The sequence below is a fragment of the Eucalyptus grandis genome, chromosome 3 (assembly GCF_016545825.1).
Source record: "Eucalyptus grandis isolate ANBG69807.140 chromosome 3, ASM1654582v1, whole genome shotgun sequence".
NCBI classification, from domain to species: Eukaryota; Viridiplantae; Streptophyta; class Magnoliopsida; order Myrtales; family Myrtaceae; genus Eucalyptus; species Eucalyptus grandis.
This window is the reverse complement of record NC_052614.1, coordinates 66817739-66961917: the sequence shown is the minus strand read 5'-3', so window position 1 is coordinate 66961917 and position 144179 is coordinate 66817739. Positions and strand designations below refer to the sequence as shown.

Below are 144179 nucleotides of genomic sequence, written 5' to 3'. Positions count from 1 at the left end.
TTGTAAAATTTTTGGTTCATTTTTATTGATATCTCATTTATATTAAACAATGTACATGATATGATGTAAATATATTTGATTTTCTTATTGCAATAATCAAATAGTGGATGTGATATATCAAAATATTTTGAATTTCATATTCTATCATACTCAATTTTATCTTAATTAAAAATCCGGATGACCAAACGTAGCATTAGTGCTAGATGGAACCCATCACTCTTAACAACCATTAATTAACCGATCGTTGGTCGGTTTCTCAGACCCGTTACGATGACTCACGCCGAATCCAAATGTCAATCGGCGGCGATAGGGAAGCGCGTCGTCGTCTATTCCACATCCGACTCGTCGGCGACGCCCTGCAAATCTGAATCCACCACAGGCAAGTGCAATCCCAAATCGGCGATGGCGAAATCCTCTGCCTAGACGGTTCCGATGGAGTTTTAGAGGCAGCAGAATATGGTGTGTGGTGTAAATAAACCGCTATATTGAATTTGATTCTCTCGGGGGGTCTAGCCTGGTCTGTCAAAATGTTTTTAGCCTTTTTTTTTTTTTTTTTTTTTTTTTTTTTTTTTTTTTTTTTTTCTGCGTCATGTTTTAGCTACGTGAGGCTCCCAATATATATAATGTTATACATTCATGTGTTATATATTTCGAGCCCTAGATTCCATTTGTGGATATCGCTAGTGCGCGATCGACGACATGAGGATCCACTTGTCAATCTTCTCAGCAGGGAATGCCACACGACCGCCGCACACGACCGTCCGCACGACTGTTGCACGGTCACGACGCACGACTGCCGCACGACCGTTATTACGACTGCGCACGACAGTCGCCACCGACCGTCGCTGCAGAATTGCTGCCCACCGACTGCGGGAGGGGTTAGTGACCGATGGGCTGTAGACGGCGGTCGGCAAAAAAATTATTTGTCAAAATAATGATACTTTAGGTAATTATTTGAAATTTTCCCTTAATATTATAACTCAACATAAATAATATATGAATTCTAATATGAGAAATTCAAAATGACAAAAAATAACAATTTAGTTATTTCAATTTAATCTTATTTTTATTTATATATATTAGAACTTAATTATATTTTTTATATTAATATAAATATTACATTTATATTTATTACATATTTTTTGTACCTAAATATTTTGGGTATATTAGTACAGTTTACTATTTAATAAAATTTTATTAGAGAATGATGGAGGGGACGAAAATAATAAAAAAAGAAATTAATTAACAAAGAGAGGAAAATAAAATAAAGTAGGTAATAGTGTCGCGAGAGATTTTTACAATCTCAATTTGTAAAATTTTTGCTTCATTTTTATTGATATGTCATTTATATTAAACAATGTACATGATATGATGTATATATATTTGATTTTCTTATTGCAATAATCAAATAGTGGATGTGATATATCAAAATCTTTTGAATTTCATATTCTATCATATTCAATTTTATCTTAATTAAAAATCTGGATGACCAAACGTAGCATTAGTTCTAGATGGAACCCATCACTCTCTAACAACCATTCATTAACCGATCGTTGGTCGGTTTCTCGGACCCGTTACGATGACTCACGCCGAATCCAAATCTCAATTGTCGGCGACAGGGAAGCGCGTCGTCGTCGATTCCACATCCGACTCGTCGGCGACGCCCTTCAAATCTGAATACCACCACAGGCAAGTGCCATCCCAAATCGGCGATGGCGAAACCTTCTGACTAAGCGGTTCCAATGGAGTTTTAGAGGCAGCATAATATGGTGTGTGGTGTAAATAAACCGCTACGTTGAATTTGATTCTTTGGCGGGGTCTAGCCTGGTCTGTCAAAATGTTTTTAGCCTTTTTTTTTTTTTTTTTTGGGTCATGTTTTAGTTACGTGTGGCTTGCAATATATATAATGTTATACATTCGTGTGTTATATATTTCGAGCCCTAGATTCCATTTGTGAATATCGCTCGCGCGCAATCGACGACTTGAGGATCCATTTGCCGATCTTCTCGATAGGGAATGCCACACGACTGCCGTAGCACGACCGTCCCACGACCGCCGCACAATTGCCGCACGATCGCCGCACGACGGCCGCACGACAATCGCCATTGACCGTCGCTGCAGAATTGCTTTCCACCGACTGCGGAAGGGGTTAGCGACCGATGGGCTGTAGATAGCGATCGGAAAAAAAATTATTTGTGAAAATAATGATACTTTAGGTCATTATTTGAAATTTTCCCTTAAAATTATAACTCAACATAAATGATATATAAATTCTAATATGAGAAATTCAAAATGACAAAAAATAACAATTTAGTTATTTCAATTTAATCTTATTTTTATTTATATATATTAGAACTTAATTATATTTTTTATATTAATATAAATATATAATTATAAATATTACATTTATATTTATTACATATTTTTTGTACCTAAATATTTTGGGTATATTAGTACAGTTTACTATTTAATAAAAATTTATTAGAGAATGATGGAGGGAACGAAAATAATAAAAAATAAATTAATTAACAAAGAGACGAAAATAAAATAAAGTAGGTAATAGTGTCGCGAGAGATTTTTACCATCTAATTTTTGTAAAATTTTTGGTTCATTTTTATTGATATCTCATTTATATTAAACAATGTACATGATATGATGTAAATATATTTGATTTTCTTATTGCAATAATCAAATAGTGGATGTGATATATCAAAATATTTTGAATTTCATATTCTATCATACTCAATTTTATCTTAATTAAAAATCCGGATGACCAAACGTAGCATTAGTGCTAGATGGAACCCATCACTCTTTAACAACCATTAATTAACCGATCGTTGGTCGGTTTCTCAGGACCCGTTACGATGACTCACGCCGAATCCAAATGTCAATCGGCGGCGATAGGGAAGCGCGTCGTCGTCTATTCCACATCCGACTCGTCGGCGACGCCCTGCAAATCTGAATCCACCACAGGCAAGTGCAATCCCAAATCGGCGATGGCGAAATCCTCTGCCTAGGCGGTTCCGATAGAGTTTTAGAGGCAGCAAAATATGGTGTGTGGTGTAAATAAACCGCTATATTGAATTTGATTCTCTGGCGGGGTCTAGCCTGGTCTGTCAAAATGTTTTTAGCCTTTTTTTTTTTTTTTTCTTTTTTTTTTTCTGTCATGTTTTAGCTACGTGAGGCTCCCAATATATATAATGTTATACATACGTGTGTTATATATTTCGAGCCCTAGATTCCATTTGTGGATATCGCTAGTGCGCGATCGACGACATGAGGATCCACTTGTCAATCTTCTCAGCAGGGAATGCCACACGACCGCCGCAACACGACCGTCGCACGACCGTTGCACGGTTGCACGGTCCCGACGCCGCACGACTGCCGCACGACCGCACGACCGTTATACGACTGCGCACGACAGCCCACGACCGTCGCTGCAGAATTGCTGCCCACCGACTGCGGGAGGGGTTAGTGACCGATGGGCTGTAGACGGCGGTCGGCAAAAAAATTATTTGTCAAAATAATGATACTTTAGGTAATTATTTGAAATTTTCCCTTAATATTATAACTCAACATAAATAATATATGAATTCTAATATGAGAAATTCAAAATGACAAAAAATAACAATTTAGTTATTTCAATTTAATCTTATTTTTATTTATATATATTAGAACTTAATTATATTTTTTATATATAAATATAAATATTACATTTATATTTATTACATATTTTTTGTACCTAAATATTTTGGGTATATTAGTACAGTTTACTATTTAATAAAATTTTATTAGAGAATGATGGAGGGGACGAAAATAATAAAAAAAGAAATTAATTAACAAAGAGAGGAAAATAAAATAAAGTAGGTAATAGTGTCGCGAGAGATTTTTACAATCTCAATTTGTAAAATTTTTGCTTCATTTTTATTGATATGTCATTTATATTAAACAATGTACATGATATGATGTATATATATTTGATTTTCTTATTGCAATAATCAAATAGTGGATGTGATATATCAAAATCTTTTGAATTTCATATTCTATCATATTCAATTTTATCTTAATTAAAAATCTAGATGACCAAACGTAGCATTAGTTCTAGATGGAACCCATCACTCTCTAACAACCATTCATTAACCGATCAGTGGTCGGTTTCTCAGGAACCGTTACGATGACTCACGCCGAATCCAAATCTCAATTGTCGACGACAGGGAAGCGCGTCGTCGTCGATTCCACATCCGACTCGTCAGTGACGCCCTTCAAATCTGATACCACCACAGGCAAGTGCCATCCCAAATCGGCGATGGCGAAATCTTCTGACTAAGCGGTTCCAATGGAGTTTTAGAGGCAGCATAATATGGTGTGTGGTGTAAATAAACCGCTACGTTGAATTTGATTCTTTGGCGGGGTCTAGCCTGGTCTGTCAAAATGTTTTTAGCCTTTTTTTTTTTTTTTTTCTGGGTCATGTTTTAGTTACGTGTGGCTTGCAATATATATAATGTTATACATTCGTGTGTTATATATTTCGAGCCCTAGATTCCATTTGTGAATATCGCTCGCGCGCATCGACGACTTGAGGATCCATTTGCCGATCTTCTCGATAGGGAATGCCACACGACCGCCGCAGCACGACCGTCCCACGACCGCCGCACAATTGCCGCCGCGATGGCGCACACGCCGCACGACCGCACGCCGCGACCGCACGACGCCGCACGACAATCGCCACGACCGTCGCTGCAGAATTGCTGCCCACCGACTGCGGAGGGGTTAGCGACCGATGGGCTGTAGATAGCGGTCGGAAAAAAAATTATTTGTGAAAATAATGATACTTTAGGTCATTATTTGAAATTTTCCCTTAAAATTATAACTCAACATAAATAATATATAAATTCTAATATGAGAAATTCAAATGACAAAAAATAACAATTTAGTTATTTCAATTTAATCTTATTTTAATTTATATATATTAGAACTTAATTATATTTTTTATATTAATATAAATATATAATTATAAATATTACATTTATATTTATTACATATTTTTTGTACCTAAATATTTTGGGTATATTAGTACAGTTTACTATTTAATAAAAATTTATTAGAGAATGATGGAGGGAACGAAAATAATAAAAAATAAATTAATTAACAAAGAGACGAAAATAAAATAAAGTAGGTAATAGTGTCGCGAGAGATTTTTACCATCTAATTTTTGTAAAATTTTTGGTTCATTTTTATTGATATCTCATTTATATTAAACAATGTACATGATATGATGTAAATATATTTGATTTTCTTATTGCAATAATCAAATAGTGGATGTGATATATCAAAATATTTTGAATTTCATATTCTATCATACTCAATTTTATCTTAATTAAAAATCCGGATGACCAAACGTAGCATTAGTGCTAGATGGAACCCATCACTCTTAACAACCATTAATTAACCGATCGTTGGTCGGTTTCTCAGACCCGTTACGATGACTCACGCCGAATCCAAATGTCAATCGGCGGCGATAGGGAAGCGCGTCGTCGTCTATTCCACATCCGACTCGTCGGCGACGCCCTGCAAATCTGAATCCACCACAGGCAAGTGCAATCCCAAATCGGCGATGGCGAAATCCTCTGCCTAGGCGGTTCCGATAGAGTTTTAGAGGCAGCAGAATATGGTGTGTGGTGTAAATAAACCGCTACGTTGAATTTGATTCTTTGGCGGGGTCTAGCCTGGTCTGTCAAAATGTTTTTAGCCTTTTTTTTTTTTTTTTTTTTTCTGGTCATGTTTTAGCTACGTGTGGCTCCCAATATATATAATGTTATACATACGTGTGTTATATATTTCGAGCCCTAGATTCCATTTGTGGATATCGCTAGTGCGCGATCGACGACATGAGGATCCACTTGTCAATCTTCTCAGCAGGGAATGCCACACGACCGCCGCAACACGACCGTCGCACGACCGTGTTGCACGACACGCACGCACCGACCGCCGCACGACCGTTATACGACTGCGGCACGCCGCACGCGCCTTTCCGTCCGTCGCTGCAGAATTGCTGCCCACCGACTGCGGGAGGGGTTAGTGACCGATGGGCTGTAGACGGCGGTCGGCAAAAAAATTATTTGTCAAAATAATGATACTTTAGGTAATTATTTGAAATTTTCCCTTAATATTATAACTCAACATAAATAATATATGAATTCTAATATGAGAAATTCAAAATGACAAAAAATAACAATTTAGTTATTTCAATTTAATCTTATTTTTATTTATATATATTAGAACTTAATTATATTTTTTATATTAATATAAATATTACATTTATATTTATTACATATTTTTTGTACCTAAATATTTTGGGTATATTAGTACAGTTTACTATTTAATAAAATTTTATTAGAGAATGATGGAGGGGACGAAAATAATAAAAAAAGAAATTAATTAACAAAGAGAGGAAAATAAAATAAAGTAGGTAATAGTGTCGCGAGAGATTTTTACAATCTCAATTTGTAAAATTTTTGGTTCATTTTTATTGATATGTCATTTATATTAAACAATGTACATGATATGATGTAAATATATTTGATTTTCTTATTGCAATAATCAAATAGTGGATGTGATATATCAAAATCTTTTGAATTTCATATTCTATCATATTCAATTTTATCTTAATTAAAAATCTGGATGACCAAACGTAGCATTAGTTCTAGATGGAACCCATCACTCTCTAACAACCATTCATTAACCGATCAGTGGTCGGTTTCTCAGGAACCCGTTACGATGACTCACGCCGAATCCAAATCTCAATCGTCGGCGACAGGGAAGCGCGTCGTCGTCGATTCCACATCCGACTCGTCGGCGACGCCCTTCAAATCTGAATCCACCACAGCAAGTGCCATCCCAAATCGGCGACGGCGAAATCTTCTGACTAAGCGGTTCCAATGGAGTTTTAGAGGCAGCATAATATGGTGTGTGGTGTAAATAAACCGCTACGTTGAATTTGATTCTTTGGCGGGGTCTAGCCTGGTCTGTCAAAATGTTTTTAGCCTTTTTTTTTTTTTTTTTTTTTTTTGGGTCATGTTTTAGCTACGTGTGGCTTGCAATATATATAATGTTATACATTCGTGTGTTATATATTTCGAGCCCTAGATTCCATTTGTGAATATCGCTCGCGCGCAATCGACGACTTGAGGATCCATTTGCCGATCTTCTCGATAGGGAATGCCACACGACTGCCGTAGCACGACCGTCCCACGACCGCCGCACACCGCCGCACGATGCGCCGCACGACGCCGCACGACAAATCGCCACGACCGTCGCTGCAGAATTGCTGCCCACCGACTGCGGGAGGGGTTAGCGACCGATGGGCTGTAGATAGCGATCGAAAAAAATTATTTGTGAAAATAATGATACTTTAGGTCATTATTTGAAATTTTCCCTTAAAATTATAACTCAACATAAATAATATATAAATTCTAATATGAGAAATTCAAAATGACAAAAAAAACAATTTAGTTATTTCAATTTAATCTTATTTTTATTTATATATATTAGAACTTAATTATATTTTTTATATTAATATAAATATATAATTATAAATATTACATTTATATTTATTACATATTTTTTGTACCTAAATATTTTGGGTATATTAGTACAGTTTACTATTTAATAAAAATTTATTAGAGAATGATGGAGGGAACGAAAATAATAAAAAATAAATTAATTAACAAAGAGACGAAAATAAAATAAAGTAGCTAATAGTGTCGCGAGAGATTTTTACCATCTCAATTTTTGTAAAATTTTTGGTTCATTTTTATTGATATCTCATTTATATTAAACAATGTACATGATATGATGTAAATATATTTGATTTTCTTATTGCAATAATCAAATAGTGGATGTGATATATCAAAATATTTTGAATTTCATATTCTATCATACTCAATTTTATCTTAATTAAAAATCCGGATGACCAAACGTAGCATTAGTGCTAGATGGAACCCATCACTCTTAACAACCATTAATTAACCGATCGTTGGTCGGTTTCTCAGACCCGTTACGATGACTCACGCCGAATCCAAATGTCAATCGGCGGCGATAGGGAAGCGCGTCGTCGTCTATTCCACATCCGACTCGTCGGCGACGCCCTGCAAATCTGAATCCACCACAGGCAAGTGCAATCCCAAATCGGCGATGGCGAAATCTTCTGACTAGGCGGTTCCGATGGAGTTTTAGAGGCAGCAGAATATGGTGTGTGGTGTAAATAAACCGCTATATTGAATTTGATTCTCTGGCGGGGTCTAGCCTGGTCTGTCAAAATGTTCTTAGCCTCTTTTTTTTTTTTTTCTGGTCATGTTTTAGCTACGTGTGGCTCCCAATATATATAATGTTATACATTCATGTGTTATATATTTCGAGCCCTAGATTCCATTTGTGGATATCGCTAGTGCGCGATCGACGACATGAGGATCCACTTGTCAATCTTCTCGGCAGGGAATGCCACACGACCGCCGCAGCACGACCATCGCACGACCGCCGCAGCACGACCGTCGCACGACTGTTGCACGATCGCCGCACGACTGCCGCACGACCGTTATACGACTGCGGCACGACAGTTTCACGCCGCCGTCGCCGTCAGCAAATTGCTGCCCACCGACTGCGGGAGGGGTTAGTGACCGATGGGCTGTAGACGGCGGTCGGCAAAAAAATTATTTGTCAAAATAATGATACTTTAGGTCATTATTTGAAATTTTCCCTTAATATTATAACTCAACATAAATAATATATGAATTCTAATATGAGAAATTCAAAATGACAAAAAATAACAATTTAGTTATTTCAATTTAATCTTATTTTTATTTATATATATTAGAACTTAATTATATTTTTTATATTAATATAAATATTACATTTATATTTATTACATATTTTTTGTACCTAAATATTTTGGGTATATTAGTACAGTTTACTATTTAATAAAATTTTATTAGAGAATGATGGAGGGGACGAAAATAATAAAAAAAAATTAATTAACAAAGAGAGGAAAATAAAATAAAGTAGGTAATAGTGTCGCGAGAGATTTTTACAATCTCAATTTGTAAAATTTTTGGTTCATTTTTATTGATATGTCATTTATATTAAACAATGTACATGATATGATGTAAATATATTTGATTTTCTTTTTGCAATAATCAAATAGTGGATGTGATATATCAAAATCTTTTGAATTTCATATTCTATCATATTCAATTTTATCTTAATTAAAAATCTGGATGACCAAACGTAGCATTAGTTCTAGATGGAACCCATCACTCTCTAACAACCATTCATTAACCGATCGTTGGTCGGTTTCTCAGACCCGTTACGATGACTCACGCCGAATCCAAATCTCAATCGTCGACGACAGGGAAGCGCGTCGTCGTCGATTCCACATCCGACTCGTCGGCGACGCCCTTCAAATCTGAATCCACCACAGGCAAGTGCCATCCCAAATCGGCGATGGCGAAATCTTCTGACTAAGCGGTTCCAATGGAGTTTTAGAGGCAGCAGAATATGGTGTGTGGTGTAAATAAACCGCTACGTTGAATTTGATTCTTTGGCGGGGTCTAGCCTGGTCTGTCAAAATGTTTTTAGCCTTTTTTTTTTTTTTTTTTTTTCTGGGTCATGTTTTAGCTACGTGTGGCTTGCAATATATATAATGTTATACATTCGTGTGTTATATATTTCGAGCCCTAGATTCCATTTGTGAATATCGCTCGCGCGCGATCGACGACTTGAGGATCCATTTGCCGATCTTCTCGATAGGGAATGCCACACGACCGCGCAGCACGACCGTCCCACGACCGCCGCACAATTGCCGCACGATCGCCGCACGACGCACGCCCGCACGACAATCGCCACCACCGTCGCTGCAGAATTGCTGCCCACCGACTGCGGGAAGGGGTTAGCGACCGATGGGCTGTAGATAGCGGTCGGAAAAAAAAATTATTTGTGAAAATAATGATACTTTAGGTCATTATTTGAAATTTTCCCTTAAATTATAACTCAACATAAATAATATATAAATTCTAATATGAGAAATTCAAAATGACAAAAAATAACAATTTAGTTATTTCAATTTAATCTTATTTTTATTTATATATATTAGAACTTAATTATATTTTTTATATTAATATAAATATATAATTATAAATATTACATTTATATTTATTACATATTTTTTGTACCTAAATATTTTGCGTATATTAGTACAGTTTACTATTTAATAAAAATTTATTAGAGAATGATGGAGGGAACGAAAATAATAAAAAAGAAATTATTTAACAAAGAGACGAAAATAAAGTAAAGTAGCTAATAGTGTCGCGAGAGATTTTTACCATCTCAATTTGTAAAATTTTTGGTTCATTTTTATTGATATGTCATTTATATTAAACAATGTACATCATATGATGTAAATATATTTGATTTTCTTATTGCAATAATCAAATAGTGGATGTGATATATCAAAATGTTTTGAATTTCATATTCTATCATATTCAATTTTATCTTAATTAAAAATCCGGATGACCAAACGTAGCATTAGTTCTAGATGGAACCCATCACTCTCTAACAACCATTCATTAACCGATCGTTGGTCGGTTTCTCAGGACCCGTTACGATGACTCACGCCGAATCCAAATCTCAATCGGCGGCGACAGGGAAGCGCGTCGTCGTCGATTCCACATCCGACTCGTCAGTGACGCCCTTCAAATCTGAATCCACCATAGGCAAGTGCCATCCCAAACCGGCGACGGCGAAATCTTCTGACTAGGCGGTTCCAATGGAGTTTTAGAGGCAGCATAATATGGTGTGTGGTGTAAATAAACCGTTACGTTGAATTTGATTCTTTGGCGGGGTCTAGCCTGGTCTGTCAAAATGTTTTTAGCCTTTTTTTTTTTTTTTTTTTTTTTTTCTGGGTCATGTTTTAGCTACGTGTGGCTTGCAATATATATAATGTTATACATTCGTGTGTTATATATTTCGAGCCCTAGATTCCATTTGTGAATATCGCTCGCGCGCGATCGACGACTTGAGGATCCATTTGCCGATCTTCTCGATAGGGAATGCCACGACGACGCCGACGTAGCACGACCGCCGACGACGACCGCCGCACGACCGCCGCACACGACTGCCGCACGACGGCCGCACGACTGCCGCACGACAGTCGCCACTGACCGTCGCTGCAGAATTGCTGCCCACCGACTGCGGGAGGGGTTAGCGACCGATGGGCTGTAGATAGGCGGTCGGAAAAAAATTATTTGTGAAAATAATGATACTTTAGGTCATTATTTGAAATTTTCCCTTAAAATTATAACTCAACATAAATAATATATGAATTCTAATATGAGAAATTCAAAATGACAAAAAATAACAATTTAGTTATTTCAATTTAATCTTATTTTTATTTATATATATTAGAACTTAATTATATTTTTATATTAATATAAATATATAATTATAAATATTACATTTATATTTATTACATATTTTTTGTACCTAAATATTTTGGGTATATTAGCACAGTTTACTATTTAATAAAATTTTATTAGAGAATGATGGAGGGAAGAAAATAATAAAAAATAAATTAATTAACAAAGAGAGGAAAATAAAATAAAGTAGGTAATAGTGTCGCGAGAGATTTTTATCATCTCAATTTGTAAAAATTTTGGTTCATTTTTATTGATATGTCATTTATATTAAACAATGTACATGATATGATGTAAATATATTTGATTTTCTTATTGCAATAATCAAATAGTGGATGTGATATATCAAAATGTTTTGAATTTCATATTCTATCATATTCAATTTTATCTTAATTAAAAATCCCGATAACCAAACGTAGCATTAGTGCTAGATGGAACCCATCACTCTCTAACAACCATTAATTAACCGATCATTGGTCGGTTTCTTAGGACCCGTTACGATGACTCACGCCGAATCCAAATCTCAATCGATGGCGATAGGGAAGCGCGTCGTCGTCTATTCCACATCCGACTCGTCGGCGACGCCCTGCAAATCTGAATCCACCACAGGCAAGTGCAATCCCAAATCGGCGACGGTCAAATCTTCTGACTAGGCGGTTCCGATGGAGTTTTAGAGGCAGCAGAATATGTTGTGTGGTGTAAATAAACCGCTACGTCGAATTTGATTCTCTGGCGGGGTGTAGCCTGGTCTATCAAAATGTTTTTAGTCTTTTTTTTTTTTTTTCTGGGTCATGTTTTAGCTACGTGTGGCTTGCAATATATATAATGTTATACATTCGTGTGTTATATATTTCGAGCTCTAGATTCCATTTGTCAATATCGCTCGTGCGCGATCGACGACTTGAGGATCCAATTGCCGATCTTCTCGGCAGGGAATGCCACACGACCGTCGCACGACCACCGCAACACGACCGTCGCACAACCGTTGCACGATCACGCACGACGCCGCACGACCGTTGCACCACTGCCTCACGACCGTTTCACGACTGCCGCACGACAGTCGCCACGACGACCGTCGCTGCAGATTGCTGCCCACCGACTGCGGGAGGGGTTAGCGACCAATGGGCTGTAGACGGCGGTCAGCAAAAAAATTATTTGTGAAAATAATCATACATTAGGTCATTATTTGAAATTTTCCCTTAATATTATAACTCAACATAAATAATATATGAATTATATTATGAGCAATTGAAAATGACAAAAAAAAACAATTTAGTTATTTCAATTTAATCTTATTTTTATTTATATATATTAGAACTTAATTATATTTTTTATATTAATATAAATATTACATTTATATTTATTACATATTTTTTGTACCTAAATATTTTGGGTATATTAGTACAGTTTACTATTTAATAAAATTTTATTAGAGAATGATGGAGGGGAAGAAAATAATAAAAAAAGAAATTAATTAACAAAGAGAGGAAAATAAAATAAAGTAGGTAATAGTGTCGCGAGAGATTTTTACCATCTCAATTTGTAAAATTTTTGGTTCATTTTTATTGATATGTCATTTATATTAAACAATGTACATGATATGATGTAAATATATTTGATTTTCTTATTGCAATAATCAAATAGTGGATGTGATATATCAAAATCTTTTGAATTTCATATTCTATCATATTCAATTTTATCTTAATTAAAAATCTGGATGACCAAACGTAGCATTAGTTCTAGATGGAACCCATCACTCTCTAACAACCATTATTAACCGATCGTTGGTCGGTTTCTCAGACCCGTTACGATGACTCACGCCGAATCCAAATCTCAATCGGCGGCGACAGGGAAGCGCGTCGTCGTCGATTCCACATCCGACTCGTCGGCGCGCCTTCAAATCTGAATCCACCACAGGCAAGTGCAATCCCAAATCGGAGACAGGCGAAATCTTCTGACTAGGCGGTTCCGATGGAGTTTTAGAGGCAGCAGAATATGGTGTGTGGTGTGAATAAACCACTATGTTGAATTTGATTCTCTGGCGGGGTCTATCCTGGTCTTTAAAAATGTTTTAGCCTGCTTTTTTTTTTTTTTTTCTGGGTCATGTTTTAGCTACGTGTGGCTTGCAATATATATAATGTTATACATTCGTGTGTTATATATTTCGAGCCCTAGATTCCATTTGTGAATATCACTCGCGTGCGATCGACGACTTGAGGATCCACTTGCCGATCTTCTCAGCAGGGAGTGCCACACGACCGTCGCACGACCGCCGCACGACCATCGCACGACCGTTGCACGATCGCCGCACGACGGCCGCACGACCGTTGCACGACTGCCGCACGACCGTTGCACGACTGCCGCACGACAGTCGCCACTGACCGTCGCTGCAGAATTGCTGCCCACCGACTGCGGGAGGGGTTAGCGACCGATGGGCTGTAGACAGCCGTCGGCAAAAAAATTATTTGTGAAAATAACGATACTTTAGGTCATTATTTGAAATTATCCCTTAATATTATAACTCAACATAAATAATATATGAATTCTATATGAGAAATTCAAAATGACAAAAAAAAAAATTTAGTTATTTCAATTTAATCTTATTTTTATTTATATATATTAGAACTTAATTATATTTTTTATATTAATATAAATATATAATTATAAATATTACATTTATATTTATTACATATTTTTTGTACCTAAATATTTTGGGTATATTAGTACAGTTTACTATTTAATAAAATTTTATTAGAGAATGATGGAGGGAAGAAAATAATAAAAAATAAATTAATTAACAAAGAGAGAAAATAAAATAAAGTAGGTAATAGTGTCGCGAGAGATTTTTACCATCTCAATTTGTAAAATTTTTGGTTCATTTTTATTGATATGTCATTTATATTAAACAATGTACATGATATGATGTAAATATATTTGATTTTCTTATTGCAATAATCAAATAGTGGATGTGATATATCAAAATCTTTTGAATTTCATATTCTATCATATTCAATTTTATCTTAATTAAAAATCCGGATGACCAAACGTAGCATTAGTGCTAGATGGAACCCATCACTCTCTAACAACCATTAATTAACCGATCGTTGGTCGGTTTCTCAGACCCGTTACGATGACTCACGCCGAATCCAAATCTCAATCGGCGGCGATAGGGAAGCGCGTCCTCGTCGATTCCACATCCGACTCGTCGGCGATGCCCTGCAAATCTGAATCCACCACAGGCAAGTGCCATCCCAAACCGGCGACGACGAAATCTTCTGACTAGGCGGTTCCGATGGAGTTTTAGAGGAAGCAGAATATCGTGTGTGGTGTAAATAAACCGCTATGTTGAATTTGATTCTCTGGCGGGGTGTAGCCTGGTCTATCAAAATGTTTTTAGTCTTTTTTTTTTTTTTTTTTTTTTTTCTGGGTCATGTTTTAGCTACGTGTGGCTTGCAATATATATAATGTTATACATTCGTGTGTTATATATTTCGAGCCCTAGATTCCATTTGTGAATATCGCTCGCGCGCGATCGACGACTTGAGGATCCACTTGCCGATCTTCTCGGCAGGGAATGCCACACGCGCCAGCACGACGGTCGCACGACCGTCGCACGACCGCCGCACGACCGTTGCACGATGGCCGCACCAGCCGCACGACTGTTGCCGCCGCACGACCGTTGCACGACTGCCGCACGACAGTCGCCACTGACCGTCGCTGCAGAATTGCTGCCCACCGACTGCGGGAGGGGTTAGCGACCAATGGGCTGTAGACGGCAGTCGGCAAAAAACTTATTTGTGAAAATAATGATACTTTAGGTCATTATTTGAAATTTTCCCTTAATATTATAACTCAACATAAATAATATATGAATTCTAATATGAGAAATTCAAAATGACAAAAAATAACAATTTAGTTATTTCAATTTAATCTTATTTTTATTTATATATATTAGAACTTAATTATATTTTTTATATTAATATAAATATTAATTATAAATATTACATTTATATTTATTACATATTTTTTGTACCTAAATATTTTGGGTATATTAGTACAGTTTACTACTTAATAAAATTTTATTAGAGAATGATGGAGGGGATGAAAATAATAAAAAAGAAATTAATTAACAAAGAGACGAAAATAAAATAAAGTAGGTAATAGTGTCGCGAGAGATTTTTACAATCTCAATTTGTAAAATTTTTGGTTCATTTTTATTGATATGTCATTTATATTAAACAATGTACATGATATGATGTAAATATATTTGATTTTCTTATTGCAATAATCAAATAGTGGATGTGATATATCAAAATCTTTTGAATTTCATATTCTATCATATTCAATTTTATCTTAATTAAAAATCTGATGACCAAACGTAGCATTAGTTCTAGATGGAACCCATCACTCTCTAACAACCATTAATTAACCGATCGTTGGTCGGTTTCTCAGACCCGTTACGATGACTCACGCCGAATCCAAATCTCAATCGGCGGCGACAGGGAAGCGCGTCGTCGTCGTCAATTCCACATCCGACTCGTCGGCGACGCCCTTCAAATCCGAATCCTCCACAGGCAAGCGAGATCCCGAATCGGCGACGGCGAAATCGGTGATGACTCTGACTAGGCGGTTCCGATGGAGTTTTAGAGGCAGCATAATATGGTGCGTGGTGTGAATAAACCGCTACGTCGAATTTGATTCTCTGGCGGGGTGTAGCCTGGTCTATCAAAATGTTTTTAGTCTTTTTTTTTTTTTTCTGGGTCATGTTTTAGCTACGTGTGGCTTGCAATATATATAATGTTATACATTCGTGTGTTATATATTTCGAGCCCTAGATTCCATTTGTGAGTATCGCTCGCGCGCGTTCGACGACTTGAGGATCCACTTGCCGATCTTCTCGATAAGGAATGCCACACGACCGACCGCACACGACCGTCACAACGACCGCCGCACAACCGTCGCACCGTTGCGATGGCCGCACGACAGCCCCACACGACCGTTTCACGACTGCCGCACGACAATCGCCACGGACCGTCGCTGCATAATTGCTGCCACCGACTGCGGGAGGGGTTAGCGACCGATGGGCTGTAGACGGCGGTCGGCAAAAAAATTATTTGTGAAAATAACGATACTTTAGGTCATTATTTGAAATTATCCCTTAATATTATAACTCAACATAAATAATATATGAATTCTATATGAGAAATTCAAAATGACAAAAAATAACAATTGAGTTATTTCAATTTAATCTTATTTTTATTAATATATATTAGAACTTAATTATATTTTTAATATTAATATGAATATATAATTATAAATATTACATTTATATTTATTACATATTTTTTGTACCTAAATATTTGGGGTATATTAGTACAGTTTACTATTTAATAAAATTTTATTAGAGAATGATGGAGGGAAGAAAATAATAAAAAATAAATTAATTAACAAAGAGAGGAAAATAAAATAAAGTAGGTAATAGTGTCGCGAGAGATTTTTACCATCTCAATTTGTAAAATTTTTGGTTCATTTTTATTGATATGTCATTTATATTAAACAATGTACATGATATGATGTAAATATATTTGATTTTCTTATTGCAATAATCAAATAGTGGATGTGATATATCAAAATCTTTTGAATTTCATATTCTATCATATTCAATTTTATCTTAATTAAAAATCCGGATGACCAAACGTAGCATTAGTGCTAGATGGAACCCATCACTCTCTAACAACCATTAATTAACCGATCGTTGGTCGGTTTCTCAGGACCCGTTACGATGACTCACGCCGAATCCAAATGTCAATCGGCGGCGATATGGAAGCGCGTCGTCGTCTATTCCACATCGGACTCGTCGGCGACGCCCTGCAAATCTGAATCCACCACAGGCAAGTGCAATCCCAAATCGACGACAACGAAATCTTCTGACTGGGTGGTTCCGATGGAGTTTTAGAGGCAGCATAATATGTTGTGCAGTGTAAATAAACCACTATGTTGAATTTGATTCTCTGGCGGGGTCTAGCCTAGTCTGTCAAAATGTTTTTAGCCTTTTTTTTTTTTTTTTTTTTTCTGGGTCATGTTTTAGCTACGTGTGGCTTGCAATATATATAATGTTATACATTCGTGTGTTATATATTTCGAGCCCTAGATTCCATTTGTGATATCGCTCGCGCGCGATCGACGACTTGAGGATCCACTTGCCGATCTTCTCGGCAGGGAATGCCACACGACCGCCAGCACGACCGTCGCACGACGCAGCAAGACGCACAACGCCGTTGCACGATGGCCGCACGACAGCCACACTACTGTTGCACCACTGCCGCACGACCGTTTCACGACTGCCGCACGACAGTCACCACGGACCGTCGCTGCATAATTGCTGCCCACCGACTGCGGGAGGGGTTAGCGACCGATGGGCTGTAGACGGCGGTCGGCAAAAAAAATTATTTGTGAAAATAATGATACTTTAGGTCATTATTTGAAATTTTCCCTTAATATTATAACTCAACATAAATAATATATGAATTCTAATATGAGAAATTCAAAATGACAAAAAATAAAAATTTAGTTATTTCAATTTAATCTTATTTTTATTTATCTATATTAGAACTTAATTATATTTTTTATATTAATATAAATATTACATTTATATTTATTACATATTTTATGTACCTAAATATTTCGGGTATATTAGTACAGTTTACTATTTAATAAAATTTTATTAGATAATGATGGAGGGGAAGAAAATAATAAAAAATAAATTAATTAACAAAAGAGAGGAAAATAAATTAAAGTAGGTAATAGTGTTGCGAGAGATTTTTACCATCTCAATTTGTAAAATTTTTGGTTCATTTTTATTGATATGTCATTTATATTAAACAATGTACATGATATGATGTAAATATATTTGATTTTCTTATTGCAATAATCAAATAGTGGATGTGATATATCAAAATCTTTTGAATTTCATATTCTATCATATTCAATTTTATCTTAATTAAAAATCTGGATGACCAAACGTAGCATTAGTTCTAGATGGAACCCATCACTCTCTAACAACCATTAATTAACCGATCGTTGGTCGGTTTCTCAGGACCCGTTACGATGACTCACGCCGAATCCAAATCTCAATCGGCGGTGACACGGAAGCGCGTCATCGTCTATTCCACATCCGACTCGTCGGCGACGCCCTGCAAATCTGAATCCACCACAGGCAAGTGCAATCCCAAATCGGCGACGGCGAAATCTTCTGACTGGGCGGTTCCGATGGAGTTTTAGAGGCAGCATAATATGTTGTGCGGTGTAAATAAACCACTATGTTGAATTTGATTCTCTGGCGGGGTCTAGCCTAGTCTGTCAAAATGTTTTTAGCCTTTTTTTTTTCTGGGTCTTGTTTTAGCTACGTGTGGCTTGCAATATATATAATGTTATACATTCGTGTGTTATATATTTCGAGCTCTAGATTCCATTTGTGAATATCGCTCGCGCGCGATCGACGACTTGAGGATCCACTTGCCAATCTTCTCGATAAGGAATGCCTTACAACCGCCGCAGAACGACCGTCGCACAACTGCCGCACAATTCCCGCATGATCTCCGCACGACGGCCGCACGACTGTTGCACCACTGCCGCACGACCGCACGACACGACAGTCGCCACGACCGTCGCTACATAATTGCTGTCCACCGACTGCGGGAGGGGTTAGCGACCACTAGGCTGTAGACGGCGGTCGGCAAAAAAATTATTTGTGAAAATAATGATACTTTAGGTCATTATTTGAAATTTTCCCTTAAGATTATAACTCAACATAAATAATATATGAATTCTAATATGAGAAATTCAAAATGACAAAAAATAACAATTTAGTTATTTCAATTTAATCTTATTTTTATTTATATATATTAGAACTTAATTATATTTTTTATATTAATATAAATATATAATTATAAATATTACATTTATATTTATTACATATTTTTGTACCTAAATATTTTGGGTATATTAGTACAGTTTACTATTTAATAAAATTTTATTAGAGAATGATGGAGGGGACGAAAATAATAAAAAATAAATTAATTAACAAAAGAGAGGAAAATAAATTAAAGTAGGTAATAGTGTCGCGAGAGATTTTTACCATCTCAATTTGTAAAATTTTTGGTTCATTTTTATTGATATGTCATTTATATTAAACAATGTACATGATATGATGTAAATATATTTGATTTTCTTATTGCAATAATCAAATAGTGGATGTGATATATCAAAATCTTTTGAATTTCATATTCTATCATATTCAATTTTATCTTAATTAAAAATCTGGATGACCAAACGTAGCATTAGTTCTAGATGGAACCCATCACTCTCTAACAACCATTAATTAACCGATCGTTGGTCGGTTTCTCAGACCCGTTACGATGACTCACGCCGAATCCAAATCTCAATCGGCGGCGATAGGAAGCGCGTCATCGTGATTCCACATCCGACTCGTCGGCAACACCCTTCAAATTCGAATCCGCCACGGGCAAGTGCAATCCCAAATCAGCAACGGCAAAATTGGCGACAACTCTGACTAGGCGGTTCCGATGGAGTTTTAGAGGCAGCAGAATATGGTGTGTGGTGTAAATAAACCGCTATGTTGAATTTGATTCTCTGACGGGGTCTAGCCTGGTCTGTCAAAATGTTTTTAGCCTTTTTTTTTTTTTTTTTTTCTGGTCATGTTTTAGCTACGTGTGGCTTGCAATATATATAATGTTATACATTCGTGTGTTATATATTTCGAGCCCTAGATTCCATTTGTGAATATCGCTCGCGCGCGATCGACGACTTGAGGATCCACTTGCCGATCTTCTCGGCAGGGAATGCCACACGACCGCCACAGCACGACCTTCGCAAGACCGCCGAACAATTGCCGCACGATCGCCGCACGACGGCCGAACGACCGTTGCACGACTGCCGCACGACAGTCGCCATTGACCATCGCTGCAGAATTGCTGCCCACCGACTGCGGGAGGGCTTAGCGACCGATAGGCTGTAGACGACGGTCGGCAAAAAAATTATTTGTGAAAATAATGATACTTTAGGTCATTATTTGAAATTTTCCCTTAAAATTATAACTCAACATAAATAATATATGAATTCTAATATGAGAAATTCAAAATGACAAAAAATAACAATTTAGTTATTTCAATTTAATCTTATTTTTATTTATATATTATAAATTAATTATATTTTTTATATTAATATTAATATATAATTATAAATATTACATTTATATTTATTACATATTTTTTGTAACTAAATATTTTGGGTATATTAGTACAGTTTACTATTTAATAAAATTTAATTAGATAATGATGGAGGGAAAGAAAATAATAAAAAAGAAATTAATTACCAAAAGAGAGGAAAATAAAATAAAGTAGGTAATACTGTCGCGAAATATTTTTATCATCTCAATTTGTAAAAATTTTGGTTCATTTTTATTGATATGTCATTTATATTAAACAATGTACATGATATGATGTAAACATATTTGATTTTCTTATTGCAATAATCAAATAGTGGATGTGATATATCAAAATCTTTTGAATTTCATATTCTATCATATTCAATTTTATCTTAATTAAAAATCTGGATGACCAAACGTAGCATTACTTCTAGATGGAACCCATCACTCTCTAACAACTATTAATTAACCGATCGTTGGTCGGTTTCTCAGGACCCGTTACGATGACTCACCCCGAATCCAAATCTCAATCGGCGGCGACAGGGAAGCGCGTCGTCGTCGATTCCACATCCGACTCATCGGCGACGCCCTTCAAATCTGAATCCACCACAGGCAAGTGCATCCCAAATCGGCGACAGGCGAAATCTTCTGACTAGGCGGTTCCGATGGAGTTTTAGAGGCAGCAGAATATGGTGTGTGCTGTAAATAAACCGCGATGTTGAATTTGATTCTCTGGCGGGATCTAGCCTGGTCTGTCAAAATGTTTTTAGCCTTTTTTTTTTTGGGTCATGTTTTAGCTACGTGTGGCTGGCAATATATATAATGTTATACATTCGTGTGTTATATATTTCGAGCCCTAGATTCCATTTGTGAATATCGCTCGGCACGATCGACGACTTGAGGATCCACTTGCCGATCTTCTCGGCAGGGAGTGCCACCCGACCACCGCACACCGGTCGCACCGCGCACGACCGCCGCACAATCCGCCGCACGACGGCCGCACCACACGACGTTGCACCACGCCGCACGACCGCACGACTGCCGCACGACAGTCGCCACCGACCGTCGCTGCAAATTGCTGCCCACCGACTGCGGGAGGGGTTAGCGACCGATGGGCTGTAGACGGCGGTCGGCAAAAAAATTATTTGTGAAAATAATGATACTTTAGGTCATTATTTGAAATTTTCCTTAATATTATAACTCAACATAAATAATATATGAATTCTAATATGAGAAATTCAAAATGACAAAAAATAACAATTTAGTTATTTCAATTTAATCTTATTTTTATTTATATATATTAGAACTTAATTATATTTTTTATATTAATATAAATATATAATTATAAATATTACATTTATATTTATTACGTATTTTTTGTACCTAAATATTTTGGGTATATTAGTACAGTTTACTATTTAATAAAATTTTATTAGAGAATGATGGAGGGGACGAAAATAATAAAAAATAAATTAATTAACAAAAGAGAGGAAAATAAATTAAAGTAGGTAATAGTGTCGCGAGAGATTTTTACCATCTCAATTTGTACAATTTTTGGTTCACTTTTATTGATATGTCATTTATATTAAACAATGTACATCATATGGTGTAGATATATTTGATTTTCTTATTGCAATAATCAAATAATGGATGTGATATATCAAAATCTTTTGAATTTCATATTCTATCATATTCAATTTTATCTTAATTAAAAATCCGGATGACCAAACGTAGCATTAGTGCTAGATGGAACCCATCACTCTCTAACAACCATTAATTAACCGATCGTTGGTCGGTTTCTCAAGACCCGTTACGATGACTCACGCCGAATCCAAATGTCAATCGGCGGCGATAGGGAAGCGCGTCATCGTCTATTCCACATCCGACTCGTCGGCGACGCCCTGCAAATCTGAATCCACCACAGGCAAGTGCAATCCCAAATCGGAGACGGCGAAATCTTCTGACTAGGCCGTTCCGATGGAGTTTTAGAGGCGGCAGAATATGGTGTGTGGTGTAAATAAACCGCTATGTTGAATTTGATTCTCTGGCGGGGTCTAGCCTGGTCTGTCAAAATGTTCTTAGCCTCTTTTTTTTTCTGCGTCATGTTTTAGCTACGTGTGGCTCCCAATATATATAATGTTATACATTCGTGTGTTATATATTTCGAGCCCTAGATTCCATTTGTGAATATCACTCGCGCGCGATCGACGACTTGAGGATCCACTTGCCGATCTTCTCGGCAGGGAATGTCACACGACCGACGCAGCACGACGGTCGCAGGACCGCCGCAGCAAGACCGTCGAACGACCGTTGCACGATGGCCGCACGACAGCCGCACTACTGTTGCACCACTGCCGCACGACCGTTTCACGACTGCCGCACGACAGTCACCACGGACCGTCGCTGCATAATTGCTGCCCACCGACTGCGGGAGGGGTTAGCGACCGATGGGCTATAGACGGCGGTCGGCAAAAAAATTATTTGTGAAAATAATGATACTTTAGGTCATTATTTGAAATTTTTTCTTAATATTATAACTCAACATAAATAATATATGAATTCTAATATGAGAAATTCAAAATGACAAAAATAAAAAATTTAGTTATTTCAATTTAATCTTATTTTTATTTATATATATTAGAACTTAATTATATTTTTTATATTAATATAAATATTACATTTATATTTATATTTATTACATATTTTTGTACCTAAATATTTTGGGTATATTAGTACAGTTTACTATTTAATAAAATTTTATTAGAGAATGATGGAGGGGAAGAAAATAATAAAAAGAAATTAATTAACAAAGAGACGAAAATAAAATAAAGTAGGTAATAGTGTCGCGAGAGATTTTTACCATCTCAATTTGTAAAATTTTTGGTTCATTTTTATTGATATGTCATTTATATTAAACAATGTACATGATATGATGTAAATATATTTGATTTTCTTTTTGCAATAATCAAATAGTGGATGTGATATATCAAAATCTTTTGAATTTCATATTCTATCATACTCAATTTTATGTTAATTAAAAATCTGGATGACCAAACGTTTCATTAGTCCTAGATGGAACCCATCACTCTCTAACAACCATTAATTAACCGATCGTTTGTCGGTTTCTCAGGACCCGTTACGATGACTCACGCCTAATCCAAATCTCATTCGGCGGTGACAGGGAAGCGCGTCGTCATTGATTCCACATCCGACTCTTCGGCGACGCCGTGCAAATCTGAATCCACCACAGGCAAGTGCAATCCCAAATCGGAGACGACGAAATCTTCTGACTGGGCGGTTCCGATGGAGTTTTAGAGGCAGCAGAATATCATGTGTGGTTTAAATAAACCGCTATGTTGAATTTGATTCTCTGGCGGGGTCTAGCCTGGTCTGTCAAAATGTTTTTAGCCTTTTTTTTTTTTTTTTTTTTCTGGTCATGTTTTAGCTACGTGTGGCTAGCAATATATATAATGTTATACATTCGTGTGTTATATATTTCGAGCCCTAGATTCCATTTATGAATATCGCTCGCGTGCGATCGACGACTTGAGGATCCACTTGCCGATCTTCTCGGCAGGGAATGTCACACGACCGACGCAGCACGACGGTCGCAGGACTGCCGCAGCACGACCGTCGAACGACCGTTGCACGATGGCCGCACGACAGCCGCACGACTGTTGCACCACTGCCTCACGACCGTTTCACGACTGCCGCACGACAGTTGCCACGGACCGTCGCTGCATAATTGCTACCCACCGACTGCAGGAGGGGTTAGCGACCGATGGGCTGTAGACGGTGGTCGGCAAAAAAATTATTTGTGAAAATAATGATACTTTAGGTCATTATTTGAAATTTTCCCTTAATATTATAACTCAACATAAATAATATATGAATTCTAATATGAGAAATTCAAAATGACAAAAAATAACAATTTAGTTATTTCAATTTAATCTTATTTTTATTTATATATATTAGAACTTAATTATATTTTTTATATTAATATAAATATTACATTTATATTTATTACATATTTTTTGTACCTAAATATTTTGGGTATATTAGTACAGTTTACTATTTAATAAAATTTTATTAGAGAATGATGGAGGGGACGAAAATAATAAAAAAGAAATTAATTAACAAAAGAGAGGAAAATAAATTAAAGTAGGTAATAGTGTCGCGAGAGATTTTTACCATCTCAATTTGTAAAATTTTTGGTTCATTTTTATTGATATGTCATTTATATTAAACAATGTACATGATATGATGTAAATATATTTGATTTTCTTATTGCAATAATCAAATAGTGGATGTGATATATCAAAATCTTTTGAATTTCATATTCTATCATATTCAATTTTATGTTAATTAAAAATCCGGATGACCAAACGTAGCATTAGTCCTAGATGGAACCCATCACTCTCTAACAACCATTTATTAACCGATCGTTGGTCAGTTTCTCAGGACCCGTTACGATGACTCACGCCTAATCCAAATCTCGATCGGCGGCGACAGGGAAGCGCGTCGTCATCGATTCCACATCCGACTCGTCAGCGACGCCCTGCAAATCTGAATCCACCACAGGCAAGTGCAATCCCAAATCGGAGACAGCGAAATCTTCTTACTAGGCCGTTCCGATGGAGTTTTAGAGGCAGCAGAATATCATGTGTGGTTTAAATAAACCGCTATGTTGAATTTGATTCTCTGGCGGGGTCTAGCCTGGTCTGTCAAAATGTTTTTAGCCTTTTTTTTTTTTTCTAGGTCATGTTTTAGCTACGTGTGGCTAGCAATATATATAATGTTATACATTCGTGTGTTATATATTTCGAGCCCTAGATTCCATTTATGAATATCGCTCGCGCGCGATCGACGACTTCAGGATCCACTTGCCGATCTTCTTAGCAGGGAGTGCCACACGACCGTCGCACGACCATCGCACGACCGTTGCACGATCGCCGCACGACCGTTGCACGACCGCCGCACGACAGTCGCCACTGACCGTCGCTGCAGAATTGCTGCCCACCGACTGCGGGAGGGGTTAGCGACCGATGGGCTGTAGACGGCCGGTCGGCAAAAAAAAAAATTATTTGTGAAAATAATGATACTTTAGGTCATTATTTGAAATTTTCCCTTAATATTATAACTCAACATAAATAATATATGAATTCTAATATGAGAAATTCAAAATGACAAAAAATAACAATTTAGTTATTTCAATTTAATCTTATTTTTATTTATATATATTAGAACTTAATTATATTTTTATATTAATATAAATATATAAATATAAATATTACATTTATATTTATTACATATTTTTTGTACCTAAATATTTCGGGTATATTAGTACAGTTTACTATTTAATAAAATTTTATTAGATAATGATGGAGGGGAAGAAAATAATAAAAAAGAAATTAATTAACAAAAGAGAGGAAAATAAATTAAAGTAGGTAATAGTGTCGCGAGAGATTTTTACCATCTCAATTTGTAAAATTTTTGGTTCATTTTTATTGATATGTCATTTATATTAAACAATGTACATGATATGATGTAAATATATTTGATTTTCTTATTGCAATAATCAAATAGTGGATGTGATATATCAAAATCTTTTGAATTTCATATTCTATCATATTCAATTTTATCTTAATTAAAAATCCGGATGACCAAACGTAGCATTAGTTCTAGATGGAACCCATCACTCTCTAACAACCATTAATTAACTGATCGTTGGTCGGTTTCTCGGGACCCATTACGATGACTCACGCCAAATCCAAATCTCAATCGGCGGCAACAGGGAAACGCGTCGTCGTCGATTCCACATCCGACTCATCGGCGACGTCCTGCAAATCTGAATCCACCACAGGCAAGTGCAATCCCAAATCGGAGACGGCGAAATCTTCTGACTCGGCGGTTCCGATGGAGTTTTAGAGGCGGCATAATATGTTGTGTGGTGTAAATAAACCGCTATGTTGAATTTGATTCTCTAGGCGGGGTCTAGCCTGGTCTGTCAAAATGTTTTTAGTCTTTTTTTTTTTTTTTCTGGGTCATGTTTTAGCTACGTGTGGCTTGCAATATATATAATGTTATACATTCGTGTGTTATATATTTCGAGCCCTAGATTCCATTTGTGAATATCAATCGCACGCGATCGACGACTTGAGGATCTACTTGCCGATCTTCTCGGCAGGGAATGTCACACGACCGACGCAGCACAACGGTCGCACGACAGCCGCACAGCCGTTGCACGACTGCCGCACGACCGTTTCACGACTACCGCACGACAGTCGCCACTGACCGTCGCTACATAATTGCTGTCCACCGACTGCGGGAGGGGTTAGCGACCACTAGGGTGTAGACGGCGGTCGGCAAAAAAATTATTTGTGAAAATAATGATACTTTAGGTCATTATTTGAAATTTTCCCTTAAGATTATAACTCAACATAAATAATATATGAATTCTAATATGAGAAATTCAAAATGACAAAAAATAACAATTTAGTTATTTCAATTTAATCTTATTTTTATTTATATATATTAGAACTTAATTATATTTTTTATATTAATATAAATATATAATTATAAATATTACATTTATATTTATTACATATTTTTGTACCTAAATATTTTGGGTATATTAGTACAGTTTACTATTTAATAAAATTTTATTAGAGAATGATGGAGGGGAAGAAAATAATAAAAAAGAAATTAATTAACAAAAGAGACGAAAATAAAATAAAGTAGGTAATAGTGTCGCGAGAGATTTTTACCATCTCAATTTGTAAAATTTTTGGTTCATTTTTATTGATATGTCATTTATATTAAACAATGTACATGATATGATGTAAATATGTTTGATTTTCTTATTGCAATAATCAAATAGTGGATGTGATATATCAAAATCTTTTGAATTTCATATTCTATCATATTCAATTTTATCTTAATCAAAAATCTAGATGACCAAACGTAGCATTAGTTCTAGATGGAACCCATCACTCTCTAACAACCATTAATTAACCGATCATTGGTCGGTTTCTCAGGACCCGTTACGATGACTCACGCCGAATCCAAATCTCAATCGGCGGCCACAGGGAAGCGCGTCGTCGTCAATTCCACATCCGACTCGTCGGCGACGCCCTGCAAATCTGAATCCACCACAGGCAAGTGCGATTCCGAATCGGCGACGACGAAATCTTCTGACTAGGCGGTTCCGATGGAGTTTTAAAGGCAACGGAATATGGTGTGTGCTGTAAATAAACCGCTACGTTGAATTTGATTCTCTGGCGAGGTCAACCCTAGTCTGTCAAAATGTTTTACCCTTTTTTTTTTTCTGGTTCATGTTTTAGCTACCTGTGGCTTGCAATATATATATAACGTTATAGATTCGTATGTTATATATTTCGAGCCCTAGATTCAATTTGTGAGTATCGCTCGCGCGCGTTTGACGACTTGAGGATCCACTTGCCGATCTTCTCGATAAGGAATGCCTTACAACCGCCGCAGAACGACCGTCGCACAACCGCCGCACAATTCCCGCATGATCTCCGCACGACGGCCGCACGACTGCCGCACGACAGTCGCCACTGACCGTCGTTTTAGACCGATAGGCTGTAGACTGCAGTCGGCAAAAAACTTATTTGTGAAAATAATGATACTTTAGGTCATTATTTGAAATTTTCCCTTAAGATTATAACTCAACACAAATAATATATGAATTCTAATATGAGAAATTCAAAATAACAAAAAATAACAGTTTAGTTATTTCAATTTAATCTTATTTTTATTAATATATATTAGAACTTAATTATATTTTTTATATTAATATAAATATATAATTATAAATATTACATTTATATTTATTACATATTTTTTGTACCTAAATATTTCGGGTATATTAGTACAGTTTACTATTTAATAAAATTTAATTAGATAATGATGGAGGGGAAGAAAATAATAAAAAAGAAATTAATTAACAAAAGAGAGGAAATAAAATAAAGTAGGTAATACTGTCACGAAAGATTTTTATCATCTCAATTTGTAAAAATTTTGGTTCATTTTTATTGATATGTCATTTATATTAAACAATGTACATGATATGATGTAAATATATTTGATTTTCTTATTGCAATTATCAAATAGTGGATGTGATATATCAAAATCTTTTGAATTTCATATTTTATCATATTCAATTTTATCTTAATTAAAAATTTGGATGACCAAACGTAGCATTAGTTCTAGATGGAACCCATCACTCTCTAACAACCATTAATTAATCGATCGTTGGTCGGTTTCTCAGGACCCGTTATGATGACTCACACCGAATCCAAATCTCAATCGGCGGCGATATGGAAGCGTGTCATCGTGGATGCCACATTCGACTCGTCGGCGACGCCCATCAAATTTGAATCCATCACAGGCAAGTGCGATCCCAAATCGACGACAGCAAAATCTTCTGACTAGGCAGTTCCGATGGACTTTTCGAGGTAGCAGAATATGGTGTGTGGTGTGAATAAACCGCTATGTTGAATTTGATTCTCTGGCGGGGTCTAACCTGGCCTGTTAAAATGTTTGTAGCCTTTTTTTTTCTGTCATGTTTTAGCTACGTGTGGCTTGCAATATATATAATATTATACATTCGTGTGTTATATATTTCGAGCCCTCGATTCCATTTCTGTATATCGCTCGCGCGCGATCGACGACTTGAGGATCCACTTGCCGATCTTCTCGGCAGGGAATGTCACACGACCACCGTAGCACAACCGTCGCACAATTTCCGCACAATCGCCGCACGACGGCCACACGACCGTTGCATGACTGCCGCACGACAGTCACCACTGACCGTCGCTGCAGATTTGCTGCCCACCGACTGCGGGAGGGCTTAGCGACCGATAGGCTGTAGACGACGGTCGGCAAAAAAATTATTTGTGAAATATTCCCTTAAAATTATAACTCAACATAAATAATATATGAATTCTAATATGAGAAATTCAAAATAACAAAAAATAACAATTTAGTTATTTCAATTTAATCTTATTTTATTTATATATATTCGAACTTAATTATATTTTTTATATTAATATAAATATATAATTATAAATATTACATTTATATTTATTACATATTTTTTGTACCTAAATATTTCGGGTATATTAGTACAGTTTACTATTTAATAAAATTTTATTAGAGAATGATGGAGGGGAAGAAAATAATAAAAAAAAATTAATTAACAAAAGAGAGGAAAATAAATTAAAGTAGGTAATAGTGTCGCGAGAGATTTTTACCATCTCCATTTGTAAAATTTTTGGTTCATTTTTATTGATATGTCATTTATATTCAACAATGTACATGATATGATGTAAATATATTTGATTTTCTTATTGCAATAATCAAATAGTGGATGTGATATATCAAAATAGTTTGAATTTCATTTTCTATCATATTCAATTTTATCTTAATTAAAAATCTGGATGACCAAACGTAGCATTAGTTCTAGATGGAACCCATCACTCTCTAACAACTATTAATTAACCGATCGTTGGTCGGTTTCTCAGGACCCGTTATGATGACTCACACCGAATCCAAATCTCAATCGGCGGCGACAGGGAAGCGTGTCGTCGTCGATTCCACATCCGACTCATCGGCGACGCCCTTCAAATCTGAATCCACCACAGGCAAGTGCGATCCCAAATCGGCGATGGCGAAATCTTCTGACTAGGCCGTTCCGATGGAGTTTTAGAGGCAGCAGAATATGGTGTGTGGTGTGAATAAACCGCTATGTTGAATTTGATTCTCTGGCGGGCTCAACCCTGGTCTGTAAAAACTTTTTAGCCTTTTTTTTCTGGGTCATGTTCTAGCTACCTGTGGCTTGCAATATATATAATGTTATACATTCGTGTGTTATATATTTCGAGCCCTAGATTCCATTTGTGAATATCGCTCGGCACGATCGACGACTTGAGGATCCACTTGCCGATCTTCTCGGCAGGGAGTGCCACCCGACCACCGCACAACCGTCGCACGATCGCCGCACAATCGCCGCACGACGACCACCACACGAGTGCCGCACGACTGCCGCACGACAATTGCCACTGACCGTCGTTGCAAAATTGCTGCCCACTGACTGCGGGAGGGGTTAGCGACCGATGGGCTGTAGACGGCGGTTGGCAAAAAAATTATTTGTGAAAATAATGATACTTTAGGTCATTATTTAAAATTTCCCCTTAAGATTATAACTCAACATAAATAACATATTAATTCTAATATGAGAAATTCACAATAACAAAAAATAACAATTTAGTTATTTCAATTTAATCTTATTTTTATTTATATATTAGAACTTAATTATATTTTTTATATTAATATAAATATATAATTATAAATATTACATTTATATTTATTACATATTTTTGGTACCTAAATATTTTGGGTATATTAGTACAATTTACTATTTAATAAAATTTTATTAGAGAATGATGGAGGGGAAGAAAATAATAAAAAAGAAATTAATTAACAAATGAGAGGAAAATAACATAAAGTAGGTAATAGTGTCGTGAGAGAGTTTTACCATCTCAATTTGTAAAATTTTTTATTCATTTTTATTGATATGTCATTTATATTAAACAATGTACATAATATGATGTGAATATAGTTGATTTTCTTACTGCAATAATCAAATAGTGGATGTGATATATCAAAATCTTTTGAATTTCATATCTTATCATATTCAATTTAATCTTAATTAAAAATTTGGATGGCCAAACTTAGCATTAGTTCTAGATGACCAAACGCCCTTCAAATCCGAATCCGCCACAGGCAAGCGTGAACCCAAATCGGCGACGGCGAAATCTTCTTACTAGGCGGTTCCGATGGAGTTTTAGAGGCAGCATAATATGATGTGTGGTGTGAATAAACCGCTATGTTGAATTTCATTCTCTGGCGGGGTCTATCCTGGTCTGTAAAAATGTTTTAGCTTTTTTTTTTCTTTTTTTTCTTTTTTTTTCTATTCATTTTTTAGCTACGTGTGGCTTGCAATATATATAATGTTATACATTCGTGTGTTATATATTTCGAGCCCTAGATTCCATTTGTGAATATCGCTCGCACGCGATCGAAGACTCGAGGATCCACTTGCCGATCTTCTCGGCAGGCTACGCGTCCAACCCGTGGTGCCTCCAGGAGCTCGCGCGCATGCCATTTTCCTATCCATCCCGCAGATGCAACTCAAGGAAGAAAAAAAAAAAGAAAAAGAGAGAGAGAGAGAAATCGAATTTGCATTTCCATTTTCCGCAAAGTCCTCTCTTAAACTTACGGGTTCCTCAAACATTGGGCGAATCGACGGATGAACATACTCCTGCTATCGTATCGTCTTTCATTATACCAACTTCAAAGTGCAACAACATCTAGCACCAGCGACAGTCATGTCATCTTAAAAATAATATTAAAATATTCTTAAAAATATTCGCATCAACGACGGTCATTTCATCTCGGATGATCAACACATATATTATTTTCTTTTTTCTTTCTTTTTTTTTAATAGATTGGAATTTATAGGTGTTCTACTAGATAAGAAGTTCGTCGAAGCATGCCGTGGAATCAGCATGGTCAGGGTAGGTTTTAGGGTGGGTGCTAGATGTTACAAGATAGAGATGGCAGCTGGGTTTCGAATGTCAAGTTTCCTGCCCTTGACTATTTGGATGACTAATGCCATTTATATCCTTCAAAATGTAAGGGTCTTTAATGAGAAATTTTATCTTATCTTTATAGTCAAGTTTTCTATACTTTTTATTGAGCCAAACCGGCTTTATCTAGCTTATTCGAATCGAGATTGGTTCCGTTCCCATACAAACAATTTAGCCATTTATAAAAACAAAAGCCAATTTAGGTCCTACTATAGAACACATATTAATTTCTTTTTCCAAATTAAAAATAATAGAAAAGGAGAGGTTTGACATATGCAGCACAATGAGTATGCTTGCTTCTTTCCCAAAATAAAATAAAAATAAAAATAAAAAAAGAGAATATTATTCAGAGTTTCCAAAGGTTCATACTTTCCTTGACTGAGTTTCTAACCTATGAATTATAAACATGGACGTCATCCATATGTATGTTTCCTAATATTTTGATATGATAACCCACCAATCATATCTTAATTGGGAATCGAGGAAAATATAACTTATTATAAATTTTCAAAGAAAAAGAAAAGATTTAATCGCATAAGTTCCTAGTTGAGTCGGCATGTGCGGCTCACTAGCGATACAATAGTTAGGGGTGTGCAAAATACCCGAGAATCGCCCGGACCACCCAGAACCGGACCGGAACCGGCGGTTCTTGAGGGAACCGGTCCGGTTCCCGGTCCGGTTCCCGGTTCCATGGGCGGATCCGCCCACCCGGAACGGACCGGAACCTTTTTAATATTAAAAAAAAATTACTAAAAGAAACCCTAGATTAGATTTCATCTCCGCACTCCCTTCGCCTTTGGTTCTCTCTCTCTTTGTCTCTTCCTCGGTTCCTCCTAATCCTATCGCCATTTCGATTCCTCCTTGAGTGTCGACGCCACCGTCATTGCTCCTCCACCGCCGTTGCTATTCGCCCCCTCACATCGGCCGCCACCCGCCATAGCCGCGGAAAATTGTTTTGCAACCGTTCTATGTTGAAAACCCGACCATAGACCTCCCCCCCTCCTTCCCAACTCATAAACCCGATCGTTCTATGTTGAAAACCAAAATTGTTTCGCGTCAAGATCGATTCCATGGATTCACCCGGGAAGATCGATTCCATGGATTCACCCAGGAACCGGACCGGACCGGCCGTCCGGTTCCCGGGTGGATCCATGCAACAAACGCGTGGATCTCGGTTCCAATTTTTCGGAACCGGTCCTTAACGGGCGGTTCCCGGTTCTAGGTTGGGAACCGCCCGCCTGGACCATGCACACCCCTAACAATAGTTTCGTTGTGCCCAATTGAGAGGAGGTTGACTACGACGTCTTGCAGGTACGAAAAGACGAAAAGGCTGATTTTACATGGTAAAAGTCCCCAAAAATGGACATGAATCTCCGGCTACACTACTTACGCATCATTTCCTCATTCCCCACGAACCACGAATCAGCCAGCCAACCAGCTGGGCTTTTCTGATTGTCCATCCAAGTGCACGTGGCAGCTTTTGAACCTTTGTGATTAGTATCGATGGTTGAGATTTACTCTTTTTTGTTATCCGATGGTCAAGAGATTGAGATCCATTCTCAAAGAATAAGATGTTACTAGTCGAGATTCTCTTTTTCTCTCTGACAGTTATCGAGGGATTAGCGATCCATTCCCCAAGAATTGTTATGTTAAGATATGTCTTTTTAGAGTCATGTATAATTAGTGCATTGGAAGTTAAAATATTTTCTTACCTAGTGTACTTAAAGAGTACTCGAAACACCTGTTTAATGAGACCTTTATATGTATAAGTCATGTTTTAATGCGCTTAACAAAACTTTGCTGCATCATATCGCAAATGAATCGTACAAATAAATTTGAGGGTATGTTTGAAATTATCATAATCATGTCTTGAAAAAATATTAACACATGTATATGAATAATAATAATAAATAAGTAAAAAAGCAATGTTTTCCATACTCCTAGGCTGGAAGAAACATTTTCCAACCATGGCACTTATTGATATGTTGTCATTGGTGATTAAATTCACAAAAAGGGAAGTGCTTATATTTGTAATCATTAACGGTGGAGAAAAAAACACAACCCTAATTGTAATTATATAATTGCAACACGCGGAATACTTCAAACATCTTATAAAAACTACAACATTAATTTGTTTTTTCTCTATAGAACATTGAAAAGCTGCATCGAAGATCTTTCTATAGTTTAACAGCACAACTTGTTACGTCGGTTTCAACTTTGAAAAGACACAGTACTTACATAGTGTTCCGCTTGGCAAGCATCACAACTTCTAGCCTCTTTTCGGAAGCTGCCCCACCCATTTTTCAATGATGCGACTTCTAAACAGTCAAATACACAACTGCGCATCACTATACAATTTCAATTTTTTTACTACATGCCACTCTAGCACTTTTAGCACTCTACGATAGAGTCACATCAAAATGGATTCTTAGCATCTCTAAAGTAATTATTCTTTTTGGCGGTGACTTTGATTTTAAATCCATATCTGATGACCCGATGAGGAGGATTAGAGTGGAGCTGGACCAACCCTGTCTTATTTTATATCTTCGGATTGCCGGAATGACGGGTCTTGGCCGGCAGGAGGGATGCACCGATGGGTAGTACACTGTGCAAAACAGTGTAGAGAGAGAAAGAGATTCTTGATATTCTTGATGTGAGAGAATGCAATGTCAACCAGCTCAACTGTTGAGCACAAGAAAAAGAAGACGGGAATTCTTCTTTGTCTGAAAATTGTTGTGTTATGCCGTGAAGAAGAAGAAGAAGAAGCAGAACATGGAGGGTTTGATGCAAAACAGGGGAGGGGTGCTGTGCGGAGTGTCGCTCTCGGTGTGCGGTCAGGAGGAGACGCAGGCCTTCTCCAGAGACGGGAGCAGCCAATACAGCCTCGCCACCGGCATCTTGCCGTCCCTCGGCGCGAGGAGCAACCGCGCCGTCCAGCTCCGCAGCTTCATCGTGTCCTCCCTCGATCGTCGTTACAGGTGAATTCGATGTCGACCCGTGTCGTCTTTCTCGTTCGTTGTGTCCGTTCCATTGTTTTCATCGGCTAAAGAGGTGATCTTGTCCCAACTTCCTCTGTGCTCTGTCTTGATTGTGAGCTGTGATATTCGTCTGCTCACACGGTTTGAGATATTGAAGTAAATATATCACCAATGTACTGGTTAAAGTTTTTTATGGTAATAACCCATATTAAAAAGATATATTCTTAAAAGATAATCAAGGGTGGATGTGTAATTTTGCATTTTCAAAACCCTAATTTCCCATTCTCGCTGCTCATCCTCTCGACTCTCGCTCAACCGTGCTCACAAGTCACAACTCCTTCGGCCTCACACGGGCCATGCGTCGCCCGCCGGTGGCGGTCCATATTGCAAACATTCTCTTCGGCCCGTTACGGCCCGACGGGCCCTGGCAACCCAGTCGACCGCCGCGGATCAAATGGACGTAAATAAATTACCCAAACTCCTCTCCCGTCAGCCCAGCTGGTCTCTGCTTCTCTGAGGCATAAACACAAACATGTTGAGATCACTCTGCGCAACACTCTCTGTCAAGCCGACCGGCCATGGCCGCCTCCTCTTCATGCTCCATCCGCGAGTACGCGAATTCCGCCATTATCCTCTCCCGCGTCCTGCTCTTGGGTTCTTCAATGGGCTCATTTCTTTTTTTGTTTTCGTCTTTTGGTACTTTGGCAGAGGGACATGCACAGCAGGAACAAGACGGCCATGGAGCTGATCGCGAAGGGCTGGAGCGCTCTCAAGGAGGTCGACCGGGTGATCGACTACTGCGAGCTCAACGACCGCCGCCTCCTTCCTCTCCTCCGGGTGAGCCCCGACTTCTCGGGATCATTCGGCTTGTTTGTTTCGGTTTTTGTGAGATGAGCGTGATTGTTTTAGCGAAGAAATCTTACAACTTTTACGGGCTACTCATGGTTTGCTAATATAGCATTGGTTCTGCTCTGTCTGCTGAGTGGTGTCGTTATGGTTCTAAAGAACAATGTGTCCTTTCCTGACGAAGTAGCTTCTTGACATGTGCGTGATGCTCGTCTGAGTGGAAAGATTTGATTTTGCATCTGTTCTTCTATCCAGTTTGATTGGAATTTCTAGTTCTGTTCTGGAAGCAGTGGGAATTTCATGGTGATGAACTGACGTTTCGCTTCTTTCATTCTTATCTTATATAGAGACTCTGAAGTTTTATGTTAATCTAGTGACTAGACTTCCCTTTTAGTTCTTACCTTTTCTCTTTTTGCTAACGATGACTTGCACTGATATTTCTTTTTCTTTGCATTCCCGTATTCTCTGCTATTCAATTCTGATTAGACTGCAAAGGAGAACTTTGAGTTGGCTCTCGAGGCCGACAATTCAAACACCCATGCCAGGTATTGGCTGGCTAAACTGCATTTGAAGTACCATGTTCCGGGGAAATGCTTAGCTGTGTAAGTGGTTCTTTCTTATGTCAGGAAATGTGTATCTTTCTTTCTTGGTAATCATTCATGTAGCACCGTGATGTGTGGAAACTACTGGCCTGCATATGGGAAGGTAAAATCAAGGGTGATCTAACTCAGGATAACTTTGTCTTTTTGTTTTGTTGAAGCCTTTGAATTTGGAGAGGTCATATTTTGGCAGTATTGTAGAAAAAGTATTATCATGATAATGAAAGAGCATCGTGCTTAAACATGTTGCTCTTGTTTTACCTTTTAATGTGCTGGTGCAAGCTGGCATCTTCTTGTTTTCATTTCTGGTGAGCACTTTTCCATACAGATTCCATCTAACTTAGTAACCTTGCTTATATCCTCTCATCATTGGTTTGATGGAAGCATCATCATGCTTTGGCTGCTACTACTTATACATACGGTGTTTCCTTATAAGACCGTGTTGCCATAACAGTGGTGCTGCCTTGCTGGTGGAAGCTGCTAACATGGGTGATCCAGATGCACAATACGAATTAGGCTGTCGTCTAAGAGTCGAAGTAAGAAATTTGTACTTGGTGGCTGCCTAAGTTATCTCCTATTGATTGCATCTTTAGTTCATAACTGGATATCTCTGGGCTTCATGAGAACCCATTATTGTTTTAAACTATGATCTGAATAATTTCTACTTGTGGCATGTATACCTAAATTTTCTACATGCAAGTATAATGGAAAGTATGATGTGCACTGTTAAGTTATGGAACTTGTTTGTGTTATCTTTTTCTTTGCACTTCAAATACAACTGCTACACTTGGCCGAGTAGTGTGTGTCTTGGATAAACTTGTTGCAACTTGGGTTGAGTTCTCTTTAGTTTTAGCTTTGGGAAAAAGCAATCAAACTGTTAATCGTCGCTCTTTTTAAAGCTGGCTTTGCCATTGCCCTATCATGGAACCTCACCAGATATTGCCGAACATATAATAACAGAATCCTTATATTGTCTTTTTCTTTACGTCCTCAAGGCTCCTGGGCCTAGCTGAGAATTGGAAAAGTTGGCACAAAAGATGCAGGGCAATTAGGAAATGTGGTCTTGCTAACAAATCTTTTTCATATGCTTTAACTAGTTCTGAAGATGCTAGGGTAACTTTAACTAGAGAGTTATTTGATTTGTTTGCATAACACCTCTGCATGATAAGTGCCCAATAATTTCGTGGAACTCTATCGATATTTGTTCGGTGGAACATTAAAAGTCAAATCTTTAGTTGAAGATCGACGCCACAAATACGAAACACGATAAAAAAGTTAGGGAACTGAACATGGGGTTTTTCTTTTTCCTTTTCCTATATATAACATAAGATGAACGAGGATGATCTTTTCGGGATGTATTAGAAGGAGAGTGATGGAATTATAGAATTGATGTGGGTGGATTTTTTTTTTTTTTTTTTTTTTTAATACCTCTCTCAATTTTTCATTTTTATTCTTTCAAGAAGTTCTTTTTAATAAATTGCTATTTGATGCATCTAATTTTAGCTTTTTCATTTTCATACTTCATCTTGATTTTTCTAATTTCCATTTTTGTTAAATAATTTTGAATCTTTAACACATAAGCAAGTCTTGACATATAAAAACATGATTCCATGTAAGTCCAATCTATTTTCTGTAATGTAGTTAGCAATTTTTCATGTTTATTCTGTTGCACCATTAGCTTATAGTAGCTTTCATTTACCTTTTCTGCTGTCTATGATCTGGTTGTTGTTTCCCTTACACACTTTAAAATGGCCTATTATATGATTTATGTGATGTGCTCGTAGCATGATTACTTCTCCTCTGATCAACAAGCTTTTTATTATTTGGAGAAGGCAGTTGACCAGGTCTGTTCTCTTTTGCCTTTTCTTTTTTGTTTCTCTCTTAGTTCATATGCACTTAATGTGCTTTTAATTACTTACATTCTTACCGAAGCTTGTCATTTTCTAGCTGCATCCAGGTGCTCTTTATCTTCTAGGAGCTGTTTATTTGACTGGGGACTGTGTGAAGCAAGATCTTGCTTCAGCAATGTGGTGTTTCCATAGGGCATCAGAGAAGGTGACCATCCAGTTTCTTTCGCTTCATGAAGTGATGTAATTGAAAACTTGTGGTTTAGAGGTTGATGCATTCATGATAAGTTTTGTGTCCACTAGCATAGAGTATTCAACAGATAGTTCCTTTGCGCTCTTTTTTACGCTATTAACTTTTTTGCAATTATTAGTACTGGATACTTTTGGGGGAATTAAGCAAAGTTTTGGACTTAAGCAAAGTTTTGGACTTCACTCGAAAAGATCCACCGGGAAAAGGGAATTTCCTTTACCATTTTACCAAGACACCTTTGTTAAAGGGATAAGTTCATACTTAGAAATTACCTAAGGAATTTATGGGATAGGAGTAGTTTTCAGTCAACTACGTGAGTGGTATAGTCATCTCCCCTAATGAACCCAGAGAAAGCATCCCTGAAGCTTCTCTGTTCTCTTCATAAACATGTAGGAACTGAGATAAAAAAGAGAAACAAGCTGGACGATATTATAAGAACTCTTCACCTATTTCAAAGAGCTGCCTTTGAAAGACAGCTCCTTTTCCTTTTACTGCTCGGCCCCCTAATTTTCATTCAACTGTATTTTGTCTGGCTAACTTCTACCTTAGCTGTCAGAAGGGCTTAGTTTTTCCATCTGGATTATAGAAATCGAGATAATGTTGTATCTTTAACAGAAATCCGTGGGAGGAGTTCTGATTGTTCCTTCACAAGTGCAGGCCCATGCATGGCAATTTATTTGCATGTATATTCGGGTTTGGTACAAAAGAAATTGGGAAGATGCTGTCCTCTTATAGTTTACTCTCCTGTGAACATATGCAGGGACATGCTGGTGCAGCCATAGCATATGGGTCTCTCCTTCTTAGAGGTTTGTTCTTTGAGCTTATGCTTTTGAACAAAAACAAAAAGTGCATATGTTTATACAGTCTTGATTACATTTGATTGCCTTGTTTCGTTCAACCAAAGGTCCACTTATATCATGGATTCTCCAATTTGCAAGCGGGATTGCCATCCAGCCTCTTTTAAGAGGAGAAACGAGGGTTTCAAGTTATCTGTCCAATTTTGAGGACATTTTTCAAACAGTGTTGGGGGAACAGTTCCAAATTAACAGTCACGTCTCTCCCTTTGATTCACACACGATGGTGATCGGAGAGCTTACTGATCTATCTGGTTCACAAAAGTTGTTTAAATCCTCATCTTCAATTGATGTAGGAAAGATAAATGAACCTGGATACATTTTTGGTATGCATATTAAAGATCATCTCTGCCAAAGCACAGAAAATTATTTTTAAAATAAAGCTGAGATTTTGGAAGCACAAAAGCCTCTTGTTCATTTGTTTTTTTCTTCAATAAAAGGACGGTCTTCAACAGCATGACTGCAGAATTGGGGGACCTACTTTTTTCTAGAATTATTGTTCAGCTTCTTCATGCATCACTTGTCTAGAGCGCTCTTTTACTCTCCCCACATCACCGCCTTTTGCGTTGCCTCTTCATCTGTCAAATCTCTCCCTTTATCAGTCATCTTCCGAATCAAAATTCTAGCACAGATGATCATTTTGCCATGAGACACAAGTGATGATCTCTCTTGCTGTGTCCATTCTCCATAAGATTCAAAATTCACACGTGTCTCTTCTCTCAGCTTGAGTGAAGCTTTGATCTAAATCTTGATGGCCTCAAAATGAGCAAGACACTAACAGGAGCTTTACAGAACATCTTTTGATGAGAATTTGCCCATTGGCTGATCCAAAAATGCTTCAGGTGTTCAAGTTCCAGAAGTTTTGACGAAGTTCTTTTCGGGTAGAGGCTCAGCTGCCAGAAAATCACAGAAGAGTGTGGACGACCCCGTAGTAGACCCAGTAGAGATGGCTAGAAAGCAGTTTGAGATAGCCGCAAAAGCAGGATGTGATCTTGGATTTAAATGGTTGAATAGACTAGAAGAGGAAGAAAAGAGGGTCCTTGCTTCATAACGAACTAACTGTTGTCCTGCTTCTAAGATCCTTTTGGTTCATTGCCGGAGCCTCACCACTAGATAGGTATGAAATCAAAGGTGAACATTGATAAGGAAAAGGGATGGGAGTTCATAAAAGAGTCCCAGTTCTTTTTGGGCGGTATTTACCTCTTATGTCAACATAAAGCATATGTACCTCGGTATTCAGTACTTCTGTGTATTCTTGTATAAAATAATGTAATTTGCTTTCAACCTGTCTCGAATTATACAGACCATGATAGCTATACTGGAAAAAGTTGGGAACATTTGAGAATGGCAGGGATATTATTCCAAAGGAAAACTGAGATTTGCTGCCATTGTCAGTCTTTATCTAAGCAAGCTTTTTCCTTATGGTACTCTAGTTTCCTGAGAATGTTCGTCTGTCTCACATATTGGTCTCACCTCTAGCCAGTAATTTGCGTCCATTTAAATGATTATCATGCATGGACATTCCCTTCTATCAAATGGAAGAGCGATCTTCAGTTAGCTGACTAAATTTTCAAACTAGCTTAGCTAACTCATTTTGTGTTCTGCTTCAGCTTCTCTATTCAGATGTGCTAGTAAAATTATCCAGGTTTCGACTACTTAGAACATCTATGGCATCTAACCCATTAATCAGATTATGTCCCTTTTATCTTGGCCAGTAAAGTTGTGTTTTGGCCAGTAAAGTTGTGTTTCCTTGATGGCTGTTTAATCGTCCCATGTAGAATGTTTTCCCCGGCCGGGGTGTGTTTGTTCTGCATCTGATTATGATAGATTGTTTATCATGTCGAGGTTCATTCTGACCATTATAGCAACGATTTCAGCCTTGGCTTGGAGAAGGCCTTCGGCGATCACATGAGCCGTTCCATAGGCCTCAGTCAGTCATCTTTTTCTTCTTGATGTCTTCAGCCGATAGCCTGGTCGAACTGCTCTATGATCGTACTAAATGCTGATGAGGTTGACGAGATTACATTGGAATGCATTTGCTTACATTAGGCTGAGCCATAAGCTTGGCTCCTCTTTGTAGAGATCGAAACATTCTTCTAACAAGGGCACGAGATCATTGAACTGATGGTGGATGTCGTGTTTTGAGAGCACTTGATTTCCCTTTTTTGGTTGGCCCGTAAAGTACTGGTTGGTTGAGGTCATTGGAATGCATTTGCTTACATTAGGCTGACCATCATTCACGTGCGGCATCTCCGACATTCGTCGAATCACATCATCTCCCACAACTTTGGAAGCCAAGGCATGCTTGCCACTCTATACCTATTACACTTTTACCATTTAGTTTTAAATTTTTTAATTGTGCTAATTGAGTCGTATTTTGCTAATTGTGTTTATCCGACTAATTTCAATTTGAAATCATTAACGTGGATGTTGAGCATATGATATTGTGTGGCTGATGCTAAACGTGGTCATTTTTAATAATATTTTAATATTTTGATTTTTTTTTTCTTTTCTTTACGTGTTTTCTTCCCTTCTTCCTCTAATCAATGATTGGGCCTTGACGATGGCGGAGATCTAGCCAAAGGTGAGGGCCAACGAGGTTGAGCCTCGCCCAAGCATAATGAGGTCTACCCAAGATCGGCGAGGTCTCAACGACTGGCTAGAGGAGGAAGAAAAGAAGAATTAAAAAAAATTAGAAAAAAAAATTAGTACATTTTACAATTAGTGCCAGTCGAGCCATGTATGCGGTCAATGTTGTCTTCGGACAAAATTGATCAAATTGACTTAATTTGCAAAATATGAAAAGATTTATAACCTAATTGATACAATTAAAAAGTTAAATACTTATAGATTTATAATTTTTTGAACAATTTTCTTGATAGATCATGGAGCCTCAGCTCATGTCATATATAGTGTCGCATTGGATATAAGAATCTCTTAGCAAATTCATCTCGCTTTTTTTGAGTTGTCTAATCTACCATGCTTGAAATAAGCAGCCTCTTCACACGCATAACACAAGGCTTTCCATATGCAATTTGAAAATTAATCCTTCTTTATGCGCATAAAACGAGTCTATCTATACGCAATGAGAATTAATCCATGCAAAGGCTCAGATACTCATATAGCATGGTGGTTTCCTCGGTTTTGATTTTTCTTTCCCTAATGACATAGCCCTAAAAAAGCAATTAAGGATGTGTCTAGATAGACTCTTTACTTTCTATTTTTTTCCCTGAGTTAAATTCTTGTGATGAATGTACTTTGGCTTTTTCTCGTACTGTAATATTTAAAATTTTAACAATATATAGATTTTAATTCGGTTATAATTTATTTATAACTTCTTAAAAGGTGAATATTATTTTAATACTTGTAGAGAAAAAGAGATGAAGAGAAGAAAAAATTGCTCTTTGCTTTCATTGAAGCGAAAGTAATTGGGTTAATATAATCAAAAAGCCTTAAATTAATACATTTACGATAAATTTATCCTGAACTAATTTTCCAAGATATTGCAATCAACCAAACTAAACAAAGAAGTTGCTCATCACATCCAACCGCACAAATTTGCATAAAAACAAACGCAAACGCAAGATACGAATGCAACAACAAATTTAGAGCAGATTGAAAGGGCAAAGAACAAACTTGAATAGAGCAAGAGAGGAGGCGAGAGTCGAAATGAGATGCAAGAGTGAAAGGACTATCTGAGAATGGTGTGAGTGTCGAGAAGGATGCGATTCCCAAACTCAATCAAGAGAGGGAAAGATCGAAAGAGTGAAGAGTAAAGAGCGAAGGGCGAGGCGTGAGGCACTAAGGCAAGAGGAAAAGACTAAAGAGCGAAGAGTATGCGAAGCTTGAGGCACTAAGGGGAGAGGGAAAAAGTCACGTGAGGCGACGGGAGAAGGAAATTAGGATTTTTGGTTGCTGTTTTAAGAAATTAAAAATATATATAATATATATAGTTCTCACCCTAAAAAAAAAAAAAAAGACCAAAAATCATTTGTTCCAATTTTATAAAATCAAGAACCGGACCAAAGTTCCTTAAAATTGCCCTAAACCAACAGATTCGATCAATCCATCTTACTCACCCCTAGTAAATATCAAGTCACGTTGTGAAAAGAAAATGAATTTCACATCTTTTGGTCTTTCGTTAAAAATAAACTGCAGTTGATACTTTGCTGTTTTGCCCAGTTTTTCAATTTACCCCTTCAAATCGGCAACTACCGAGTATGGAAGATAATGAAAGAATCAAATTCGAAATCTCATAATTCTCAACACATTGAATGTATTTTTGGTTACAAGATTCAGAAGATTATCTCAATTTTAAGTCCATCCCCTTGAAGACCACCCAATCGCACGGTTGACCCGGTTCAAACCCCTGGAGGAGGGAGTGGGCAAGATCGGACGGAGGGAATACGCAGGATCGGACAGCCCAACCCGTCCGAATTGTTGCATCAAGCACACTCCTAGCCCAATCCGTCCGGATTGTTGTGTCAAGCACACTCCTCTCTCTCTCTCTCTCTCTCTCTAAAAACCCTACTCCTCAGCCTCTCTTCCCCGCTCTCCCTATCTCTCTTGCTCCTGTCTCTTTGAAAGCGTCCATTTCACAGTGCAGCCGGGTTTTGGTCGGTCGTTCGTCGGTATGACAAAACCGGTCACGATGATTCACGTTGATTCCAAATCGAAATCGGCGACACGGAAGCGCGTCGATTCCAAATCCAAATCAGTGATCTTCGAAGATGTTTATTGGACTGCCAAAGGAGACGAAAGAATTTAGAGTCTATTTTAATTACTTCGCGTCTTGTTAAGTGTCATTAGTGAGTTTTAAGTGTGTTGTCGTTTTCAAAAAGTCAAAGTGCAAGTCATCATATGTTTTAATGCATTTTCTTGTTCCTACGTCATTATTATGCTTTTCTAGTTCCAATGTCTTTAACTAATTATGTACTTTCTTGTGTTCAATGTCTAGTCCATTTTCTATGAAATTATGCTCTATATAAAGAGGAAAATTCTCAAATATAAAACAGTGAATTTTGAGTATATAAACATTTGAGATTTTCCTTTGTGGGAGTGAATATTTTTGGAGAGTGGATTACTCCCGATTTATATATCCTTGGAAGATGGATTCTTCCTTGATGGTGAGCCAAAGAAACACTGTATCCTCGGCTAGTGGTTTTCCAATAGGCCTTGGTGATGAGCTTCTTCAATCCCGAAGTCCTGTATCCTAAGCTAGTGATTTCTATAGGCCTTGGTTGTGAGCTTAGTCTATCCCGATCTTGATCTTTGGTTGGTGATACGTCCTATACACCTTGGTTCCAATCATATTCTATCCCTCATTTTGTAACTATTTATCAACATCCATCCCTCATACACTCAACCCATCTTCGATTATCACTCAAAACAACTCTTGCCCATCCTGCCATTGCATCAAGTGTAGAGCAGTTAATATATTTTAGTTGACCCATAACTCATTAACATAAGCTTTTGAGTGAAGATCGGTCTTAGTGATGGGCTTGGATTTAGGCTCCCTCTTGGCAATCTCCTAGAAGAAGGTATCGAGCTTCTGTTTTCCTTTCTAACATACAACCCTTTCTTGGTTCTCGCGAGGGATTACTGGCCCTTGTCGAGGCGCCAGCAACATCACCGGCCATGGCCGACGCCCTACCGGTGATTGGGCGATAGCCACAGGCAAGGACTGGCCAGCCCTTCGGCCTGTATTCTTCTTTTTAGTTTTAGCCCTATTTTTTCTTTATTAAGTTTGTTTTATAAAATAAAAAAAAAAAGGAAAAAGGAAAATTTTTAAAAAAGAAAATGTAAAGAACAAAATGCCCTTGATCAGCCAATGAAATTGGATCATTATTTAAGACTTACATGGCACTTTCGATTCTTATTTGAAAAATTAAAAACATTTCAAACCCCTATTTAAAATAAGATTCACTTCATACTCTTATTTAAAAAATTGAGAGCACTTTGACCTTTATTTGAAATTTTCTCATCAATCAATGATATGCACATTTAAGAGAGATACATGCATGATCTTAAGAGTTATGAATAATCAAGTACTATATGGAAAATCTCCAAAATATAAATTCAACTATATTTTGAAGAACAAAATAAAAAGAAAATGCCCACGTAGATTGCGGAGATGGCTCAATGTGCTAAAGAGAGAACCTAACTCATGAGGCTACGCAACAACAAGCTGACGTGGTTATTGCGTAGAAAATGCCCATGTAGATTGCAGGGATGGCCAATGTGCTGAAGAGAGAACCTAACTCGTGAGGCTACGCAACAAGAAGTTGACGTGGTTATTGCGTAGACAACGTCGCAGCAATGTTGAAAATTGACTTGGACAGATGGATGTTAGTAGTAATTGAAAGGGAATGACACGAGATGAGGTATGTTTTGCATAATGCTTCGAGTGTACATCAAGTGCGATGTGAACCTAGTTCTGGCAAAATTTTCTTAAACTCGCATCCTTCTAATAATAAATAAGGATAAAATATTACAATATCATAATTAATCAAGACAAACACTATGTATACTTTTGAGAGATATGGAGAATCAAGAAAAATATGAAAAATCTCTCAAATATATCTTGTACCTTTCAAATTTGAATTTCCATTTGTGGAATTTTTCTACTTTTCACCTTTATGAATGATTCTTTCTAAACTGGCAAAAAAAAAAGAATAATTCTTTCTTTAAATTTTTTAAAAGAATAAAATATAATCTTAAAAAATCAGAAGCAGTGTTATACATTCGTATGTTCATATATTTCGAGCCAACCTAGCTTGGATAGATTCCATTTGTGAATATGGTGACGCCCTTGACTCAAGAAGTGATGCATGTGCGATAATGCCACTTTATCTCATCTTTTATGTGCGGAGTTTGAATCCGTCCTCGTGTACTCATATCACACTCACCCAAGTGCAACGGCGGAATTTATTACTCATTACAATTGGCACGAGCAAGAACAACGCCGGTCATACCACGCCACAAAAAAAGAAAAGAAAAAAGAAAAAAACGCTTACATATATATTTTGCAACATTGCAATATACCTATATACTGAATATTCAAAACATAAAAAAGTTAAATTTTTTTCTCATTTGTCGTCGCATACTTTATGACTCCCCGGCAGTGGTAGGTTAGGCAACAGGCCATTTTCCTATCTGTCCCGCAGCCGCAACTCAAGGAAAAAAGAAAAAGAAAAAGAGAGAGAGAGAGAAAGAAGTCGAATTTGCATTTCCATTTTCCGCAAAGTCCTCGCTTCCCATCCTCGGTCAACATGCCGGTGGTCTCTGTCAAATCCCAGAAACACACTGCACTACACTGTCGCCCTCCTTCTCTCAATTAGAAAACTTCGTTTTACAATTAGAGAAACTATTTCACCAATCGAGTCACAGGTATCTAACATATTCATATTTAATGATTTTTTACAAAGTGGTGACAAAAGGTCTAACTTGTACAAGTCTTTCCATTTTGCAATTCGATCCAATTCATTAGTTCGTAGAGCTATTTATTCGATCGCAGACATTTTTGGAACACCTCCAACAAATTAAGAAAGAACTTATTGTCAACCTCTTTTAAATATGAATCTATCTGATTAAGAAGGGAATCATGATAAATAAATAAAAAATTGAGAAAGTTTTATATATTTCAACGCCTGTTTTCGATCCCTTGTTTCCCGTGAACATGTTTAACGGAAGGAATACATCGCCTAGCAATGAGAGATGGTCTAATTGATGAATCAAAAAGTGAGATACACACACGCTCGATGCCAAGCAAGATGAGTTCAGAGCATGCGAGCGAGCAACGGTGATTTGTCGGCCTCGCCACGATCGGGGACGCAGTGGGTCCCACACGGCAAAACCGTAAGAACATAATACATTTCTCTCCAATGGAGCATCATTCGAGCATTTGCCGACCTCAGGACCTTAGGTGAGTTGCCTCTCCCCACCGCCACCAGCCGCCTCCCCACCACCACTAGCGCCACCGCCACCAACCGCTCCCTCACGATCTTCAGCTACATCACCTCCTCCCTTTTCTTTTCTTTTCATCTCAAAGCTCATTTGCAAAATATACACAAAAATTGAGTTTCCAAACACACTTGCATTCACAAAATATTCATTCACTCAAAGATACTTGGGAAAATGCAAAACTATTTCCCCAAAGTTAAACCAAACAGGTCCTATATAGCTATTTTAAGGAATTAAAAATATATATAATATATATAGTTGATCGAGTTTGATTCCTACCCTAAAATAAAAAAAATTAGACCAAAAATCATATGTTCCAATTTTATAAAATCGGGAACTAGACCAAAGTTCCTTAAAACCGCCCTAAACCAACGTATTCAATCGGTCCATCTTACTCACCCCTCGTAGATATCAAGTCACGTTGTGGAAAGAAAATGAATTCCACATCTTTTGGTCTTTCGTTAAAAATAAACTACAGTTGATACTTTTTGCTGTTTTGCCGAGTTTTTCAAATTTCCCCCCTTCAAATCGGCAGCTACCAAGTATGGAAGATTATGAAAGAATCAAATCCGAAATTTCGCAATATTCTCGGTAAATTGAATGTATCATCGGATGCAAGATTCAGAAGATTTTAAAACCCTCGTCCTCACTCCTCAGCCTAAAACCCTCGTCCTCGCTCCTCAGCCTCCGATCATGTCGCGTCGTAGTCCTCCGCCGATCGTCTGTTTCCAAGGAAACGTCATAATCGACGAGGATTTTGATCGGTCGATCGTCGGTGTGGAAGGACCGATCACGTTTAGCATGAGGAGGAGGATTTCTGTCGATTCCGCAGGACCGAGCACGGTGAGTGGGAATTCTCCTCTGTCGCTCGTCTGTTTCGGCCGATCATCGCCGGTGGATCGGTGTTCGTTAACTCTTGGGAGGCAGGGACGGTCGATGCCGTTTTGGGCTTGGAGCTCAGATGCTGTTTTTTTTTTTTTTTTTCTTTTACCTGATTCTTTCTTTGTTTGATTTTTTTTTGGTAGGCTTTGTTGAGTCAACAGTTCAAGCTCCTCATCGTCGGCGACGGAGGCACTGGTGAGTTCTTCCTCGTTTTCCTAGTCTCGATTTTCATGTTCCGTTCGTACTTTTCGTCCGATCCGTGTTTTCTTTTTCTTCTTTTAACTCGAGTTTCGATGGCCGTAATGGATAAAGATTGGTAGCGATTTCCTGTTTTTCAGTGTTGATAAATCAATCTTTATGAGTTAGGGCTCCCTCAAAATTTTGGACATTGATGTTCTCGATCTTCGGTCTGTGTTTTTTTCAAACTTTTAGTTTCTCGATCGTTGGCTCTGTGTTTTTTTCAAACTTTAGTTTGCTCTATGTTTATTCTGTTATCACGAGCTCTATTTCCATTTTGCAGGCCATGGCATGACTACTTTCGTGGAGTCTAAGAAGAAATATGGGCGTACGTCGTGTCGTGACTTTGCCTTACTGTTTTGACCCCACTCAATTGTGTCCTCTGGTTGTGTTGGAATTGATTGGATTTTGATTGGACTTGAACAGCGACCATTGGCGTTGAGGTTTATCCGTTGGATTTCGTCACGAACTTGGGCAAAATTACATTTAATTGTTGGGATACTGCCGGCCAGGAGAATTACGGTGGTGGTCTGAGAGATGACTACTAGTAAGTAAATGAGAAACTAGTGGTGCTCATATGGGTTTGGCTGTTTTCTTGTTTAGCAAGTCGTTTCAGATTTGTTCTGGATTTATAAGTTTCAAGAGGCATGTGTAATTGCTCATATGGGTTTGGCTATTTTCTTGTGCAGCAATGGTGGTCAATGCGCCATAATTATGTTTGACCATTTTCTTGTCTAGCAAGTCGTTTTTTGTTACGGATTTATAAGTTTCAAGAGGAATGTAATTGCCATATAGTCGTGCAGCAATGGTGGTCAATGCGCCATAATTATGTTTGACATTACTGCCATGTCGACCTACCAGAATGTCCGTACATGGCTTGGCCATCTCGCAGGTTTTACAACATTGCTTTTTTTAACCATTTTAACTTCTATTTGATAGTGGCTTAACTTTTTATGGCCTTTTAATATTAGGTTCTGTAAGGACATACCCATTGTTCTATGTGGAAAGAAGGTGGATGAGAAGAATAGGCAAGTTAAGGCAAAGGAGTTTATATCCCACTTGGAGGAGAATCTCCCATATTATGAGATATCTGCTGCCCAAAACGACTACAATTTGGATGAGCCTTTTCTCTATCTCGCCAGAACCCTCACTCGGTAATTCAAATTATTTTTGTACCCCTCAAATCATCTTTTGTCTTTGTCGTGGACGATATAACATGTTTGTTTTTTTGGAACTTTAGGGACCCTAACCTTCACTTTGTGGAGTGTCCTGCCCTTGCTCCTCGGGAAGTACACATTGACTTGGCTGCCCAGCAACAGTATGGAACTCATCTCTCTCTTCCCCAACCAACTTTATGTGATAATTTAGGAAATTATCATCTTAGCGGCTTGCCATGGCATCCCGATTCCTCAAGTGCTTATGAGATTGTAGACTTGGAGTTTAAAATTTTATTTGCTGACTGTTTTTGTTATATATGTTATTTATATATTCACATTGGCGCACATGTTGAAATTTTGAATGCAGCCAGAAATGTTTATTTGGTGGATTGCCTTTAAAACACAAGTTCTGATTAGACATCTTGTTTTATCCTTCCGTTTGGTGCATTGCTGCCCAACTTCCTGTCGGTTTAATTATTTGCGTCTAACAGCCAGCGACTGTGCTTGCAGGCATGAGGCGGAGCTTGCTTTTGCTGCTGGTCAGCCATTTTTTGATGACGATGATGCAGTTTTGATTTCTTTTCCGTAGGCACGTTTTTCTTGTTGGAGAGGATTTAATATTTTACACGTTTGAGCTCCAATGTGACTGTTCTGTAGTCATTTTGAATTGAAGTATGTGGTGATCCATCTCATTTGAATGGTCTATGTTCAATCACGAGTGTGTTAAAGTGATCTTATCGTGCCCCTTTGATCTTTGCCCATGCCATAGTATAGCTGCTAAGGGATTGTGAAATGTGGTCAAGATTTCTCCGCTAAACAATCACGTTCATCTCACAAAGAATGATCCCCAGAAGTCTGAGCTCACCCGGAGGAGAGGAATGAGGCGGCGGTCATTGAGCTCGCAGTAGTCGATCACCCGGTCGACCTCCTTGAGAGCGCTCCAACCCTTCGCGATCAGCTCCATTGCCGTCTTGTTCCTGCTGTGCATGTCCCTCTGTCAAAGCCACCAAAAGTAAAAAAATAAAAAACAAATAAAAAATAAATAAATAACATGAGCCCATTGAAGAACCCAAGAGCAGGACGCCGGAGAGGAATATGGCTGAATTCGCGTACTCCCGGATTGAGCATGAAGAGGAGGCGGCCATGGCGGGTCGGCCTGAGAGAGAGTCTTGCGCCGAGTGACCTCAACATGTTTGCGTTTATGCCTCAGAGAAACAGAGACCAGCTGGGCTGCGGGCTTGCTGTTCTTCAACCGTACCGTGGCTGACGGGAGAGGAGTTTGGGTAATTCAGTTACATTCATTTGATCCGTGGCTGTCAAGTCAACCGGGTTGCAGCGGTCCGTTGGGCCGTAACGGGCCGAACAGGAGACGGGCGAGAGGGAATGAGGGAGGCGATGCATGACCCGCGGGAGACCGAAGAAGTGAGTTGTGAGCGTGACTGAGCGAGAGCCGAGACGATGAGCCGCGAGTGTGGGAAATTAGGGTTTTGACAATTCAAAATTACAAATCCACCCTTGTTATCTTTTAAGAATATCTTTATAATATGGGTTATTACTACAAAAAAACTTCAAATTCATATACTTGTGATATATTTACTTTTTTTTTTTTTGGTCAGTGATATATTTACTTCAAACCCCCAAATTGATACACTTTGGATGAATTTACCATCTATTAATTTTCATTAAATATTACCGTCAAATTACTAAATCAGATGACACACGGCAGTTGACGGCTGTACTAGTTTTAGGATTTTACCTCGTATTTGTCATATATGTACCAGGTTGTGATTTTTATTTATGAAAATTAATGGAGAGTAAATTTAACATAAATTTACACAATTTGAGGTTTTTTCTAATAAAAAAATTAGTTTTGAATAAATTTATTACAAATGTACCGAATTAGGTTTCTTGTGATAAAAAATTTCATTTGTGGTAAACTTGTTACATACTTATTGGTTTTGATTTATGTGATATTAGCCTTTTAGTAATAAAAATTATATAAAAAAAAATTCAGTTTGGTTTGGTTTGGTTAGGTTAGTTCAGTCGCTCAAAATCGGTTGGTTTGGTCTGATTTCCACACTCACCCCTTATTGGAAAGTAACTATATTTATATCTTGATACCTTTTGTTTTTTTAAGTATGGATTTCTTCCCTTTTAAATTTCCACACATAATTATTTTAGAGTAAAAATTAGGAGCGATTGATTTTCAGTCAGGTCCGATCCTACCTAAGAATTGGGAGCTAGACTAGGAGGACTAATTTCTAGTTTATGAAATTGGGGATTAGTCCGATTCGGTCCAATGGAACCAATCATCTCACCTCAAACCCTAGATCAACCAAAACCCAAAATTGATCATCTACTTCAACCATCAATTCCAACTTCATATTCATTCCGCAAAATCATGAATTGACCCAAGTGACGCCTCTATTAACGGCCAATTTTCGATACCGCGTGTGCCTCAAGAACCACATGGTAAGCATCCAAGATGTCGCAATCAACCAAACTAAACTGGGAGTTTGCTCATCAAATCCAACTGCACAAATCTGCATAATAACAAACACAAACACATGACATGAACGCAATAACAAATTTAGAACAAATTGAAAAGGCAAAGAGTTCAAAACAGACTTGAATAGAGCAAGAGAGGAGACAAGAGTCGAAATGAGATGCAAGAGCGAAAAGACCATCTGAGAATGGTGTGAGTGTCAAGAAGGATGCAATTCCCAAACTCAATTTAGAGAGGGAAATTCCCAAACTCAATTAAGAGAGGGAAAGACCAAAAGGTTGAAGAGTAAAGAGTGAAGAGCGAGGCACTAAGGGGAGAGGGAAAGAGTCACGTGAGGTGAGGGGAGAAGAAGATTAGGGTTTTTGGTTGCTGTTTTAAGAAATTAAAAATATATATAGTCGATCTAGTCTAATTCTCATCTTAAAAAAAAAAAAATTAAACCAAAAATTATGTTCCAATATTATAAAACCAGGAACCGGACCGAAATTCCTTAAAACAGCCCTAAACCAACCGGTTTGATCTGAACCAGGTCCAGATGACTCGATTCAATCGGTTCATCTTACTCACCCCTAGTAAAATTCAAGTCACATCGTGAAAAGAAAATGAATTCCATTTCTTTTGGTCTTTTTTGTTAAAAATAAACTGCAGTTGATACTTTGAAAACATCATCTGCTGTTTTGCCCAGTTTTCAATTTCCCCCCTTCAGATCAGCAGCTACCGTGTATGGAAGATAATGAAAGAATCAAATTCAAAATCTCGCGATTCTCGACACATCGTATTCGCATTACTCCACATGACCAAGTCACACTGCAGATAAAGCAGTAACGTGCATAATGATCAGTGATGGGGAAATGACTTGAGTAAAGCAGATATCTGATTCAGCTGCTACTGCTGTTCATTCACCGTTCATCTGAATACTAATGACTTCAGCAAGCTGTTGATCTGGCCGCTGCTGCTCTCATGCGGGGACGACAAAAAGATCACTAAATAGTAAGCACAGACATTTCTTCGCACATCCCAGCCAGAGGAGGCCACATCAGATGGTGAAATGCAGTAACAGATCAATCAAAGAACTGCAAACATGAATATTTGCCGAAATGATCTCACTGGTGTGACAACTGCACCAAAAGAATTTCCTATAATGATGTGCTCGAATGGGTAAATACAAGAAAGTGGTGGTGCGCCAAGGGCGGTGTATCAGGCAGGACTAGCTGAGGAATGGCTCGAGCTGACTGAAGTGGGAACCAGCATTTGTCTCCAGGAACTCTTGCCCAAAATGTGGCATTCAAATGCACTGAACCAGGAGAATCGGTTCGAGCAATAGCAAACTGTGCTGCCAATTCAAATTTAAGTTGGAATCTTCATCTGTAGCCAATTTTTCATCCAATCAAGGTTGTCTAATCTATTCTGAATTCGCCATTTTGTGGTCTGCACATCCCAATCATAAGATTCGGCAAAACCACCATGCAAGCCATAAAAAGGGTAAACTGCAGCAAAATAACCAAGGATGAGATATTTTCTTTCGCAATTTATGTCTGTCACCAGCAAAAACAGTCCACGAAATTACTGTACCAGAAGAGGAAGGGTCAAGAAACTCCAAACAGGCCATAAAGCAAAAGACAGCCTGCAAGTCAAAAGGGAGAAGATCAGAGCAGTATATATATCCCAACTAGCCCACAAATATTACAACATTCCAAGACCATAACAAAATCATAGGTGTAAGAAGAGCGATTATCACTCTTACAAGCAAAATGCGACAAGCCCAAGTAGGGTGACATATGGCAACGCTGCTATGCCAGCTAGCTCCCACTTTTCATCAAATCTCTTGATTCTCCACGCCATCATGCTTGTATAAAGGAAAATTAGTAAATTCAAACCAACAGCGAACATCCCGAGGTACAATGGCACTCTGTAGGATCGAATAAAATTCAGTTAATAATAACAGAAGGCAAGTGTACAACCTCTGTGCATAAATATACAGGAAGTTGAAATAGTAATGCTTTCAAAAGATTTTGGTCATTAAATGACTATGTTTGTTAAAACTAAACTGATAAAGCCATGCAAAGGTGTCTAAGGCCGCAATTAAGTCACAGAGTCACGGAGAACAGCTCTTGGAGTAGTTCAGTCAGAAAAAAGCAAGATTTGTTAGAGATCAAGCAGGCTTGGGCTTGCTAAGGGTGTAGCATATTTAGTCTTTACACATCAAAAGGAAAACCCATTCTTCTCAAAGGTGGTGGCTCAGATTTATACTCCAACAGGGATCGTTCTGAAGTTGGCAAGCACTTAATACTCAAAGAAACTTTCTTACATGCAGTAATGAACTCTTTCAGACAGACACAAACACTGTTTAAAGATGCGAAAGGATAAACCTCTAAAGAATGAAAATACCACATGCTGAAGTTCATTTTGGGATTATAAACATATAGATATAGATAGAGGAAACTATCCAATATGAAGCTAGCAGAGCATAAACTCTCCTAATTTCCGAGGAAATCATATCCATAGGATATTAGGAATCGAATGAAATGAAAAACCATTCCAAAATCACAATCAGCTTTATTTCATTCTTGACATCATTTTAATCATGTGAAAGTCATGCATACAAAAGTGTCATAAACTTCAAGGTGAACATCTTCACACTACTCTTCCCATCTAAAATTTCACTTTAAAAACTAATTGGTCATCTTGTTTGTGACAACAAGATTTCGATTACCATGAGCCCAGGCAATTTAGCATTCAAGAGCCTAAGGCTTCCTGAAAAAAGAAATGAAGGAAAAAGATGACTTAATTCTGAAACAGACAGTGTAGCATGCAAAAACACTGCAAGACAACATAGAAGCAACTGCTGAAACATTTCCGGCAAAGTTTCACGCCACTGAATACCGTAACTAATTCTTCTTCCAACAATGACAAACCGAACAAACCGGCCATTATCCATGCTCTCTCTCGGCAACTGAAACAAGAAACGCATGTTGATCCTCCCACATTGAACAATCCATGTTCCTTTTCTCCTACTATTGAACAGCAACATCTACCACACTCTAGCTACGCATGCGAATACCAAAACCCACGGCCTCGAACTCAATGAACTCTAAAAAAGAACGAAAAAGAAAAAAACAGCATATATACCTTCTGATTCTGCCGTCGTGCCACAAGAGGTAAATGAGATTGGAATGCCAATCCCCAAAGTACACAATGAATATCGCCGAGGCAATCCAAAGGACGTTCTCCACCACCTCGACCCACGTCCGGCCCCGTGGAACCGGCGCCGATCCTGGCGTCGTTGGCCTCGAGCAGGCGTCGTCCTCGAGGTCGTCGCCGCCGGAGGAGTAGCCCTGGCTATGCCTCTGCCTCACGAATCCACCACCAACTGGCGTCCCACCAGACATCTCATAGACAGCCCAAAAAACCCAAAAAAAAAAAAAAAAAAAAAAAAGCCAATCTCTCCCCAAAATCAACAACCACCCACACCCACCAAAAATCGTCCAAAAACCTACAGAAAAATCCTTCGCATGTCGCCTCACAATCACAAACCAGCTTCAAAACTCCGCGCACGCCTCCGAAAGACTCAATTCAACAAACGAAGCCGATCAATTTCGATCGCCCGCGGCGCGTCCCCACATTCCAGGAACAACAAGGTGCCCAGAAAAGCCAGCGACCCAAGAACAAGAACCCAAAAGGGTACAAGACCAACCAAAGAACCAACCGAACCGGCTCCAAATCCTCGATCTTTACACCAAGAATTCACCCATCGATGCCCCGAACGGGGCCCAATTCGAGCTGGGCTTGCATCTTCTGGTTCAAGTGATCGAATGACGAGATGGAGAGAGGGAGAGAGGGTTCTTGAGAGAGAAGGAAAGGATCCGAATAGAGTGGTGATGGCGACGACGACGAGGCGGAGTTCCTTTGAGTGTGGCGATGTCATTCGTTTTCTCGTTTGCTTCCTTCCGAGTTTGAAAATCACGAGCAGAAACTTCCCTCAATATTTTCTCGAATAATTATGACGTCATCGTGTCAATCTGTCGTTTTTTATTTAAAAATTATCAGTTGGTGGTCATATGAAACTTTTATATCCTCGTAAAATAAATTTTTTATATTCACTGTTGAATATGGATCCGATCGTATCCGACAAGAGATCTGCCATAGTTGTCAAAATAATAGATAACTCAAGAAACGTCGGCACCTTTCATTCCACTAATATGGTATATTTGTATAACAGAGTGGAATATATATATATATATATATATATATATATATGTATTATATGATGGAAACGACGCAAATATGGTATATACAGATTAACCTGTATATTATGGAAACAAATATCGTAATCTGTTAACAAAAATGGAGAAATATTCACAAAAATGGAAGTGGCTATTGATCATAAAGTTTGATGGTGATTGCAGAATATTTTCCATTAAAACCGACAATGACAACGCGATAGACAATATTGGTTTACATGAACCACAATACCGTTGGATAACTAATATGAATCAACACGGCCACAATCTTCCACCACGAAAAAAAGCCGACATATGAGCTTTTTTTAAAGCAATGCCCCGATCGATTCGCTCTCTTGGACATGCTTTCTTTCAGCCGTGACACAAGAATGTCGAGGAGACCAATGAATTGATGGTTTCTTTCCACAATTGGCGCCTAATAAACATTCATAGATTGCTCTTCATACAGTTTAAGAGAAAAATCATAAAAATTCCATACTATGTCCATCGTGACATACTTATCATAAATTTTTATGTAACATAAAAATTCTCAAACTCGTACTTATGTAATATATTTACCCTTGATAAAAATTCCATCAATAAGCACCATTAAAATTTTGTATGCTAGAAGGTAAACACTATTGACGCAACTTAAGTGAAATAAAAATGACATTATTTTTTGGTCAAAAAAATCATCTGACAAAATCTTGACGAAATATAATATAACACACATATACAAGTTTGGCATTCCTTAGATTACAAGAAAAAAATTATGGTAAATGTTTCACGATGAATATATTTGTGATTTTTGACATCACAAGAGAAAGTTCAGGCGTAGTTGAGGATTTTTCTGTGGCTTTTTCCATATATCATAATTACTCAATAAAAAGATTTGTATTTCTCATGGTACATGATTTATAAGATAATTTTCTTTTAGGGGGGGTGGAGGGCCAAACTCTATAAAATACTTGTTATCATCACAATGTGGGGACCTGAATATTTGCACGCTCTTCAAATTCCGGCCGACCGTTTTCTGATAAAAAGATTTTCTAACGTTTGGTGGGAGGGCGGTGAGGCGTGGCGGCTGCTTGGTGGGCGAATGCACGTGTGCCTTAGTGGATCACAGCCTACGCAAGGGCACGATTGCTCCTGCTCCACGCCTTGTAGCCCATCCCCAAGGTCACATTCATGCCCCCAAGAAGTTAGGCGACACTAGTGGCCTGATCAATTAATGAATTTGGGTTCTCATTTGACTAAAGTTAGGCATGCCCTCCCCTCAACTTTTTTGCTTTTCTAGCAAGTTGCATCCCATTGGGAGATACTAATTTCTAAAGTCAAGAGTCAAGTTTGAAAATGCCTGAGGAAGCTGGAGCCACGCTTGGAATTCCGCGTTGGAAGGTTAACGTAAGGGGGAATTGTCTGAAAGACTTGGAACTCTAATTCGATTCTAAGCCTTTTATTTACGTCGATTTAGTTCTAATTTTTATCAATAATTTACCAATTTAATCGTGCACCTCTCAATTGTACTTATTTAGTTTTAAACCTTTTAACAACCTATTAATTTAATCATTTTAGTTAATTTTGACCGAAAATTGTTGATATGAATCAAATGATGGCTCAACTCTCATAGCTTGGGCGAGAATTGCCCTCGTCTAATCCACGTCAACACTAGTCATGCCACGTAAAATAGCTAACAACTGGATAGAATCTACATCGGCGATTTCCAACTAAAATTGGCCGGAACAACTAAATTGGTAATTCGTCAAAAAATTTAAGACCAAACTAGTGAAATTATCAAAATATTTAAGATGGAATTAGCACAATTAAAATGTTTAACACTAAATTGATAAATTGTTAAAATGTTTAGAACTAAATTAATCGCTAATATAATAAGTTTAGAACTTTTTGGCCAATTTATCCCTATAAATATCTATTGTCAACAATGCTTTCTATACGTTAAAGGTATGGTACGAACATCTAGCAAGAGCATTTTCATTCACCAAAATCGGTTTTTGTTGGGGGCTAATGATTGTCGGTTGAGAGCATGGCGAAGTCAAAGCAGAATCAGTACACTTCAACATTCGACTTGTGAGACGACTGTCGACAGCCAATCCTCGACTCCGGTGTTGTTTACTATATCTCGAGCTCAACTCAACTTCGATCTATCGCAAATTTGAACCCGATTTTTACGAGTACAACATAGTTTCAAAGAGAACACAACACCAAGGTCTTTCATGGCAAACGCTCATAGGAATTCGATTGCTCGGTTAGGCTCACCAGTTACATGAGTAAAGCAATTTCAATCTGAAAGCTCAACTCGGTTCAATACTCAGAGCCAATTCAAGTTCAATGTTCAGAACTCTGGCTTCATTTGAACAGTATTGCTTGCGAGTGCGGTAAAGGAAAACGTCATTTTTGCCAGGGCAGCTGGATAATCTATTAAAGTGGGACGAAGGCAAGAAGGCATTACCTTGGTATGCGCGGCGGCACCAGAGTCTAGATACCCGTTTTTGCAAGCAACCGTATTCACAATGATTGAAGCCGTTTTTTTCAAGTTGAAACTTGGAAGACATTCTGTCCTCTCTCTAGAAACCAAATGAGGAAAAGAAAGCCAACTCGTAATGCACCGATTCACACGCCAAAACGCCCGCTGGTGATTGCATGACCAGGTGACATGCATCAACTTCCTCAATTCATCCACATCTACAGCAAAAACCAGCGCTGGATACATGATAACTTGTACAGTGAAGTTTCCCAAAAGAGGGCAAACGCGGGAACCACTCCATATTTTCCACAACGAATTCACGTGTAAACCAGCAAAGAACCTCATATCCCGTTGATGAGCCAAAGAATTCATGGGTTTCCACCCTTGACTTATGCAAGTTGCTTCAGAAAGGTGTGGCATGGAACTTCTCTTGTTTTGTCAGCAATCTTATCCCCGACCCCAAATCCATCACATATGTCGACCAGGACAAACTTCTGACCAGCCCCGTGATATTTTTTGCACAACAAGCAAAATAGTCGCCAGCTGCTTTATACATTATGCAGGAACTGCCTCCGAGCATTAGCATATGCTATGAGTTAGTTATAGCGTATGACCCAGCAACTTTACTACTGGCGAGGACTGAAAAAACCATGCAATGAGGAGCTTCAGTTAAGTTAGCCAATGGATATGCATGGTCAATGGTTTGTTCCGCCATTGCACAAGGTAACCAAGTCCATGAGGGTCGAATACAACGTGTCTAGCGATAAATGACCCAAGGACTTCCTATATTCATTTCCATTATCAGAGTAGTCCATCTGAAGTTTCCGCTCATCCGAGAAACCATCATCCATGACCAGCCACCAGGATATGCATCCACAGGGATCTTCAGGGTCCACTTGAGCCAAAAGACCGAGCATCTCCCCCTGTTCCAGCTCAAACGATAGGCACAAAAAGTCTCTGGTTGCCTTTATTCCTACCATAAGAGCCTCCTCATGAAGCCATCGAATAACTTGGCTCGCAACCTGTCACAGAAGTTTAAAGCAAGTTCAGTACACCACTGATTTATATTAATCATAAGATCTAAATCAAGTGAAGCATAATGCAGAGATGAATAGGAAAATATCAGAAGCTTCTGATATGATAATATGCTGACGTTGCCTGGAAAATCTATGCATTCAACACTGATATCCAGAGATAGATAAACAATAATGCCAAACCTGATAGAATGACTAACAGTGTTTTATAAGAATAAGAAAACCTGCTTTTTTCCCCTGAAAAATTTCCAAATTTCATATTCTTAGTTCATTTTAAGAATGAAAACTGACTTGCAAATCTGTTTGGCTAGTTAGGAATCACTTTCCAGATGAAACAAGTGACTATTTTCATAATTAAAGTACAAACTGAAAATATTTATTTGGTGTTTTCGGGGTCTTCATTTCAAATGAAAACATTGAGAATTCTAACAGCAGTATTCATAATGCCCAGTGGAATACAATAAGTATACACAATTTTCTCTCCCAAAGAAAAATTTGAGCCAAATATAACTCAAACTACAACCTGAAACCAAATGAGTCCTTATTCTTCCCTTTAACAATTTTTTGTGAAACAATGACTGGACTTCTGTGATATGCTATAAAATTAAAGGAAAACCTCTCGATATATTTAGTGACAACATCTACCACGTCATCTCATTGTCAGCTATAAAGCCACGAAGGCATCTCATGCTTCTGATTTTAATTATTCATTGGCCTCCCTAATAACTCAACAATACTTGCCAGTTGCCATGTTATGGCACAACGTGGTACAGGAACAGAAATGAGGCATGCCTAAATGTTAACTTAAGTGGTACACAACAGTTAAGATTGTCTCTGTTGCTAACTTGGGATTAAGATATTGTTTATCTATTTCACGAGGCCTATTACTTCAACTGGAAACAAAAATGACGTCATTGATGCACTAATGTGTCAAATAAAGCAAATGACAACAAAAGACAATAGCATCATCAATTAAATTATATTCTCCCTATATAACTGTGATATGGTACCAATTCTTGACATGATCAACGGATGTAATCACTCACCTGCTGCAAAATAATCACCGGAAGATCTGCTAAGTCACAATCATATCTGTTTATAGAAGAAATGTCCTCAGCAGTCCCTTTGAACAGGCCAACAACATTGGGAGCACCTTCCCCTTCTACTTTTATGCAATCATCAGTCACCACTATTTTGGTCCTAAACTGAGTCTTAATGTGTTTTGCCTTATTAACATCCTTTTGGCAGAATGCGTGAAGAATTGACTCAGGAACCTTCATATAAAGTGTCCATGAAGATGTCCGAGAATGCCAACAAGGTTGAGACATCAAGTGAAGATATGGAACCCGACAAACCTGCACAAGTAATCAAATAAAGTTTAAATAAATGTTTTACAGTGTTAAAAGAAGCAAATTAGCCAGAAGATCCTGAAAACGAACCACATTGTCCAGCTCCATCAGAACCTTGTTAGAGAAAATCCTATGGGCCAGAGACATGCAGAAATGACCAAGAAGACCAGAACCAGCTTTGGCTGATTGACCAGACACTCTAGGAACAGCAGAAATCGGCTTATCCTTTGATTTCACAAAGACGTGCTCATGGAAAATCTGTTGAAGATAAATCTCATAACTAGCACGATTAGGAATCTTCTTTTTTACAAGGCCGCCAACTTTTTCAGCAGACCTAATTCCCTCAAGAGTTTCCAAGGATAGAGGTGCTGTTTCTTTCTTCTGCGTCCCTCCAGTTTCAAAAGATTGATCTTCTGTGGCTGGTACAAGTGATAGGGATACCGATGTTCCCTGACCTAAGCTGAGCTGTAAGTAATTTTCTTCTATTCCTGTCACGTTGACTCCCAGAGATGGATTAAATGCTTCACGATTGACTAGATCAAACACCTGTTCAAAAGTGATACACAACTTCTGTAAATGACAACCTACAGACTTGTGTTCTTCTCTTTTGGGTAAAAGCAATTGAATCTACCTGTTCGTCAAATATTGCCCGGTGAAACTTACGAAGGGTGGAATGTGTCTTCTTAACACTTTCATCATCATCCATGGGTTCATCATCACCTTCCCTTTCAAGATGCTCAATTTGGGCTTCACTGGAATCCCTTGAGCTTTTACTCGAATGGGCACCAATAAAATCAAAAAACAGAGTGTGACAGGATTTCGGAGGTACACTTATCGCCAACATACCGGCTGAGTCATGATCAACACGTAAAGGAGAGAGAGAAGATGGACGAATAACGGTTGTTGGATCAGTAATTGAATTGTCAAACAAATCAATGGTGAAGCTTTCACCACCAGGAGTAGAAGCTGCCACACGCTGCCTTTTAACTTTCCAGTTTTGCTGCAATCTATCGGTTAATGAACAGTTATAAGAAATCCATAGCAATTGGAGCAAAAGCTATTAGTTACAAGATTACATAACAAGTTTCAGAAAATAGAAAGACACAAAGTCAAATAAGAGAATGCATCAATTTCTAGTGACACATTTTCTTCCTTTCCATTATGTACAAATCAATACATGAAACTGTTGTTAACTAGTCACAAACTGTTAACCAACATATTAAATATCAAATATGACAGTCAAAAGGAATTTAAAAAGAGATGACACCTATTACTTACTATTAATTAACTCTTTTAAAAATGAAACACATATTAAAAAGATATTTCAAATATAAAGTGACCAACAAACTTGCATTGGTCATTATTGTTGCACAGAAACAAAGAGTTTCAATAATTTTTAGGAAAGACGTATTGTAGAATGAAGATTTTGCATTTGCCCAATTCAAGAAATGAAATATTTTGGCTATAGCAGACTGTTTCCAGGCAACTTAGATATGATGTGGATATAAATGTTTGCTAAAAAAAATTTCTCCTAAAACAAGGAGAAAAAATTAGCTAGTAAGTAGTGAGAGGCACACCTGATGAGTGCCCCGTAGAATCTAGCCTCTTTGGCCACCTGTTGCTCCAAAGCCTTGGCAGACTGCTTGAAATATTTACCAAGATGCTGCATTTGAGAAAAACATAAACAGTATTATCAAGGTTGTAGAATCAGGATCCTAGGAAGAATAGTTCGGAGGTCTTCAAGAATTGAATCGAGGATTGTAAAATCCTCCTAATTTATCAAATTAAAGCATAAAGTTTGAAATTTCAACATTGTTTTGATCAATCATATGCATATCAACAATTTAGGAAGAGGTCAGAGGCCATGTACTTGCATTGCCAGCATTGCATCAAATCATATCTTAGCAAATCATTGAAAAAGTCATTTACAAAAGAACCAGTGAATTAAATACTAGTAATTCATTGAACATCCATTAATAAACATTGATATAACATTTCTAAAATCTACTCCTCAGTGGATAGTTAGAATATCTACGAAAATCCACAGAACTAAGAACGCAATCAACACATCCAAAAACTATTCCTTCGTTAGGAAAGGTACCCGGAAGCACTGTAGCTTTGTTGCTGCAGATACCGCATGGTCAGACAAAACTTCATGCGGCAATGCCTTTGGCCTGGTGATGCTAGCAACTGTGACAGCATCATTCGCTTCTACCTGCATACCATGATAAGAGGAAATTATACAGGAGAAATGCCTTCTCTAATGAATCCAAATGGCAGATTTGACTTCATTATAAAATGCAAGTCAAGAGTAAGAACAGAGTCCAAGCACAAATGAGCTCGACTATGCCCCTCAAACTCCACGATCACCATCTTCAGTACACAGACAACATTACAATTACTGCAGTTGAACTGTTGATGACCAACTAAGCAACTCACAGTGTTGATTAGATCAAGGACGACGGACAGCTCCTGTTGAGCCAGCTGCAAATTCTCGACCATGCTCTGCCATTGCCACGGCGTCGAGCTCTCCTTCGTACTCTTCTTCTGCTTCTTATTGTCATCCTTCTCCAAGGCCCACGCGAAATCGATCCGCCGAATCAGGGAGAGCCTCTTTTCGTCATAGCTGACATCACTGCCGCGACCAAACAAACACGAAGAATTACTAACTCTTGAGACAAAAGGCTCATCATTTTCACATTGTCTACCTTTCTAATATATCAACAATGACCCACTCAATTCTACCCAAGAAGAATGATTCAATTTTTTTAAAACTAGTGACTGATGGACCTAATGACAGCAAATCACAGCAAAACCAACTCAGATCAATACTCCGGCATCAGGTGGTTTCCACCGATTCGCTTAAAAAAGTTTAAAAATCGCAACTTTGCGCCGTCTAGAACTAGCATTACGGATCCTTCCCGCTCTACCCGTTCAAACGCGTTCAATTCAAAAACCCATCTTCGATAGACAGATCGAAATTCGACGCGAGGACGAATTTCGACTCTCCATCAATCACTTCAATTCGCCACGAAATTTCGAATCTCGCAGAGGAATTCTAGCCACAGCAAAAGGAAGAGGGCAGCACATACGTGGGGAATCGTTCGGCGCCGCTCTCTTCGATGAACTCCAAGCGCTTAACGGGCAGCTTGTCGAGCGACACCTCCAGGTTCCCGTCCATCATCTCCTTCCCTCGGCGAAGAGAATTTTTCCCGGAAAATCTCAGAGAGAAAGAGAAGAGAAAATGGTTAGGATTTTGGAGCCCTAGATCGAAATGATGGTTTAGTTTCTTTCTGGCGCTAGAGATCTGGCAAGTTGCTTTTGGGCTCTAACTCGGCCCAAGCCCATCATGCCCTTTTTATATCAAAAGGAAATGGAAGCCTAGTAAAATAGCAAACTCAAAATTCAAAAGTAAAATTTTTATATTGACTAGAAATTGCGCACCAGCAAAATTGCGTTTAATAAATTGGCTTTTTTTTTCCTTTCCTTTTTGCAGTTTCATTAAGAAGTGATGTAATGATTTGTAAAATTGGTTGTAATATCGTTTGCCTTTGATTTTCAATTTGACTGTTTCCAAATAAGTATTTGGACATTTTATTATGTAATTTCCTATGAAATTTCTTAGCGAGAAATGGGTGGATTTGACGATTACAAGTAGAGAGGGAGGGGGGTTAAAGAAAGAATTATCTAAGTTTTATCTGATTTAGCCAAAAATAGCTAGGAAGTATTTCTTGTTACTATCAAAAAAGGCATATGCAATGTGTGTGCAAGGTTGTAAGAATAAAACTATCTATTTGTTTTGTGAAAAATGAATGATTTAAAACATATTTTCTTTAAAATGATGACTTATATGGATTTAAATAATTAGTCAATAATTTCAGTATAGTCAATAAAAATATTTTTCATTTATTTATTTTTGAAAGTGATAGACATGATCACTTTTTGAAAAATATTTTTCAGATTCATTTTCCGCAAGTAAAATATTTTCCATGTATTTATTTTTGAGAGGGAGGAGGGAAAGCTTACTTTATACTACTTGAGGAAACGAACACAAATTGTTGTAGGGTCAGGGAGATTTCATTTAAAATTTAGAATTTATGAGAGATTTATGGAAGGAAGTACTTACTTTACGCACAGTTTGGAATCACCATACTATCGAATTCAATGCTGTAGGGTTAGATTAACAAAGATGTTAACTTAGATGATAAGATAGCTTGTAGTATTAATTCACTTTTTATTGGGAATGTTTCAAGAGTCAAATCTTGAATGTACCAATCCCATTTAGGGCAATTGCACTGCGCATTTATCACATGTGGATGACCTTTTTTTTTCCTCTTGGCTTAGTATAATGAAGAATTCGTCCCCTTCTAATTACAAGGCACGTACCTATCGTGCAATTATCACCGCAAATGTCATTTTCTTGATCTTGTATTTTCTTGTTAGGAACCATCGCAGCATCGACGTGCGTGGAACAGTCTTGGCTTTTAGTCCTCTTGGAGTTGGTGACTGGCCTGATGAGCCAAAGAAGACATGAAGTGTAGAATCCAACTTCCAATCGAACTTGCCACAATCTTGAAGAACATGGTATTGGTACGACGAAATGAATTCAGGGTTAGGTAAAAATTAACTGACTTCATTGGTTACAACGAAGGAGAATCCAACACTCAACGATTCGAGCGCGAAAGCAACATTTATGATATTTTCATTGAATTGTTGATATGTACAAGAATTCTATTCCGTCTCATATACCAGACATCATATGGAGAAAACATGCATGTCGGCTGTATTCACATCAATGATATTTGGTCAAATTTGGTCAAAATGACTATATCAACAAATTGTCAAAATGTTTTAGATTAAATTGGTCAAATTAAAATGTTTAATACTGAATTGATATATGTATAATAGATTTAGGATTTCTTTTTTGGTAATTTTCCTCTTTTTACAACATCAATCGATCTTATATGATAATCAATTTAAGTTTCTAAAAGGCTTTTTTGTTTAGAGAAATCGAAACTTGATTCAATTTAAGCATGCTTCCCGAATCCTCCATCACTCTTCATCATGATGCGTGATCTCATGATCTTAGGGTATGTATATCACGATGATTTGTCTCATTGAATTGCAAGAGCTGGTCTCCTTTTTTCCATGAATGGATAATTACCAATATTTGCATGAATCCACCGTACGGATGTCAATCGAATTCAAAACTTTATAATTTTATCAATATAGTCATAAAACGATATTCCAATATGGTTATTCCAGTCAATTTTAATAGGAAATTGCTAACAAGGTGATTCACAAATTGTCTAAGTCAACGTGCCATGTAAAATTGCCAACGACATGTCAACAATTTTTGGGAGCAATTGGCAAGAAGGACTACATTCGAATATCTCATGAAGGTTTAGAAATATATTAATAAAATTGAAAAGTTTATAATTGAATTAACTTTCGTATCTTAAATTTAGTATTGAATTAGTAACTCTCCCATTTTTTGAGAAAATGGGATAACCTCATAATCATAAATCTTAAATCAACTTAATCAATACTTTGATTGATTGGACAGATTTTTAACCATCTATGTGTGCGTGGGGTTTTAAAGCTTCAGGTTACTGCAGCAATATGGATGAATTGGTTACGTCACCAGCGATGTCATCAGTGACATCATCCGCGCCATCAGTGACGAGAATGAAATGAGTTCAAATTGGTTTTGTCTCTGAACTTCCTCGCACGGATGATGTGATCTCACAACCGACGGATTTTTCCTAAGTCGTCGGCTTCATGCAGCAGTCCACGCATGACCTTGAAAAATCAGAACCACGAGAAAGGCCACCTTTTCCTGCATCCATATTAAAAAAGGAAGGTAAAAAGGAAAAGGAATTCATTACAAATTAGGGCATAACAATTAACACATATTGTATCTAGTCCCCCATACAAGAACATCTCGAATTGCCTATAATGACATTTCTAATGATTACTTGACTAGTTGATCCTACACCAGCATTTTTCTCTGCATGATTTTAACAGAGCCTTACACCAAGTACTATTTGAAAAGTTGAGCTTCTTTGATTGAACAAAAACAAAGTTCGGATATGCGCGATTGCAAAACGGGTAATATTTCAGATGCTTGCAATATCATTTGCCCACTTCTTCAGCAACCAGTCAGAAAGTTGTGCCGAAATTCTTCACTAAGGAGCATGACAAATCTTTCTTCATCATGACATGCGAACCCTAGGACATCAACTCAGCTTTTGCCTCATGTTTCAACGAGACGAAATTCTTGACCTTAATTTCCAACAGTTTGGCACGGCAGACACCGTGGCATGGCTGCACAAGTCAAAGCATGATCCCTTTCTTTAGGACTGCATCGCCAACTGGTCAATCCAGCAATTGTGTCGGGTGACAAGCGAGATACCCACGTGTCGATTCCGTCCGTCGACTCAAAAAGAGGTTCCCAACAACGGATAAGTACACTTAATCAAAGAGAACATTCAATGTTTAAAGAATATAGGCAGAGGGTTGGCGGGACAATGATTGACCGCTGCGTTAATCAAATATGCAGAGCAGCGAAGATCTGCAGAATTGGTTTCTGGGATGTTTGGCCCTTGTATTGATGTTCTCGCATGGACTCCAATCGAAGGAGACAACATGAAACAGTTGCTTTCTGCGCAGTAATGAAATGAGAAACGAAGCTGAACTTCTCGAGCCCGAGCCGTGTGCGCATTGACGGCTACTTATGTTTTCCGTATCAGGAATGCAACCTTTCCACGAGACGGATCCCGTTCACAATTTTGATTCCACTTCATGTCACAGCTCAAATGTCTTCGATGATGGTCTCTTTGAAGTTCTTGACTCTCATGCCGCCAGCTACGTATGGCCTTGAATAGGAAATGAAACTGAAGGCCTTGGATTAACTGAATATGACAGGTCTATATTTCCGGCGAAAATATAGACCTGTCATATGATTAAGATAGTCGAATTCAAAACACATCTTTTCAAAGGGAAAGAGTACGGGATAAGTACAGAAACTATATTAAAAAGGATGGGAAAAAAAAACTATTAGTAGCAACTCGTTAGGTCATTAATTACCACAAAATTTCCTTATACATAGAATGAAAATGAGATATACGCATGATCTTAAGAGATACATAGAATCAATATAATTATTAAATATCTTTAACATAGGAAGTTATCCTAAAGAAATCTTTAATTATCTCTAACAAGTGACAAATTATTATTATTTTTTAAATTTCTCCTATGAGGATAATACCCATAAGAAGCAAACATAAAACACATTTTCCACCTTAGAATTTTCCCGAAAGATTCAATTATATCACTTTTTTTCCCCTCTTCCTGATGGAAATTTCACTTTACCAAGAGCTCATGGTACGCTAGTGAATAAAAACAAATCCAAGGAGGAGGTAAATTACCCATGCATGCAGTTGACCTAATTTTTTACTAAAGCCACGTGTGTCAAGAGGGGCAACTTTTGGCCTTGCTCAAATCCTTCGACGTGAATCCGACGTGGATCCGACGTGTCATCGACGGCGCGGCCACACCTAAGATCGACACAGGCGGAACGATCACCTGCACGATGCATGCTCATTGCCCTTTGGATGCGTCGTTTGATTCTTCTCCATCGCCCATATCTCACTGCTTCCTTCAAGTCCTATATATACACACCACAGCTCTCGAACCAGACATCATATCATCAAACTCATTCTTGTTGTCTGATCTCTTTTGCGGCAACCCCATTTCGGTCTTGAATTCATTTTGATTTGATCTCACTTGGATCATATTTGTTTTTTGGGCTGAATTCAATGGAAAATCCTCTGCAACTCAAGTCGTTGAACCACATCTCGCTGGTGTGTCGGTCGCTGGAGAAGTCGATCAGTTTTTACCAGAACGTCCTCGGGTTCGTCCCCATCCGGCGACCCGGTTCCTTCGATTTCGAGGGCGCATGGTACTCTTCTTAACTGAAGTCGAGAATCTATTGAATTGTGCGAGAGCTTTGAAGTGATGTTGAACACTCCTTTTTCTTTTCTGAATTTGTCAATTGATCTTGTTTTGCTGCGTATCGATCATTGGTTTTGGCGGGTGTTCTTGGCTGGACTTAAGGCTGCTCAACTATGGAGTCGGGATCCACTTGCTTCAAACGGAAGACCCTCATCAAATGCCGGCCGCCGGCGGAATCAATCCCAAGGACAACCACATTTCTTTTCAGGTCCTCTCTCTCTCTCTCTCTCTCTCTCAAGTAATTGTTAAGACAGTAAAGATGACAATGGTGCGTGTCCTTGGCATGTGCAGAGTGAGAGCATGGCGACGGTGGAGAAGAAGCTAGAGGAGATGGAGATAGAGTACGTGAAGAGCAGTGTAGAGGAAGGCGGGATCTATGTCGATCAGATCTTCTTCCACGATCCCGACGGTTCGATGATCGAGATCTGCAACTGCAACAACCTCCCCGTTGTCGCCCTGGACGACGGCGCTCCAGTTCTCCAATGTTCCCGCATCAATTGCAATCTCGGGCACCAACTTCAGCAGCCACAGTGTCCGACTACCGTGACACTATGAAATTATGTCTCCTTTGATGATAATCGAAACACAAGAAGAAAAAAAAAAGACACACAAGAAAGGACTGCATGAACGGCTCAAGAAATTTTTCAGATACCTTCTTTGTTATTTTCTTTCCATTGTTTTTGTGCAGTAAACATTGGGTAAATTGGATTCTAATCATTGTTTCCAGTTCCATGTCAAGGGGATGAAGTTTTTTTTTTTTTGGACAAAAATGGGGTGTAATCAATTGGAATCATAAAGAAGTACATCAATTCAATGCTTGATTAATCTTATGTCGACTTAAAGAGGTGTTTTAGAAGTTCCAATTTGACTTAAAACTCAAACACTTGAGTTTCATGTTGTGCTTTTAGATAAATTCAAGTTGCATGGTGCTAAAAATAGCATATGAATACGAGTTGAATACACATAAAACTTAATTATTCGGTGAGGTTTGAACCTAACTCAAGATAATGTTCAAGCAACTTAAACTTGCATCTCGAAAAGAATTTAGTTGTGCTCAAGAATACGACTTTAGCAATATTAGAGATCTAGACAGCAATAGTCAAACTCAACTTGAAAATTCAAAATGCACTCGATACTCAGGCTATTTCAATGTTGAGCTGCATTTCATGACATATTTCTTACCGCCCCGCCGAAATCATCACCCTTTGCACTGCGTGTCAGACACCCCGTGCCCATCCTTAATCTTGGCTCTCCAAAATGTTTTTACTAACTTGGTTTCATCCTATGATGACATATCAAATTGCTAACAATGATATTTTAACTGCTACTTAATGCATCAGTGACACATCAACATCTTCTATCCATAAATTTGACGGAGGCCTAACATCGAGTGCAATTCGAAAGGTTGAGCTAATTTGATTGTATAAAAAAAGGGTATACATGATTACAAAATGGATATAATTTTAGTTGTTTGTGGGGTCATTACCCCTCTCTTTTTTCGGCGAATGACGCACTTCACGTACATGGTAACTGGTAAGAAAAATGTACTGAGAAATTTCTTTACAGAGGAAGATGACAGATCTGTCATCATCATAACATATATTGAAATCAGCTTTGCTTTTGCCTCATTTTTCAGTAGTTGGATTCCTTGACATGATTTTTCAACAGTTTGGTACGATAGACAACGAGGCATGACTGTACAAGTCAAATGCAACATAAAATACAAAAACAAGTTTTCAACTAACATGAACGTGTAGATATCGGCAACATAATCAGTTGAAATCTCCACAAAAAAATATGCTTAACTATAACTATCTATGCAGGAAAAGCATGATCTCATTCTGTCCCCTCCAAATTAAGAAAGAATATTATCATTTTCTTAGAAAAACTAACTCAAAAGCCATTCAATTATTGTGTTGGGTGATAAGCGAGATACCCACATGACTATTCAGTCCATAGCCACAAAAAGGTTTCTCACAATTGATAAGTACACTTAATCAAGAGAACATTAAAAAGAAAGAAAAAAAAAGAGGATAGGTAATGTTTGGAAAAATTATCCAAAAAATTCTAAATTAATTGTATGGCTGTCAATTTAGTTATAAACATTATAATGATTTGTCAATTTAGTTTTAAAACTTTCAATGACTTGACAATATAGTTATTTCGGCTATTTTTGACTGGAAATTACTAACATAGAGGCTGAGCATCCTATGTGGCATGGCTAGCAAGGGCCGTGACACCCTCATAAGGCCCTTACCTATGGCCGATCACCAACCATGGTAGAGTATAGGCCACAGACCAAAGGAAAAGAAAATGAAAAAGAAAAAAATGAAACCAATTTTAAAAATGCAAAATTTGTCAACATTAATGTCGACCATGTCTTATAGGATAGTTGGCAGTCGATGAGCCTATTGGGTAATGTGTCAAACAATGCTTAATTCTATTTTTTCCCCTGGGAACAAAAAAAGAACATTAAATTCTTTTGGTAACATTTATATTTGTAGGAATATATTTGGAATAAAATCAAGAAAAAAAAAATATTTTTGTTCCTAGTAACAATTTTAGAATCAAGCCCAAATCTTTTTTTTCTTTTTCCCTTTATTTTCTCTTCCTCTTCTTCTTCTCGGGAAAAGTGCCAAAAATGTTATAAACTTTTTGTTTTTGTGCCAATTTAGTTCTAAACTTTTTTTTTGTACCGATTTAGTCATAAACCTTTTAATGTTGTGCCAATTCAGTCATTTCCGGCTAATTTTGGCTGAATTTTGCTAACTAGACACCGGCCAGCTGATATGGCCGATTGGCGTTGACGTTGACAACTTTTAATAATATTTTAATATTTTTGAATTTTTTTTTTTTTATTATTTTTATTATTTTTTTATTTTTTTTTTTTCTTTTTTTCTTATCCTCTTCTTCCTCCAACCGCTTGTCAAACCTCAGCGGCTAGCCAGAGGCGATGGCCAGCCATCGTCCAATCAACAAAATCTACCAAAATTGATCGAAAATGACTAAATTGGCACAACATAAAAAAGTTTAGGTCTAATCAATAGCAAAAAAAGGTATAGGACTAAATCGGCATAAAAACAAAAGGTTTAGGACTTTTTGGGCACTTTTCTCTCTTCTTCCCCTATCCTATTGAGGGCCAGATGAGGTCTAGTGACCTCATGATAGTTGAGCAAGGTTGAGCCTCGCCAATGGCTGGGCGAGGCCAACCTTGCCAGATCTAGATTCTAGTAATTGTTTCCCATTCCATGTCAAGGGGGATGAAACTTTTTTACAAAAAAAATGGGGTGTAATAAATTGGAATTATAAGAAAAGGAGTACATCGATTTGATTCGATTCTTGATTAATTTTATCTTGACTCAATGAAGTGTTTTAGATAACTTGACTTAAAACTCAAAACTTGAGTTCCATATTGTGCTTTCACATAAATTCAAGTTGTATGTTGCCAAGAATAGCATATGAATACGATCTAAATAGGATAAAGCTTAACTATTCAGTGAGACTTGAACCTAGCTCGAACAAATGTTAAAGTAACATGTCCTTGCGTCTCGAAAAGAATCTAGTTGTGCTATCATACAATCTCAGAAAAATTAAAGATTCGGATAGACTTTACATAAAATCAAATTGCACTCCGTGCTTGGTTATAAATTATTATTTTCAATATTGAATTTGATTCCATGACATTTTTATTACTGCTGTGCCCCGCCGAAATCCTTGCCTTATATCCAAAATAATGGGCCTTATACCCAAAGTCATCCTTAATCTTGGCTCTCCAAAATGTTTTTACTTACATGAAATCCACCTAAAAGGATATATCGGACTGCTAACAGTTACTTAACTCGTTAGTGCCACGTCAACATTTTCTATCCATGAAATTAACGAAGGTCTCCCATCTAGCGCAATTTGAAAGTTTGAGTTACTTTGATTGAAAAGAAGAAGAAGGCATCCTTGATAACAACACGAATAATTTCAGGTGCTCGTAGGGTCATTATCCCTCTTTTTTACTGTGAACCGCGCGCTTCACTTACATGGTAACTAGTAAGAAAACTGAACCTGACAAATCTGTCATGATCATATATGGAGTTCAAACTTAGCTTTTGCCACATGTTTCACGAGCTGGAACTTCCAACAGTTTGGCACGATAGACAACGAGGCATGACGGTACAAGACAAGTCCAACATAAATATAAAAACAAATTTACAACTAACACGAACATGTAGATATTGACAAAAATTATCAATTGAAATCTCAACAAAAAATAGGCTTAACCATCGCTATCCACGCAAGAAATGCATGAACTCATGCTCTCCCCTCCAAACTAAGAAACAAAAATTATCATTTCTTTATATAAACTAACTCAAACGCTACTGTTTTAGAGGACTACATCACTCATTGGACCATCGAATGAATGTGTTGGACGGTAAGTGAGATGCCCACTTGACTATTTAGTCTGCTAACTCAAAAAAGATCCCTCACAACTGCTACGTACATGAGAACATGCAATGTCTAATGAATATAAATAGAGGGTTAGTTGGATAATCGTTGAATGTTCCTTTACTCAAATATGCAAAGCAATGAGGGTTTGCAGATTGTCCCCTTTGATCTTTCTCCTTATGTTGTCATGGTTACACGGACTCTAATTGATTATTTCGTTAGTCAACTGATAAGTACACCTAACCACCAGTTCGTGAGTCTAAATTGTTTTAATACTTGTGACCCAAAAAAAAATCACGTTTTTTCCTCCTTTCTAGATGAAATTTTATTTTACCAAGTGCCAACTGTCGCTGGTCTATAATACAAATCCAAGAAAGAACTAAAATGTCCTTGCGAGGAGGAGTTGAATGAATTCACGTGTGTCAAAAGGGAACAAATTTTTGGCCGGCAAAAAGTCTTTCGATGTGGATCCGACGTGGCATCGACATCGCTGACCCTGGCCCACACGGAGATCGACACTTGTGAAATAATCACGTGCATGCATGCTTTGGATGTTTCGTCTGATCTTCCTCCATCGTCCATTTCCCACTGCTTCAAGTCCTATATATTCACACCACAGTTCTTGAACCAGACATCATCATATCATTGAACTTATTCTTTTTTAGCTGTTCATCTGGTCTTCGTCTGATCACTTTTTTCACAACGCCATTTCGTTTCAAATCTTGAAATCATTTCGATTCGATCTCGCACAGATAATAATTCTTCCCGGGGCTGAATTTGATGGAAAATCCTCTGCAACTCAAGTCGTTGAACCACATCTCGCTGGTGTGTCGGTCCTTGGAGAGGACGGTGGATTTCTACCAGAAAGTCCTCGGCTTCGTCCCAGTCAGGCGACCCGGATCCTTTGATTTCGAGGGCGCATGGTACTGTTCTTTTATTAAAGTCGAGAATTAATAGGGATGTGCGAGAGCTTTGAAATCATTCCAACGTCTTCTTGTTTTCGATTTTGGAATTGATCTTGTTTTGATGGGTGTTCTTGGATGGACTTAAGGCTGTTCAACAATGGAATTGGGATCCACCTGCTTCAAGCCGAAGACCCTCATCAAATGCCCGCTGCCGGTGGAATCAATCCCAAGGACAACCATATTTCTTTTCAGGTCATCTCTCTCTCTCTCTCTCTCTCTCTCTCTGAAGTGATTGTAAAGACTGTAAAGATGACAATGGCAGCGTTCTTGGCATGTACAGTGTGAGAGCATGGCGACGGTGGAGAAGAAGCTAGAGGAGATGGAGATAGAGTACGTGAAGAGCAGGGTAGAGGAAGGGGGGATCTACGTTGATCAGATCTTCTTCCACGATCCCGACGGGTTGATGATCGAGGTCTGCAACTGCGACATCCTCCCCGTCATCCCCCTTGACGGTGGCGCTCCAGTTCTCCAGTGTTCCCGCATGAATTGCAATCTCAAGCACCACGTTCAGCAACAGCAGCATCCGACTACCGTCACACTATGAATTTGTGTCTCTTTCGACAATAATGAAAGTACACAAAGGATAAGGCAAAGCCGAAATTTTTTGTTTCTAAGGTTGGAATTCTAATCATTGTTTTCCCATTCCATGTGAACCGAATACGTGATTAATTTGATGTCAACTTAATGAGGTGTTTTAGATGCTAAAATTTGACTCAAAACTCAAAACTCCAATTTCTTTTTATGCTTTCACATAAATCCAAGTTATAACATGTCGACAATGGCATATGAATACGATCCAAATACATATATAACTTAACTTTTGATGTTCGAGCAACTTAAACTTGTGTCTCGAGAAGAATGTAGTCGTGCTCAAGAATACAACTCCAGCGAAATTAAAGATCCCAATGGCAATAACCACACTCGACTTGAAAAACCAAAACACACCCAATACTTGGTTACGAGTTAATTTTTTTCAACATCGAGCTCGATATCATGACATATTTGTCGTCCTAATATCGAGTTGATCATATGCTTAGGATGGCTTAAACTCGAGCATGAACTCAGATTAAATGCGTCGCGAAATACAGACATTTTAGCAGATCTTTGTTTATTAAGTTGGGACTGATTGACAGCAATTTCATTTACCGTCGGAAAACACCCCTAGTCGCCCTCAGCTTAAACCTTGAGAGTTGTCGGTCGAGCTGGCTAGTTAAGGCTTAAACTTCGGACAACGTTCGAAAAGGAGTGATTGAGGGCTCGAGTTTCAGCAATGATAACTTCCTAAAGGCCGACCCTTGGTCTCTTTGCCCTGATTTGTTCACCTGGTTTCCGGATGATGGAGAAGATCATCAGGATTCGTTGAGATCAGGTGCACAGGGAATCCTGAAACTTCACAGTTAGATCATTCATCGGTATTTCATGCGTTGAGAAAATCTCGTTTGATATTGGGGAGATGACAAAGGATCAAAGGATAAGAATATGTGCATTTGAGTTGCACAACGAACGACTTCTACACACACAAGCGACGTGCAAATAGTATTTTAACGACAGGATGTAGAAGCATGAAAAGACTTTGGTCCTACAAAAGGAGAACAAGCTGTCGGACGGGTATTGTATTTAAGTCTAGAAGGACCGTTGTAGACGGAGAACAAGCTGTAGAACGAGGCATCATTAAAATTTGGATAAAGTGATAAAAGGTGATCAAGCTGCATAACAAAGGGGCGTCAATTTGCTTGTAGGAACCACCTTGCAAAAGGTGAACATATAGCAGAAGGAGATTTCGAGAAAGTTTGGCAAGACTATTTCTGCATGAGCAATTGATGCTATAGATGAAGTGGATGGTTCTACATAAGAACCTATACGATCCTTGTGGGAAGACTTAGCTCTTTGTCATTTTGAATTGGATTCGAGTTGTTGTTTTGCAATTGTTTTCAAGTGTTAGAATCCACTAAAGTAGCCCAAAGTTAACCGGGCATGTTTTAGCTTTTTGGTTAAGCAGAAGAGATGTCAAGCAAACTATAGAAACAGAGTATTCTACTTTAAGAAATGGCTTTTAATGCTCCGTAGAAGGACGTTCTTCTATCCTTTAACCTCTTTGACTTCTGTTGGATTGACAAATCGTGATTCCGCACAAGTGCATATGTTTCTAGAACACCATGTTTCTAGAACACCATGTTGTCTAGCACTTACATGAAAAATATTCAAGTTTCCTAGGACAACCAGTTCACCCCACCTCTTAGTTGCCGGGCCTATTCTATTTTGTCATGTATGTATAAAATAACTAATCCTAAAATAATAAATAAATAACCCAAATTCACCATCACATTTTCATACATCGGTTCACAAGCGGGGAGATTTAGTATTATATACGATATAAAACCTAATCACGATGCTTTAGCGACAAGGGCTTGAAGACAAATCTGGGCAGGCTTGGGTTAGGGTCCTTAGTGAGAAAACCTGGGCAGAAATTTAGGCCCAAGCATTAGGTGCTACTCGGCCTAAGCCCACTCAACAATCACCTTTAAGGTGAGAAAAGGCTGCTTATCCATTTATCTTCGCAAAAGCAAAGCAATATTGTTAACTAATTGAAGTTGTACTTGTCTTCTTAATTAGAATTTCAAAAGCATCTTTCATTTCTTTTGTATCAACATGACTTATGTTCAGTATATTAGATAAGAATCTTGTGCCATCTATGAAAGTTCGATTTAAACAATAACTACTCAATCTATTTGGAATCAAAAGGTTCGAGGTTAACAAATCTGTTAACACAACACTATTGATGTGCTGAATTTCAAGAAATCTCTTTGAATAAAGTAGAAAACGCCCAATGCACAAAATGATCAAAATTCGTTCGCAACATGACTCTTTAGATAACTTATGCCTTGCTCATATCGCGATAGCCACTTTATTGTTGCCCCTATGTATACACTTTCTCCTCTGAACTTCCTCGTAGTGAACTCCTTTAGCCATCTTACCTCGTGGATGTATGTTAGGTGCTGAACTGATCACATCGAAAATCATGTTAATTATGTCCCTCTTTTGAATTCTCTCCACAAATTAAACCAAAGGTGGTGTTGTTATCTAAGCTAGATGTACTTTGTATGGGGACCTGAGATAAGGTCCTCCTTATGAAGTAGTAGTTGAGGAGGCATTCATGCAACCACCTAAACGGCCATATCAACCTTCATGATGATGTCCTTCCACTGAATGAAGATGCACTTCAACTCCCTTGTTCAGTCCCGTCATTGAGTGCATTGATTTCATTTGAGTTTAATTCGCTATGATTATTAGATCATATCAATTTCGTATAAAGCCCACACAATCTAATGGCTGCAATGAATCGGTCGACACCCGCACGCGACTCTCCCGGGAAAGATGCCGACCCTCGTCCTCAAGCGGAAAATGAATGGCAGTCCTTTGGGGTGAATGGCTTCTTGCTCTATCTTGAGCCCACAAACCCCCTGAGAATGAGGTACCCATTGAAAGCCCTTCATACCCACTTGAAAGATTTCATTCTCTTATTTCTTTTTTTGTAGAGATAAATGGAGCTAAAAAGTCCAAGAAATTGTACATACTTTTTGCTTCCACACAAAGAATAGAATCCCCACAATGTGTACTGCATTTAATTTGGAGACTGACATGAGAACTGTTCATGAGCTAGCAGTGGGATATGGCGTTGGGACTGCCAACTATTTCTGGGTCACGAGGACAAAAATGTATGATGGGAGTGACCATTCTCTTTAGAAATTGATCTTTGGCCGCCCCCCAACCCCCCCCAAAAAAAAAAAAAAAAAAAACTGCTGAAATGATGAATAACTCGGGCCCATATTATATAAAAACGAATGGTATTCGTTTTTCGAACTTTCTATAGACATGGTCATTCCACATGAATTTTCAGATTGTCCTTGTTTTTCTTTTTCTGGGAGAAATGCTAAAACAGACTTTCGACCATATTGTCAAAGATAAGTTCTAAAAATTGAAATTGTTTGGAGTAGTTTTAGCAAGAAAAGGAATGCTTTGGCAAAAACAACAATAATGGAGAACATTCATTAATCCGTGGGGCAATGTCAGAGAGAGGCGTGAACGTACTGAGTAAGAGAGGTCTTCTGTATGGCCAGAAGATAGGAAAGTTGGACGTTTGCAAGCATTGAGAGCTCGGCAAACAGCATGGGCTGCAGTTCAGTACAATGTCTCATAGAACCGAGGGTACAACGGACTACGTTCATCTGTTTTATGCGGGCCTTCTCAGGTGCGGTTGAAGGGAGGTGGGTGCTAATTGTCCTTTACATATGATTTTTCTAAGAAAGTTTGGATCTATCTTCTCAAGCTTGAGGACAAGGTATTTGGTCAGTTCCCGGCATGTAAGGTAATTATCAAAGAGTAGACATAAAAAAAAGAAGAAAAAGATTATGTGCCTGAAGACTGACAAATGATTGGAGTTCTAGGCACGTGATCTTGGAAACATGGAGCAATTAGAGGAGGGATCACACGTGAACTTCAGTAACCCTTGAAGAAGACTCAAGGATTGTAATTAGAAAGAACACAGATGAGGAGGACACTCAACATATGTCAAAACTCTGCCAAATTTTCCCCTTTAACATTTCCTTTCGAAGCAATGTATTTTAATTTCGATTTTAATTTTATAGTCAATTTTCTACTTTGTACTATGCATTGTGAATATCAATGCAGTAATCACTTCAATGTTTCCGTTTGAGAGTTAATGGGCATGTAACTTTCCTTCCCTCGGTATCAATTCCAGTGGAGTTTAGTTTCCAGCAAGTTCCCTTCAGTTCTGGCTTTGATTCCTTTAACATCACGTCCTTAGCTCTATTTTCCTTTATTTCCAGCATCGTTCCTTCTAATTTCCTTCAATTTCTAGTCCTTGTACTTTATCTTCCAAGCGATTTACTTTGTTGTCCCAATCACCTGAGATTGAACGAGATCGATTTATCGCCAAGCAACATAAATGTGAAACTAATTTCCTAGTGCATTCATGTTTTGCCACAGTATTTTAGGAATTATTATTAGATTGATATCAATACATAAAACTTCTTTAACATGATAGAATCATTGAATTTGTAACGCGTGAGGAGATTTCATAACGATGCCTTGTTGATATTATAAATTACGTCAACAGTGCTTTTCTAAATTTGTCGCTATTTGCAACAAAACATGGACCTAACGATGTTGAGGCTCCATATAAAGAGAGAAGGAAAGGTCACATTTTTCATGGGAATTTTTCAGCAAGTCCCAAGTGTCTTTTTCTATCATTTATTATTGACAAAATCATGCTGGGAATTAGTGATGCACACTTGCCAAACAAGACCCCATGCCCATGCCAAGAACTCGTGCATGTGTTCACTTTCACATCCATTGTCCATCCCAGGGATAATCAATTTCTGGTCCAAATTAGTCTTGCCCAAAAACTGAGAACTACATCGATAGAACCACTTTCTAGTTTCTTGGATTGAGAATTGAACCGCCTGATGCGGACCCACTGGTCCAGTCCAATTTCTGAGTAGTCCAATGGTACTGGTGGAAGAAGGAGGGGAGATATTCAATCACTAAGATTGGGAATGAGCTTCCCATCTCTTGCGAAAGAACAATTAAGAATGCTAAATGTCTTCAAGGTTGTTTAAGAATAGTTGGATCAGTTCATCGGAATTAAAGAAACAAGAAGCAAATGTTCAAGGTATCGACACCCATGAGCGAGGCCTGAGAGACGAGAGGTGAATGGTGTTTGCCTTCAATGAGCTGCTGATTCGAGCGAGGTTGTGATTTTTGTGAATTGTGATTGGGAAAGAGGGCTGAGAAGTGAGAGACTAGAGGGAAAGAGGAGGCATGCGCATGAGGCTAAGACTTGAGCGATCAAGACTGATTATTAAGTTTAGGTTTACAATTAAAAAATAAATATAAAATATTTGGTCTGACTTGATCCGAGCCATCTGGTTCTCCGTCGAAGCGGAAAATGACCAATTTTAATAGGAAACCAATAACTGGACCGGCACCTTGGGAATTGCCTAGAACCATTCAGTTCGATCCGGTTTGGCAGTTTCATTTTGATTGCCCCTCTTACTTACCCCTTCTTGCCTATCCTCATGAAACCAAGCGCCAACACAGCATTCACTCCGTCACAAGTCCTGGTCCGAACAATTTATATCGAGGACGTACCGTAAGAAAATTGACGTCCCCCTAATCCGCTTCGATTCTGACATGTGAACTGTGCCTATATTGATGATGCTTGATGTGAAACTTTTCACCGTCCCCTGTCCTACAACCTCAAAACGTAGCATTTCAAGAATTCTCGAGGGTTCTCAAACCACGTTCAATGTTCATGTGAGTGGCACTGAAACAAAGTCAACGGGTAGCAGTTTTCCCCTCCAAAATTGCAAATTTCTCCGCAGCTGAAGAATTTAATTTTTTTTTTTTTGGATTGATCTGTTTAATGATCATTCCGACCGCTTATCAATAGATGTAACTTTCTTTGGTTTGGGAAGAGAGGGATCAAACTGGAGATCCCATTGTTGTTTCAATGGTACCGGTCCTCTCTCTCAATGTCGCCAAATTTCATGTGACCCTAGATCTTCGGTCAGTTGAGAGCAGATCATTGATCACAGTGGTCGTGAGGTGGTGACCACCTCGTCTTCTTGTCTTCAGATTGTGTGAGAGAGATGAAGCTAAAGGGGGGGTGTTAAATCTCTGAAAGGACGAAAATTTCATGTGACCCTAGATCTTCGGTCAATTGAGAGCAGATCATTGATCACAGTGGTCGTGAGGTGGTGACCACCTCATCTTCTTGTCTTCAGATTGTGTGAGAGAGATGAAGCTAAAGGTGGGGGGTAAATCTCTGAAAGGACGAGACTTTTTGGTTACTTAAGAGATGATTTATATTGGTATAAGGGGGTAAATCTCTGAAAGAATGGGGCTTTTTGGTTACTTGGGAGATGATTTATATTGGTATAAGCTCTAGCTAGGGGGCATAAATGTGACATTAAGAGGCTGAGAAAGATCGACACACATGAACAATTTGGTAGGTACCCCATCATGTAGGCGGTGCAAGGCCGGGGCCCCTTGTCTACTCTGGCCATTACCAACCAAACGCCTTCAAGACAAATAAGCCCTAAACAACACTAATCCCCAAAAGGTCACCCCTCCACACAGTCCCATCGCTTGCAAACAAGAGCAAAACAACAATTTCACACATCAAATCCTTTGCACCCAAAGACCCATTTTGTTCATGAGAGCAGGCAATAACACATGGTTTGCTTCATTGAATCTATCTCATCCCCTTTTTAATATGGATTTCAACACTTTTAAGTAGATATATGAATATATAAGCAAATTAAAAATAAATGGGTCGTACCCTTTGTGCACATGATTCCAAACAGGCCCCCCTCCCCCTCCTTCCTTCTCCCCTCAAGAAAACCCATTTGTATATTTAGTGAACCAAACTTGTGCACATGATCCCCAACAGGACCCCCCCCTCCCCCTTCTCCCTCTCTCTCATGTGATATATTGAGTGAATCAAAGTAATTGACAGTCTACCAACTAAGAATTAGATCATCAGTCCCCCAAAAGGAAAAAAAAAAGACAATGGCCACCCATGAGAAGCCAAAGAAATTAGGTTCATTCATGAACTTCTACAAACCCAGCGCCGTCGCTGGCGCAACCAGCACAGGCAGGATCGACTGTGTTGCAAAGTCCGACCCGTCGGCCTTCACAAACAAGTACATCACGCGGGGCTGGACGCTGAGGAAATCCCGGAATTGCCCAGAAAGCAAACGTGGTGGCGATCAGCAACTAGTCAGCGCAAACAGTGGCCGAGGAGGGGATGGCGGTGGCGGCAGCGGTGGCGGAGGCGGAGGCGGAGGCGGAAATGCGAACATGGTGGTGGAGGCTAGGAAGTCAGTGTCGCACGTGGAGACGAACCTGGCGTCAGTGGTGGCGTTCTTGCAAGTGAAGGTGATGGTGGCCGACATGCCGGGGTTCATGCAGGTCCATGCATTCAGGTGCGCGAGGAGGACGTACGACAGCTTGGAGAAATTCAGCTCCAAACACATGGCTTACAACATGAAGAAGGTAAATCTATACATCTGTATCTCTCACTTTCATAAAGCCTCCTCTCTATGCATTTCTTGATTCTTGTTTGTTCTTGTTACATTTTTCTTTTTGCTCGAAATGTTGTTGTGGTACAAACACTGTAAAACTAGAGGACGATTTGCGAGAGATGAATCGATGCATTCTTTGAAATCTTTTGCTGGAGAATAAGTTTGGCGGTCTGCATTTGGTTTCAGTTTCCGGACTCTCTTCAAAAGGGGAGAAAAAAAAGGTTTTCTTCATCTTTTCTGGCTCTCTTCTTGTCGATTGATAGAATCCACTGTGCATATGGCAGAGAACCAGATGCATTTCATGGTCAAGACAGAAAGTTTTACTTTCTTTTCTCGATTCCAATTCCCCTTTTTTAGGATTTTATTAACAAATATCCCGGAGAAATTACCGGTCGATGTTAAGAAAGTTTTGCAGGTTTCAATGCATTGACTTTCCTCCGCATCATGCGTAGTCAATGCTCTAAGAGTTCGATTATTCCATTTTTACCTTTACTAAAAAAATTATCATCAGTTCTATTTGGACCATTGACCGTTTGCCAGGATGGCATGCAAGTGAACTTCACTGTGCAGTGTGCACAGTGCATTTCTTAGCATGTTTTTTTTTTTTTTTTAAAAACATTTTTCATGATAATTCACGAAAGCATTCGCGCGAGGTGGATTTAACTATGGCAATACTTCATGCGCCAATTTACCGATCTTTTTTCCAATAAGTCCAGCATTTAATCCTGTCTACACTAGACATTATGCACTTTCCTATCTTCTTCTGTACTGCAATCGACTCTATCTTACTAGATTGATCCGATGAATCAAACTCGAATATGGCTCCCCTGAAATCGAACGATCTGAACCTCGGCATAGATTGGAATCTTGCGCCAGATCTCCTCTTTTAAAGAGGCAAGACCACCCATGTGTCATACAAGTTTTAATGATCGTGCAACTCTGCCATTACCGGTCGTCGGTGTTGGCTAAATCAATCATGCATCGTTCAACAGCATCCATTAAGTGACAGCCGGATCTGCTTTTGCTCCTACGTGGACTCTCCCCTCCCATGTGTGAAAATGAATAGTTTTTAGAGCATAGTCACAAAATTATTCCACCATGCATGTGCAGTTATGCCCTCCACATAGCCCTCACCACTACCACACCCATGATCCATCTATATGGCCTATTCCTTATCCTACATCCAAATTATACATTTCTTAATGTCTTTCAATTTCAATTTAGAAATCCTAATTAGTTGATTGACTAATTTTGGGCACTATGCCAGGAGTTTGATAAAGTATATGGGCCGGCGTGGCACTGCATCGTGGGGTCGAACTTCGGCTCCTTTGTGACCCACGCGACGGGGTGTTTCCTTTATTTTTCGATGGAGAAGCTCTACATTTTGCTCTTCAAGACCAAAGTCCAGAAAGCTACCGATTGAAGGGAAGAGGTTGTACTGTAAGATCTGTCATACCATGCCCAGGCTTGCTGAATAGTAATGCTAATGACACACTACCAAGAAGTTGTTACCTTCGCCTTTTCAGCGTTTTGTCTTCCCGCCTTTTGTCGTTCTACGAGATTTGTACATGAGCAAAGATGTAATGTTTGACTATTCGCTTATGTGAATTCGTTGTTTAATCACCTGTGATGATTGCAGTCCTTACAGCTAGTGCTGGCCCATGTTATATGAAAGAGAGTATGTTTTGCGACGGTGACTATGTGGCAGGCGGACGCAATATCTATCATAGAACAAAACTTACTAAAACCAGTAATATAATATACTATGGTACAAAAGGATGTATCCACTTGAAATTACGCAATAGATTGATTATTTTCAATTTGCTATTGTTGAATGATGGAGAAATCGGCGTCAAAAAAGAGAGCGTTCGGATAGAGTTGCATCACCAATTGATCCAAATTCTCCTATATTTAGGAAAAAAGCCAAAAGTATACATCATATAGACGGAGAGAATCACCATGAATCGCAAAATACTTGAGGACTATATTGATCCTACAAAATTATCCGTGTTGCTGCCTTGCGAGCACACTCCCTTGCGAAAACTAAGGTTTCCGAGAGATTCATATTTGCACACTAATAATGTATGCCGATCAAAAAGAAATCAACTCCAACAATGTACACTAGCAATCTTTATAACGGAAGGTATTCAAATCTTTTGACTGTATCGATGCTTGCGGATGCACGCAAACCACTCCGTCGGCCACCGGTCCTACATTAGGAAAAGCTCTATCTAAGGATGGAAAGCATGATCCACAAGGCTTTTCGTTGCCTATTTCTTGAACCACATCTGATGGGTTGGGTTGTTATATTAGTTAGGTATATTCAATAAATTGATCATAAATTGGTTTAGACCTAACCTATGGGTCATAAATGAGTTTAAAGTTTATTTAGACCAACCCACCTCCATAACTCTCTTTCATCTTCACTCAATTTTGCGCTCGCTCGCTCCGTACTTTCACCATAGTTTGGGTATGAGTTTTCCTTAATTTGGTTAAATATAGAAGTGTTCTGAAATATGGTTTGGGTCAAGTATATGTTGAGTTTGGGTCGGGTAGAGTATATGTTAGGTTTAGGTTAGACCAGGCATCGGTCACTTTTTTGTATTGTATAGAATAAATCATATGGGTTAAATAGGTTAATTTGAGTTGGGCCACTTTCGACTCCACTCAAATCCGACAAGATCCACCCATTTAATAAATCTAACAAGCATTGATTTCATTTGATCACAAAATTTGTTTTATCCAAATTAAGTGCTTTGCCATTCAAATGACTTCTTGATTGAAGTGAGTATGGTCCAAGTTGGGCTGGTCCACTATCTAACCTAAGGACCAACATGCATAGTGATATTTTCTAATTTTTTGGACTGAGGACCAATCCTATTGAGCTTGGGACTGATGACCAAATCAACACTATGGGTCCAGTTCGATTCTTGGAACAACTTGGAACCAACCAATTTTTTTTTTTTTGTCTCATTTTTTGTATTTCTTAAAAGAACAAATATACTACTTTAAACCATATATCCATTAATAACGAGACATTAAGTAACCAAATTATAAACATCAATACATATCAATCATAAATATAAAATAAGGTAACAACCGAAATTTACACTTGCTAATAGCAACAAATCATAATAATGAACATGCAAGGTAAGGGAACAAAGATGAGTGGCAATAGAGGTGAGCGAGGCCAAGGCAAGCAAGCAAGGTTGAGGCTAGTGGAGAGTTTTTTTTTTTTTTTGAATTAGGGCTGAGATTCTTTCTACTTTCTAGTTCACACGACAAACTTGAAGAAAACTAAGGAGATGCTAAAATTTAGAGTAGAGAAAGTCATATAATATATAATATGTTAGATATAATATATATGTATTTATTATAGACAAAGTTGGTTCGAGTTGGACTAACCTTAAACTCTTAGGACCACAAACCAACCGGTCAAGTGCAAGGTCCAGGAGTCCCAAGACCAAGATTTGACCAAGTCTCCTTAGGAACTGAACTAAGACTAGCCTGATTGGGCCGGTCCAAGATCGGTCTTCCTTGGACCGATGCTCACCCCTTATTCTAGAAAGTTTAATAAAAAAAAATTATTATAGCAAAGTGATTATCTATTTATAATAAAACCATTCTTTTTGTAGCTGAGACATGTAAACCCTTGATAAATTTCTTCGCCACCTACTTATCGCAAGTCCCCTACCTTATCATAGAAAATAAAAATAAAAAAAAATAAAAAGAAGAAGGGCCATTTCAAATAAGATTAAGTGTCATGTGGCATACTTGAATTTCGGAGGACATTTTGTCGTTGGGATATATGAAAAAGAAGTGCACAAACCATAAACCATGCCCATAATTACAATGATAGGATATAATTTCAAGGATGTTTCCATTGACTTCCCGATTTTGATATGTACTACGTAGTACGTATCTCGCTTTGAGAAGGGACATGAAAAAAAAAATCCAGGAATACATGCACACAAAACCCTTGTACAAATCGCCATTCGCAATCACGCCTGCCTTGTTTTGATCATTTTTTAAGGTTTGGGTGTGAGCACTTCACCGGTCGTCCGAAGATGCCGGAAAAGCAGCAGCCGGATATCCTAGGGGGCGGTGGGTCGACAGCGGAGGAAGGGACGATGGCGTTTCGACGGGCCTGAGCTGGAGCTCTAACCGTGGAACTGCTGCGTTTCATCATGCCGATCGTCCCGGCGCTCTGCGACAGCCTGAGTTGTCTGCGGTCGATCTTCTCGCCGCTGTCTTCGTTGCCACGAGGTTTGGTCGGGTTGAGAACGCCCGATAAGTTGAGCTTGTCGTCGTCCCACACCAGGCCCGACGAGCCTTGCCTCCTGAACGACGTCACCGACCTCTGTAGCGTAACCATCTCTCTCTCTCTCTCTCTCTCTCTCTGAGAAGTGTGTGTTAGACTTGAGATGATGTGGTGAAATGGTGGGGGGTTCATATAAGAGAGAGAATAAAGGGGAAGAGAAGATGACGAGTGAAGAATATGGAGAGGAAGGTGGTGGTGAAGAAGAATATCTTCCAAAACGGAAAAGTGCCATAAGTGGAATCTAAGATAATTGGATTGGAAATATCGAATATTTGGACATAGAGGGAGAGAGAGAGAGAGATTTGGATATCCAAGAGAATTTGTTCAAGAAACCTTGGCCAAAACATTACTTTTCATGTAGTATCATAGACATTGGTTAACACGCTTCTGAATACATACAAAAATGCGTTCCTACAAGTTCTGCAATTTGTCTCTGACGAAAGAGTTCAACGTTCCCTTCTTTGATTTCCCTGTCTTGTTCGCATTTCTTGCATTTGCAATAAAGAACAAACAAGACTTTTACAACTTCACTCCTTGTCTAGAAGCCATAGAAGTACTCTTCCAATGTTGCTTTCAAGCAGCTGCAATCAATCGCTTCCTGAAGCTTCCGCGAAACAAATCGAATCATCTGCAAAACAAATCGAATCGTCTGCAAATAACAAGTGTGATGACACAGGGCGTTGTCTCTTTTATCTTCAACTCCTTTGAGCAGACATCATCTGCTTTCATGTGCCTCATAAAGTGAATCTCCTTGCCTTAATCCAATCACATGTAGAGAATAGCCATTTGATCTTAACGCAAACCCTAACCCACCCTCCCCAGACATCACTAAAACCCATTTTCCTCGAGAAAGGCATATTAGAAGGCGATTCCGAAGTAGTCTTTTCTCTCTCGACAGATCGAACATCTACGAAAAGTCGCTTTTGAGTATGTGAGGATAATTCTGATAGTCTTGTCAGCTGCAAAATTCGATCTTGTGTGCCTGAAGAGTATCTAACCCTAACAGAAACCACACCCGCTATATTCTCTTGCCAATCTAAATTAGATTATCCTAAATGAATTTATGCATGCATAGATTGTACGTTATATTCTATCGAGTTAGGGCCAGGAGAGAGAACCATTTAATTGAAAATTGTTTGTGAATAGCTACCAATTAATTTTTGGTAAGAACAAGATGAATCGTGCACCAGATGAGAATATATTACACAATCTTGAGATGAGAGGTATCATAGAATATGTGCGGTTCCCGACTCCTGAGATGACTATTCGTCACCATGAAATCACCAATAATACAGAGCATCTCTAGCAAATTATTGGCCACGATTGCCACTGATTTTTATTTCGACCATAAAGCTTTGTCGATTCTAGAGAGCATCAATTGGATTTGAGTCTGCTTTTTGTTGGCTGTAGATCAGCAGTATTCGTTTGTCTTTCATGACTTACTGGTTGAATCAAGGTTTCCATCACTGCATGTTGGTCCTCAACCATTGATGATCGATGCCGATAGCAATCGATCTGTCTCAAATCATCATTGATCAGTCTTCCTCGGTCAAGCCAAGGCGATCATCAGTATTTTCCGGACCGGTGCTGAACCATCATGGTTGCTTTCAATGATGAGATGCTTCTACTTGGTGCTTTCCTCGATCTTTGCTGATAAGCCGCCGCTTCCGTAACTCGATCTCATATGGCATCAGTCCATACTAAATGTATAAGGTTACCTGGATACACCTAGTCTAGGGCAAGCATCATGAAATATATGCATCTCCATCAGCAAATATTCTGTGTCAAAGCCACAACGGATACACCCACCCAACAACGTCTCTTCCCTTAAGGCAGGTGTCTAGGGTTGCCCTCCTCTTGAATGCTACTGTCACAACATTATTCAGTTCCGACTCGATCATATCTAGTCCGCTACTACAAAGAGTAGTTACATTTGGAAACAAAGTGCCGAGCATTCCGTATAGTTGATAATCAGATTTTGCTAGGGTCCGACCGAACAAATCAACTCAAGAATGGCAAAAGAATACAAGCTTTGCAGTTTCACAATTCACACACGAGCATGTTGCTTATTGAAGGGGATAATTTGCCAGCAATGTAGGAGAAAAAGAAATTCTATGCGAAATAGAAAGCAATGAAATGAATATATCATCATGAACTTGATAGATCAGGGACAATTAATCTGAATGTTCTTGAACTGACAGTTGAATATCCAAATATTACTCGAAGAAGCTACGCCTAACACAATTTCAGCTGCCTTATTAACAAAAGCAAAAGCGAAACAACAATGACTCGATCAGCAATGCTTGGAATGACCAGCATCACACAGTCACAATGTGAATTTTGTAACCCTTGAACCATATATACTTTTCTGCACAATGACGCACGAACTTTTGCTTCAACAATCCACCAATTGAATCAGCGAGAAAGAGACACTCAGATTAACAGTGATGCCCTTTGTCATATGTTCCTTTTCAACTATCATCTCATTTTCTCTTTCCCTTTTCGTATTTTTTAGTGGATCAAGGAGGACACCGATACTTTGGAAACTTAAGGCCACTGTTTGCTACAAGTTGGACATGGAAGCACCGGCGTGTGTTGGCTGAGATTGAAACCCATTCACCGAGTCTTGAAATGCCCATGAAGAGATGAGGTGATGGGCAATAGCGAATGGACCCGGGAAGAACATAGGGGCAAGTTCCCCGCTTTCAACATTGAAATCTGCAGACAGACTTTGCCCTTTCTCAACTCCCTTGCACATCTGGGTTACCTTCGCCGCTGCCGTTTGTTGTGCCTTCTTGTATTCGGCAACCATCAATGCTTTCTTCACATCTTCTCTACTGTGCCACTCAGCATCTGATGGAACAGAAAAATCCAATGCTATGATTGGGACACCAAGGTGAAGAAAATGTAGAGAGAAAAAACATCACAAATTTCAAATTCCCCCCCCTCCTCACAGAAATTTCAAAAATCTTAACTATCCCACTCAAATTTTCAATGCCCTCATTCTGTCCTTCCTGAAGCAGAGCCCAAAGCTTCCATTTATGACAATAAAATGGGACATTTCATAGCTAGAGGTAATCCATTTGCATGATATGTACAAAACAAAATTCTAAAAGCAGTCATTATCCACGATATCTCGGGATCACTTAGAGAAACAAAATTGTCCACTTTACATTTCTCTGTGGCCGAACGATTAATCTTTCCCAATAGGTCAGCTACCACAGCATGTAATGTGTTTGCAATTAAAATACACAGAATGCAAGAAATACTTCCGGCAGATCATAAGGCCAAAGAAAAATCAAAATTCCAACCATATTCTGAATGTCAAACATACCTTCCAACTCTTCTTTGTCAACATTTATTTCCCGCGATTTTGCATAGGCAAAGAATCCCACCATCAACTGACATGGCATGCTACTTGGTCCAACTTGGAAATGATGAAATAAAAGAATAAACAAAGAGAAAGGGAGTAATAAACACTTCAATGAAAATTGTAACTTAAAGAAAAGAAGTACATCATAATTAAGCATGTTGATTTTTGAAGACGAGGCAATGCACACATATCCTAACTGTTCATATCATTTTCCACACAACCAATAGATGCATAAAAACTTTGCATCACCAGCTATGAAGATATTTAAGAAACTTCATAATCCCAGGGCTTTTGTATATATCGCCAAACTGTTTGCATGTTTCCCATCTCTCTATTACTCTATTACTCCCTTTCAATGAACTTTGTGATACTCAATGTTTCTTTTAAAGTTTTGTACAATATATAGAACCGACTTTTAAAATACCAGCAATGCACACATGTTTATTTGGTGGCATCATTTAGGATGTTGAGAGAGTACATTTTTCCAATGAAAAATTCTCCGTTCAATTTTCTATTGCCAGAGTGTTTGTCAGAGTTAGGTTGACTAAGGATATCCCACAACCTCAACTAAGCTGGAGAGTCCTTTTATTTGTCAAGTGACTCTGAAATGTTTCATTAAAGTCATTCTTCAATCAAGGCTTTGAAACACCCCCAAAAAAAAAAAAAAATGAAGGCTTTGACATATACTTGCACCACACAAATATTTCTCTTGCAGAAACTGTAATTACAATTCCACCATGGCAGATACAGTATAACATTGATTAAACCTTTCTGTCAGCAAAAGAGGCAATTTCAACTGGACATGGAAATAGAACGCAACGCAAGGGGAAGATTGTGACATTCAACGATAATGAAAGCAACAAATCTAGATCCGACTAGGTGACGACAGCTACATGGACTTTGTCACACAATCATGCTCTATTGGATACCATGTCGGCCATATGCTCCAAACAATCGAGATAACCTTTTGAAAACTATGACGATCACATGTACTTCTAACTGTTTAATGCTAAATGAATCTCAAGAGACCCATCTTTGATTCTTTTAGAGTCTAAATTAGGAATTTGGGAATGCATAAAGAGGTGCAAGAGCATATACCATTATACTCTTTTATACCAATTACCAAAAGCATGCCTACAAGATGCAACACCTTTACATCAGAAGCAGTCTTGGGATCATAGCCATCTATTCTCTATTCTCCAATGAAGCGTCTTTCTTTATTTGTATGCCTGTGATTCACTCAGTGCAGAAATATAAACAACTAGTGTCCTCAATCATCTTCAAGTCACAAAATAGTGATCAAGGTTCCAATATCATCAGCTAAAGACTACTTAAAAGCTGTCCCGAGCCCAGTGGTGGTGGGAAACATGAAAATAGTATTTTGGGATTTTTTTTTTTTTTTTTGGGTGGGGGGGTGATTGTTGACTATAAAGTATGATAACATATCAAATCTTGCCGATATCCAAGTCAGGTCACACCAATTCAAGTAATTAATTGAACATAAAACCAACTATTTGACATGGACTTATCCATGTTATACCTGGCCACGGCTGAGAACTGTGGTAGACAACCTCTCCCACTTCAATTCCAGTCTCCTCCCATGTTTCCCTTCTCACTGCTTCTTCCAAGCTTTCTCCTGGCTGAAGATTAGCAGACTCAAGAATTTAATCAACCAGTCGTGGAAAGGCAAGAATCTCAAACAACTAACAAAGTCACAGATCTAATGATTGAGATTTCAAAAATTCATCCGTCTACCAGACATCTATCCATCACCAGGAAACAATTGCATCTGATGACCTCAATCCAAAGAGAAGATGAGTCATATAGAGGAGATCTTCCACAAGGGATAAAGACTTGAACGATAACATATGACCAAAGTGATCACACATTCCAAAATTATGACCTTCAAATATTAACATGAGTCAAGCGTACCTCAATGAACCCAGCCAAGCAACTCCACATTCGTGGTGCAAATCTTGATTGCCGGCTTAGAAGCACACAGTCATTTTCCTTATCGATAACTAACATGATCACAACCTGTAGCAATACAACATTCGCACGGGCAATTTGATCAGGGATTTAGATGCAAAGCACGGTCCTCAACAGATAAAAGACAGTTTAAATTTCAGTCAACAGCATACTGGATCAATCCGAGGGTATATCCTCTTTTTGCACGACTCATTCACACATTGCTTCCTCCTTCCTGCTTCCATGGGGACCGTTTTTCCTCCACACCGTCCACAATAACGAGATGTATTGTGCCATTCCAGCAATGCTCGAGCCTAATCAAATGCCAAACTCAGCTTATATGCTTACAGAATGAAGGAAAGAAAAAACCGAAACGGCTTCAGCAAATGAATTAAACTCAGAGAGATTGATGATTAGCCATTTCTGGTAGAAAGTTTAAATATGTCCTCAAAACTGCAGCTAGTCAAAATCTGGAAGCAGCTGCTATTTAAATTCTAGGGTGCCCAACCAACGAAATTGTCATGATATGGATGAGTATCATTAGCAGTCACTTTATTTCAGTGATTTTATAATCAAATAGAGTTTTCATTTCAATCACCCAAATGCATAGAAGTCTCAATTTCTTGAAATCGACGCACATTGACGGAAATGAGGCCAAGTTTTTGACAAAGTGCTAACATGGCTAGCAAGTGGCCACTTTCTAAAAGCAACTCCGACTCATGTACGCAAGTCTCGAGATCAAATTTTCAAGAACTAAAGATACCCAACAGCAATGCATCACCAACTTCAAGAAATCACGGTCGCATCACTTACATGACCAGCAATGGCCAATTCGCCCATCGTGTGTTGATCGTCCCAATCAGTGGCCACCATCAGCGTCCTCAGCTCCACAAAGCAGAACTTCTCGCCGCCAATTTCGGGCACCAAATTGGCCTCCCCGGCGACGTCAACCGCCCAATACACCGCCTCGGCGGCGGACTCCGAACCCAGATAAACCAACGAGTCATAGCTCAAATCGATCCGACAACTAGCCAAGAAAAGCTTGCAATCAGCCAAGCTGATCCAACCCAGATGCCAAATTGGGCCCAGGGCGTCGCCAGCGGAAGAAGAGGAGGCCAAAGGCCGTCCCTTTCGGAAAGGCAAGACCTTGAAATTGGAAGAACTGGGTTGGTGGGTGGTCTCCAGAAGCTGGGTCTTGAGGGTTTCGAGAGCAGAGTTGGGAGAAAATGGGTCACTGGGTTTTGGAGTCTTGGATCGGATGGGGTTGCCTGCGAAGGCATGGGACTGTAGGTTTATGGACATGGTGGTGGTGGTGGTAGTGGCGGTGGTGGTGGAGAGACGGCAGAGGGTGGCTCTTGCCAGGGACAGAGGTTTCAGGAGGAGTAGGTAGTTTTTGGAGACGGAAAAAACAGGGGAGGCTGAGAAACAGGGGAGGAAAGAGAGCATGACTGCATCCTTTTCGCTGATTTTTGTAGGCTTTTCCAAAGAAGTTATCCGCTCATGCAATACGTCGGCAGCCCTTGGAGAAAGACAGAGAGAGAAGGTTGGGTGGTGAATCAGACTCTTGGATAGAGCGACACTTGTCCATAGTGTTCTGCTTCATAGACAGTAAAATCCATGATTTTTCATCGCCGTGTCGATTGTTTAGTTATGGTGACCAAGTAAAAAGGAAAGTACAAGTTAAGTTCGCTGAAAAGGATGGATTCACGGGTTAATCTGCTCTTGACATGATGTATTTGCTTGCGTCTTAAGAATGCCTAGCTGAAAGACAATGCTGCTTGAATCGTTTTATGGAGGCTCTACCAGAAAAGAATAATCTAATGGAGAGGAGGCATTAGCTGAAAAATTGGACCACTTATTTTCATGGTTCTATCAAGCTACACCTTGACTGGACAGCATCCACAAGTTTGGTTGACAATCCAGAAACAGAGCAAGAGCTTCTAGAACCTGTTTGACCCTCTTGTACAAAAAACGATCCACTATCAAATTTGTGCACGCCCATTAGAAGTCCAGTAAAATAAGCTGACAACAAAATCAATGACCTATTGATAAAGGCCAACGAAAGAACAAATCACCTGTATTGCAAGAACTATATCAAATCCTAAAATGATCACCAACCAAACGGAAGACGACGGTTTGAAACAGAAAAACTACAGCCCATTCACCAGATTAAATTCCTGAAACAGAATTATGTGATGTACAGACCGCATCCTCCATTTTCCACGCACTAATAAACTAATCTAGGCCAGACAAATTGTGTTTGCGAAAGAAAGAATTTTGACGGCACTGAGATCGATCCGGGCGAAGGAGTATCAACTCTCGACTTTGTTCGGCAAGTTTTGCACCAGGGGCAAATCATCGAGCCAGTCGCCGTAAATCTGGTTGATCTTCTTGTGTCCTTTCCATCTCAGTAAGCATTTCTTGCTCTGTGCTTCCTCCGTCGAAGTAGGACCCTTTGCTGCCATGAGAGGAGGGCCGTCATTGATATGAAGAAGTTGAGGTTGAGGTTTTGTAGCAACAACCAAGGCCGTTTGCACTGCATCTCCTTCAAATCGTCCGCTAGGCGACTGCAAATCTGATTATTAAGAAAAGCTCACATCAGATAACAAATCACTCACAACTAGAGTTCAATGTTTCATATCTGAACAATAGGGTTGCACTGAAAATTCTTGGTTTCTGCTGGGTGATATCTTGACTTGATTGAGGAAAGGTTAATCATTTTTCTTATCACAGATATCAAGTTCCACCAAAATGATGGAGAAGCATTAATTCAAGTAGAGAGAAAACCTCAAAATCTACATTTGGAACATAATTTACTCTCTAGTCTAGGCACAACAGCGTTGAAGAAATGCAAACATGATCACTTCCCACGACTGAATATCTGTCCCACATTATGGTCCACCACTTTCGTTTTGCCTCTGGGGAAAAACAAAAGCCAACAGCGACATGAAACAAAAGACAATGTCTGATAGAATCAGTCCTGTCGAGTCATTTGCCTATTTACAATATGGGTCCCCTGAATACGAGTAGTCACCAAAGTTCTAAGCCAAGCATCGCATAACTAATCTTATGCTGTCGACATCTAAGATAAAGCAATTCACCATTCATGTACATTGTACAACCTGCATCAGTACAGTTCAACAAAACAGACGGATCTTATAAAGGTTAAAGACGTAAACGAAGCTAATCAAAAGATCATATACCTGCTAGCCCATGAGCAAAGTGACATTTCTCACCAAAAGGACATTGACCTGTTATCTCCCACTTAGTACACAACTTTGTCTTCCAGTAAACAGGTTTCGAAGTAACTCTGCTATCCGCCCCAGTGTTGGGCCGACTAACATCAGACTGACTAGAACCAGTTCCTTGCCCTGTTGGCATTCCGGTGGTTCCAATGCATATTGCCGAGGTCTCCCGAAACCGCCCCGAATCATCTCTAAACTTAGCCGGGTCCTCGTGAAGGAAGTTGCATCTATCCCCATAAGGACACTCCTCCCCGTTATAGAACTTCTTGCACAGCTTCATCCTATGTATAATTTTCTGGTCATCCTCCCAATTCCCCGAGGACTTATTATCCTCATCACGCACGCCAACAAGCTCCTGCCAATTGGGCGGAGGCTGCCGCATGTCCTCGACGCCGTGAGCGAAATTGCAGTTCTCGCCATTCCGACACATGCCGATTTTGAACTTGGCGCACATCCGGGTCTTCCAGAAAATGTTGGTCGTCCCCTTATTGACGGGAGGATTGGGCCTCGGATTCGAGGCCACGGAGCCGGACCGGTTGTCCTCAAAGTTCCTGGGTCTCTTTGAGGGAGGGGCCAGCGGCTGATCGAACTCGGAATTCACATCGAATTCCTCGCTCTTCAATTCAAATTGGGACCAATACCCGCCAGCATCCCCGCCAACCCCGCCGCCGACATAATGGAGCATCGCCGGCATAAGTGGAAGGCCAGGCTCGGAAAAATTCATCTCGAAACCTACCAAAAAGCTTTCTTTATACTGAAATCTGGCAAATCTGCCGAATCAAAACGAATGCCGGAACCAAGAATTAAAAAAAGAATGACCCTTTTCGACACCCGAAGAAAATCCCAAGAACGGAGCAACAAGACGAATGAAAACCACCCAAGAATCAGGAAACTCCGAACCCCCGAGACCTCCCCAGAACGATCGAACAGTGAGAGCGTACCGGGGAGAGAAAACCCACGAAATATACAGCAGAAATTGGGCGGAAAACGAGCGAATTCTCGAAGGGTCGACGGAGCACGAATCGAACTCGAACTCGAACTCTTGAAAGGAAAAAAAAAAAAAAGAAAAACGAAGAAAAATAATAAAGTTGCGATCTTGAGAACGTGGGCGTCACACAAATGCGAGGGCGCAGGCTGTACAGGAAAGAATCGAGATTTGGTTGAAAAATTTATGGGTGGGGAGGAGGAGGAGGAGGAGGAGGAGAGAGTCAAAACCAAACCCTAGCCGCCGCCGCCGCGCGAAGGCGCCACGCAAACCCTAAACCGACGGAATGGGAAAATTCATAAAAACCCTAAGTCGGCGCGGGAGAAGCGCAGCCAAGGAGGAAGAGAAGAGAAGAGAGAAGAGAAAGAGCAAAACCCGGCGGTTCCCTCTAAAACCCTCCCTCCCTCCCAAAACCCTAGAATTACGGGATTAGCCTAACCGGAGTTTTTAATTCAGCTAATCCAGGGGATTAGCGCGCGGTTACGTGGCGCATGGTGATTGGCTCGCTGAGCTGGCCCCGCCGGCTGGCCCGCTTCCATTTTCCTATTTTCTCCTCCGCCCCTTCATTTCTAGGTTTGGCGGTGATTTGGAAAAAAAAAAAATGAAAAAAATTCTATAAACCTCAGCCGTCCATCTAGTGTACTGTACTCCCATCCAAAGAAATAAATCTATTTTTTAACATCCACTTGGAAAATTATGTGTGTGCACATGGGCGAAAAATTGATCAATCTTATGCATTTTCTGAATTTAGATGTGAAAACGGCAAAAGTGATAGCTTTTGTATGTTTATCAATATTTATACACGTTGATGTTATTTGTGATTGAAATCAATGGTTTAATTTATCAATCTATCCTCTTAATTTGTAAATGCATTGGGATGGGTAGTTGTTATTGCGGAAATTAGTCTGTAAAAACACTTGAAAAGTCACTTTCAATTTTGATCAATTACTAACTATTGAGGCATGCACATAGCACTAAAGTGACTTCCCATTCTCTTACACTCATTTTCCTAAAGTGACTCTATCGTTCAAACTTTTCTTCTTATATTTGACATCTAGATTTTTATATATTTTGTTATTCACCATTGATGCATGTATGAGGAATGTCAAATTTATGCCAAAAATCACAGGATCAATGCTTTTTTCTATTTTTCCAAATCAATCACAACTCTCTCCCACATGGGATCCAATAGTTATCACATGAGTCCACGTGAATGCATATAATCTCTCATATTTATACATCATCATAATTGTCATCCATGGAATGAAAAAAAAAAAAAAATAGAGGCGGATTTTTATTATATTGGAAACGACGTCGCTAATTACATTTGCCACGTGAGCACACCGATGAGGGCTTCCATATTGGGCTCCCACAGTAGTGGGCTGTACTTCTTACGCAGGTGTCGGCCCATTTATTTCCTTATTGGGCCGATCAATGTCCATGTAACGTGGCCCATAGAAAAAGATCATATTAATGACCATACGAAACAATTGAAATCTTCTTCTGAAAGCTCAGTATCTCTCACTGATGTTCTGAATGAATTACTTCTCACTACTTTTCTCGGACCTTCAATTAGATGATCACCTAAATTTCAATTTATTCCAGTTAGAGCATTATTAAATCCACGTACAACATATCGATTTGCACTCTGATGATTTTCTATCTAAAATTGTGCCCTAATACTTTTATGAGAGAATCGGCTTAACTCAAATGATCTAATCTCAAAAGATGCATGGATATGATTTTCATGTCGATCGATGTGACAAATAGAACTTGCAAAGAGGTGAATGATCTAATCTCGAAAGATCCATGGATACCAATCGATATGACAAATAGAACTTGCAAAGAGGTGAAGAGTACTGACAAAATGAAAAACCCAAAACCAATCTATAAACTTGGAGAGGGAGGGAACTAGAAAAGGAAGAAGAGACCATCTTTATTTATATAAAATCCAATCGATGGGATTACATAGCGCGCTCTCTCTCTCTCTCTCTCTCTCTCCCCTCCCCTCCCCCTCCCCCTCCTTCGCTGAGCGCTGAGATGATACCACAAGGGGTGTTTTACATAGATTGTTAGCTATGGAATCATGCTTCAACGTTAGAGGCACGCTTGAAGGAGTTCCTCCTTGCCGTGGCCAAAACAGTCTTGTCAGCCACTATGAAATATGCTGCTCCTGCCACTGCACATCGCATTAATGCCAGACGTTTAGTTAACTAATCTTACAAATTTAATTTAATAATTTGGAGTGGTGTATGTTCACGAGACATGGTTTTCTTAAGGGTGCTAACCTGTGGAGATTATGAGAGCTTGAGCTGTGTGATTCAGATTGGCTCTTGCCCAGGGCAGCATCCTCACACTGGCCATCTGCAGGTTTGATATATAAGTTAGACAAGATATAGTAATTCTCTAAGTGGTTCGGGAAGATTAAATTTATTCGTTATGTACCATTTTGATTGTGTTTTTGAAAATCCATAAATTTAAGGGCAAAATATAGTACAAAATGTTGTGAAGAAGTATTGAACTTTAGACTACTTACAGTTGGGATGGCTGTTGCAATGCTTGCAATAACAGCTGCTTTGGCTCCTGCCATTACTCCCTCTGTTTTACAATGTAAACCATCAAGGGACTTAGATTAAGTAAAATCTCATCAAGCACGTAGCAACTCAATCAACTAAAAAAAGCAAATAGCTTCTGGGTAGTCACTATCCAAAGCCCATCGTAACATGATCTTAAACTCACAATCATCTGCATATAATTTAGTTCTAAGAGCTAATAAAGATGCATTTTCAAAGCTTTCAAGAAATGGAGGACTGATAAATCCACCATAATCGAGAATTACCATGGGCACATTGCTTGGCCACGGAATAGCTGGTCCTCTCAAGGGGAGACTGAGCTACATTTTTCGCCATTATCAAAGAATCAACGGAAAAAGAACTGGGTTTAGAGGAAAGGAGAATATATTTTTTCTCGGGAGAAGTTTGCTTGTGGATGCTGATGGCTTTGCATGAATTGGAAGTGATGATGGGTGGTGCTATTTATAGGGGAAAAATGAGGCTTCAAAGGAGCAGGAGAGATAGCCCCAGGTGTTGGGGTGGAGAGTTTGATGGTATTGCACTTTGACAGTTACTTCCACACAACCGCAGTCACTTGTTTTTCACTGGGGTCCTCGGTTTTGGCGCAAATGTTTTCAGATCTAACAGTGCCCAAGACCACATTGTCTAAAGCTAAACCGGCAACGTGGAATGGATCGACAGTCTCATCAGATGGTGCCTTTTGTGCCTTTCTTTTTATGTTAATTTAGATGAACAAGTACATAGAAAAGAGTAGAGGAAGGAAAATCCACCCTTAATGGCACACAGATTGCCTCTTGCGTTTTGCTTAGTTCAAGGCTTTAAACCACTGTACCCACTCATTAATTTCTTTTCTTATTTGTGATTATAAAGTTTGGCAGAAGTACAAGCTATCGTGCATCCCCAGAGAGAAATTCTTCCCCCCCGAACCAAACCGGAGTCATGCACAAACCCATCTGCTGCCAGCATCATGTCTATGTTGTTTCACCCACCCACGATAATGCTCAGTCAAAGCTGTATCATCCATCAGGTCATTTGAGAATCTGAGAATCCACCCTACCGTCACAAAAGCATTAAAGTGTTCATTAACTAATCTTTCACAAGACACGGAGAGCAAAATGAAAATAAAAACGTATCATTTGCTGATATAGGTTGATGGATTTAGTCATAATCAACAGGTCCTTGAAGGGAAAAAGAATCCCAGGCCCTGACTGATCACAGATCAGGTCTGAAAAAATAAACGCGCACCACATAAAAAACAGTAAAAGAGGAAAGAAAAACCATGGGCATCGAGATCGGCTCCCCTTATCCACAAAAGAAGTTCATCCCATGACACAGTGATCCATAAAAACTGGGGTTGTTTATTATATTCTGTACTGTTCCCGAAAGTGACTTTACCACCTTTGTGGCCCTTCAGGAAGAGAGGGGAGAGAGGGAGAGGGCTACAGCCTCTGTGCAGAAAAGCCAACCGGTTCCTATGAAAACCACGGGTGGCTTCTCAGTCATCTGCCTCGGGTTTCATCCACCTGCAACACACGTGTCCTAAATCGAGGGGGACCACTAGGTTCTTTCATTTCTTTATGAATTTCCTGTGCGATGGTCGATCCGCCGTTACGGGAAACTCCTTATGAAGAAAAGGGCAGGAAGATGTTGACACTTTTGATAAGGTTTTCAATCCAAGAAGTTATTATTGAATGGACTTTATAGTTTGGTTCGAATTGCTCTAATCACATATCACAAGAAAGCCAATTTCGTAATGAAAGCCATTTGTGCATAGTTTAGAATAAGCTATATATTAATGTGGAAGATATGACTGTGATATGAAATATTTTTCATTCGAATATATGGTAATGTATATTTGATGATTGTGCATCAAAATGATTCAACACGGACTTGGAATTGAATTGATTGTGTATAGTTAGATGTGAGCATTGGATTTAGTTTAACAATGGCTAGAATCGACTTAATCGGTTCAACTCAAATCCAACTCAGGAGAAAATCTATTTGTTGTGCAGTTCTAAAAGCCAAGACTGAGATCATTTTCTCAGTTCCAAGGCTGGAACTATTGATTTTACTTGGGAACTAGTCCAACTAGGCCGTTTCTTGGACTGAATTGATTTGACCATTTCACTAGGAAATACAACCTTGCATTTATCAAGATTCGGAGCATGTCCATGCTATGATGAAATACTCCAATAATCACTTATCAAGACGAGTTTTCTTATTCAAAATATACGGTTTTAATATTCTATGGTAACCTTTTGAGTTTTTGCTTTAATGTCCGTTTATTGGATCAAATCTGAAACCGATCCGATCAGTTAAGGTTGGTTCCTAATTATAGGCTAGGAATTGATCCATCTTAGAATCAATTACCCTCATTCATCATTATTAAGTGCTTATCAAACGCCATATAAAATTCCAATACTCATTCTCATAGGTGAAGCTGCGGCTTATGAGTTCCTAAAATACGCAAGTTTCTCCACATTTGTAGCATTTCAATTTGGTCGACGCCATATCAAACCATGGGCTAAAGTGTACGGGGCCTCTCTCCTTTGCCTTATTTGGATGCACCCTCTTATCCAACATTAGGTCCACCTAACAAGTTTATCACTTTTGAAAAGATACCCTCTTACACATACAATGACGTGTGAAGTTTGACAAATAAATAATGAAATAGACAAAGAATCCATGTGTTCAACAAATAAAGGTTCCGTTTGTTCAACAAAAGTTGAACGGAACGTGAACGGTATAACATTGGTTACGAGACAAAGTGACGAATTTCAATTATGAGGCTTCCATTTTAAGATGGACAGCCCGGGATAGAAAGAAATAAAAACCCATACAAAAAAAAAAAGTGAAATGTTCATTGATGTGATGGATAAGATCAACATGCAATATGCATAAAGATAAAAATTTTCAGTGTCCAAGAAATGGTCGGTGTCTTCGGATTCTTACGATCCTCGTCGGAAGCTACTTCATAAGATCGTTCCATAAAACGACGTGATGACCAGAACTTATAATAATAAATAAAGGGTCGCGCTTTTTCTTCTTTTCGTTTGGCTTTGACACTCAATTTTTTAAAATACTGACTATATTACCTCTCGTTTTTTTGAAATAGTACTTGCAAAGAGTCAAAAGTGAGGCCTATTTAGAATTTTCCTATTTATTTATTCTTTTTCTTTCACTTTCCTTTTTCATCTTGGTGATTTTGTTGATTATGTACTCTTGGATCTGATGATGTTATTGTCTCGTGTAATGATTTCTTGATGAGAGTGTCAAGCTCTTTACTTTCCTAGATGGGCAGTTGTGGGCAGTTGTAAATGCATTAGAGTTATCCTCTTCATGTTTAGGTCTGTGCTTATGTTGTTTGTGGGCTTGAGCAAATTAATAATTATGTTTTGATTCTTAGAAATCATAGTAAAAATCAAATGATTGCTGTAGAGAATTACATCTCGAAAAATATCGTGTTAGCACGGGGTGATTCTATCATAAAATGCCAAGAGTTTGTGAGGGGCAACAGTTAGGTAAAGAGGCAATTTGTGAGGCCCTGTGAGATTGCCCAGGTGTTGGTGTGCACAAGGGTGTCAAAGAAGAAAGATTAAGAAGCACCGACAATATGCTTCAACACAAGCGACGACAAGAAGAAGGAAAGTGGATGAAAAAGAAATAAACATATCAAAGAAGGATCTCACATGGGCCCACATTTGACTATGTGGAGTATAACATTTAAAGGAGGAAAAATCGTGATGCAAAATGGTCAACACAATGCGAAAGATAATGTTTTTTTTTTTTTTGGTGATCCGGGAACCGCCATACAGCCGGAAGCCGATGGCATAAACCCGGGGCGACCCACAGAGACCCACCTCCCATGGGCCGCAGGTGAATTGCGTAATGGGGGCGAGAAGTTTCAAACTCCTTCCCTACCGGTTGAGAGGTGAAGCGCAAACCATCTCATCTACCGTGGAATGGGTTTGTAAAAGAGAATGTTTGAGCCAAATGAAGAGGGAAAAAAACGTGACCCTAACTATATAGAGATTTGTAATTTTTTTATTGGATTTGATGCAAGTAACGGAAGTTTTTGTGAGGCATTTACTATTCAAAATCTTTAGGTGAGATTCTACCCAACTAGTCTAAATCTGTAAACTCATTATAGACTCATTCGTACTCCTATTCTAATATCATATAGAACTTTATGGTATCATTCTGTCCCAAATACATGAGCGTCGCAAATTCTTCATGTATAATTGCTCTGATATGATAAAACAAGTCTTAGATAAAACTTACTCGGGATTCCTTTTTCTTTACTCCCACGGAATTTGGAGTAGGTGGGCGGGCAATCGCCGGTAGATTTGAGGCCCCATTTGAGGGAGCAGTTTATAGTTACTTTCAACCAGATTTTGACTTTAACATTCTACCAAATTGTTGAAATCCTCATTGAAATCTTGGAAGAAGATTACTTCGTGTCCTAATTCACGAGCTCTAATAATCTTGACTGAGATATTGACACTCTACTTAGTCTAATTTCCAAAATTAATGCTATTCTATAATAGTTACACTGTAATCTCAATTTGACTTGGCCCGGATTGACGATTTGAACTTGCTTAAAACTCTTAAAAATGTTGTCAACTTTAGCGACCCCATGTCTTCTTTTATTTTATGGTCGCTTTTAACTCAAACCGTAAGCTTTCTTTGAATGTAACCTTTGAGAATTAGAAAGATCGTGCGCCTATTATAGTTTTGTGTCACACAAAAACAACATACCTGGAATTACAGTATAAGCTCTATAATATTTATTCGAGATTTTTTATATATTTTTTTTTATCGAAAGACCAAATATATATTTTGTGGGCATACTGGTATGAGATGGGCTTCCGGTGATGGGGACCTTGGGCCTTTCACCATCTCCTCACTCATGGCCCATGACCTTGTTGGGCAAACTGGCCATGAAGTCTATAGCGAATCTCGACAAAAATCAAGAATATTGCTTAGCGTACCAAGATTGACTTACAAATTCATGTATCATATTATAGAATATGATACAGGAGATCTCAGACGCGATGAAATTATGCATCGATCTTTTTAGTTAATCAAGGCCGGAGTTATTAAATGAGTATGTACACTCGTTTCCGTTGCTCATCAAGCATCGCACTTGTGCATTTCTCTCTTGTATTACATCCCGAGATCATATATATTTCATCTCGTAATCATCCTTATGCAGGGGAACAAATGACATAATACTTAGTATCGATTAGCCTATAGTGATTGTGCTAAAGAAGTGGCATGCACCGATGGTCCGCACAGGTGGTGATCGGTAAGATAAATAACATTGAATCCGAATGGTCCGCTTTAATCCCTGCGGACACATTTGCCACTTCTAAAGCGCTAAGTCAACTTCAAGGTATGAGGCAAGTTAATGACAGTACCTAACACAAGCCAAGTTGAACATACAGTTCTTTATTTGGAAGTGGTTATGCCATTTATAACCTTTTTATGGGATTGCATCTACTTAAAGAGGTATGACTGTTTTTAAATGATATAGCATGCTGAATTGCATTCCCTGCTCAAAATCTATCATATGATACAATTGTTTTGCACACGAAGGTCATGTAAAATGTTTATATCCTCCGATATTTTTATATGGAATTTCAACAACCTAAAAATATATTGAATGATAGGACATCCTTAATTAGGAAAAATTATTCAATCTTTTCTAAACCTATTATATATACATATATATATATATTAATTATATTAATTCAATCATAAACTTTTCAATTTTGCCAATTGAGTCATAAATCGTTGTGTAAAATTCCAATATCATCGTTCCAATTAATATTCGTTGAAAAACCTCTTATGTGGTGGTCTATTTATTGATTGCCGTTTTACGTGACACGCCATCACATTAGTGATTTTAGGTAAAAATTGACTAAAATGATTATATTAAAATTTTACGTAAAGATCGACAATCAATTCAAAAAAATTAGAAAGTGACATTTATTGTATAGTAAATTTAGGATTGATATCTCTTTCATTACATATCATGTTCAACATGATCTTCAATAAGAGAATCTCCGGAATGAGTGCTTCGTCGGCCCTTCTTAAAGTTTCAACATATTTCATAAATATACTTCAGATCAGGCGATAGGTCATTGGAATCTCTCTCTCTCTCTCTCTCTCTCTCTCTGAGTCTCTCAAAGTGCGCAAAGCAGGTGCTGAGGCGTGGGTTTGACTAGTCACTCGTACATCGAAGTCCATATTGGTCACTTTCAAATGTTCATTTTTTCGGGAGGCCCGTATTCCCATCTTGCTTTTCCATGCATGCTGAACAATGATGGGATTCCATGACCAATACATACATTAGATTCATTGACATGGCGACATATTAAGGTCTTATCAGATCTTACCATCAATTTACTTATATGCCGATTCAAAAGTTTATCGCCTCACTTTATAGATTGCTCGTGAATGACGGTCTCAGCATTCTGAATCCAAGTCGCTTTTTCCGGTGTAAAAAAGAATGGACAAAAAGTTAAATTAAGTAAGATGACATTTGGAAAATCTTGGGAATGTTTAACTTGATATACACAAATCAGATTCTTGCGGTAAAGATCAGTTTGCAAACTTGTCAGGTGCAACTACAAGTCCAGTCCATACCTAAGTTTCAATGCTGAAATAAAGGAGAGGTTGGACCGGATAAAGCAAAGCGATTTAGTGAGTGATTATCATTACACTTTGTAGCCTCGAAACAAGGCCTTTGATTACGGTTTTAATCATTCTTTTGAGGACCCCCCTTAATCAATTCATGTTTTACCTTTTTTTTTATCGAAATTGTCAATCTCTATATTCAATTGGTTTGTCTTGTTGGTGTTTCCAAAAGTACATAGCACCTCTTTATTTCTTTTTCTGTGTCCTTAGATGCTGGACTAGAACCTAACAAATATTAGTTGTCTTTGTTTGAGTATTTCTTTTTTCCATCATTAAGTTCACTCATAAATTATTTTATAAATAAAAATAATTGAGATTCATAGAATTCGATAATGTTTATAATGGTTCCTTAGAAATATGTTAAGCACAGTGAAAGTTAAGTACACTTAAATATGTGAACCTTATCCATTAGATACTTAAAAAATCTATTGGGGAAACTTCGTGATAGAATCAAATATACATGTTGATTTCGTCAACATATATCTGCGCATTCATATGATAATCAAATAAGGAGATGTCTAAGCTCTTAATGCATTAACCTTTTCTTGGTGAAGTAAATTGATTATAAAAGAAAATTTCTTTTTATGAAGTATGCTTTAACAATCATCAAGATATTTAAGCTTTTGATATTAATGGGTCCCATCCATACGATTAAAAAATTTTCTCTTGATAAGCGTACATATTTTCCTTTTCAAGAAATTTTTTAGATAATCTGAAAACACGTCAGTTCAATACACTTAAACCCTTGATATTAGCGGATCCCACCCACATGATTCGAAGATCCAGATGCACTAGTCTCATTGGCATTCTGTGCATCCACTGACGGTCTCTTGAATTGGATCTTATGGACTTGTTGTGTGACAACACTTATGGCATTGAATTAGATTGCCTTTTTTTGACCAAAAAAAAATTAGATTGCCTTTCATAGGAGAAGATAATCCAAGAATCAATCCCATCAAGCGTTTCGAGCGACATGATTGTTCATCTGCCGCTGCTTCTTTTATTTTCCAACTTTTCCTCTTGTCTTTTGCCCTTTTGGAAAAAATTCTTGGTCCCTGATCGATTTTACAAAAAAATATGTTTGGAATTACTAATAAAGAAAAGGGAGAAAGAAGAGGGACAGCTCAAATCGCTTTCAAAGGAGCCTCGCTCCAAAGTGGAGAAAAAGGGAACTCTCGCGTGCTCTTCCAATCTGACACCCCACACTGTCCCAAGTCCAAAGCTCAATCGATTGTCATAATTGGAAAAAATCTGATGGTAAAAAATTAAATAAATTTATCATTCAAAAATATCATTGTGTTGACCTTTACAAAACTTCGATGGGATTGTCCCCAGGAGTTGTTGACTGATTCAACCACCAGTTCTTGCCCATGATTTTATAGGATGATTTCCAGCTTAAAAGAGTTTTTTTTTTTTTTTTAAATATATATATTATGATATATTGTCATATTTAATTGTGTTTTTTTCTTGGCGTTTTACTCTGATTGTGACTTTCACATGTAAGGATAAAAACTTTTGAAAATTATTATCATATTCTTTTGGGTTTTATTAAGAAGATGTTACAACTGAATACCAGATTGGATACATTCATTTTTGTCATATTATAGGGATAACTTGAATTTAGGATTGAATTTCCTTTGTAAAGATTTCAAGTTAGATTTTGCACCTGTTTCATCAATTTAAGGACTTTGCTCTACATGACTTAAGCTTCTACAAATTTGTTCGGATTAAGATAGAAACTAGTTGAAAGCTTGTGACGGAACTTAATTATATTGCTGTAGAAAAGAGATCTCGAAAAAAAATAAAAGAACGATAATTTGAAATTATGATAAATGTTATATACTAAAGCAGCTTCCAAATAGTGTTCTTAATATGAGCAAGAAGCACATCTTAGATAAGTAAACTCTGACTTTCTTTCTTTGTCTCTGGCAAAGTGTATTCTCATTGAAGTTAGAACATCCATCCCATTGAAAATGCACTTCATGATCAAATTATTTCAAGCGAATGATCACATTTAATCACATTTCTTTATTCTAATGGATCGCAGATCACCTCTAGATTATAATCACATCCAAGCCGCAATTAGCGTTATCATAAATACACGTTCCAAAATCAAACTATCATGTTGGTTCACATGGCTTGATCTACCACGTACGGATTCGCTCCATATGCTATATAGATAGACTCAAAAGGGTAAATAATGGCAGTGACGAAGCATCATGGAATTTGCCTTCTTCCTCATTGTTTGATCGGTGAAAGAGACTTGTCATAAAAAGCAGTCCACATCGGTTAACATCCATCGAAATATTATTATTTTTTTAGCGTATATATATAATACAATATTCATATCATCATTTGAAGAAGTAATTATGGCACCCACATGAGAGTTTCATAAGGTTCTCATGACCATCACGGGGGTATAATAATGGGCTCCCCCTCCTTTTACACGTACAAATAGGCTTTTTCTAAAAATATTCAGATGAAGGGACGATTAGAATATATTTATATTCTTAAACCCTAAGCATATGCAAGTGATGATAATGAAATTATTATGGAATTATCTCATATTCACTGCCACCTTAATACAACTTTTGCACATGCATGATGTTGCGGAAGAGAAACATTCACCCTACAGCCATAGATTTGTATGTTGGAATGGATGCTTCTTTTCCCTTTCCGACGTAAAAAATAAAAAATAAAAAATAAAAATGCTCACACAAGTCCCAATACACTACAAAGTAGAAAAAAAAGTATTTTATGTATAGATTATACGATTAGTATGCGGCGTGATTAATAAATTATATTATCCGCGCGATATGCCTCTCAACTAGTTAAGAACATGACTTTAAATCTCAAATCGTCTCGATCTCTCAATCAACTATCTATCCGATCATCACAGAGTGAAATATAATTATTATAAAAAAGATAACAATGTGTAAATGTTAAAATTTATTTGTGGCGATGATGCTGACATTTTGTATGAGCTTGATTTATGATGATATAGCCGGTAAAATTAGTCACATCATAGCAATTTTGTGTTTCATGATACTTGCTATGCAACAGTGCCATGGAAAGGGACGCGTATATTGAAGAAACAAACCCTATTTGATAAATAAAACCCAGTAGTAGAAATACCCAAGCATTCAAAAACAAGAAAAATGGGACTATTTCTTAGTGTCATACATGCTATATTAACTATGAAACTTTGCTGTTCAGCCCTAAGGTTAATCGAACAAAGACGGTACGGCACTCGAATATGTACATCTTAAAAATACTCGAAGTGGTGCGGGATCTGATACGGCGCCTCCCTCTCCTTCTTGCTCATCAGCTTCGGCATCGAGTTCGTGCTCCTGCACGCGAGCTTGAGCGCGCCGCCGTCGCCGGGGACTTCCGGCGGCCGGACCGTCCGGATCAGGGCCCAGTTCACGTCCCGGAAGAACTCGTGCCGCTTGACCTCGACCGACCCCCTCGCGCTGCCGAGCCTCTTCTTGGGGTTCTTCGCGAGGAGCTTCGCGATCAGGTCCTGCACCCGGACCATCTCCTCGTACTCCCTCGCGCTGCTGACCCCGATCCGCGGGAACGTCAGCGGCGCCTTGAGGATGTTGACGAGGGTCCTCTCGTTGTTCTCCCCCTTGAACGGCGTCCGCCCGTACAGCATCTCGTACAGGAATATCCCCAGCGTCCACCAGTCGACCGCCGACCCGTGGCCCTGCCCCGAGATTACCTCCGGGGCGAGGTACTCGTGGGTCCCCACGAAGGACCTCGACCGCGCCGCGACCGGCTCCGCCACGAGCTCCGCGTCGTAGTAATAGTAATTATCCTCGTCGGGGTGGCCGTCGGTGTCGGGCCGGAGGGTGATCGTGGTGGTGACGGTGGGCCTCTTCCTCCGGGAGGAGGAGCGCAGGAGGCACGAGAGCACGGGCTCGATGGGGGAGGTGCAGGACGGGGCGCGGTCGGCGTCGAAGTCCCGGGTGATCGTGACGGGGCGGTGGTGCCTGATCAGCTTCGGGACGACGTCGCACTTGAGGGAGAGGTCGAAGTCGGAGAGCATGATGTGGCCGTCGTCGCGGACGAGGACGTTCTCGGGCTTGAGGTCCCGGTAGATGATGCCCATCATGTGGAGGTACTCCAAGGCCAGCAGGATCTCGGCCGCATAGAACCTGCATAATGTAATTCCAGATTTTCAAATCATTAGCCTTTTTAATCTCATCTATTTTTCTAAAGAAAAATGTGATGTTTTGCTTTTATATCCTTACTATAGTCACGGTACTATCTCAAAGCCCAATGACCATAATCATGAAAAAGTAGCAATTCGCAGTAGTACCTTCGGCGTGCCTAGGCAGCTCTTTAAACTTTATTTTTTTGTATTCGAAAATCGACCTAAACCGGTCAAGGTTTGAACGAGCTTCATCATCGATTTCAAACTTTTATTTTGGGTACGTAGAATGTACTCACTTGGCGGTGGAGAGGCTGAACCGCCTGCCGGGCTGGCGGAGGCGGGCGGCGTAGAGGTCGCCGCCGGGGCAGAACTCCATGACCAGGCAAGAGTAATGCTTGGCGTCGAACTCGGCGTACAGCGTCGGCAGGAACGGGTGGTCCAGCATCCCCAGTATCTCCTTCTCCATGTCGGCCCTCTGCAGCTTCTTCCGCGCGGCGAGCGCCTCCCGGTCGACCACCTTCATCGCGTAGAAGCACGGGCGGGGGTGCTGGCTCCGGTGCTGGGCGGTCAGCGCCCCCGCAGCGACGTTCCGGATCTGGCAGAGGTAGACGTTGCCGATGTCGCCGCTGCCGAGGCGGCGGAGGAGGCGGAAGTGGTCGAGGCCTATGCGGCCGGCGGCGGCGGATGACCGGAGGCGGCTCATGGCCTCCCAGGCAGCGTGGTTGGACTTGTGGGGCTTGAGGTGGTGGGAGGAGGAGTAGGAGAGGGAGGAGTCGGCGGCGGAGGAGGCGGAGGAGGAGGAGATGGAGGTGCGGCGGCTGCTGCTGAAGCTGCTGAGGTTGCCGCTGCTCAGCCAGCTGCGGCGGCCGGTGCCGGGGACGGTGAGGGAGGAGGAGCCGGAGCTGCTGTCGTAGTCGGAGTCATCTTTCGAGGAGTGAGCCATGGCTTTTTAGAGAGAGACAGAGAGAGGTCCTCTATTGCTCGCGGTATGCATTTTATATAGAGCTTGGAGCATCTTCGCGAGGATTTTGTAAAAGTGTAAAATCACAGAGGTCGCCAACCAAAAAAAGAAAACAAAAACATATCTATTATTATAAAAACTGGATTTAACGGCTAGATTAAGTTTTAACTTTAGTCATTTGCAACTGAATTAGACGCCCTAATTACATTTCATTTTCGAGCATGGTAGGTGCACAAATTTCATTTCAAAAATTCACAAGGAGCGACTGCTTTTTCTTTTCCCTGGAGTTACTAACTTCGAGAGCGAAAAGGTTCACGTGCTTTAGAAGTGAAAAAGCAGGGTTTGCCACAGCTTTCGCAGAATTTCAGTCTTCCCACCATAATTATTTATAAAAAAAATATTGGTGGGTTATTACATAATACATCCAAAAATAAGTCAGAGCACAAGCGAGTTAATTTGGGAAAAAAAAAAGGGTTTCTACATAGACCCCAGAGTTCAAGAAAGGGAAGAAGGGCATGTTGTCACTTGCTAAATTTGGCAAGTTGCTTAGTGGAAAATCACATACTAAACACGTCCGCCTGCCGGGTTAATTAATTACTTAATTAATCAAGATCTTAAATCTGCCAAGAAAGAGAAGAGGGATGCATCAAGATTCTTTACGGTTTTAGTCAGCAAGTGCGTGGCATGCATGCTTTGCTTCGGCTGACATGAGACTGAGCTTGCCCACTAGGGTTTGTTCTTCCTCCCTAGTGTCTTCCAGTGAGGAATGTGTATGAACTTAGTATTATTTTATACAGTCTTCTTTAATATAACATACGGTCTTCTTCGCACTTTATACTATCAGGAGAATAAATTTTGGCCCCTTGAACTTCCATTGATTTTCTGGTGTGGTCCTCGTGCTTGCGCAGTCGATCTCGGTACATTTTTTTTTTATCCTTAATGGGACCCTAAGCAACCGTTGCTTTGATGGGCGAAAATGTTACACGATATCCTCCATCGACAACCGCAAAAGAAAAACGAGTAAACACGTTCTCGATCACGCTAGGATCTCCTCTCTTTTTTTTTCCCTTTTGGTTGATGCAAAAGGTTGTGGGGGGTGCTGTTGTGCTTTGTATTGCAGTCAAAAGACACTCTTTTTTTTTTTTTTTTTCTGTTGGCTAAAGGTCAAAAAAGCTAAAAGTGTGGTGGAGGTGGAGGATCTGAGAAACGAAGTTGTTTCCTCTCTTGTTCTAGAATATATAACCCATGTCCTCCTTATAGCCTAAGCAAGATAGCAGTGTTGGGATTTATCTCCAAAGTTGCAAGCAGTCCTCGGGCCTTCATATAGCTCTGTAGAAATTAATTAGGATTTTTTTTATAAGTGCCCTAAAGCACTAGTTAACGACATTAAAAATAGTAAGAATACATAGAACCTACTTTAAAAATTCGAAAAGAACACTTTCTCGAAGGACACCCGCTTCAAAGAGAATATTTATATTCCAAAAACACAACTAATGATTTTAACACGTGCCTTTAAGAGCAGCATCTTTTAATATGTTTTTAATGGAATAATGACATGAATGATTCATGAACTTTGACTCAAAATGCAATGTGATCCTTAAGTTTTTTCTCAATGTATAAGGTCATCATTGAATTTTGTATAATGTGGTCTATGAACTTTTGGTAAATCTTTAGATTAATCTTCAAACTACATAAAAAAAATTCAATATTATCATTTCATTTATTTAAGTGTAGGGATAGAATTAAATATTTTCATATAATTCAGAAACTAGTTTGAACATGTATTAAAAGTTTACGGACTGTATTATGTAAATTAAAAGTTCAGGGACCACATTATATATTGAATAAAAGTTCAAGAATTACATTAAATAAATTAAAAAACCATTGACCACTTTGCACATCAAGTCAAAATTCTTGAACCATTTGTGTCATTTTACCTCTTCTAATTAATTAATCGCATTTGATTTCAAATAACCAATGTCAAGGCGATGTTGCTCAATTTTATTTTATTTTTTTGTGCAAAAAGAATCAAATTGGTAGACTATCAATAATCTTTTGAATCAAGCATCGGGGAATAACTTTTGATTCAAGAGTTCAAGTCATCATGCCTCAATCGTGAACAAAAATTCACTGTGTCATGACTAGAGTGCTATTCTATGAAGCAAGACGAGGTACAAGATCTAGCAAAATCTTAACATAATGGCAAAGAGAGATAAATAAAGAAAAAACAAGGGTTTTCCTGAAATAATTTCTTTTATATAGGTTTATCTCCAAAATAGGTGGAAGTGATCACAGGCCTCAAAGCTGATACCGATTTGTATTGGTCCAACTTCCCTTTTAAATCTTTCTAGCAAGTTATGAGGGGGAGAGGTACAAGTCACGAACCGCCCGTGCCTAAAATTCATTGTCACCACATCGATGCATTACATGCACAAACGGGCTTTGCTTTATATGGGCGGTGAATGCACGTATTTATGACATTTTCTGTCACGGCGCATGTGAATCCTTACGTAGGTCGACCTCATGTTGGTCCATGCTCTCGGTTCGGATCATAAAAGACATCTAGGGTTTTGACAGAGACGGTGCTACACGAATTTAACAAATGAGAGACAACCCTGGGCAGAGTGAAATATTTAGTGGGTCTAGAGCTTTTTTGCTCAAGATGAATTTGATCGTTATAGAGAGATGTCTCATAGGTTTTGGGACTTTTGGAGAACAAACGAATTTTGTTCATGGTGTAATTGAGTTGTTTTGATATCCTAGCACGGACTAACTGAATCAAATTTTCTCTCTTGCAATACCGAGGAACGGAATCCATTTTGATGTTATCTTGTGCTGGGATTGACTCATGGCCTCCAGGGCCATGGCTGTCGAGTCTTCAAAACTGGAGGCGTCTCCTCCGTAAAGCCTTCCTATTAGACGACAGACTGAGATCACGACGGCCTGAAGAAGCAGCAATTGAGCTTGCCAGTGGAGAAACCGCAGGGGAGAGAGAGAGAGAGAGAGAGAGAGAGAGAGCTTAATAGGAGTAGATTGTGGCATGGAGGCATCATGAGACGTGGTGGTCGCATGGCCTGGAGGCCGCAGCGGTAATGACGGCTTCGATCGTGCCCTTTGATGGAGGTTACAACTACTATGAAAATGATTGAATGGGAGAAAGGGGGTTTAGGGTCACGGTTTGATGGAGATATGATTATATTTGGTAAGAAACAAATTTGATGGACACGCGTCACAACTCAATAAAAAGAGATAGTAGATTAGGACACAATAAGCAACGATTGATTTTCATACATACGACAGATTCTGTATTTTAATCACCATCCGCCCCTCAAAATAATCATTTTGCCACATTCATTGCTCGGGGAGGATAGACTTACTTGAGGCATGAAGTGTCTGCGAGATTCGTCCAGTCAAAAATTCAAATGTAGCATGATATTCAGAAGCAATCAAGCCAGGAAGAGAATCATGACAGGATGCAACACCATGTGTCCATTAAGAAAGTATAGGGGTCAAATAGGGTGGCTTCTTATTACTTTGCTTTCTTCCCCTGTTCACCTTCGGCGACATCTGTGATTATATGTACTTCCAAAATCAATTGTACGTCATGACTTGTGAATCTGACCTTTTCCCTTGGCCTATATTGAGTCAAACTCAAATTTGCCAATCACAAATAAGCCGTAAACTAAGTTTTTCTTTCCGACACCATCTTTTTATGAGCCTCCACTCTTCTGTTAATGATGTGATAAGTTGTCGTAATGACATCTCATAAATCACACGATGTCTATATATTGTCACTCAATCAATCCACCACGCTAGAACTAGTCCACAGCTCCACGCTTGTATGAACACTTGTACGCAACAAGAAAGTGTGGACAAAATAGACTTGGCCCGTCAGCTGGTATGGTCCCTTGCTCCATGTATATAGGTTGTAGCTGTGGATGAACCATTGGAATTACATTTAGGCATGAAGTCAGATTGCTTGAATTTGGCCTCTTGTCAATGTTCTCTTTATCTTTCAATTCGACTCAATGCAGAATAATACAAGACATGGGGTTTGGCCCATCCTCTATTTGCTTTCACTTTTCTCTACAGGATCTGATCTTTATCCATATTCTCCCTTCTGGGTTTGCAGCTTCGCCATTTCAGACAGCATAACTGTTGCAGTGTTTGAGAGGGGGTGGCACAAAACTTTCATAGGAAGACTCAAAACCTTATCTTTGTCACTTGCCCCATACCATTCTTCACCCATTGCCACAAAACACATATGCAATGGCTCCCACACTGTCCATTCAAATTTTCTTACTTTTTCAATTTCAAAAGAAAAATGAATATAATAACTTAATTCTCATTGATTTTCATGTGCTATCTTTTTTCTTTTTGAATGGTGGCTGAAGTCTCTCTTTGGACAAGACATGGCCAATCTGACAATTGCACCTCCCAATTAGAAACCAGATGTTGCATCAAATTCAGCAATAGTGCGACAGACTCGACATAGATAGGGATGAATCTCCACTGAAACTTCATCCATCTGATAGCTTTCTGCTCTGGATATTATCATGTCACTCTCTTACAGAAATTACCAAGGGGAAGCATGCACCTATTCTTTAGTAATTTAAGCTTTTTGTTTTATTGAGTAATAACATAGCGAATATATTCTTTCCTTTTTTTTTTCTTTTTTGTTTTCTTTTTACAAGTACAACGATTTTGTTAAGAATTGCACTAGGACACATTTATTAAGAAAGCTGGTAGCAAAATAGATTACAGTTTGTAAGACTTTTGTATGCTTTTTTTGATATATATAATCGGGGTTCGATCAAATAAATAATTAATTCACTACAATCAAGATGCAAAATAAACTGAGGCAGAATTTGATTATGATACTTTATTAGAAAGTCCAATCCAAAAGTTTATATTTATAAATAGAGGGATACCACGTGAATATAAGAAGCTTATAAACCCTATAATCAAGAAATGTGAGATATTTCAACATTTGTTTTCGATAAACTTTACATATGGTAACCAACAAGACAAAGTAAAAACAAGTCATGGCTTTTCTAACAGACAAATACTTGTGGCTATAAAAGCTTTTCATGAGTAGAGAAAAATTTTCACTTAATTTGTGGTTGTTTTACAATTCTTATATAGATTTTATTGAATAGTTAAAAACACACTTTAGAGATAATTTTAGAACAAATACAAAAAACAAGCATAATGTTTTGTGACAAATTTAGCATCACTTTTAAACTTACCAGAAAAGGGACAATTTTCTACTATTGGGACAAATTTAGCATTGCCTTACAAATGCACCAAAAAATGCACAATCTTTTACCACTATGACAAAAATAGCCTCCTCTAGTATTTATTTGATTCTAGCCGTCATCTTGTCTACATGTCAGCCCACTCAATTCCTGCTGCCTTGAAAGTAAGTAACTTCGTTATTGTAAGGGCTAACACCTGTTTATTTTCAACCCCAAATTCAATCCACTTCCATTTTAATTCTGTTTCATTGTATTTCTTCAACATTGAAATCACGTTATATTCACTAAACAAATGTTAAAAAATTCTCTCTTCCTAAAATAGCATCCTTTTGCACATTATTAACGCCAAATAGATTCCAGTTTCGTCTTAATTTTGATTTTATTGGGTTCCTTCAACAATGAAATCACATTATTTTTTCTAATAAGCAATTTTTTATTGACAGGTTGTGCTAACTTCGTTACAGTGGTTAAATGTTATACTTTTTCTTTCTTTTTTTTTTGCCGATAACTTTAAATATACAAGGACTAGTTTAAGAAATCACGGCATATATAATTTCATTGTCCGACACATTGTTTAGTATACTAATTTTATAGACCAGCCTCAAGGATGAGCTGCCATAGTTTGCATGTCCTATACCGATCTGTTATCACTACTTAAAAGAGCTCTTGGATTCACATTACATGGCAATTTCATGGTGGACAAGAAAGCCCATCGGATTCACCTTAGCGCACTAGTCTCCGACAATACATAGGTGTCGTCCTCAGCCTCGAGAAAGATCTCAAATCAGCCGACAAATAGCCAACCCGCAATGAATAATGAAGGTATAAAAATGCCATGAATAACACCATCAAAGGTGATTCATTATGTTGACATCATCGATGACATCAAAGATCATTGCCACAGGGTAACCACCGCCTATGATCACCACTATAAATGTTATCGCCGGTGGCGCAGAACACATTGTATCTTGCGGTTCTATCTCATATTAGAAGACAATAATATTTCTTCTTCTATTTTTTTTTTTTTAATTTGTCAAGAGCTTTTTTTAGATTCTCTGGAATTTTCTTTAAAAAAAAATTTGTTGCCTTCTCAGATTGAATTTCTGTTTACTATAAACTTTTCATTGACAATAAAGTGGCAACTGTGATCAATGACTCAATCCCGATCCATAACAAGGGGACTGAGATAAAATTAATTTTTATCAATATAAAATATTATAATAAAGTATGTGCTAGCCTCCCCCGATGTATTGACACTTGATTCGAGGTGCACCGTGCACTGTACGGGCCGTGGGTTGCTGATTAGCATAAGTGAAAGGCGGGCCCGACAGATCCTCGGTTACCAATATATATATATATATATATATATATATATATTATAATAAAGATATAGAAATGGGTTAAATAGTTGGATATAAGGGACACTAAACCTTCACCTCAAGAAGCTCTTGTTTGGACTCGGGGGTTCATGTTTTCAAAATAACACGATGTTGATTGTGCAAGATTCACATGATGAATTATCATAATGAATTTAGTCAATATGGGCCTGGAACCAGGTTCACCTCCCATCCCGAATAACTCTAGCCTGAATTGTTGTACATGGATTGAGGTGACATCGGTCCCACATGCAGAAGAGAATTTGCTTCTCACCTCAATATTAGTTTGCAGTGTTCAGCATATTTGGACTTGTTATCCTACTAGATGTTGGTTTTCCTTGTAAAATCAATGTAGTGAAATATAGTTCGCTGGTCAATCTACGACCGATATAAATAAATATATCATCTCTTTGAACTTATGATTGTATTCCTGAGTGTAAAAATGAGGGGATATGATACAAGAATCCCTTTTATTACAACTATTAATCTCCAGCCCAATCCAAGGATAGAGATCGATAAAAAGTCTTTAGAATACAAGCACATTTCCCATTTTACTCATGAAAATACTCCAGAATGCCCTTGTATACGTTTCCTGTATTGCTGCCAATAATGTTAGTAATCAAGAAAGGTTTTTTATGTTTCAAGATTCACCCCGTTATCTTGTTAATTCCTTGTCCCATTTTACCTTGAAAACCTTTGGACCGTTACACATGCATGCTTTCTATTACTCTTCCTTTCCATTATGTTTTTTTTTTGGGATAAGTGCATTGGAAGTCCTAAAATTTGTCATGAAAATGCAATTAAGTTCTAAAACTTTTAAAAAGTGCAATTAAGTCCTAAAACTTGTCACAAAGTGTAATTAAGTTCTAAAACTTTCAAAAAGTGCAATCAAGTCCTAAAATTTATCAAAATGGTTCAATCTAAGTCATTCTATTGATTACACTTTTTGAAAGTTTTAGGACTCGGTTGCACTTTCGAAACAAGTTTTAGGACTTTATTGAACATTTTGAAAGTTTTAGGACTTGATTGAACTTTTGTGATAAGTTTTAGGATTTAATTGCACATTTTGAAAGTTTTATGACTCAATTGCATTTTCATGATAAGTTTTAGGACTTTTAATGCATTTATCCCTTTTTTTTGGTCCGAAATTCAATTAGGAATTTTATGAACTGTTTTCTTCGATGACTTTTCTTATCAAGTTCCACCATATGATAGCTTTGGAAAGTTTAGTTTGTTTGGCAGGAGTAGGTAAATTTTTTATAATGAATTAACTTAGAAATAATAAGATTATTTCATTCTTGTTGACACTTTCCCTGCTTCTGTTTTTCTCTCTTCATATTAAATTAAATTGAGTGCTCTAATAACATTGCTTTAGTAGGTGTTGGTTGCATGAGAATGAGCCTTATGTCACGGTCACGAGGTATGTACGACCAAGGGACCGTGTGTGATCGAAAAAGATCTCCCAAGATCGTCCAAGGTTTCCACTAGAGATTCTGGAACTTTTGAGGGACAGTCGAAATGGTAATTGCGTCGAGGATCTAGACCTCTCTCGGTATAAATGCCGGTAGTTGCTAGGTTAGAAGGCATGATCTTGTTCGCCAGATCAAAATATGACCAATGATTGTAACAGGAGAGCCACTAGCATAAGAAGGGGTGCCCTCCCCTTATTGTAACCATTCAAGCATTATATAAATAAATTTTCATTCTCTCGTTTAGTGCTTCTCTCTCTTAAATCTTTCTTCATCTACAATCTGAGTGAGCAAGCGAGTAAGTGATATCCAAGAGAGTTTAAGTCACCGCATGATCTCGATCCTAAATGATCGGCCCGTGACACTTAAATGTAAAAAGGTCGAGTGAGTATATTTTTTAGATGATGATGGGGTGGACGAAACCAATCATATCACAATATAAAAATCACTTAAGAAATTATTTATGTAATCTCTTGTCTCGAATGATGCAACTAACGCTATTATCAAATGTTACAATTTTCATGGAGAACACTTTGAATTGAGAAAAGAAAGCGATTATTTCTTTTCAAAGCGTGATATTAATGATTTCAAAATATCTAGGATATAAAAGTGTTCTTGTTATCTATTCATACCATAAAATAAATGACTTTTTAAAAAAAAATTCTCTTTATATTAATGATTCCTGTTAATATATTCGTTCAAGTTGGATAAAAGATTTGCTATTATTTTTTTCTGACTTATCTTAGTTTGGAAGTCCTACCCACATTCGGCACAATCTTTCCTAGTACTTCCCGAACTCGAACTTTCGACGACCACGAATTCCTTTATATTTGTCAATCTACTATCAAAATAAACAAACAGATCGTCCCTCTGAAAATTTCATCGGCCGCAGGGAGAAACAATGGCGGAGAAGCTCTGCAAGTTCTTCGAGTCAAGGGATGGCAAAGTACTACTGCCCCAGGGTTGGGCCTTGATCAAATTATTCCTCGACGTAGCCTTCTACGCCAAAGATCCAGAGAGCGGGGGACTGCTCGATGACGAAGTCATGGTTGGACAAAAGTTGATCTCCATCCGCCTCGACATCGACGAGGTCCGATGCCACAGAGGCTGCGCCATCAAAGATGCCGTGCATCCGCACCTGATTGATATGGGGGTCCCGGAGGACCTGCAAGCCGACATTCTAGACAAGATCGCCTCTTTGCCCCTTCTGAGGAATTGGAGCAAGACGGCCCGTGTCCCTTCGATCATGGTTGACGTCGTGGTGCAAACGGGTGCGGAGGATTATGAGCCAGAGACCGACGCCAGCGAGGGGCCGGGGAATATTGATTTGCTGCCCGAGACAGTCACGCCGAGGGCCGAAGCGGAGGTGCGATGCCCGGTGTGCTGGGAGGAGCGCGAGAAGGGGCGAGCTTGATGTCATTGGCTTGCACGCAGCATGCTTTCCACGAGGGTTGCCTTGTCGAGCGGGTGCTCAGGAGTCGTTCCATGGCGTGTCGTCTCTGCAAAGCGACAGCAATTGGGTTAATCTTCCTTAAGAATTTTATGAACAATTCTCGTCCATGAGTTTTCTCATTAAGTTCCACCATACGATAGCTTTAGAAATTTTAGTTTGTTTGGCAGGAGTAATTAATTTTTTTTGTTTTGTTAGTGATGTGATTTTTCCAATATTAAGATGGTTTCATTAAGATTATTTCTCTGCTTTTGCTCTTCTCTCTTCGTATACTCTACTGGCATTGCTTAGTACTTCTTGGATGCATGAGAACGATGCCTTGTTAATAAATTTAAACATTGATTAAATATATTTTGTCAGACAAAGCCAATCACAATATCAAAATTGCCTAAGATTAATTTATACGATATCTCATTTAGAATGATGCCTCTAATTCTAGAACCAAATATTGCAATATTCATTGAGAATACTTTGAACTTAGAAAACAAAACGATTATATCTTCAAAAGATGATATTAATGATTTCGAGATATAATGGATAAGATTGTTTCTTTTTGTAATTCTATGGGTTGACGAAATTTTAAAAATATGAAGCTCACTAGAAAACTTATCGTAATACTAATCCAAGTCTATTGTTAGTTGTCTTTTTTTTTTAAATAGAGGCAAAAGATATCACATGATTTGTTCGGTTTGGGAAGGCGACACTTACTCCTTTTATGGTAAGCTCATATTGGATCCGTTGTGCTAAATACCCTATGATGCGGCAATTATAATCAAATTTCTCATATGGACATCGAGTGTCTATGACTCACTTACTAATTATATCATAATATGAAATAACTTTATTACATTACATACAACTCAAGAAAAAGTTAGTCCATAAAAAATTCAATTATCTTTTGAATTAGTTCCTTAGAAAGTGTCTCTTAGGACTCTAGTCAATTCATTACATGCCTATGGCGGGGATGTCATCGCAGATGGTGTGTATACCCACTTAAAAGATTTTTATCAGATCTAAATTAGGCTATCGTAGAGGAAATTACACAGTTTTGGATCCAACAAACTCGACGACTCTGACCCTTGTTCCTTTGATCATTGTTAGCGTTGGAATGGGGACAATGCGCCAACATTACAAGCCACGGGCCAAGATCGGCGTGTTGGCGACGCCAAATCGGACAATGGAACAATTGATTGTGGTTGGCGAATTATCCAGAGCGCAGAGCCATGCCCAACCTATCTCAAGGAGTTTCTGACCAGGTCGACCGCATGGCACATGCCTTGCATTCATGTTTGCCATAGAAATTGTCTTCTTAAGTGGTTGGCAACGAGTAATTCATGTTTGTTTTGCCAATTTATGACGCCATTACATAATTAATTTTTGGCAGTTTCATAATTCATATTAGGGTCTCATATTTTTATAGCTCTTACGGTTCTAATGTTGTTTAATCAAGAAAGATGATCAGAGGAAGAGGGATTTGTACTTTTTCAGGGACATTTTCCTTCACACCATAAAGTATATGTTTATCAAAATTTTAAATTCCTTACATATTAAGAGGGATAAATATGTAATCACATTATTTTTGGAATGTTATATTTTATATTCTGTGCTTCTTTATGTTTTATTTATTTATTTTTGATGGTTTTATTATTGATGGGCTTAAGGCCCGTCCGCCCAAGTTGGACCCAAAAAGCCCAGCTCACGGGAATAGGGCCCATGGATGGAGGGACGTATAAAAGGGAGGAGAGAGAGAGAAGACACCTCTTGGATAATCAACGTACGTCTTCTCCTCTCCCGTGCGCTCTCTCTCTCCAAAGAAAAACAGTAAAGCATATGGCACGTTTTTCTTCCTATCAAAGCTTAATCGGATCGAACAGGGCCAAGTTTCTCTTCCTCAATCGGCGTCGGTGTCTAATCTGTGGCTAACAAGGTACGCTCGAATCCGTGGTGTGCTTTACAATCGGTGATACGTGATTTTTCTCGAGCTAGTCTTCCGCTTCGCTTTAGGGGTTCGATTGAGTGTCGAATTCGATTTTCGGGGATCCGTTATTCCCAACATTAGTATTAGAGCCCTAGTTCACGTTTTCCCGACCTGTTTGATGTTTTTTAATTGAATTTTTGCGAAGAAAATCGGCCGGCACGGATCGAGGCGAGAAATCCCGACACCCGAGCACTGTTCATTGATTTTTTCGAGTTTCCGTAAGTCAAAATCGATTTCTGAAGAAACTGGGTGAAAGAGGTCGTCGAGGCGAGTTTGGCGACACGTTGTGCGCCACCGGGAGACGCCGCATGCGCCCACACGCGTGGCCAGAAGCCCTTGCGCGTGGGCGCGACGCGCCCGAAGCGCTGGCATCGGCCAGCGCATGCGTCCCACGCGCCGGTTGGCGAACCGGCACGTGCGCGACGCCGGCAACGAACCGGCACGCGCCGGTCGGCAGACTGACGCGTGCTGACGTCACATGACGTCATCCAACGGCCGGTAACCGCTGGGATGACGTCATCGCTGACGATGGTTGGCCGGGCGGTCACCGGTCGGCGACCCGGCCGGTGATCCGACCCGATCCGACCCGCGGTCGCCTGGCACGCGTGCGGCACGTGCCTGCTGACGTTTGCGTGACGTCAGCCCGCGCATGCGCGCGGCTCGTGCGGTCGGTTCGTCCGACCCGGCCTGATCGGGCCGACCGGTCCACGACCGGTCCGACCGTTGACCCGTTGACCGTCCGATGACTCCGACCGTTGACCCGTTGACCGTTGACCACCGTTGACCGACGACCATTGACCATTGACTCGAAAAAAAAAAAAGAAAAAAAAAAGGATTTGTTTCTTTTTCAAAAATGTCTGTATGGGTTAGAGGTAATCCATTTTTTATTCTGCATTTGTTGCATGAATCATGGAAAATTATGTATTTTTCATTTTGTTTATTGTGGATTATAAGTGATCCATTTATTGGTTCTGCATTTGTTGCAGGAACTATGATGCGTTATGCACGGATACCTGCAATTAGGGGTGAGTGTGGTTTCGGGTAGAACCGGGAACCGAACCGAACCTCCTCCCCGAACCGAACCGGAGGAGGTTCCGGTTCGGTTCCCGGTTCTAAGGGGACCGGTTCCGGTTCCCGGAACTTGAGGAACCGGAACCGGCAAAGTTAAAAAATAAAAACCCTAATTCCTTCCACGCGATTTCCCCCGCCCCCTTATGTTCAACTTTCCCCCTTTCCTTTCTTTTTCTCTCTCTCTTTTCTCCACTTTTTCCTCCTCACGTCACTTCCTGCCCCCACTTTTTTCTTTTCCTCTCTCTCTCTTCTCTTTCCCCCTCTCTCGGCCGAACCCCCACTTCTTCTTCTTCTTCTTCCTTCCTCTCGCCGGTTGCTGCTTCACCCACCACCACACCACCGCCCCACGCCCTACTCACCACCACCTCTTGGCCACCGAACCCCCACCACCCACTGCTCGTCCGACAAGCCGTCTCATCGTTGAGCCCAACGAGCTGTCTTGCCGTCTGCGCCACCGTGAGGCATCGCCGCCGTCCCCAAGCCACCATCATCACCTCTTGCTGTCGCTTGCTCAGCCGTCCGGGCCATCGTTGCTCTGAACCGTCACCACCTCTGCCCGAACTGAGCTCTTCCCCCCTTGGCCGTGGGTTGAGCCGCGGCTGCCGCCGTCTTCGGTGAGCCGTTCATGCCGCCGTTGGTGCCGTGAGACTCGTGCCTTCGTCGCCGTCGCACCACCGTCGCCGTGCTCGCCGTCGCCGAGATCAAGAAGAAGCTGGTGAAGAAGATGAGGCGAAACAGGCCCATCCCTCACCGGATTCGCATGCGGACCGACAACACCATCGAGTTCATATCCAATTCCTTCACGTTTTGTCCAAAGAAAGCTGTCTTTTTATTTTATTTTATTTTTTGTGGCCTAATTTTTGTCGCCGAAATCGTTCAGGTACAACGCGAAGCGCAGTGCACCGGCGCCGCACCAAGCTAGGGTTCCGAGGTGTTTTCATGGGAGGAGGTGCTTTTGCTTTGGGTTAGAGCTTTTTAGCTGTTGCGAAAGAGACCTCTCGATGCTTTTCTAATCATTGCTTTAAGCGAATTGAAGACTTTTAAGGAAGTAAATAGCTGCTTAGATACAGTGCTGCTTTGTTACTCTCGAGCACAAGCATTTTTTATATCCGATGATCTGCGAATTGTGGTAGTTTATGTTGCTTCATGTGGTTTTGATAGTATCAGGGATGGGATTTTAGTGAATTTTAATATTGCTTCAACTTTATGTCTTGTTAAGCTTGTCGTTGTTACAACACATTGTGTTCAACGTTCAGTGCCTTTGATCGGTTCTGCTAATGATTGGCCCGATCTTCTTATTTAGATGAGACTTACCTGCTTTTCCTGTTCAGTGCTTGTTGAGGTCACGGTGGTGCTTGTTCTCATAGTGTGGTAGTGATTATTAACGGTCGTCCTTCCAGACATTGGGGAGCTTTTAGTTGTGTCAATTCGAGGAATTTCAACTTATGTGGTATGTATGCAGTAGTGATGTAAGTGCCCAATTTCGCCTACCGCTTGGTTTGCTATCTACAATGTCTAAATGAGAGTAACATCGGTTTATTGGGCATCTTCAATAGCTTCAAGTCGGTTTAGCATGTGAAGTGTGTTCTAGCATCAAAGTTGCGGGATTCATGGCTATGTCGTTATTATTGCTGCATTCATTTCCATTTTTTAAACTAAAAATAAAAAAATAAAGAACCCGTTGAACCTGTTGGAACTTGGAACCGACCACGGAACCCGTGACAGGGGTAGGTTCCAGGTTCTTGGTTCTCGACGGGTAGGTTCCGTGTTCCAAAAAATGAGGAACTGTACCCGAGGGTAGGTTCCGGGTTCCAAGCGGAACTTGTAAGGAACCGAGAACCGCTCACCCCTACCTGCAATCCCGAGAACGGACGAAGGAAGAGCTAGACTGAAAAGGCTGATGAAAGAGTTAGCTGATTATCGGTGGCATGACAGTGATTTAGTATCACACTTGGTCGTGGTCAATCGGATGATACAGAAATCATCTGGAATGGTTATCTCATGCCGGATTTTGAGAAGGTGCCGGCTTTGATAAACACTCTTCCACCTGAATGGCAAGTAGTGTTAGATCGGCTATGGGAGGTCAACGTGGTCCGGATTATAGGAGGCTAGTGGAAGCTTTTGTAAGAGAGTACTATAGGATTGAGTTGACCAAAAATTCAACCCTTAAATCGAGCGCCACATGGCGTAAAGTAAATGCGCCTTGGTGGCGACATGAAAGCTCTCCAAAAGTTTTTCCATGGTTGGCAAATGTGCATTCAATTTTCTCAAATACTTTGACTGATAGATTAGAAGGGACTTTCCCTATTTATTTCTTAAATTAGTTTGAGATGTTTTTTGAGTGTTGAATATCTCTTTCTATGTTGATATTTCTTTTTGGATATATCACTTAGTGTAATGAATTGTTGTATTAGTTGAAAGCATTATTATTTTATTGGATGTTAATTATCTGTTGCTTTCTGTTAATTGCTGATTGCTGTGGGTAGTCATAGAAGTTTTTGTAACTTCATAGAATTTTTTTTTGCATAAGACAATTATATTAATAATAGTTTTAAGTTAGGATTTTTGGAGGATGATTGGAAACATAGTGACATTTTGATTCTGAAACCTTACTTGAAATTATTTATTGATATGATGGATCTGTGCAAAGTGGATGCATAAATGATAGGCATTAATTATTCGTGCATATATGTCTGATGTGTTTAGATTGATGGTTTCAGCAACTAAGAATGTAATTGCTGATATGAACGGCAACAATTGTGAAATATTGAATATGAAGATTCAATATGTGCTGGAAAAACAAGAAGCACTAGAAGCTCTTGACCATATTATGGAAGATCTTGAGGATGATGTGCGCCACCTTGAGCTGGTAGAGGACCGCTTGACGACATGTGAGCCGAAAATAGATATTTACAATGCTGGTTCTAGCTCAGAAAGAGCTTTGAGCTCTAAGCGCAAGCGTATTGATTCGTTCAATATGTGGGAATGCAAATGATTAAGTCCTTATTGTTGGAGAAATCTTTCCAGAATATTTTGAAGCTGACAAAACATTTCTATCAGTCTAGTCTGGATATCATTGGTTTAAAGTCTCAAGACTTTGTAATCTCAAGACTCAAGACTCAAGACTCAAGATTATTCTCACCGACGTCTTTCTAATCCAAAGGGCGTAGGATATCCGGCCGAAGTATATGGTTGGGGATTTGATCCAATCCTCCGGAATAGATCCCTTGGTTGGATAATCATTTCGATTCTTTGATTCTTATCTAAGATCAATTGAAGATCTGATGGTCGACGAAACATTCTTGGAATGTTCTATTCTTGGAAACCAAAATCCCGATTGTATGGGCGAACAGATTGATGGGCTATCATCGATTCCTTAAATAGCTCGGATGATCTTCTTAATTGATTCCGTCCAACGGGTAGATTGGAGGAATTCCTTTGGTAAGTGCCAACGGCTATGATGGCATAAAGGAGTATAAAAGGAAGACGTTCTAGTTGTTTTAAGTGTGTGATCGATAGATAAATTCCGTAGTCTCGAAGAACCTTGATTGTTAGTCGATACGCTTCGAGCGAAATTGTATACACAGAGAGTGTTTGTACTTGGTGATACCTTGAGCGAGTGTAGTAGATCATCTACATCGAGAAATCAAGGAAGATCAACACCGTAACATCTCTTTGTTCATAGTGGAATCCAACCAATCGGTACACGGTGCGAAGAGTGGACGTAGGCTTGAATCAAGCCGAACCACTATAAACCTCGTGTTTAATTCTCTCTTTCCTTTACTCGTCTTACGATTGATTTTTTTTTAATCCTTCATCTGTCTAAGTATTGCGCAAACCGCAAGAAAATTTTCATAAACCTATTCACCCCCTCTAGGTACTTGTACTAGCATTATCAATTGGTATCAGAGCCTGTGTTCTTACTTTATTTGAAGTGTTTTACTTCGAGTAAAAGATCCATGGCTAGTATGCTAGCACCGTGGCTGGTGGAAGGGCAAAGCAATACCAGACCACCCTACTTTGATGGAAAGGATTACAACATCCGGAAAAACAAGATGAAAGCTTTTCTACGATCAAAGGATCCTCTGGAATGAGATGTGGTGGAAAGAGGAATTACTCCTATTGCTGCATCGCATCCGAAAGAGGGAAAGAAACTGTTGAAACCAGCGGAATGTCTCAAGAAGAGATAAACAAGAGACAAGCACTCGATGCAAAAGCAATTTACTCTTTATATTGTGCTTTATCACCAACCGAATATAACATAATATCTTCTTGTGATACAGCAAAAGAAGTCTCGGGACAGATTACATATCACTTATGAAGGGACAGACCGAGTGAAGGAGACCAAAATTAACATTCTCCTTGGTCAATATGAAGCCTTCAAAATGAAACAAGGAGAATCTATAATCGACATGTTTAGCCGTTTTACGATATTGTCAATGGTCTTGAGAATCAAGGACAGAAAATTTCTGATCCTATGAAGGTGAACAAGTTATGCGTGGACTCTCCAAGGATTGGAATCATATAAAGACTTCAATAAGAGAGACGCAAAGAATTATGCCATTATCTCGTAGACGAGCTGATTGGAACTCTTCGGTCTTATGAAGTGGAACGAATTAATGAAGACGAAGATCCATGAGGTAAGAAATCCATTGCATTAAAATCTAACGATGATTCTGATGATACAGACTCTGAAGAAGATTTGGACGATGAGGAGCTTGCTCTTATGATTAGAAGGTTCAGAAAGCTGAGTAGAAAAGGAAGAAGGTTCAACTCAAGGAAACAAAGTCTTCGAAAACAGCAAACCAAGTTTGTTGATAATGAGGAACCAAACAAAGATGTAGTTTGCTTCGAATGTAAGAAAAGGGGCACATCGACCAAATTGTCCTCTCCTGAAGAAGAAAAGAGGAAAAGCTGAAAAGTCTCGAAAAGCTCTCAAAGCCGAAACTTGGAGCGATACAGAGTGTGAAGAAAGTGATGAGGAATATGCCAACCTATGTCTGATGGCACAATCGACTCAGACTCTGGATCAGACTCAGACAGTGAATGTGAGGTAAGTGATTATAAAATTCCTGTCAAAGTCTCTAAATACATTGATGAACTATGTTTTAGTCTTAAGACTTCTCTAAAAGGATTTCCGAACTTAAAAAGGAAAACTCAGTCTTAAAACAAAAGGAAAATATTTTAGAAGAAAAAGTGAAAAGTTTAGACTTGAATTTTTCTATTCTTAAGGAGAATGAAGATAAACTTTCAAAAGAAAATGCTTTCTTAAAAACTGACTTATCAAATATTTCAAAGAAATTTTCAATAGGGTCTGAAAACTTGAAAAAGTTCTTTCACCAAAGACCTTACTTTAACAAGTCTGGTTTGGGTATGACAGCAGAAACAATTCCTTTAATTGATTTTCCAAAAGTAAAAGAAAGAATTAAGAAAAGACCGACAAAGGAGGCTTACAAAAATCATTTCAAGAAAGTCTTTGTAAAGTCTGTAGGTCGAAGTGCTCTAAGATGTTCAAAGTGTAACAGTCAGGATCATTTTGAAAAAGAGTGTCCTATGGTTTGGAAGCCTGTTAAGAAAGTATGGCCTAGTAATGCTTATTCTACTAACGCCAAAGGACCCAAGAAAATTTGGGTACCAAAGAAAGCTTGAGACTCTTCTTTGAATGCAGGTCTCTGTCAAAAGAAAGTTAAGTGGTATCTTGACAAATGGATGTTCAAGACACATGACAGAGACTCAAATTGCTTCATAAAGATTGTTCAAGTGAATGGTGGAAAAGTTTCATTTGGAGGAAACAGCAAAGGAAGCATTGTGGGTTTTGGAACCGTGAAAATTGGAAATCTCACAATAAGCAATGTCTCTCTAGTGGAAGGACTCAACTACAATCTTCTAAGCATTAGCCAATTATGTGATACCGGTTTCAAGATCTCCTTTCAAGAAGGCACATGTTCTGGAATTAGCAAAGACTCAACTCGTCTTTCATGGGTCGAAGACATGGAAATATCTACCTCCTTGATGTAAAACCAAATGAAGCACAATGCCTAATCTCAATTCAAGATGAAGCAGTCTTATGGCACGAAAGCTTGGCCATGTCAATATGAAACAATTAGCCAAAATCTCATCAAAGAAGCTTGTTCGAGGTCTACCTAAATTGCCATATCAAAAGTTTGATTCATGCACTCCATGCATTCTGGGAAAGCAAGTAAGAAATTCATTTAAGCAAATAAACCATGTTTCTACTAATCATGTACTACAGTTGCTTCATATGGATCTCTTCGGACCAACCAACCCGAGCATTGGAGGTAAGAAATATTGCCTAGTAATTGTGGATGATTACTCCCGTTTTACTTGGGTATATTTTCTTTCAAGTAAGTCAGAAATCTTTTCGTATTTTGAAAAATTTGCCAAAAAGGTTCAAAATGAAAAAGGATGTGCAATCTCAAGCATAAGAACAGATCATGGAAGTGAATTTGAAAATAAAGATTTTACGAAATTTTGTGATAAATCTGGTTTTAATCATATGTTTTCCTCTCCATATACTCCAGAGCAAAACGGAGTTGTGGAAAGAAAGAATAGATCTCTTCAAGAAATGGCTAGAACACTTTTAATTGAAAGCAAAATTTCTTCACGATTTTGGGCTAAAGCTGTTTCAACAAAGATGCTATATTATAAATAGAGTTTTTTTAAGACCTATTTTGGAGAAAACCCCTATGAATTGTTCAAAGGTAAAGAGCCTATTGTTTCATACTTTCATGTGTTTGGTTGCAAATGCTTTATTTTGAAAAATGCAAATGATAGAGTTGGTAAGTTTGAAGAAAGATCGATGAAGGCATCTTCCTTGGATATTCTACATCAAGCAAAGCCTACAGAGTCTACAACAAGAAAAGCCAGTTAGTGGAGGAATCAACGAATGTTAAATTCCAAGACTCAATGCAAGATGAATCCAGCCAGACTCAGTATGAAGAGTCTGAACCTACTCCAGACCTTCCAATGCTTACAACTCAAGAAGCATCTCAGTCTCTGGAAGTCCAACATCAAGAAGCACATGAAGATTCAAACAAAGAAAGAGATCATCAACTAGGAAGAACAACCAAGAATCGGAAGCATAAATCCAGTCATCCTAAAGATCTCATTATTGGTAAAATCAATGAAGGAATCCGCACTGCATCAAAAAGGCATGAAGAATCTAGTGCTGTGGCTCTCATTTCTAAAATCGAACCAAAAAGCATAGAAGAAGCTTTATCTGATGAAAGTTGGATCGAAGCTATGCAAGAAGAACTCGAGACAATTCAACATCAATGATGTCCGGGAATTGACATCTAAACCAAAAGGTAAAACTGTTATTGGAACCAAATGGGTATTCGGAACAAGATGAATGAAGAAGGAAAAGTCGTACGAAACAAAGCAAGACTCATGGCCAAAGGATATATGCAAGAAGAAGGAATAGACTATGATGAGACTTACGCTCCAAAGAGCAAGGTTAGAAGCTATTCGTCTATTACTTGCGTTTGCTTGTTATAAAAATTTCAGGTTATTCCAAATGGACGTCAAAAGTGCATTCCTAAATGGATTCATCCATGAGGAAGTCTATGTGGAACAACCACCCGGGTTTGAAGACCCAAAGAAGCTAGACTCGCCTCTTGACCGAAAAAGGCCTTGTATGGTTTAAAGCAAGCACCTCGAGCTTGGTACGACGTACTAAGTAAGTTCTTATTACAGAATGGTTTTGTCAAAGGTAAAGTAGATACTACTTTGTTTATCAAAAAGGAAAGCAAAAGCTTTTTACTTGTTCAAATATACGTGGACGATATTATTTTTGGATCATCTAATGAAAGTCTATGCAAGAAATTTTCTAAGTCTATGCAGGATGAGTTTGAAATGAGTATGATGGGAGAGTTAACATTCTTTCTTGGACTCCAAGTTAAACAAATGAAGGAAGGAACTTTTATTCATCAAGAAAAATATGCGAATGACCTTGTCAAAAGGTTTGGATTGGAAACGTGCAAAAAGACCGACATACCAATGTCATGTTCTAAGAAGATAGACAAGGATGAAGAAGGGAAGAAAGTAGATCAAAAGCTGTACAAGAGCATGATCGGCTCACTTCTTTATCTTACTGCTTCTAGACCTGATATTTTGTTGAGTGTTTGCATTTGTGCTAGGTTTCAATCAGATCCCAGAGAGTCCCATCTCAGTGCTGTAAAACGTGTTATCAAATACGTTGCCTCATCTTCAAGCATCGGTCTCTGGTATCCCAAGAAGGGAGACTTTAATCTTCTAGGATACTCGGATGCGAGATCTGGCCGGTTCTGCGTAGTCGATAGAAAAAGCACCTCCGGAACTTGTCAAATACTTGGAAACAGGACGGTGTCTTGGTTTTCAAGGAAGCAAAGCACCGTATCTCTCTCAACGACGTAAGCGAGTATGTAGCTCTTGGAAGCTGCTGTTCGCAAATTCTCTCGGATAAAACAACAGCTACAAGACTTTGGAATTGAAGACTCATGCACGTAAATCGATGTGACAACACCAAGTGCGATCAATCTCACCAAAAATCCAATCCTTCATTCAAGAGCAAAGCATATTGAGATTCGACATCACTTTATTAGAAATCATATTCAAAATGGAGAAATCTCGATTCAATTTGTTGATTCAAAGAGTCAACTAGCGGATATATTCACAAAGCCTTTGGAGAAAAATCAATTCGACCTTATCCGTTCAAGACTCAACATTTTGAAGCCTGAAGAAGTTAAAAGTCTAGAGACTCACCAACTCGAGACTCTAATCTTTCGACTTTAAATTCTCGACTCGGACATTCGTGGCTATAGACTCGTAAGTTGTATTTCATCTAAGAGGTACGAATTTTCATTTAGTTATTTTAACTCGAAAAGGTACGATCTTTTATTCAGTTATTCTATAATTCGAATGAAATTTGGAGATTTTTTTTTAAAAGGAATAATTTTGGCAGTTGTTGATTTTGAATAGAAGTGATAGTTCACTTTCCTTGCACCGATTGAACTTCCCTTTTCAAAACTGAGTTATATATATATATACAGTTTTTCTTTTCTCCAATCTTCAAAACCCTAAAAGGCACTCTCCTCCCGATACTTTGTTTCTCTACCGCTTGTTCGTCTTCGAGAAAGTGGTCATTTTTCTTGGGAAAGCAAGTGAAGGAATCTTCCAGAACAAAGAAAGATGTCTTCTTCGAGGAAATCATCAAGAATCGCAAGCGGGGGACCACAAAGAATGGAGAAGGGACCGACTCACTTCGATCTCACCGAGGAAGAAGACTTAACAAGTCAGCGACAAAGTCCGATTCGTTCTCATCCACGTCATTCATCGCCTCCTGCCCCACAAGGTGCAAGTCATGATCTAGAAGAAGAGATAATCGAGGATGCCGACCCAGTAAGAGTTCAAAAGCCCTCATTTTTGTATAAACTTTATCGTGCGTTGAAAAGCACAGGTACTCCACTGAATTATATAGATGACTTCCTTAAGGACAAAAATTATGGGAATGAGTATCTTTTTCTGAAGAAAATGGAGGAATGGGGAATTGCCCCGAAAGGAAAAGCAGAGGAAGCACTTGCGAACATTCCAAGTGATCCTCGTATGCCAGGACAAAATTTAATTGAAGGGAACGATGATGACAGAATGTTCCTTGAATTTCAACCGAAAATGGGCGTGGCAGCAAAGGTGAAAGGAAATCAGATGGATTTGTTCAAATCCAAGGATCAAGAAAAAGTGTATTCCAGTGCTGTTGAAAAGAGGGGTGATAAACCCTAGAAGTGTCGATTTTGACTTCCCCGGACGCCATCAACATAAACTTAAGAGAAAAGTTGAATTTGTTTCAACTTGAGAATTTTTGCTCGACTCAACCGACGGGTATGCTCATCGACCGCTTATTTCTATTCAAATCTTAGCTTTCGGATGCGAATAGAATATCATTTAGTGTACGAGACAAAGTCTACGTGGTAGATGTGAATATGTTGGGCGATATAGTTGGAGTTGAACGAGGACGTTATCTACCAATCAAAGTCTCACCTGCTCGTACTACTCGGAACTTGTCAAAGATAGGGACGCAGAGAAGAAAGTTACCTATTCCAGGATGAATGCCATCAACATTGTGCTTCATAAGATTGTGATCAACTGTCTTAGACCAAAGTCTACGTCAAAGACTTCTATGTCTCTTTCTGAAGCAAAGTTGATGTACGCGATCAACTCAGGACGGAAGTTCTCTCTCCCGCACACTATTCTCTTCCATATGTACAGATCAATGTCAAAAGACAAAGGACAATTGCCTTATCCTGGTCTGGTGACAAAGATCTTCAGACACATGAATATTGAACCGCCTCAATCACTTTGTGTTCAATCGTGTGATAAGATGGTGGTAGGTTTGAAGATGTTAACGAAGATGCGTATGCAAGAACTTTCCAAGGTAATGGAGAAATTCAGAGTGAAATCTCCTATTCGCCTGCTTCAAAGAGAAAAGGAAAGGAGGCCATTGGAGCCCCATCAAAAGGAAGAAAGATCTCTCATCCTAGAGGATGAAGATGAAGAGGATGAAGATCCTACTATCCAAGCACCGACAAGAACCGACGTTCGTGTCTCACCGAGAGAATTTCAGAAGAACCAGAGAGAAGAAGAAGAGCGAGAGAGAAGGAGAAAGAAGTCAAGAAGAGAAAGAAAAATCTGCTTTGAATCTGGAGAGAAGGGAAATCTAGAGCATGATCATCACTCTTCCCCTTCGGATGTCCTAGAGACAGGGGAGCCGGCGAGCAAGTAAAGTCTGCACCTCATGCTGCAAATAGTGAAGGTCCAAGACAATCTCCAACAGACCCAGAAGAATTTCAGGCTTCTCAATTGCCTGAAAAAGGTGATACGTCGACACCAAATCTGCAAGACTATACAGAAGCGCCTTCATATACTCTTACTCCATCTGAAAAAGCTCAAGCCAAAGACACACGACGACAATTCTGCAGATTTTCATCGCATCATGGATATTCTTTTGGAAATGCGTGGCCAAATATATGCACTTTGGAATGTGAAATTCAAGCCATGAAGAATGCTGGACAAGCTTCTTCACCGGCCTAGAGGACAAGATGAAAGACCTTGCTCTGCAAATTCAAGCCAATGCCAAAGGAGAGGAGGTAGCTCATCTAAGAGAGGATTTCAAGAGGCTAGAAGGTGTAGTGCGGTCAATGGGAGAATTCCGGATCGTGCGCATTCCCAAGCGTACAAGACTCCTTTCTCACCCTCTTTTTAAATGATGACAAAAAGGGGGAGAACCAATTTGAACAAACATTATTTTAAAACTTTTACTACTTTGACTTTTGTGGTTATGTTTTTGAGTATGACTTGAGAACTTGAACTTGGGTATGAGACTGAATGGCTGTGGTTTTTGATGCTTGACTGGTTGCATTTATATTAAGTATTGTTATATGGTATTACTCATGAAAGACTAACCAATTTGCTGTGGATGCAGAGTCTGGTTGTTTATTAATCTTTATGAGTTAGCCATATTGCTTGAGAAATGTTTTTGCAGGTCAAAGTTGTTCAAATCTACAAGAAAGTTTTGTCACCATCAAAAAGGGGAGATTGTTGGAGAAATCTTTCCTAATATTTTGAAGCGACAAAACATTTCTATCGATCTAGTCTGGATATCATTGGTTTAAAGTCTCAAGACTTTGTAATCTCAAGACTCAAGACTCAAGACTCAAGACTCAAGATTATTCTCACCGACGTCTTTCTAATCCAAAGGGCGTAGGATATCCGGCCGAAGTATATGGTTGGGGATTTGATCCAATCCTCCGGAATAGATCCCTTGGTTGGATAATCATTTCGGATTCTTTGATTCTTATCTAAGATCAATTGAAGATCTGATGGTCGACGAAACATTCTTGGAATGTTCTATTCTTGGAAACCAAAATCCTGATTGTATGGGCGAACAAGATTGATGGGCTATCATCGATTCCTTAAATAGCTCGGATGATCTTCTTAATTGATTCCGTCCAACGGGTAGATTGGAGGAATTCCTTTGGTAAGTGCCAACGGCTATGATGGCATAAAGGAGTATAAAAGGAAGACGTTCTAGTTGTTTTAAGTGTGTGATCGATAGATAAATTCCGTAGTCCAAGAACCTTGATTGTTAGTCGATGAGCCGAGCGAAATTGTATACACAGAGAGTGTTTGTACTTGGTGATACCTTGAGCGAGTGTAGTAGATCATCTACATCGAGAAATCAAGGAAGATCAACACCGTAACATCTCTTTGTTCATAGTGGAATCCAGCCAATCGGCTGTCGGTGAAGAGTGGACGTAGGCTTGAATCAAGCCAAACCACTATAAACCTCGTGTTTAATTCTCTCTTTCCTTTACTCTGTCTTACGATTGTTTTTTTTTTTAATCCTTCATCTGTCTAAGTATTGCGCAAACTGCAAGAAAATTTTCATAAACCTATTCACCCCCCTCTAGGTACTCGTACTAGCATTATCACTTATTGCATGAGATCAAGAGTTAACCAACACAAGAGAGGAAAACGTTATCAAGTGAAGAAAATGTCAAGGGTGAGGTGTTACAATTGTGACAAGAAGGGTCACTATGCTCGCGACTGTCGTGAGCCAAACAAGGTACACACCTCTCGTACATTTGAGAACTTTGCTTATGTGTCAAGTTCTGAATTATTTGCTGAATCCAATCCTTTGTGGACTATAGATTCAAGAGCGACAGACCATGTAGCAAAGGATAGATGATCCTTCGTGGAATTCCGACGAGTACTAATTGGAACTAAGTGGATCTATGTAGGAAATAACTCCAGAGATGAAGTTAAATTGATTGGCACTTGCCAATTGAACATGCGTGGTGGACGCAACTTGTTCCTACATGATGATCTATATGCTCCGGAGATTCGTCGAAATTTAAGTGTCTGTTTTGGTGTTGGTTAAGCTTGGTTTTGGTATGAACTTCCATAACAAATGTGTAGATTTGTGTTTAGATACAAACTACTATGGTTGTGGTCACTTTCTGAATGGTTTTAATTGTACTAAATGTTGACGGTGGTGATGTCAATATTTGTTATTCCCTTGTTTCACGTCTTCTACTTTATATGATAATGATGTAAATGTCTGGCATGCTAGACTTGGTCATATTGGCCAACAACGTATAAATAAACTAGCCAAAAAGGGATTGTTATGCAACATTGAAAAAGTTGATTTGCCCAAATGTTAGCATTGCATAGTAGGGAAAACGACAAGGAAACCATTTGGAAGAATTTCCTCTGCATTTAATCTATTATGATGTCTGTGGTTTAATGAATATGAGAAGAAGGCATGTGGCTGTTTATTTCATCACTTTTATAGATGATTATACTCAATTCGGATATGTCTATTTGATTTCTCATAAATTTGAAGCATTATGTTGTTTCAAAAGGTTTATGAACTTGGTTGAAAATCAATTAGACACGAAAATAAAAGTATTTAGATCCGATTGAAGTCGAGAATATTTATCTGATGAGTTCAGAAAATTATGTGATGAAAAAGGAATAGAAAGACAGTTATTTATTCCATATACTCTTCAACAAAATGGTGTTGCAGAGAGAAGAAACAGAACCCTAATGGAAATGGTTAGGTCCATGATGGCGCATGCTAACTTACCTATCACTTTTTGGAGTGATGCGTTGTTAACTGCTGCCTATATACTTAACCGGGTACCTTCCAAATTAGTTAGTTCCACTCCATATGAGTTATGGACAGGTAGAAAATCGAACTTAAGTTTTCTTAAGCCACGGGGTTGTGCTGCCTATACTCATGAGTGTTGACACCTAATTTTTGCCCAAAAATATTTCATTCCAACATATAGATTATCTAGGTGTTTAATATCGTGTTTTAAATGAAAGATATTTTTCCTATAAAAAAATAATAATTTAAAAAAAAAAAAAAAAAAAAAATCGAAAAAAAAAAAAAAAAAAAAAAAGAGAGAGAGCAAGTTGGGGCCAACGATCTAAATGTGACTAGCCAAGCCTAGGAGGTCAAATTGGAATCCAAATGACAAGTTGGGGCCAAAATGCAATTTCCAAAAGTCGAGGGACCAATTCGCAAATTTTGTAAAATCTGCGCCCGAGCCCTTAAATCATCATCTTGGTCATCAATTAAGTTGAAATTGAATTTGGCCAAGTAGAATCAATCAAATTGAGCCAAAAAGACCACATTTGTATTGAATTTGGTATTTTCGGATAAGAAAATGGCCAACTTTGAGGGTCCTTTTTGCAAAATTGGGTGGGCACAATTGCGAAAAATGGTCAAGATCTTAAGCTACTATACATGAGGTTGCTAATTGATCAGAAACCGCGGCCAAATTGATGGGTTAAAGCACTCAAACCAGCTACCAAAACCCAGCCCACGGTTAAGTCTTAATTCGGAGCTGCTAAGTAGGCATATTGGTGGCCCCACCATATCTCACTCAGCCGCCCATTTAGCTCGATATTTGCACGTGATGGAAGACCATATATAGGAGTACAAGTGGACGGAAATTTTCCAGGGATAAGCTGCTGACAGCACGGGAAAATCGCAGCAAAGTTCGCACACTCAACAGCTGCGGAAGTTAAAAAAATTGGCTAAGTCAGAAGAGTAGGTGAAGTAGCCCTGTTGACAGGCTTGGTAGGTGGACAAAAGGCTGACCAAAAATCCCTTAATTCGGGGGATAAGATCACTGAAAAAAGGTCTTTCAAAGGATGAGAGAGAGGAGACGGGAGGGAGAAGGGAGAGCTCGGAATCGTCCCCCAAAGAGGCCCTCAGAAGCAACTCCAGAAAAGCAAACCCAGAAATTCCAGATCAACCTTCTGAGAGAAAAGTGAGATTTTCGCAAACTTGCAGCCAAAATTAGCCAAAACCTTAAACTAGAGAGTGAAACTTCACTCAAATATCTTTCCATCCATAGGTCGCACGTCCAAAATGGAGATCGGGAAGGCCTCCTAAAGCCCCCCGAAACAGTGCCCTCCTGGCGGGCCAAGAAAGTCCGAAATTTTTTTTCTTTTTTTTGCAGATCTCATTTCCAGTTGAAGAAGCCAACTTCCACAGGTCCCCAAGGATAATTTCTCGGTTTTATCGGCCAAGAACCACTTGAAAAGGAAACTAGGAAGCAAGGTAAGCATCCTATATGTATTTATTTTCGAGTTTGAACATGATTTGATCATGAAAATCAAGAGGAAAACTAGCCCGGAAAACTGATTTCTGAGGCTGAAATTTTTTCTAAGTGTTTGAAATCTCTTCAAGAGTTTTGCATGTGTGCTTCTTGGAGAGGTCGTTTTGATGCGTTCGTTCGGTCATTCTCTGTGATGCTCGTTATATTTGAAAGCTCATGTTACCTACTTTCACTTGGACTAAGTAATGTTTCCCTTAGATCTTGCATGTGATAAGTGACGGGGCTTGAATATGGGCATGCAATCTGTTTGTTTGATTTGGGTTCAAACCCAGATTTGTAAAATCAGTTCAGACTTGCATATTTGAGACCGATTTCAACCTAGTTCTTGTGTGTTTTAAGCTATTATTTCTATCTGATCTTGCTCCCTGCATGTGGTAATATGATCTTGATACTTTAGTTCCACATAATATTGCTCATGCATTGAGATTGAAGGCCGCAAACATAGCCCGAGGAAGCTGATTTGGGGTGATTTGATGCACGCCAAATGTTCAACAAAATGCGCAAACCAAGTTTCGATCTTGAAACGATCGATTTGAGCCCGGTTATTGTGATATTCATGTGCTGTGTTGTTAAATGTTAGCATATATCGGTTTAGGAAATTATTATTTTTATTTAAATAAAAATAAAAAAAAATCCAAAAATCCAAAAATTTCAAAAAAAATATAAAAGTGATAGATGTATCAAATTAAGGCAAAATGGCATCTATGAAATTTTCCTATTTTTAAAAGGTCATTTTCCTAATTTACTGCTATTTTGGTATTTTATAGCCATTTTTGTAAATAATCCATTTTGTGTAGATTAAAAATATTTAAAGTAATTTCATGCATATAGAGTAATTTCATGCATATTTGAATTCTCATTTTGCTCATGGGAGTCCTGTCCCGGGGCGTGATAACAAGGCCATGTAATATTATTTGCCCGACTTGTATCGGGTTTACCTTTTCGCGTTTATTTTCAAGTCATTTCAATTTCTTGGATGTTTACTTACGCGCGCTTTTCATTATTTTGAGTGTAAATTTCTCTTCTAAATTATGTTAAGATTAGTCTAGATATTAAAAAAAAAAAACTACAAAAACATTTGCATGGACACTTAGTGGTTTCATAAAGATTATAATTGGTAATCAAGATTGTATAGCCATTTAGATAAACAACATTCCAAGTTAGTGGTACCGCAAGGGCGCTAATAGAAACATTGGCGTAAACAAGTCCCCGTTCCTAGAAATCTCTGGTTGCGTAGGAATCGAGACACCACTCCCGTGTCTCGATTGGTTTCTAGCCGACCCCAATAGGCTAGTGGCGACTCCTAGAAATATTTAGGTTGCTAATAATTGAAATATGAAATCCAACGTCGCGCGAGGTATGGGCTTGGGAGAGCCCGCGCCTAATTTAAGGCCATTGGTCCGCTTCTTTAGGCAAATACCCCTAAACCCTCTTCCTTTTCCCCCGGACGAAAAAAAGAGGTCGTGACAATGAGTCCTCTCACAAGTTTGGGAAATTGGGTCCCAAGGGAAAGAAGAGTATTTTAATGAGATACTCCGAACACTCGAAAGGGTATATGTTTATATGTGAGCAGGAAAGTGGGAGTATAATTGAATTTGAATCACGGGATGTCACATCCTTAGTGGATGAATTTCGTAAGAGGGGCGAAATAGGGGAAGATTACTTCCTATTTGAAACCTTGGATCAAGATAATGATATTAGTGGAGTTCGTCCAAGTGAGAGTGATATGAGAAGTGATGAATTGAATTCAACTCATTCTCAATTACAACCATATGATGAGACGATGTCATCATTATCTAATCCTAGTGGGAGCATTATGGGGAATGATGTGCTAAGTGTACAATCTCCCATATGGCGAACAAGTTGCTAGAGTATTTCCCATCGAAGTTTTAACATTGAAGGAGAAACTTTTATGATTGCTCCACAAGATGAGAATGAGCCAAGAAATATTAATGAGGCTCTGAATTGCCCTAGTAAGAAAAAATGGATTCATGCAATGAAAGAGGAGATGGAGTCAATGAAATCAAACCAAGTCTGGGAACTGGTTGATCTTCCAAAAGGAACGCAGAGCTATTGGGAACAAGTGGGTTCTCAAAATAAAGTGAAAGGTTGATAGCTCGATAGAAGGGCATAAGGCTCGTCTTGTGGCGAAGGGGTATAATCAATATGAATGAATTGATTATGAAGATATATTTTCTCCTGTAGTGAGATTTATCTCGATTCGCATTATTCTGGCAATAATGTTTAGTATGGATCTTGAGTTACATCAAATGGATGTAAAGACTGCTATCCTCAATGGAGAATTAAAGGAATGAACATATATGGAACAACCCGCTGGTTTCATAGTGAAAGGCCAAGAAGAAAAAGGCAGGCATGTCGACTTTTGAGTTTGATATATGGCCTTAAGCAGTCATCAAGACAATGATATATACGATTTCATAATGCCATAATGGCATATGACTTTACAATGATAGATGAGGATCATTATGTATATATCAAAAGATCCAAGGATCAATTTGTGATCATATCATTATATGTTGATGATATACTAATTGCCGGAAGCAATATGGAACTTGTCAATACTGTCAAGAGTTGGTTGTCTTCCAATTTTGAATTGAAGGATATGGGATGTAAACCCATAGACACTCCTATTGCAAAAGGTGAAGGATTAAGCCATAGACTGTGTTCAAGGACTCCACAAGAGAAGGAACATACGAAATATGTTCCTTATGCTAGTGCTGTTGTGAGCTTGATGTACGCTATGATACGTATAAGACCTAACATATGTTATGCAATTGGAATGGTGAGCAGATACCAATCTAATCCAGATCAAGCACGTTGGATAGCCGTTAAATGAATACTAAGGTATCTAAAGGGGACTGCTGATTATATGTTGAGTTATTATGGAAAAGATCTGCAACTCAAAGGCTATTCTGATGCTGATTGAAGAGGAGATTTAGATGAAAGAAAATCTACCTCTGGGTTTGTTTTCTTACCGAATAATGGCACCATATGTTGGAGTAGTAAGAAACAAAAGTGTATAGCCTTGTCCACGATGGAAACTGAGTTCGTGGCATTATCAGCAGCAATACAAGAAGATGTTTGGCTTAAGAGATTATTGGATCATTTAGGTGTTATTTGAAGTGCTGCCGATTCATTGTTGGTTAACTGTGATAGCTAAGCAGCAAAAGTGTACACCAAAGATCAAAATATCATGGCAAGACCAAACAAATAGATACCGAGTATAATTTTGTCAAGAATATGATTGCACGAAAAGATGTTAATTTACAGTACATGTTACGCATAGAATGGTAGCAGATCCTATGACAAAGCCAAAACCTAGAGATGTGTTTTGTGGCCATGTAAAATCTCTAGGATTGCGTATAGTTTGATGTACTGGATTGTAATTTCCTTAAAGTGTTCACATTTGATGAATTTGTGTTTTTCATCATTAATGCCTATGAATCTTTGTTTGATCTTTATGCATCTTAATGCTTAATGCATTATTTTAAGTTGAGAAAGTATGTCGGACAGATATAAGATTAGCCCACTCACACGGGTAATCGCCTCTATTTACTGTGTGATAAATAGAGATGAGACTGTTTTTAAGCTTATTATCTAGGTGATAATCGAGAGCTCAAGCTTAAAATATGCATGTCGCCTTAACTGGGTGTTAAGATGAGGACATAATACTTACTATGTCCGAAAGTAAAATACCCCACATATTTTACTTTATCTGTCTATGATGCTAGATGTGAGTTCTGATGAATTTTATAAATGAGTAGATACGTGAACTCAAGTTAAACATTGGGTATGTCTGAACTATCATCTGTACGGTATTGAAAGGTGTAGACATACGCTCCATGGGAAATGAGTTATTACCGTAATACGTATTTCATACTACGTATGCATGAGACGACCAATAAGAGTGGCAAAAGTTTGATCTCAACTTTTATGTCGTGCGAGACTCTTGAGGAAAAGAGTTCCTCAAATTTTTAGTCCCCTCATGATTCTTACTTATTCTCAAGATTTCTATTTAGTGTTTGCTATCTTAGGATATTGCCAATGGTCATAAGTTGATTCGATCTAATAGGGCATTTCTAGAAAAGCAAGCTGAACTGAAATTGAGAGTTTGAAGGAAAGAGGAAGATAGATTTTGGAAAATCACATTATAATTTTGTATTCACCGGTTAACCAATTATGACTGTCTTTGTGATAATCATAATTGTGAATACAATATATATATCATTGTTTAAAAGAGATCAAGAGAGATATAAATGTGATCGATCGATCTAGGGTACTACATACTAAATCTACTCGGAGTGTGATGCCCATTATGAGCTACTATATATTCCTAACAGATGTATGGCAACGAGCTCTCAAAGTATGCTGGTCGCACGGATTATTCACCGGTATGAATATTGAAGAGAGGTCAAGAGAATCATGTTCGGCCCACCATGTGCGAATGGGAGATGATGGTTTTATTATTGATGGGCTTAAGGCCCGTCCGCCCAAGTTGGGCCCAAAAAGCCCGGCCCACGGGAATAGGGCCCGTGGATGGAGGGACGTATAAAAGGGAGGAGAGAGAGAGAGAGACACCTCTTGGATAATCAACGTACGTCTTATCCTCTCCCGCGTGCTCTCTCTCTCCAAAGAAAAACAGTAAAGCATACGGCACGTTTTTCTTCCCATCAAGGCTTAATCGGATCGAACGGGGCCAAGTTTCTCTTCCTCAATCGGCGTCGGTGTCTAATCTGTGGCTAACAAGGTGCGCTCGAATCCATGGTGTGCTTTACGATCGGTGATACGTGATTTTTCTCGAGCTAGTCTTCCGCTTTGCTTTATGGGTTTAATTGAGTGTCGAATCCGGTTTTCGGGGATCCATTATTCCCAACAATTTTAATTGTCTTGTTGCATCAAATTCAGCAATAGTGGGACAGATTCAACATAGATAGGGACGAATATCCATTGAAACTCATCTATCTGATGGATTTTTGCTATGGATGT

At 38.8% G+C, this 144179-nt stretch overlaps 12 protein-coding genes across 13 annotated transcripts; 5 read left to right on the top strand and 7 right to left on the bottom strand.

Moving 5' to 3' along the window:
- Nucleotides 1–35815: 35815 nt before the first annotated feature.
- On the top strand, nt 35816–41167 carry LOC104438518. Its single transcript, XM_010051681.3, has 8 exons — nt 35816–35954; nt 36053–36181; nt 36677–36792; nt 37244–37325; nt 38574–38633; nt 38737–38844; nt 39647–39692; nt 40583–41167. Exons 1-8 carry the CDS (start codon nt 35877–35879, stop codon nt 40789–40791), a joined length of 828 nt encoding a protein of 275 aa, XP_010049983.2. The 5' UTR covers nt 35816–35876; the 3' UTR covers nt 40792–41167.
- A 7049-nt stretch (nt 41168–48216) lies between these two features.
- On the top strand, nt 48217–50739 carry LOC104440480 (rho-related GTP-binding protein RhoD). The gene is made up of 8 exons (XM_018871698.2): nt 48217–48545; nt 48728–48779; nt 49105–49149; nt 49248–49368; nt 49625–49713; nt 49793–49975; nt 50062–50139; nt 50489–50739. Exons 1-8 carry the CDS (start codon nt 48303–48305, stop codon nt 50551–50553), a joined length of 876 nt encoding a protein of 291 aa, XP_018727243.2. The 5' UTR covers nt 48217–48302; the 3' UTR covers nt 50554–50739.
- Nucleotides 50740–53340: 2601 nt separating this feature from the next.
- Nucleotides 53341–56462, bottom strand: LOC104438517 (transmembrane protein 128). The gene is made up of 4 exons (XM_010051680.3): nt 55614–56462; nt 54229–54393; nt 54057–54108; nt 53341–53971 (listed from the first exon to the last, which is right to left on the bottom strand). Exons 1-4 carry the CDS (start codon nt 55871–55873, stop codon nt 53882–53884), a joined length of 567 nt encoding a protein of 188 aa, XP_010049982.1. The 5' UTR covers nt 55874–56462; the 3' UTR covers nt 53341–53881.
- A 2765-nt stretch (nt 56463–59227) lies between these two features.
- On the bottom strand, nt 59228–64840 carry LOC104438516 (mediator of RNA polymerase II transcription subunit 17). The gene is made up of 8 exons (XM_010051679.3): nt 64665–64840; nt 64012–64207; nt 63674–63787; nt 63150–63235; nt 62204–62579; nt 61663–62118; nt 61270–61578; nt 59228–60211 (listed from the first exon to the last, which is right to left on the bottom strand). The coding sequence occupies exons 1-8, from the start codon at nt 64754–64756 to the stop codon at nt 59885–59887; spliced, it is 1956 nt and encodes a 651-aa protein (XP_010049981.2). The 5' UTR covers nt 64757–64840; the 3' UTR covers nt 59228–59884.
- A 4499-nt stretch (nt 64841–69339) lies between these two features.
- LOC104438513 lies at nt 69340–70191 on the top strand. The gene is made up of 3 exons (XM_010051677.3): nt 69340–69535; nt 69691–69796; nt 69880–70191. Exons 1-3 carry the CDS (start codon nt 69393–69395, stop codon nt 70141–70143), a joined length of 513 nt encoding a protein of 170 aa, XP_010049979.2. The 5' UTR covers nt 69340–69392; the 3' UTR covers nt 70144–70191.
- Nucleotides 70192–74674: 4483 nt separating this feature from the next.
- Nucleotides 74675–75671, top strand: LOC104438514 (metallothiol transferase FosB). Its single transcript, XM_010051678.3, has 3 exons — nt 74675–74945; nt 75074–75179; nt 75268–75671. The coding sequence occupies exons 1-3, from the start codon at nt 74803–74805 to the stop codon at nt 75529–75531; spliced, it is 513 nt and encodes a 170-aa protein (XP_010049980.2). The 5' UTR covers nt 74675–74802; the 3' UTR covers nt 75532–75671.
- Nucleotides 75672–82478: 6807 nt separating this feature from the next.
- LOC104438512 (serine/arginine-rich splicing factor SR34A) lies at nt 82479–84720 on the top strand. Of its 2 annotated transcripts, none has more exons than XM_010051676.3 (2): nt 82479–83066; nt 84376–84720. In XM_010051676.3, the coding sequence occupies exons 1-2, from the start codon at nt 82581–82583 to the stop codon at nt 84427–84429; spliced, it is 540 nt and encodes a 179-aa protein (XP_010049978.1). In that variant the 5' UTR covers nt 82479–82580; the 3' UTR covers nt 84430–84720. The 2 variants fall into 2 exon arrangements, with proteins under 2 accessions (XP_010049978.1, XP_010049977.1); XM_010051675.3 differs by having other exon boundaries at nt 84363–84720.
- A 2396-nt stretch (nt 84721–87116) lies between these two features.
- On the bottom strand, nt 87117–87470 carry LOC104438511 (uncharacterized protein At1g15400). Its single transcript, XM_010051674.3, has one exon. It carries the CDS (start codon nt 87468–87470, stop codon nt 87117–87119), a length of 354 nt encoding a protein of 117 aa, XP_010049976.2.
- A 2070-nt stretch (nt 87471–89540) lies between these two features.
- Nucleotides 89541–94346, bottom strand: LOC104438510 (nudix hydrolase 19, chloroplastic). Its single transcript, XM_010051673.3, has 6 exons — nt 93571–94346; nt 92931–93071; nt 92722–92826; nt 92330–92429; nt 90751–90843; nt 89541–90269 (listed from the first exon to the last, which is right to left on the bottom strand). The coding sequence occupies exons 1-6, from the start codon at nt 94201–94203 to the stop codon at nt 89980–89982; spliced, it is 1362 nt and encodes a 453-aa protein (XP_010049975.2). The 5' UTR covers nt 94204–94346; the 3' UTR covers nt 89541–89979.
- Nucleotides 94347–94720: 374 nt separating this feature from the next.
- On the bottom strand, nt 94721–97373 carry LOC104438509 (zinc finger CCCH domain-containing protein 39). The gene is made up of 2 exons (XM_010051672.3): nt 95961–97373; nt 94721–95332 (listed from the first exon to the last, which is right to left on the bottom strand). Exons 1-2 carry the CDS (start codon nt 96724–96726, stop codon nt 95070–95072), a joined length of 1029 nt encoding a protein of 342 aa, XP_010049974.1. The 5' UTR covers nt 96727–97373; the 3' UTR covers nt 94721–95069.
- Nucleotides 97374–98895: 1522 nt separating this feature from the next.
- Nucleotides 98896–100004, bottom strand: LOC104438508 (early nodulin-93). Its single transcript, XM_010051670.3, has 4 exons — nt 99827–100004; nt 99524–99585; nt 99276–99351; nt 98896–99166 (listed from the first exon to the last, which is right to left on the bottom strand). The coding sequence occupies exons 1-4, from the start codon at nt 99894–99896 to the stop codon at nt 99072–99074; spliced, it is 303 nt and encodes a 100-aa protein (XP_010049972.1). The 5' UTR covers nt 99897–100004; the 3' UTR covers nt 98896–99071.
- Nucleotides 100005–109348: 9344 nt separating this feature from the next.
- LOC104438507 (protein kinase PINOID 2) lies at nt 109349–111407 on the bottom strand. Its single transcript, XM_010051669.3, has 2 exons — nt 110718–111407; nt 109349–110422 (listed from the first exon to the last, which is right to left on the bottom strand). The coding sequence occupies exons 1-2, from the start codon at nt 111362–111364 to the stop codon at nt 109528–109530; spliced, it is 1542 nt and encodes a 513-aa protein (XP_010049971.2). The 5' UTR covers nt 111365–111407; the 3' UTR covers nt 109349–109527.
- Between the last annotated feature and the right edge of the window lie 32772 nt (nt 111408–144179).

Excerpts from the sequence above, each read along its gene's own strand:
- LOC104438518 (XM_010051681.3), top strand. The coding sequence starts at position 35,877 with ATGTTGAGATCACTCTGCGCAACACTCTCTGTCAAGCCGACCGGCCAT. Across the intron at positions 36,793-37,243 it reads CCGGGGAAATGCTTAGCTGT|TGGTGCTGCCTTGCTGGTGG; the intron begins GTAAGTGGTTCT and ends TTGCCATAACAG. Across the intron at positions 39,693-40,582 it reads TGGGTCTCTCCTTCTTAGAG|GTGTTCAAGTTCCAGAAGTT; the intron begins GTTTGTTCTTTG and ends AAAATGCTTCAG.
- LOC104440480 (XM_018871698.2), top strand. The coding sequence starts at position 48,303 with ATGTATCATCGGATGCAAGATTCAGAAGATTTTAAAACCCTCGTCCTC. Across the intron at positions 48,780-49,104 it reads CGTCGGCGACGGAGGCACTG|GCCATGGCATGACTACTTTC; the intron begins GTGAGTTCTTCC and ends TCCATTTTGCAG. Across the intron at positions 49,714-49,792 it reads ATGGCTTGGCCATCTCGCAG|GTTCTGTAAGGACATACCCA; the intron begins GTTTTACAACAT and ends TTTTAATATTAG.
- LOC104438517 (XM_010051680.3), bottom strand. The coding sequence starts at position 55,873 with ATGTCTGGTGGGACGCCAGTTGGTGGTGGATTCGTGAGGCAGAGGCAT. Across the intron at positions 54,394-55,613 it reads CACGACGGCAGAATCAGAAG|AGTGCCATTGTACCTCGGGA; the intron begins GTATATATGCTG and ends TCGATCCTACAG. Across the intron at positions 53,972-54,056 it reads TCTTGACCCTTCCTCTTCTG|TTTACCCTTTTTATGGCTTG; the intron begins GTACAGTAATTT and ends ATTTTGCTGCAG.
- LOC104438516 (XM_010051679.3), bottom strand. The coding sequence starts at position 64,756 with ATGATGGACGGGAACCTGGAGGTGTCGCTCGACAAGCTGCCCGTTAAG. Across the intron at positions 63,236-63,673 it reads CAAAGCTACAGTGCTTCCGG|CATCTTGGTAAATATTTCAA; the intron begins GTACCTTTCCTA and ends TCTCAAATGCAG. Across the intron at positions 61,579-61,662 it reads TGATGGAGCTGGACAATGTG|GTTTGTCGGGTTCCATATCT; the intron begins GTTCGTTTTCAG and ends TTACTTGTGCAG.
- LOC104438513 (XM_010051677.3), top strand. The coding sequence starts at position 69,393 with ATGGAAAATCCTCTGCAACTCAAGTCGTTGAACCACATCTCGCTGGTG. Across the intron at positions 69,536-69,690 it reads TTCGATTTCGAGGGCGCATG|GCTGCTCAACTATGGAGTCG; the intron begins GTACTCTTCTTA and ends GCTGGACTTAAG. Across the intron at positions 69,797-69,879 it reads ACAACCACATTTCTTTTCAG|AGTGAGAGCATGGCGACGGT; the intron begins GTCCTCTCTCTC and ends TGGCATGTGCAG.
- LOC104438514 (XM_010051678.3), top strand. The coding sequence starts at position 74,803 with ATGGAAAATCCTCTGCAACTCAAGTCGTTGAACCACATCTCGCTGGTG. Across the intron at positions 74,946-75,073 it reads TTTGATTTCGAGGGCGCATG|GCTGTTCAACAATGGAATTG; the intron begins GTACTGTTCTTT and ends GATGGACTTAAG. Across the intron at positions 75,180-75,267 it reads ACAACCATATTTCTTTTCAG|TGTGAGAGCATGGCGACGGT; the intron begins GTCATCTCTCTC and ends TGGCATGTACAG.
- LOC104438512 (XM_010051675.3), top strand. The coding sequence starts at position 82,581 with ATGGCCACCCATGAGAAGCCAAAGAAATTAGGTTCATTCATGAACTTC. Across the intron at positions 83,067-84,362 it reads TGGCTTACAACATGAAGAAG|GAGTTTGATAAAGTATATGG; the intron begins GTAAATCTATAC and ends GCACTATGCCAG.
- LOC104438511 (XM_010051674.3), bottom strand. The coding sequence starts at position 87,470 with ATGGTTACGCTACAGAGGTCGGTGACGTCGTTCAGGAGGCAAGGCTCG.
- LOC104438510 (XM_010051673.3), bottom strand. The coding sequence starts at position 94,203 with ATGCTCTCTTTCCTCCCCTGTTTCTCAGCCTCCCCTGTTTTTTCCGTC. Across the intron at positions 90,844-92,329 it reads CAGTTCTCAGCCGTGGCCAG|TTGGACCAAGTAGCATGCCA; the intron begins GTATAACATGGA and ends ATCATTTCCAAG. Across the intron at positions 90,270-90,750 it reads TGACAAAGAAGAGTTGGAAG|ATGCTGAGTGGCACAGTAGA; the intron begins GTATGTTTGACA and ends CTGTTCCATCAG.
- LOC104438509 (XM_010051672.3), bottom strand. The coding sequence starts at position 96,726 with ATGAATTTTTCCGAGCCTGGCCTTCCACTTATGCCGGCGATGCTCCAT. Across the intron at positions 95,333-95,960 it reads CTTTGCTCATGGGCTAGCAG|ATTTGCAGTCGCCTAGCGGA; the intron begins GTATATGATCTT and ends CTTAATAATCAG.
- LOC104438508 (XM_010051670.3), bottom strand. The coding sequence starts at position 99,896 with ATGGCGAAAAATGTAGCTCAGTCTCCCCTTGAGAGGACCAGCTATTCC. Across the intron at positions 99,586-99,826 it reads GGCCAAGCAATGTGCCCATG|AGGGAGTAATGGCAGGAGCC; the intron begins GTAATTCTCGAT and ends ATTGTAAAACAG. Across the intron at positions 99,352-99,523 it reads TTGCAACAGCCATCCCAACT|ATGGCCAGTGTGAGGATGCT; the intron begins GTAAGTAGTCTA and ends TCAAACCTGCAG.
- LOC104438507 (XM_010051669.3), bottom strand. The coding sequence starts at position 111,364 with ATGGCTCACTCCTCGAAAGATGACTCCGACTACGACAGCAGCTCCGGC. Across the intron at positions 110,423-110,717 it reads TTCAGCCTCTCCACCGCCAA|GTTCTATGCGGCCGAGATCC; the intron begins GTGAGTACATTC and ends TACATTATGCAG.